At 44.3% G+C, this 144,179-nt stretch overlaps 1 protein-coding gene, 2 long non-coding RNA genes and 1 pseudogene across 4 annotated transcripts; 1 reads left to right on the top strand and 3 right to left on the bottom strand.

The window, feature by feature from the left end:
- Window positions 1-55,621: 55,621 nt before the first annotated feature.
- LOC310923393 lies at window positions 55,622-59,079 on the bottom strand. The gene is made up of 2 exons (XR_014592587.1): window positions 58,265-59,079; window positions 55,622-58,170 (listed from the first exon to the last, which is right to left on the bottom strand). It is a non-coding gene; the product is annotated as an uncharacterized lncRNA (long non-coding RNA).
- Window positions 59,080-61,379: 2,300 nt separating this feature from the next.
- LOC310923392 lies at window positions 61,380-63,080 on the bottom strand. The gene is made up of 3 exons (XR_014592586.1): window positions 62,937-63,080; window positions 61,709-61,771; window positions 61,380-61,608 (listed from the first exon to the last, which is right to left on the bottom strand). It is a non-coding gene; the product is annotated as an uncharacterized lncRNA (long non-coding RNA).
- A 1,945-nt stretch (window positions 63,081-65,025) lies between these two features.
- LOC310923382 (F-box only protein 15-like) lies at window positions 65,026-97,971 on the top strand (the record flags this gene model as incomplete). The annotated part of the gene is made up of 10 exons (XM_083885412.1): window positions 65,026-65,045; window positions 68,376-68,489; window positions 70,391-70,495; window positions 74,027-74,260; window positions 74,511-74,720; window positions 76,513-76,642; window positions 78,924-79,006; window positions 80,149-80,294; window positions 85,680-85,804; window positions 97,674-97,971. 10 exons carry the CDS (start codon window positions 65,026-65,028, stop codon window positions 97,941-97,943), a joined length of 1,437 nt encoding a protein of 478 aa, XP_083741538.1. The 3' UTR covers window positions 97,944-97,971.
- An 8,148-nt stretch (window positions 97,972-106,119) lies between these two features.
- On the bottom strand, window positions 106,120-110,525 carry LOC310923399 (beta-sarcoglycan-like; annotated as a pseudogene). The gene is made up of 6 exons: window positions 110,493-110,525; window positions 109,058-109,266; window positions 108,085-108,270; window positions 107,821-107,983; window positions 107,177-107,308; window positions 106,120-106,338 (listed from the first exon to the last, which is right to left on the bottom strand). The product of its transcript is annotated as a beta-sarcoglycan-like (transcript).
- Between the last annotated feature and the right edge of the window lie 33,654 nt (window positions 110,526-144,179).

Raw genomic sequence — 144,179 nt, 5'->3', positions numbered from 1 at the left:
AGAATATCTTGAAAATATCCCTACAATTACCCCAAAATCCCAAAAATTTCCCCAAAGTATTCAAGAAAATTACACCAATATTATCTCCAAATTACCCCAAAATCCCCAAAATTACCCCAAAATCTCAGCAAAATTACCTCAGAAACAGACAAAAAATTAGCTCAAAATAGTCTCAAAATATAGCCAAAATTACCCCAAAATATTTCTTAAATTTACTCAAAATATCTGCAAAATACCCCCAAATATCCTCTAAGTTAGCCAGGCGGGGTCTGGGAGAAGGGAGAAAGGGAGAGGAAGGGGAAAAAGTGGGTTGAGGAGTGGCCCAGGGGGATTTTGGGGGGTTCAGAGAGTTCCCAAATGGGTCTGGAATGGCCCAAGGGGGTCCTGGAGAATCGCCAAATGGGTCTGGGGTCTCTGGGGGCCCTCAAATAGGTCTGGGATGGGTCCCAAGGGGTTCCAAGAAGTTCTTCGGAGTCCCCAAATGGGTCTAGGGTCTCTGAGGGCCCCCAAATGAGTCTGGGGGCGTCCCAAGGTGGTCTCTAAGGAGTTGGGTGGGGTCCCAAAGGGCTCCCCAAATGGGTGTGGGGCAGTCCCAGGTGCCCCCAATGGGTCTGAGATGACCCAGGTGTCCTAAATGTGTCTGGGGGAATCCCAGTGGAGTCCTGGGAGTGCCCAAGTGTCCCCAAAAGGGTCTGGGATCCCAAGGAGGTTCCATAAGGGGTCTGGGGGTGTCCTAAAAGGGGCCTAGAGGAGTTTGGGGTGGTCCCAAGAGTGTTTTGGGGGGATCCCAGGGGAGTCTTGGGTATCCTCAAATGGGTCCTGAGGTTCCCAAGTGTCCCCAAAAGAGTCTGGGGTCTCCCAAAGGGATTTCAGGGGGTCACAGGTGTGTCCCAGGTGTCCCCAAAAGGCTCTGGGGTCTCCCCCCCCTTCACCTTGGGTCACCTGGGCAGGGCTTGGGCAGGATCTTTCAATCACTTGCTACACTTGGGACTTGGCCCCTGCTTGACAAAAAGGCTGATGGAGCTCACAGGCTCCTTCCGGAGAGCAGCTGGCCCTGCAGGATTCCTCTGTGCAGGAGAGTTCCTGCAGTCACAGACTTGCTTTTGATAAATATCATGGCCTGAGCATGGAGTTGGCTTTTTCCCTGCAGTGAATTTAATATTCTGTGTTTGTTTTCCAAAACTCTCAGTCAGAGATGGCTCACTGAAATGATTTCTCTGCTCCCAAGACATGCAAATTACTTTCTTTTGGCATTTTTTACCCTTTTCCCTCTTTGCTCTTTATTCAAGACTTTGGTTTTCACTGTTGAGCTGCAGGCTATCCCAAAATATGCCAGGACTTTGGAGGAGTGGTTTTATGGAGATGATGGCTCTGGGCTGGGAGCCACACTTCCCAGCTCTGGCCCCAACTTTAGTACCTGCTCTACAGAAATCAACATTTTCCCAAACAGACACCTTGGGTTTGGAGTTCCCCAACTTGAGGCCATCAAATGCTGCTCTTCAGAGCCTGCACATCTTCCCCCTAAAATCAGCTGGAGATAAATGGGTCAAATCTTTCCATGAATCTCTTTCAACACATCACCTCAAAACAGAAAATCTTACTTTCCCTAAGAGAATCTGTTTCCAACTAATACCTCTTTCCCACAATGAAAATAATCTGATGATCTATAAAAAGGGGTTTTTCTGCCCAAAGCATCAGCCTTTAAATTTTGTTAGCACTACCACTGATAATAAAAAGATAAGATAAGAGATAAGAAAAAGTTCAAAAGGAATGACTGCAAATTTTCTGAGTCATCATGGAGTCAAATGAACTGGTACCAGATTTGGGGTGAATGAATGGCCCACTAAACTTCCAAATAAATTTTTGCTGAAAGACAGATTTTCATTTTAAAATAAAATTATTAAAAAAAAAAAAACAAAGGAAGAGAAAAGTGACAAAATTGTGATCCGTAAAACATTCAATGACTCTGTTGTCTGAGCATTCCATTGGATTTATCCTTTAAGGTTTTTTTTCCAAAGGATCAGCACAGAGCCTCCCAGCAGCAGTAACCTCCTGTGACACACAAAATTATGTTGCAATCAGGAATTCTTTCAAGGGCTGCAGCCCAAGCACGTACCTGGTTTCAAAGGAAACAGTGCAATTCAACTACCTACAGGTACTAAACAGAGCTGTGGGGTTTTAATTGTGGGACACCGTGATGGCAGGAATTAAGACCTTTCTTACATGAAAGGAGATGGAAAAGAGGATACTGTTTAAAAAAATGGTGATGAGTACTTTGAGAGATCAAGATCTAAGTGACTGTGGTATTTGACACTTTTATAAGAGCTATATCCCCTTTAGATAATCTGGAAAATCTTTGAGGCTGATTATGAGCTGTGATATATTCATCTGAAATACACTGTTCAGATGTTTAATACTGATAAAATCCTGATAAAAGTCGTGTAATGAAAACAGTATTGAAGAAGAAAACTGCAAAATCATCAGAGACAAGCATATGCCCCTGCAGAAGACTGACAAAGTTCTCAAGGTAAAGGTAAAAAACTTTACTGACATGGGAAGAAATAAAAGCCAACTTAATTCAATTTTACACTCTTGAATGGTTCAAATTCAAAATTCAGAGTATAGGTTGGAAAATCAACTCATAAAGTCTGCTCTGGTCAAACTCCTGGAGTTCAACAAGCACCTAGAGACTTTCAGCAATCCATCCACAGGTTTTGAAAACCAATCCACAGGGACTGAGAAATCCAGAGACAAGTCTGTTCCAGTGGCTTTGCAGCCTTTGCTGGGAAATCCATGGCCAGCCTCAAGGCCCTGCAAGACCCAGTTATCAACCATCGAAAATTCACACCCTCAACTTGCAGCTGCTCATTTCCCCAGAAACTGTGTTCATTTCTCTTCAGTGCATGCACAGATAGTCATGGCAATGAAGCATTAAAGAGAAGAATATCTCCCAAGGACAGTCAGGCAAGTCAAAGCCACTGGAGAACTCCAAAGTGAGGAAGTGCAGGCTGGTGCCCTGAGCCAGGCTGGCTGCTGCAGGGCTCTGGGACACAATCACAGAACAACTTGGGGCAGGAGGGGCCTCAAGAGATGCCACAGCCCAACCTCCAGAGCACGGCAGGGGCAGCTGAGGGATCAGACCAGGCTGCTCAGGTCTTTATCCAGCAGGGCCCTGAGCAACCCCAGCCATGGAGAGGGCACCACCTCTGTGGGGAGCTGCTGCAGTGCTGAGCTTTCCTTGGGCTCAGCTTCAGGAGCAGCCTGGACTGCTCTGATTTCTATTTATGCCACTTCAGTTACGGCCCCCAAGCCTCCATCTTAAATCTATGGCTCTAAAGAATTCATCTCTTGTATGTAAACCACAAAGTTTACATTTGCATTTTAAAATACAATACTCAACACAGAGTACAAACCTGTACACTGAAGCAAATGCCCTCAGTACAGAATAATTTCCTCTTCATACTGCTCCTGGGTCTTGTGGCTGAGCTGACAGACTGCACTGCTGCCAGACTTCCAGTCTAGTTGCTGCTCAGGCCACCTCTTTTCTCAAGAAACAGCTGGATGCAAATGCCAAGAGATGAGTCACATTCAAAGTGCTGCAAAGACAAGTGAAGTCATTTAGTAACTTTCAGGTTAAAGAAACAAGAGTCCAATCCTGTGAAATCTGCCAACCCCTGCTCATGTGCCTAGGAATTCTGAGCTCGTCTCCCCCTGCCCTGCTGGCCCAGCCCCATCCCGCTGCCGCCGTTTCTTCGGCGCTGCCTTCAGGCTTTTTGCTGCTCTGTGACCCCACACTGCCCTGCCCTGCTGGGACATCCCTGCCATTCCAGCTGCCACTGCACAGCTTCTGATCCCATCCACCAGCCCGGGATTTTTTCCACTCTTCCAGCTTGGTGCTCTCAGGGTCCCAAGAGATTGGACTGCCCCGGACTTTGTGAAACAATGCCTCCCAAGGTTCCTGGTTGTGTTTGCTATTAATGCTGCAGTTGTTGTTGTTTGTTTGCCTTGTTATATATACTAGTAAAGAACTGTTCTTCCTAACCTCATCCCTCTACCTGAAAGCCCCTTTCCTTTTCTAAAGTATAATAATTTGGAGGGAGGGGGTTTGAATTCTCCATTTCTAGGGAGGCCTTGCCCCTCCCCAGCAGATCCCTGTCTTTCAAACGAAGACAGCCTTTCATGTGTCCTCAGTACTCCTAGCATGCATCCTTGTAATTCCTTCAATCTGCTCATTTAGCACAGTCCTGGTGTTCTGTTAGGCCAGGAGACCTGTTCGAAATAACTGTGTAGTTCTTGGCCTTCACACTTATATCTTGGCTTTTGCAAATTATTTTGACACAGTGCAGTTTGTAATCTCTTTTAAACTGCTTTTGATATAGTCTAATTTGTCACCCTTTAGCAGTTAATACCCTAATCCCTGTAGAGATTGCATATTTCAGTGTGATAAATGTATTATAGTTTATGGTATTGCAAAATATTGAAATAGAGGTATAAAACTATAAATATATTATATAAAGACCATAATCATAAACATAAATATAAACAACAATATAAATATACCATTTAATAGACTATATTAATATTAAAAAATGAAGATGTGCTAATTACCTTTGCAGAAGTGCCTATGGTTCAGAAATAATGTCTGATGCCTGTATTTCTGTAACTGGCTGACAATAGTGAAATGGCTAAAGTTGACTGAAAGAAAAACGTTGGCTAAAATGCCCGGATGATAAGATAACATTGAAAAAAAAAAAACCCAGGCAAACAACACAGAAAGAGCCAGGAGGAATCCACCGCCGACCATTTGGCCATCAATAACTGACAAACTACAGATCAGGGGGCCTTAAAAGGAAATAAAACACAAAAGTCTCAAAATCAAATCTGCATTATGGCACATACTTTAGGAAGATGAGGTCAGGGGTCAAACTAAGCTAAAGAATTCCCAGAAAATATGCACACAAAGGAATGTTTAAATGTGTATAGTATTCATGAATATGCATTTGACCAATAGTCTTGGGTTGCAATGCAAGATGGAACCAAAAGTTTGTATTCCATTCCCATCTGTAAAACCAGGTGGGGCAGTGTTCTTCATCTCTTCCATGGCCCATCCCTCATAACTCCAGGGATTATCTTCTGTTAATGGCCCAGCTGTTAAAACCAGGTGGGGCAGTGTTCTTTATCTCTTCCACAACCCATCCTCCCTCCAGGGGCTTATCTTCTGTTAATGGGCCATTGATGCTCACTGCATGACTGATAAAAGTAAATCATCCCATTGGGAGATGCTCCTCCCACAGGGAGGAGCCAAGCATTCCTACCTGGATATAATCTGAGCTTCACCACACCAAAAGCAGTCTGTTTCCACTGGATTCCCAGAGGAGCGCCAGACCCATCTGCATGACCACTGGACCATCAGAGGAAAACTACACCCTTCTGAAAGATCATTATTTTAAGAAAACGACATCTGTCACTGCAGGGGGACTGCAGCCACAAACACCCTGACTAACTGGGTGTCAGGTTGTATTCTGACTCTGTCAATAGCTTTTTTTTTTACTACTGCATTTTTAGTTTAATTTTAAGTTTTTTAGTTTAGGCTGCAATGAAGAGGAGGATGCCCCAGGACATCCAGGCAGGTGAGGAGGAAGTCAGTGCCCCTTTCCCCCTCTCTCCTGCTCCATCTCCCAGCCCAGCACAGCCCCCGGCTGCAGGACAACCCTGCTGCCAATGCTGTCCTGCTGGGGATGGACTGGGGGCATGTCCTTCCCCTTCCCTCTGGCACGGAGGCAAATCCCATCCTCTCCTTGTCCTTCCTCCCCCAGACAAGGAGCTGAGGATGGAGACCAGGGAGGACAAATCCTCACAGCAGATGCTCATGGAAGAAGAAGTTTTAAGTGGCTGCCCAGTGCAAAAATCTAATGGGGAGGAAAAGCCCCGGAGATCCCACAGGAGGAGGGGCTCCAAACGCATTCCAGGGTGCTCAGAAAAGGAAAGTCCCACCCTGAGTCAGGAAGGTGGACAGAGCTTCAGCCGAGGCTCTGAGCTGGTGGTCCCTGTGCAGCTTCATGATGGGGAGAAGCCCCACAAGTGCTTGGAGTGTGGGAAGAGCTTCAGCCGGAGACAACCACCTGATCAGACACCAGAGGATCCACACTGGGGAGAGGCCCTACGAGTGTCCCCAGTGTGGGAAGAGGTTTCTCACCAGCTCAGATGTCATCAAGCATCAGCGGATTCACACAGAGGAGAGGCCTTTCCACTGCCCCGACTGCAGGAAGGGCTTCAAGACCAACTCCCACCTCATCAGGCACCGGCACCGGCGCATCCACACTGGGGAGAGGCCCCACAAGTGTGGGGAATGTGGGATGAGCTTCAGCCAGAGCTCCTACCTGATCTCCCACCAGAGGATCCAAACCAGGGATTGGCTCTACGAGTGTCCCGCTTGTGGGAAGAGCTTGTCCAGGAGCTCTCACTTTTACAGAGACCAATGGAGGCATTGGTAAGGGAAGTCATTTGAGTGCCCTGATTGTGGGAAGGGCTTCCTGCACTTCTCCAACTCCACCTCCCATTGGTGGACCCACATTGGGCAGAGACCTGATGGCCCATCTTTCCAGTAACCTGCACTGGGGACACACTGGATGAGTGTTCTTTTTGTTTGGTTTTCCCTAATACTATTTTGATTATTTTAATTCCTTTAAAATATATATTATTTGGGTAAAAAACAATAAACTCATAAAAGGCATCTAAAGCTTCATATTTTACTATTGTTTCCAGGGAATCTGGGATTCAGGGAGATACTTGGGAGCATTTCAGGGTTTGGGGCATATGTGGTGTAGTTTTCTCCATGTCTTTGCGCTCAAAACTACTCAGTGCCACTGAAAACCACTCAATCCCACCCCAAAATTACTTCTAAAATTGATTCCACCACCCCTCAAGGTGGAATGCGATTGGAAGGGGATTGGGTGAAGTGGGATGCAAATCAGGAGGGAAGAGGTGAGCTTTGGGGCACTGGGTGGGGCAGGATGTGTGGGACAGGGTTTGGGAGGTGTAAAATGGGGGAAATAGGGCTTGAGAAGGGGGTCATGATGTCTAGCAGGGGTGGGGTGAGTTGGTGTTGGGACTGGGGATGTGGGGTGGGGTCTGTACTGAGACAGGCCAAGTTTGGGGTTGATGAAAGGAGGGGGAGCAACTTACTGAGTGAGTTTTTGGATATTTCATGTTCCTGAAGAGATTTTGGGATATCCCATGTTGCTGAGGCACTTGTGGGTCAGTCCTCAACCCTTTGGAGGGGTTTCCTGAGAGCAGCTCCCTGCAGCCCCATTGCCAGGGGTGGTTGCCTTGGGCACCAGCTCAGAGCTGCAGCCACAGTCCGTTGCCTCGGTGCTGGAGAGCAGAGAAATGATGAATGGCCCCAGACATCTCCAGGGTGTGTTTGGGGGGGCCAGGGCAAGTTCTGTGTAGGTGGGGCAGTCACTGCCCCAGCCCCAGCCACTGCAGCCTCTGCTCCAGCCCCAAAGTGGCTGCCAAGCCCCTGGCACCCCAAAAACCCCACCTGTGAGAGGGACCAGAGCAGGTGAGGCTGTGACACGGGTGTGACACTGACACGTCCCACAGCCCCAGAGCTCCCAGCAGCTGAGATGTGCTGGATCCAAGGGGGACTGTGGATCTCTCTCTCTCTCTCTTCTCCTGACTTCCTCTTCTCAAAATCTGGAGAACTGGAAGTTAGACAGGTTAGAATTTGCTCAGTCAGTGCTTTGTGAAATGATTTACTGTAATTCCATGTTGGTTTAAGATTTCCTAACTATCTCATCCCCTGATGTTTGCAAGTTAAGTTTGTTCTCCACCCTGGTGAGAAGTTTGTTGTTTTCTCCCATGTGCCCCTGACGTTATCAAGGTACCTCAAGTCCCTTTCCAACAGCGGCCGAGCCAGCTTGGGGCACAGCAGCAGGAACTGCAGTGCTGAGCAAGGCCTGTCTTGGCTGGAGGGAGCAGAAAGGCCAAGCCCTGAGCCCAGGCCTGGCACAGCAGGGCCTGTCCCTCCCGGGTGCCTCGGGGCTCTTTGTGGGGCAGTGGGATGGCAGGGGCAGCAAGGACAAATGGCATCAAACTGCAAGCCCTGCCAGCCTCCTCAGGGAGGGGCCAGGGAGGAGCAAAGTGCAGGCCCTGAAAGGAAAGTTCCTCCTGTGGGGCCTCCAGAGGCGCTGCCAGAGCCCAGGGGACAGAGGCCTGGGTGCCTGTGGCCCTGCCAGCCCTGCCCAGCCCTTGGCCATGTGTCCTGCAGGCTGTGCCCCCTGTGCGTGCTGCTGCTGTGCCCTGGCCGGCTGCACACGCCCATCTCGCTGTCCCCGCCAGCATTTCCCAGCCCAGCATTTCTGTGCCCTCCCTGGGCTCCCTGCACCCAGCGCTGCCGGCTCCTGGCACACAGAGCCAGGCCAGGAGCCCACCCTGCCAAGGGCCTTTGGAGCAGCCTGGTGCCTGCCATGGCTCCTGACCTCAGCAGCTGCTCCTGGGATGCTTCCATGGAACCCGAGCACAGCAACGCTGCTGGGCATTGGCCCTGCTCAGGCTCACACACTGTCAGGGCACATTCCCTGCCTGGAGGATTCGTGCCTGACCCAAGCCCTGCAGTTGTGGCTCCAGCATTGCTTTCCAACTAGAACAGGGGAAGGCAAACTGTGTGTAGCTCATGGTATTTTACAGTGTCTAAAACTCGCTAAGCCATTGGTCATAGAGGTGAGATCCATTTGGAATGAATGGGATGGAGAAGTAGGACAACATGGAAAAGGGGAGCATAGAAATCAATAGCAGAAAACATCTTGGATTGTTTCTTTCCATTTCCATTTCACTTCTGGAAAGCTGTTACAGTTTTCCCACAATCTTCTTCACAGTCTTGTCTGCTCTTTTCAAGAACCTTCCCTGGAGAATGACGTGCAGCTTTTGTCACAAGATGTGCCACAACTGCAGCTTCTCTTGGCTTTCCACACTGTGTGTGCAGCACAACTCTTGCAGCAAAGCAGGTCTAATGTTTGGAAAACTTGACAACCTGTCCTTTCTTTTCCTTGTGGACTGGGGAGTTGCTCCATTAGTTAGGTTTTCATTGTTACTGTTCTACCCTAAAAAAACATGACAGGGTATCTGGAGTTGTTAGGGAATGCAAGCCTGGCTGAATGCAGAGAATGAATCTCCAGAGGCTGCAGCCAGGAGTGGAGAGTTGTGTGATAATCATTCCAACATCCCCATGGATACCTGGAAAGTGATCTAGAACATGAAAATGGACGGACAGAGGGAGTTTGTTTCTGTGTTCAGTGAACATGATTCTACATCTCAGGCATTGATCTAAATCAAGAGCATAATCAGTTCATGAAAAGCACCAGAACAAGCTGAACAACATCCGAGGAGATGACTGAAAGTATCTGAAAAGGAGAAATGCAGGGAATGACTCGGTGAACTTTATCTGTAAGAAGGGTAATTTTTTTCTAATAATTTCTAATCCATTCCCTCTGCTGTTGTGTTTCTGAAAAAGGCCATTTTCATCCCAGATGCCTCATGAAATGATAAACCTGAGCTTGTGGAAGTGCCTGAAAGATGCCCTGTTCCTCTGCAGGGACACTCAGGCTGAAACAGGAAGCTGAGGCCTGTCTTGGGAAGGCTCCTGGGAGCTGGAATTGGTGGCGTGCTGGGAGAGGAGGAGCAGGGGGAGAAGGATGGGCGCTGCTGTGTGGCAGGAGCAGGAGGTTTGGGCCGCAGGACATTCCGCCTGCGCCGCTGCCCCGCAATGGGCAGCCGTGCCCGGGGCTCTGGGCCTGGCCCCGCCTGCGCTGAGCTCCCGACACTGCGGGAACTGCCCGGGCTGGGCTCAGGTTCCCGCTGGCCCTGGGCAGCAGGCTGGGCTCCAGCTGGGATCAGCAGCAGCTGCAAATATCTCTGCCCATCTCCACTTGCTGCTGCTGCTGCTGCTCGGAGGAAGCAATGAAGGGAGTCGAGGAGTTCTGGTTTCTCTTTCTCCTGGTGGATTTTTTCATTTTATTTGACATTGCAGAGGCAATTTCTGTGATGGCCTCTGCCAGTTGATTCTATTTCAGCAGCAGCAGCAGCAACAGGGCTGTGTTTGAGTGCTGCAAATGTGGCCTGTGTGGCTTTAATTCTCCTCAACTTTGTGCTCAGGGACTTGTGAACATTTGGAGATCTGCTACTCATGATGCCAGAGTTTCCTATCATAAAAGCACCTCTGGGTGGCACTGATCAAAAAGGGCAATTGCAGTTTTACTGATAAAATTCAAGTGGCCACCAGAAGAGGGGCACGAGCAGCCATGATCTACAATTGCCAAGGCAAAGGCAGCAGCACCTCCTGCTGTCACCTCAGGGGGAGTAAAACAGTGCTGAAAAGAGCGCTGGAAGCCGATCCTTTCTTTCTCTGCAGGCTGGGTCAGGGCAGCACAGGCGGGCCCTGAGCAATCAGGGCTGTTGGTGGGTGATTGTTGCTCTAGTGCCGACTTGAGGTGGACAAAGGCCTTGGAAGGCGAGGCAGGAGCAGGTGGGAAGGGGCCGGCGCTGCTGCTGCTCCTGCCCGGGAGCCCCGGCTGGGCCGGGCCGGCGCCCGCTGCGCTGCGGCTCCTGCTGCTGCCAGAGCCGGGCGGGACTCGGGGACAGGGAATGGACACGGGGGGACACCAAAGGCCTGCGGGGCTGCGGGGATGTTGGCGCTGGGGCCAGCGCCAGCACAGAGCTTCAGCCGCAATGAACCCAGAGGGAAAGGCTGGGGAAAGGCTCCATTGCAGCCTTTCTTTCCTCAGGGCTGGGAAGGGACCGAAATGAAAGGAGAACAAGCAGGGCCCGACCCCTCCTGCTTTGGGAGGAGCCCCATGCCTGGGGCTGTGAGGGGTCATGAGGGGCCAGGAGAGGTTCTATGGGGCCGTGAAGGGCTGTGAGGGGCCATGAGGGGCCAGGAGAGGTTCTGTGGGGCCATGAAGGGCTGTGAGGGGCCATGAGGAGCCTCAGCCCTGGCAGGAGGGGGGTCCCACCATGTCCCCAGGGCAGGGCAGCCCTGAGGGGCCGCCAGTGCAGACGTGGCAGCAGAGCGGGCTTGGGGCACCTCCGGGAGGGGATGAGACCCTTCCCCAGCTCCAAACCACACCAAACACACCATTAACAGGATTTTCCATCTTTAGAATCCACTGGCTACTCGGAGTTGACTGTACAGTTTAATCTTGTGGGAAAAGCAAGGGAATTTTCCCAGTGAGTGACATCCAGCCATTGTTAATAATGTCTAAGATTTAAAGGTCTTATCAATGAAAGTAATACTTATGAATAATAATAACAAGAACAAGAAATAAACCCCCAAATCCCAAAACCCAGCATCACACCAAAATGACAAACCTCACTTTTCTTTACCATCACAAGGTTCATGAAAACAAATCCTACTAACTTTATCCACCTCACAATTTCCCCACCAGATAAATGAGGCCATTTGCAGGGTTTAATACATGTTACAGTTGAGACCTGGAGGGAAGAACGGGGAGACACTACCAATTTCCATGTCAAACCCAGCAGGCCAACTCCAAAGTGGAGAGAATAAAATGGAATGGGGACAGGGGCTGGTCAGATGTTCCTCTAAAGGATCCCAAAATCACCTCCAAATGAACAGGAGGGGAAAATAAATCCCTATAAACCACCGTGCGTGTTCAGGGACTCAGCTGTGAGGAGCTGGACACGGACAGAGGCATCTGGAACAGTTCTGTCCTCAGGCTGAGCTCTCCAGCCCTGCCCTGAAGTCAATCAAGTGCTTTCCCAGAGGATTCCATGGTTGCCAACCACCCCTCCAGATGTGCCTCACAGGAGCACAGAACCACTGTCAAGGTCACCAGAGGAGAAAAAATTACAAGGGCTGCACAATTGACAAGAGCTCTGTTTAAAAACCTGGAAAATAAAAATCAGTTGAGCTCTGAAGCCCAGCTGTGGAGCCTGGAATCCAAAGGAAAACTGGAAAGGCTTTTCACAAGGACTGACACTGAAGAGCTAACAGATGAATGTGTGGCATTTTGAGAGGCTTCCAGTTTTCTACGTTTTTCCTTGAACTGTTGAACTTGACTTTATCTTTGCCTCCTCTTGCTCCAAAGGAGCCTCATTGCACCAGCCAGGAAGGCAAAGCTCATTCCTGGCCCTGGCTGGTGCTGTCCCTGCAGCATTTCCATCCCTCCCGGGGCCTCTTCCCTCAGGGTCCCCAGCAGCAGCTGCTGGAGCAGCACATGGAAGCTGCAGATGGAAGTGCTGCCCAGCCCAGGCTGAAGCTACAAAAGGATCCTGCTGACAGGAACCCCAAGATTCCCTCCCAGGGACCCTGCAGACACTTCCCCATCTGTTCTGTCTGCTCCATACAGACATTGCAGGGGACATCCTGTCTCTCCTTTGGGGCAAGGCCAGGAGCCCAAATTCACAATCCAAATGCTGGATTCTGGCCCATTTCTGCATCTGCTGAGATGGGCTCCAGCATTATCCAGAGAAACTTGCTGTACTTCATCCTCCAGCTGGAAAACCCAGCTCCTGGAAAGGGTTTTTATAAGTACTTCAAGTAATAATCCAAATAAGAATTATTTTAACCTGTTACCCTTAATTCTCTGTGGTAGATTCTTCTATTCTATGCCATGAAACTCATCTTCAATTTGACTGCAAGGAATGGGTCTGAAACCTGCAGTACCAGAACAAAACAAAGCCAGACAGATTTCCTTATGAAAACTGGAAGACATAAAAATAGTAAATGTGTTTTTCTCTTCAAAACATTTTTCAAGTTAACATAACATGTACACGATTAAACAAATTCACACCATGTGAGTGTTTTAAAAATGGGCAAGCAAGGGTTATTTTTTGAGGAAGGGTTAATTCTACTACCAAATTAACTAGTTCAAGTTGAAGAGAAATTGAACTTGGCATTTAAAACCTGTCCATGGCGCCTACACAGGGTGTTTGCTGGCTTGTTGTGGCCTGCAAGGAGCAACTGGAGAACAAGAGCTGGCCCAGAGGAGACAGGACACGTGGGTGCAGAGGAGATGCAGCACTTGAGAACAGCTTTCTGTTGGCTACTTTGGATTTTTTTGAATAAAAACTGTTGAATCTCATCTTGCTTGCAAGTTTCCCTTCTTTCCCGTTGTGATTCAGGTGCCTGGAGCAATGTGATGGGCAGCAGGCCCAGCGTGGCCGAGAGCTGAGCCCCAGCAGAGCCCTGGCAGAGCCCAGAGCAGCCTCAGCAGCCCCAGAGCCCGGCTGGAAGGAGGCACTTGGAGCAGAGAGTGGCAGCAGCTCCAGCCCTTCCCTGCAGTCCTGTCCCTGGGCCCCAGAGGGAAGAGGTTCCCACAGCCCCCAGCCAGGGACCCGCTCCCAAGGCTGTTGCCAGGGCAGCCAGGGCTGGCAGCAGCTGTGATGCTCGGTTTCCCCGGGCCGGGCTTTAGGAATGGGATTCCCCAATTTCCTGCTCCTGCTGAAACCGTGCCGCCCCTGGCTGCCCTCCAGCCTCCCACTGAAAGTACAAAAGGCAAAGACCCCAGGCTGGGATGGAATAATTTATTGGCAACAGCAACAGGATAAGCAACAAACAGGAACAGAAACAGCGGTGATAACAGAAGGGGATAAGACAAACTATATCCAGGGAAATTGCAACCAATTACCAACTGGCTCACTCAGCAACACATTTTATCCTGCATGGGAAGAACACCCTTCTCCTTGGGAGAGAAAGAGAGAGAGTCCCTTTCCTGACCCCAGCAATGACCTGATATGGGATCAAGGACAATGACAGGGCCATGGCCAGATCCTGACGTTCTTCAATCCCACCTCACATCATTGCCAGGGGCAGAGAAAGGGCCAGGTTTCCTCCCAGCATGGGTCATGGTAAATGTGGGTAACCAGGGTTCTGCAAAATAAGAGTCTTCTTTTGGGGGATGAGGTTGGAGACTCACATGAAGCTCTTTCCACAGTCGGTGCACTCTCAGGGCTTCCTTTACAGGTGCCTCCGTTGGTGTTTGTTCAAGACAGAGCTCTGGGTGAAGCTCTTCCCACACTGGGGACACTCGTAGGGCCTCTCCCCAGTGTGGATGCGCCAGTGCCTGATGAGGGCGGAGTTGTGCTTGAAGCCCTTCCTGCAGTCGGGGCAGCGGAAGGGCCTCTCCTCTGTGTGAATACGCTGGTGCACAAGAAGATCAGAGCCGGTCTGAAACCCCTTCCCACACTCAGGACAATCATAGGGCCTCTCCCCAGTGTGGCTCATTTGGTGGATGATCAGTTTGGACCTCCGGTTGAAGCCCTTCTCACATTCCCCACACTTGTATGGCCTTTCCTCAGCGTGGGTGTTCTGGTGGCTGATCAAGGTGGAGCATTGGCTGAAGCTCTTCCCACATTGCTCACACCTGTAGGGCCGTTCCCTGGTGTGGATCCTCTGGTGGCAGATCAGGTTGGATCTGTCACTGAAGCTCATCCCACATTCCCCACACTCGTGGGGCCTCTCCCCAGTGTGGATGCGCCGGTGGGTGACGAGGTGGGAGTTTTCCTTGAAGCCCTTCCTGCAGTCGGGGCAGCGGAAGGGCCTCTCATCAGTGTGAATCCGCTGGTGCCTGAGGAGAGTGGAGCTGGTCTGAAACCTCTTCCCACACTGGGGACACTCGTAGGGCCTCTCCCCAGTGTGGATCCTCTGGTGTCTGATCAGGTGGTCTCTCCGGCTGAAGCTCTTCCCACACTCCAAGCACTTGTGGGGCTTCTCCCCATCATGAAGCTGCTCATGGACCAGCTCAGAGCCCTGGCTGAAGCTCTGCCCACGTTCCTGGCTCAGGGTGGGTCTTTCCTCCTCAGAACAGACTGGGATGGGTTTGGAGCCCCTCCTCCTGCAGGATCTCTGGGGCTTTTTCTCCCCATTAGATTCTTGCACTGGGCAGCCACTTAAAACTTCTTCTTCCATGAGCTTCTGCTGTGGGGATTTGACCTCCCTGGTCTCCATTCTCAGCTCCTTGTCTGGGGGAGGAAGGACAAGGAGAGGATGGGATTTGCCTCCGTGCCAGAGGGAAGGGGAAGGAGATCCCCTCAGTCCATCCCCAGCAAGACAGTGTTGGCAGAGGGGTTGTCCTGCAGCCGGGGGTCGTGCTGGGCTGGGAGATGGAGCAGGAGAGAGGGGGAAAGGGGCACTGACTTCTTCCTCAGCTGCCTGGCTGTCCTGGGACATCTTCCTCTTCCTTGCAGCCTCCTCCTCCATCGAGCTAAGGTTTGGGAATGACAAATCCTATTTTGTGGAAAAACAAGGGATGAGCATGTTGAGTTTTAAGGCCTCCCTGCCCAAGTCAATCTCTAGAAGTCACTGGGCATCTGGGGTCCATAAACGCCTCCCAGACACCAAGATTCAGTCCTGAAAATGCCTCCAAGCATTTCCCCTGTGTCTGCTCTCTCCCCTTTGGTGTTCGGGGGTTCCCCCTGTCCCACCTGCTGGGGGTCACGCTTGTAATGGGGGTCCTCTGTCTACTCAGTCCCTGCCCTCCTCAGGCTCATAGGAGTCCCAGGAGTTAGGAAAGTTCTCCTCTTTTTCCATATTCCCCCCATAGGGATGGCGGGGGTTTGGGGTCCCTTCTCCCCTTATTCTCTGCTTTGGGGTGCAGGGGGTCCAAGGAATCCCCCCTGCCCCTCTCCAGGCTCTTGAGGGTCCCGCCAATCGCGGTGCTCCTCCCTCTCTGGGCTCCCCACTTTGGGCTCCTGGGGGACACAGGGCTCTGCTCCTCCAGGCTGCCTCTGCCAGCAGCTGCCACTGGGACCCCCCAATGTCCCCCCAAGGGGCATTTTCCACTCACCTTTGGAGTTCTTCATTCTCCAAACTTTCTCCCCCAAAAAAAAACCCAACCCAGGGACCCCCCAGGATATCTGGGCCCAGCTCCCCCTCCCTGGTCACCTGTGGGATCGGGGGTGATGATTCCACAGGTGGGGGGCTGTGAATTCAGGGAGTGCTCAAGCTCATGGTTCCTTCTCTGTTAAGGGTAGAAGGTTCTTAGCTCAGGAACTGGCTGACCTCATTCAGAGGGCTTTAAACTAGGTTTGAAGGGGGAAGGGGATGCAGCTGGGCTGCCTGGAAGCAGACCCAAGGGTGCTAAGCCTGAGTTAGGGCTGAAATCAGTAGCCCAGCTGAAGGGCATGTACACCAATGCACGTAGCATGGGTAACAAACAGGAGGAGCTGGAGGTCATGGGGCAACAGCAAAACTGTGATGTAGTCACCATCACAGAAACGTGGTGGCATGACTCACACAGCTGGAGCACTGCACTCCATGGCTACAGGCTCTTCAGAAGAGACAGGAAAGGGAGAAGAGGTGGAGGGGTGGCCCTTTATGATAAGAACGCTTTTGACACCATAGGTATTGAAACTAATGAAGATTCAGTTGAATGGCTGTAGGTAAGAATTAAGGGGAAAGCCAACAAGGCTGACATCCTACTGGGAGTCTGTTATCATCCACCCAACCAGGAGGAAGAGATGGACGACTTATTCTATCAGCAGCTGGAGAATGTTTCAGGGTCGTCAGCCCTTGTTCGTGTAGGTGACTTCAACCCGCCAGACATCTGCTGGGAACTTAATACAGCAGAAATGAGGCAGTCCAGGAAATTTTTAGACTGCACGGGTGATAACTTTTTGTCACAGTTGGTAGGTGATCCCACCAGGGGAGAGACTGTGTTGGATCTATTGTTCACAAATAGAGATGGGCTGGTGGGAGATGTGGTGGTTTGAGGACGACTGGGGCAGTGATCATGAAATTACAGAGTTCTTGATATTTGGTGAAATCAGGAGCTACATCAATAAGACTCTTTCATTGGACTTCCAGAGGGAAGACTTTGGCCTATTTAGGAGACTTATTCAGAGAGTTCCTTGGGAAGCAGCCCTTAAGAACAAAGGAGTTCAGGAAAGCTGGGTGTTCTTCAAAACAGAGATTTTGAGGGCACAGGAACAGACTGTCCCTGTGTGCCAAAAGATGAGTCGACGAGGCAAATGCCCAGCCTGGATAGGCAAGGAGGCTTTGGATGAAGTCAGCTATAAAAAAACTGCAGTGTTGGAGCAGCGGTTATAAATCCAGCCAATGGCCAAACTATGCAGTGATTAACTAGTTCCTGAAACTGCATAGATCTCTACAGATAGCTGTAGCCTGCAAGGTGAAGTGATTGCTCATATTGACGGGTGTCAGTATCTACCAAATGATTTGTTTTGCACAGGCCTTTATTTCTGGAGTCTGCCACGTGAAGGGAAGACTCTTAAAGCCATTGCCAACTATTTTACTGACATGGATGCCTTGCTTTTAAAATTTGCTACCACTGTTGCATCTGAGGGAAGTCTAAGAGGATTCTGTGTAGAAGAAGGAAGATCTATCAGAATTGGGAGGGGGTTGAAAAACAGCTTGGAAAACCACTGAATAAACTTTCTAAAGTTATATCCTGCTGACAATTGCCTACTGCTGAAACCTCAGAGGACTCTTCTGTGACCCTCTGGGTGGGGAGTTTGAGTGCTTAGAAGTGTCATTGTGATGCTGCTACTTAAATGGGTTTTGAATGAATGACATTCTGGTCAGCACACCGTGACTTTAAATGTGCCTAGGGTTTTACTCTTCTCTAGTAAGCAAACTTCTTGTAAGCTCCAGTACAAAGCCTTACTGTACAAGCTTCTTCCCTTGTCTGGAGTATTACTGGCTAATCCAGGTGTTCTGTTGCCCTGAATTTGAAGTATTTGTTGAAGTGGGGAGGAAGGACCTCTTTAAGCAATGACTTTTCTGTTTGTTTGTTTTTATAACTTGTTGGTTCTCACTTCCTAATCTGCTTTTTCAAAAACTTCCCTTTAGTTCATGGTCCAACTGGGTGATCCCAGCAATAGCAGCGATTATCGTGGCCCTGATGTATCGTTCCTACATGTCAGAGTAAGCGCCTTACTGAGAATTCATGCAAGAAGAGAATACATTCTCTGGGAGAAAATATAAACAATCCTAACCCAATGTGTTCATGGACAGAAGCCTGACATCTGAAGAAAAATTCAAGTGTTTCGGAAAACAAAACAATTCTTTTTCTGCTGTGCACTTTTCTTAACGTTGCCTTCTTATATGCTGCTGTGAAGTGATAAAAAGGCACCATTTCTCTTTTTGTATAACACTTTTATTCTCTAATTAATTATTTGATAACTGTATTGGTTTCTGTGGTAGAATATTATTTTGTATGTAACACTGATTCTGGTTATTTCTCTTTAATCTGTAATAGGGTCATTAGACTCTCTTTATGTATACATTTTACAGCTTTAAAAGAATACCAAAACTGTGTACATGTACACAACTTAACTTAAAAAAAAAAAAAATCATGTTGTCTTTTTAAATGTAGTATGAATGAAATGCAAGTTAAACGTAATGAATAAAACTGAATGGAGTTATAGGTGCCTGGAAGTGGGTTGGCCCTACCAATCAGCTGTAATGAGCTGGAGGTTTTTTTCCATTTTTTTGGCAACTGCTCTTATAGTTGTTGTAGGTACTCCTACTAGCAAACTGTTCTGTTTGTCTCCCATTGAAAAATGCAGGTGAAATATACATCTCAATGTTTGGCCCAATTGTGTCTGTCTCATTTTCGTGAAAAATAGCTCTTTTTTACAAAAAAGGCAGAAAAAAGTAACTGCTACTGAATAGTACTGTTCCTGCCAAACACTCAGGTGACTATAGAATTTGTTCTGGAACTTTTAGCCTTCGATAAAATCTTCAACTTTGTCAAGTACATTGTGTGGAGAAAAATTGACAAATGAAATCTATTTCTGACTCTTCTGTGATGTGCTATGGTGCTTTACTATGAAGAGGTGACTGTTTTCACTGCTGAATACAAGTACAAGTTTGCATTTTGTGGTGAACATTTTTAGTCATATGTAAAGGATCATGAATAAAAGTTTAATTGCTTACACCTGCTGGCTCAAGCACCTTCATTTCTGAACTTTTTGAAGGCCTTGAAAGGGATGTCCTATTGGGGCACTTCTCAGAAGTGCACTTACAGTAGCTCCCGTCAGCTTCGTATCAAGCACTAACTTTTGTCCTGTTTTTGCCATGGCTTTCCCTCTGAATGTGGTGAAACAGAGTTTAAAACTTCAAGTTTTATTGATATTTTTATAGATAACCTTTAAAAAGGATATAATAACTCAGAGTTGGTATTTAGAATCACGAATCAAGCTTCATTTTAAAAACAATACTGGAGTCCATAAATCTAGTCAAGGCAAAAAAAAAAAAAAAAAAAAAGGGGCCACTTTAGAAAGCTTAGCTTCCCCCCTCCAATAATTTCAGGCAGATAAGTATGTCCACAGCAGCAGATGGAGCAGTGCAATTAAGGTGGATCTGTAATGTGAAACACTTACTGTGAAATGTATTTTTTCCCATGCTGTGTAAGTTGGAGTTTTAATATGATGTAGCATTCTTTTGGTCCTGTATACTGAATATTCATGAAATTCCCTGGAGTAACTATGGAAGCTCAGTCCCATCTAACAATATTCAAGCTGCCATGTGCAGGGAACTTCCACAATGTGAACCAGAAGCATGTTGAGTACAGACAAGTAGGCAGTGCTTCAAAAACTGATACAAGTAAAAGTACTAATGTTGATGTGCACCCCTCTCCACTGGTGTGGATACAAGTTGTTCCTCAGAGATACACACTCCTTTTGAGTTTTTAAATGTAAACTGATTTTTGTAAATGGAGATAGATCTTAACTAGAAAAATGATCACGCTTATTTTCCTTTTTAATACTCTTAAGGTTAGTGCTGCTTTCCTTAGAGGTGTCATATAGAACTTTTTATGTGACTTTAGCTTTTGAGTATGAATAGAAGATAAAGTATATATGAGTGTGGTGAGGAATGAATGACTATGCTATTGTAAAAGCAAGTGAATTAAGGGTAGTCAATGTTTTTACAGTCTGACAGCAAAAAGAAAAGAATATACAGTGCTTTCTTCTCAAAACAAAATCCTTTGTCCACAGATCCAATCTGAAAGTATTTGCTCTAATTGTCTGATAATAAATCTAATTTTTGTTTAAAGAGGCTGGCTTTAGTGGTTGATGCTTTAAATCAGTTGTCATCTTTTATTGTCTACTTGTACAACCTTGTAATGTTTACACTGCCTTAAATTATTTGGGCATTGCATTTTTGGCCTTTATTTGCCTGTCCTCTGTTGTTCACAAGAGTGCACAGTGATGGGGAGCTCCCCCTTAAACGGAGGTGGCCTTGGCTGCTTCTTGGTGTCTGTGGAGTAAAGCCAGCACAACTTGTTCACTTGTTCCCTCGGAGATGACAAGGAAAAATAGTGTGCTGTTCTTTTCTCTGGCTTCCTTGCTCTGTCATGTCGGTCCGACGCCTTTCCCTAGTCATCATGCTGCAGTCAGGATTTTGCAGAATGCTAAAGAGAAGCTGGCAAGGGGGTGAAAGCTAGGCAAATGGAAGCTGATCACAAATTTTCTTCAGAGACAAAAAAAATGCAAAGGTTTTTTTTAAATTTTCTGTATGTTTGACTACTGAGGGTAAAACAGTTTGTAAATCCATGGACATTTGAAGCAAAACTGTTCCTGTATTCTCTGCAAGGCTGGCAATGTCTTAACTGAAACTCAGCGGGAATGAATGAGCTATATCAGTGTGCATAAAACACAGAACAATAATAGTATTGCAGCATTTTCTCCTGAATGTAGAAAAGGATTTCAGAATTGCCATAGAAGGAATGAGAAGCAGGAGGAATCTCATGCTGCTCTATGCTTAGTTCTTAACACCTGTCCACATCTATGGTGAAGGTAGTAACTGATGGATGACGTATTTGAATTCCACTTTACTTTCATACTTCATTACATTTCTTCCTGTGATTTATTCATTATGTGTTGAAATATTTCGGGGTTTTAAGTAGGTGGGCAGACAAGCGCATGAATTAATGAGAAAATGTTGAAATGTTGGATCTTGGTAGATGATTAATGCTGGATTTTCTGTTCTTTCTGAAAACTAGTTAGGCTTGTTCTTAGTCTTCTTACAGATAGGAGTCGCAAAAAGCAATCTTTGATATTTTCTTTGCAAGGTTTTTTAAAGTAGGGACATAAAATGTGACTTTCTAGAAGTGGGAATATGCAGTAGTCCACATTGATGCTGCTAAAACAAAATTCTGAATAGATGTAATTGCACTGCAGTCTCGTGTGTAAGGAAACAGATTTTTACTTTTATTCTGTGTATAATTCCTGTGCCTGTACTTTTGTTCGGTGCACTTAGGCAGACACAGCATAAGTACTGCCCATGGTTGTCAGTTCTGCTTGCTGAAAGTGGCACTGTCAGGCAAGAAGAGTTATGCACAGGAAAGCCTCAGGGAAAGTTTTTTTGTGTTTCTGGACAGAACACCAGAGAGCTCCCACAGACCACCAGAGCCCAGGAACTGTACCCAGTAGCACAACTACCACAGAAATTTTCACTTGTTTCACAGACCCTGGTCTGTGGATAAACCTGATTGATCCTGTTACAGGGTGGGAGTGCCGCACTGTGTCTCTGGAGTCCCACCTATTTAGGTCTTGGGTAAATACAGCCGTGTATTGTTCGAAATTAATAGGGGGTTTACCTTTCAGCAGTGGGAAATGTGTTCTGGAAACTGCTTCAAGGTTTAGGAGGACATGAATAGAGAGAAAAAGGTCAGCCAAGCAACGGGTGTGCTTTCCGAAATGACTTTTTTTTTAAAAAAAAAAAGAAACATCATTCTCCTGATTTCTGAAGGCAATTGATGCTTTTAGTGTCACTCATCTTAATGTGGGTTGCAGAGATATCCATAAAAGGTGGGTTTTCTGCATAGGTGCTTGAGGGTAGATGTCAAAGAAGAGTCTAACCTGCTGCTTTAGAAGCCTTAGAAGCAGGGTGGTGGACTGGTCTCTGGAAACGAAAAAAAAAATCCTTTCATTTGTAAACTGAGTGGATTCACAACTTGTATTTATTTGGATCCATTTTCAGAGTAGTGTTACAGTTGGTAACATTCTGTGTATCAGTCTGAGGAGAGCAAGCAATTTAAAACCACTCAAGGGAAGTTTGTTCTTGAGCAGTCATGGCTTCTGGGGTCAGAATGAGAAAACCTTTGTTTTATTTTTAGGTGATTCTTTATTACTACTTTTTGACCCGATGGAAGTCACAAAGAAATTTGAAAATGCAGGTTATTATATATTTTGTTGTCATGGTGAGATCTTTAGGCATGAGAATATGGATGAACAAGTGACTAGAATACAAGCTGGGGTGTGCAGACTTCGAGCTAACTCGCTGCTCTCAGGCAGCTCTTAGTCTTGGTTGCATGCAAGATAATTTGTTGCCCCTTTGCTGAAGGCAAGACCATCACAGGCTTGGGAAGCTCAGCATCTATTGGATGTGCCAGCTGAACAGACAAGATTATCCTGCCTCAAGGTCCCAGGAGAGTCTTGATCTGAGATTGTCTCAGATCACATATAACACACATCTACAGGATCAGACTCTTCAAAATTGAAAATTATGGTTTTTCATATAGTAAAATGGTGTCTCCAAATAAATGTCAGCAGGTGAGGAAGAACAGGAATCATGGCTGAAGAAAAAAAACCCAGCCTGTGAAACAAGGACTGTTGTCCGTGATTTTCTTTCCAAGCTCTCTGCCCTAACTGCTAAGTGCAGAGATTTTTACTCTCTTCTCCCTGCTATGAGTTGTTGTTTCTACTGGAACGGATGAACTGATTGAATATTTATCCTGATTCTTGGACAAAGTTTTACAGCCTGTGCAGACTCTGGCCTAGTTTAGAATGAGTTTGGATATGTCTGCATCATTCCTGTAGGCGTAACCTCACTGGTTTGTGCTGGGCCTCGCTTCTGGTTTGCCTGAAGCATGAGAATGCAGCTCCAGACTTGTCACACACTTTCATGTGGGAACCTTTCAGTTTGTTCTTGAAGTCATCACAAGCTTATTATGAATGCCTTAAAAATAGGCCTTCCTAATTTCAACTGCTGTTATGCAGTTAAAAAAAAAAAAAAAAAACCAACAAAGCAGCATAGGGTTAAAAAATAAGTCATCAAACTATGTTCCTTTTGTACTTTAAAAATCCACATATTTTAAATGCATTGCTGCAGGGACTTCACTCCCGTGTGTAGAAGAAAACCCTGGGCAAACAGATTCTGATTTTGTTTGGAATGCTGAGGAGTTCTAGTAACACTGTTGAAAAGGGTGTCAGTAATGCAGCTTGCAAGCAAACAGATGAGTGTAAATTCCCTCATAAATATTAATTTTTACCTCTGTTAGATTTTTGTTTTGTTTACTAAGTAAACTAGCAGCACAATTAAAAATCAAAAGTATGGAATGAATTAAGACAGCAAACTTTGTCTTGAAACTAAGCACGGATTGAGTCCCGGAGTGTGAGCACTGTGAGGCACTGCAGCTGTGTGCTCGCTGTGCTGTGCCGTGCTGTGCACTATTATTGAAAAGCAAGCCAGGGGACTATGTGTCAACATCCTATTTCTTCTGGCACACAGCACTCTGGTAATTCTGTCTTCTGGGAAAGCTTCCCTTAATACTCTCATTTTGAATCCACTAGTACAATGCTATTAGAAGAAGGCTAAATTTACTTTAATATTTGCTTTATTAACATAATGAAAAATGACTTACAGATTTTGAAAATGTCATACAAATATCATGATTTCTATTATTCATTGATCGTGTCCTGGCTCAGATATTAACTCTGGCGATCAGTGACCAGAAAGATCATGAAGGAAAGAGGATTTCCACAAAAATTATATTCTATATCATAAACATACTTTCTCTATTTTTAATTTAAAACTTCAAAGAATCTTTAAACTCAAACAGTGTTCACTTTAGAGGGACCAACCGTGTCTATGCAACAAAGTGCCATCAAAATGCCCTGAAAAAGAGCAGTCTTCTTCCAGAAACACATTTGCTTAGGTATATGTATTTTTAGCATCTTGTTGCATAAATCAGACATGTGTAGGTTACAAATTCTTGTAGGATGTGTAGGCCACAAGCAGCTGTTCAGCATATGACAAATTTTGTCTCCTATGTGTACAACGAAGTTAGCATATCTTTGTCAATGTGTTACACTATAAACAGCATAAAGAGAAAGTAGTATCCAACCAAGTTTTAGTGGCTTTTCTTTAGGTGGCTCAAACCTTAGTGGAAGGTACACCTGGTTATCATCCTCCTCCCAGTTCCTCTATTTCATGAAATAGTGTGAGCCTTCTTCTTACAATTAATGTGCCCAAGTCAGAGCACAGGCATTTTATATCTCTGCCCTAGTAATAAAAATTTCATAAGGTACATTCTATGACTTTGCAAGATGAGAACTTGATTTGATTTCCATTCTGAAAGGCAAAAGGAATGTTTGCCAATGCTTCAAGTACTGAGGTTTGCATCCAAAAGGTCCTCTAGCTTTTAATTATACTATGAGTTAACATATTACCAGGCTGTTCAGCAATTAGAAGTATCATAGCAAAATAGAAAAATGCATGGGACTCACCAGGGCTCTTTAAATTGCTGGCAATAGAAGGAAATGCGAAAGGTAAGTGCAATTTTAACAGTTTTTAATTGGTGAAGTGAAAGTAAGTTTTGCTCCAGGCAATGGTAAAAGACAAAGCACATGGATTTGAAAACTCTTCTCAATAAACAGGAGTTGCTTTTCTTGTGCCACTTTCTGAGTGTCCTGCAACATTTCACTGGTGCTGATTTTCAAATGCAGAGGAACTCTGAAGTTATATTTGGGTAATGATAGTCCTCCTGTCTGACTCCTCCCCTGTTGCTCCTGTACTAAGCCCCCATGCTCTGGCTGCTGCAGCCTCCTCAGATATCAGTGTATATCCTCATGCTGAGCATTTTGGCAGTGCTTTGTTCCATTGACCAGGTTGGTCCCTCTGAAATGGGCACCATTGGCTCAGTTTAAAGATATTTTGTACCAGTGAGGCTGCATTCATGAGATGTCTTGTGCTGGTAAAACAAGGTCACCTTCACCCCCTTCTTTCATTTATACTCCAACCTTCTTGAAACCTAGTGTCAAGGTAGTTGCACTTCTTGGAGGCACAGACATGAAAGGCAGTATTTATTAGAAACACTTGAGCAAAGTAAGCAGATTCACTGAGCTAAAGTCAGATCTATAGTTGCTTAATGCCAAAGCCTAGCTGGATTATTGTTCCATGCTTCTGAAATCTTGCCAATTGTTTATCTAGCTGCATATATGGAGATATATATTAACATCTGAAAAAGGAAAAGCTCTCATTATACATCAAATTCTCAGACTTAGCTGCTCATCTGTGAGTACAGAGCACTGAACAATTCTTTTTTTTTTTTTTTTTTTTTTTTTTTTTTTTTTTTTTTGAAAACTTCTGTTCACACTTTTACTTAAGAATTATTAGCTCTCTTCCACATTCTTTTGAGTCCTTAATGCCTTCTCCTGTGTCTGGGGTTTGTAGCTATGCCAAAATACAGCCAAGACAAAGAACTCAGCTCAAACATAGAGCTGTTCTGTTGTCAGACAATGTGAGCAGTAAGGAACAAAAGGTTTTCTAAGAGGTTGAGCTATTAATTAATTTTTTTCCTTCACATCTATGCCATATGAAATTACATGGCTTTTGTGAGTTCCACTACAGGGTTTTCTTCTTTCAAAGCTTTTCCATCCCCAGCAGGGTGATGCAGAGCATGTCATGGGCAGGGGCAGCTGGGGGATCTGTACAAACACCCCACTCAGTCCCACTCCCTCAGTTTTGCTGTGCCTTTAATTGAAAGTTAGACAGAGGCAGAAGCAAACTCTGCCATTAACAGATGTTGGGCCAAATGCTTTGTGACCATAAGTTCAGGCTAACTCCCTCTGACCTTGCTGAAATAACAGGGCTCTAAGCCATGGAGGGCTTGGTCTGTGTCCAGGGGAGTTTTTGGAAGATTCCTACATTCCTAGGGGATTTTATTGTTTTTAAGTATTCATGGTTCAGAGGAGGAAAAAGTGCTGCATGCCCACCACAGAAGATTCATATCATGTATTGTGTGTTTTCACAGTGCTTGCCAGTGCTGTTGTGTTGGCTGAAGGCATTCACAGATTCCTCTGTGGCCAAGGGTTTAAAAGCTACAGCTGAAAGTTTTTAAACACGCCTGGCTGTAGAGGGTTGGGTCCTAAGGGTGATGGTTCAGGGCTGCCTCTTGTGTTTCCATAATTCTTCCTTTTCTGCTGCTAGTGTGGGTTTATTTGCAAGGCTCCTTTCACAGGCACCTCTGAAGGCTGCTAAGCTCTGAGAGCAAACACTTCCCTGAGGGCTTTGAGGGGTTCTTTTGAAGCTGTGCCAGGATCAGCTGTGTCACGCAAGTGGATGTTAATGAGGAGAAATTCAGTGACCTTAGAAGTAAGGCATCACAGAGTTGTGCTAAGGGACCATATGCTGGGATCCTTGCAGGAGTCTTGTTAAGTTGATTAACTGTCAAAAAGGTTTTCTGCGGGGATGAGGCATATAGTTATGTCAGGCTGTGGGCTTAACTGCAGAGACATAATGAAGCTAACATTTTGAATTAGAGTAGTGTTGTCTTCTGTAAAAAGTTACTAAAACATTTAATGATAAAAAAATTGGAAAAAAACCCTTAAGATCTTTTTTTCCCCAGTGTAATGATAGGTCAAAAATAGTTTTTATTCTTAGAAAATTATTTTTAAACCTGAATGGTATAAACAGAAAAGAATATGAGATGATTGATCTTAAGTAAGATCATGGTCTTTACATTTGGTTTTGATTTCTTTTTTAAAAGAGAAGAAATCATAAGAAACTTTTCCCTTCTACATGTTCAGTAAGTTTTTTAACTTAGTGTCTATGTGTTGAATAATTTTCATATAAATACAAGTGGAAAAGGCTTTGTTCTTTTTTTTTCTATTTTTTGTCGCCACAAAACTTGGATAACCTCTTATAAATCTCTTATACTTTCTCTATCCCTGCCCTGCACTAGAGGCAACAATCAATCTTTTTATGGTTATCCAGGCAGTTTAATTTATCTTTCCTGTCCTTCCCAGTTGCCCAAGCAGACCAATAATCTTTTGTTTACTTGAACTTTGTGTCCGTCTGGACTATGTGAAGGCAACAGGCTCGGGACAGAGTCCAAGGCAAAAGAGTTAAATTGACCCTGTTGCATGACAACTCCATTCAGAGGTTCCCTGCTTAATTAACTATTTCTGTTGCCTAAGAGCCATTGTCATGGTCCAGTGTCCAAATTGGAAGGAAGAATGTCCAGAATTATGTATTCCCTCAGACCTAAGCCAAGTTCAGAGACACCAGAGAGCAGGAAGCCCAAAGGAAAACTGAGACTGCTTTGGGGACAGTGAACAGTTTTGGAGTCTCCATGAGAAGCCTCTCTCCATTTCCCTGCCTGTTGGCCCAGCATCAGTCTTTATAAGCTCCAAGCCTCCAGATTTAGGCAGAAGCAGCAGAGCAGCTGGGAAGCTGTGGGGGTGCTGGTGGTACCAGCTAGACTCAGCTCCAGCCTACTGCTGCTCACAGGTGCTTGCAATCCTGAGCCATCATCCTTACCCACAGCCTGGCCATAGCTGGAATTTGGGATATACCGAGGGAACTGGTAAGTTAAAAAAGGTGGTAGTGGGTTAAGTTGTCAGCTGATGCCTGCAAGGATCACTGAGGTTTGCCTCTGCACAGGGTCACTGAACAGGGGTCAGTGCTTTTGTTAGAGTTGGGGATACATGCAAAAACGTAGCTACGGATGTGAAGGGATGGATTACAGTGAATGATATGGGTTTAACTCATCAACACCTGACAGCCCTTTTGCAGCCCAAGGTCTTCTGGAAAAACCTTCCAAACTTGAGCTATGAATCCAACCTTAAGCCAAACTCTGACTCTTAGCATTAGTGTAACTGAAGTCTTATCAGACCAATTAAAAAGCTGTTATTCTGCAGCTTCATTTGTTTGTTTTTCAAAATTATTAATGGAAAGCCTCAGTAGTAATAATACAGTCAAAACTGTTATGTGCACATGTTGTAGGCTCTTCACCTTTCCTCTGGTGTCCCACTCGCTGTTCCACTGTTCCTCTGGGCCAATGGTTTCAGCAGGGGGGAATGGGAATGGGTATGGCCAGGCAACAGCTTTTTTTTTTTTTTTTTTTTTTTTTTTTTTTTTTTTTTTTTTAATTATTATTATTCCCAAAATGGGTTTTTCTCAGCTTCCAGGCCAGCACTTCTTTTTCTCACCACTGGCATGCTGATTATAGCCCTGCGGCACTCAGCACCAACCCATGCCCTGTCTCCAACATGCTGTGCCTGTACTCCTCTACGGCACCTTTTAGGAGCCCACCTTTGCAGCCTTTTCTCTCATACCAGGCCTGCATTGCATCATTCTGATAAGATTGCAAAAGTTTCACACCCCACACAAGAGCTGCATGTTGCTACTCTCTGTATAAAAGCCATGGTTGTACCTTTGGAAGGTAAGCAATGCAGGTTCAGTGTAGCTACTTGGTCATTAGAACCAACAGATCAAACCAAGTAAAAGGAAAGCTTTGTTCAGGTCTAGGCAAATTCGGGCAAAGCAAAACTTCCATATCAAAGCTCTACAGAGCCAAAGCAAAGCCTTGTGTCCTGTTACCTGCAGGAGCTGTGCTGGCTTAAAGGGGCTGCAGCCTGCAAGGATAACCCGTTTTTTTAAACCTGGGTACCCATGCTGTCCTGAAAAACTATCCCAAACCTAATCCTGGTCTAGGCATCCTGTGTAGCCTTAAGTGCTGAAATGTTGTGATGCAAACTACAGGGAGTAGCCCACAGTTCAGCCCAGCAAACCCTGGCCAGCTCAGTCACCTTCCTGTACTGGGCTTTGCAGGGTCTGATACCCAGCTTAAGTCCATGGCCCCACATGCAAGTGTTCTCAGGTTCTTCCTGGACCTCCAGCACACTCTTGGGATGAGCCTCTGACCCAGCAAACCATCTCCCATGGGATGGTTGGTGTGGGAGCCCTCACAAGAAAGCGAGTCCAGGCTTATCCAGAGACCCCTGTGGGTGCCAGCCTGGTGCCTTCTCAACACCCTCAAGTTATGGCTCTGTCCTTGGCACTGGGGCACAGTGGTGGAAGTCCCGCCGGAAGCCAGATCTTCTGCATAGCCTCAGGTCCATGCTTAAGGCCTCAACATTTCTGGCTCTCCTATGTCAGGAGCTGCCAAATCATGTGTCCTCAAAGAGAGGCAGGGAGGGCTGGAACTGTTTTGAAAAATGCTGACCTCTGTCAGAGGTAGCAAGATGAATTTTTCTCTGGCAATACCAGATAAGGCTCTTTTCTCTCTGTTTTGGCCTAAGTTTGACATGGATCACGTGCCAGGATCCCCTTGCCATGTCAACTTTGTAAAGAAGCATGGGATCCTTTCTGGGTTTGATGACCAATTTTTTTTCAGACAGTGTATTTTAATATGGTTGGGCAAGGGGGAAAAATTCATTCATTTCATAACAATCTTGGCTATTGTTTCAGCAACTGGTATTCTTAACTTTATCCCATTTCATTTCTTGATCAACCCAATTTCTAAGTGGGGGATATTTTTGGTAAGATTATGACTGGTTCTGCATTTGTGGTTTTAGCTGTAGGAAGCTGGAGACTAAGCACAGGACAAATGCTAAAGGTCCTAAAAACCACGCCTAGGTATTGCCTCTAAGTACCCACAAAACACCTTTCCCATCTGACTTTTCTGAATGACTGCAGTAGCATCTATACGTGTAACCAGAGAATTCCCAGGAGTTAATCAGGTTGAGCAGGTTGACACCTTGATTAGAGGAACCATAAAATGTTCTTCTGTGTAAAGTCTCTGAGGGCATGACCTGAGAGGAATGAATGACTCTTCCTATCTTCCGAGAGCACAGGCAGGCTGAGGCTCAGTGTGCTGTGGGGGTGCTGAAATTGTCTCATAGGTTTTTTAGTTGTAGGTTTGATGTGATTTGGACTTTAACCCTAGCCAGGCAAAGTTCTTGTCTTGGAGGGTTCTTATCAGAAGTTGATAAGAGTTACTAAGGCAACCTAATCCTCTGCCCAGGGTTTCGGTCATCCTATTGTATTTTCCCCCATCACATTGTATTCTCCCCCACGTGTCCATCATCCCCCAGAACCCAAAACCTTCAGGAGAGGTGTCTGACAGTGATTGGTGGTCTCCCAGGACTCCATCCCAAATTCACCTGATTTGTTAATGTTGTGTATTGCATTTTGACCTTACCCACCTGGCTTTGTTTCATTGGTCTTGTAACTTGTGTCCACCCCTGAGATTCTGGGAGAACAAAAACCCCCTGTAACCAAGGCCGGGGGTCACTCCCCAGAGGCACAGGCCTGGAACCAGGGGCTGCCCCTGAGTTACCCGAATAAAACCTTTCTCCCTGAGCCTGGAGTGTCCCCTCTTTCGAACCACGGCCGAGACAGCCAAGGTAAAAGGACTGCGGAGCCAAAGACCCACGCAAAGGTACTGTTGGGCGTATCAGAGCTAGCAGGGTGGCCCAGCCGACGCTGAGCTGACCTGAGAGACAGATACGCAAAGCAACAGTGTGCTATAGTGGGGGGGCTAAACTTTTCTTCTAAGAGATGAGATGGGTTTTTTCCTCGTTTGGGGAAAAATTCTCTAAAGCACACTGCTGATCCTAATAGCTCTGAAAGACAGGGACTGGTGAATTTAGTCCCATTCTGCTGGAGGTGTCAGCTTTGTGCCAGGGTGGTATAGAACCCAGTTTACAAATCAGCACGTTAGTACAAGCCCATCTTCATAGGTGAGAGTTTTGCCACGGCCATGACTGTGATGGATGAAGAATGGAGACAGGGCAATGTCTCCATGGGCTCGGCAATCTCCACTGGTGAACAGAGAGACCTTTAGCAGGATGAAGGACATCTGAAATTATTTTGACATAAGTTACAGCAGCCTTTGTTTTCCAGTGTCATCCTGTATTTCACTTGGGTCCTACCTATCTGAAAACTTAACATAGCTATTCAATATTTTGTATGTTTAAAACATTGTCTGTGCTAGTTTTTTCTCAAAATATATATATTTTAAGTGATTACATTTTATAATGTAAAATATCAATATTTTTCATAGCTTTCCAAAATAAATATAGAACTGATCAAATGCCACATTTTCAAAATTACCTCGAAATAAACCTATATTTTCACCAAATGATTTTATTATTTTGCCTACTGACAACTCTAAGGTGGTGAAAAAGATTTTTTTTTTCCCCAGGTAATTTATTAAAAAGCCTAACTAATTACTTTTATAGCTCATTGAAAAGGTTCATCATTGATAAAGTGCAAAAGAGTTCAGTCCTGCCAATAAAACTTTGTACTGTTTGATTGCCAGAATCTATTAATGAGTAAAAGAAGTGTTTTAGTGTCCATGGGCGAGAGAGAACCTAAAAGGAAAGATCTGGATACAATTTAAACTCTTAAATTGCATGCCTGCATATAATGTAATTAACTTTTTCTTCTAAGGGGAAAAAGGCCTAGGATTTTTGTGATATTAGGGTGAGAGTCAAACAGTGGAATTGCAAAAGCAAAATTAATCATCAGAGCAGTAAATTATAATTGAAGCCCAGGTCTGGGTCTAGTGAATGGGATGAAGTGTCTATGCTTTTACATGATCCCTTCCACTAGTGTCCTTAATTTATTTTGCAGATAAACTCCAAAAGGTTAAGTCCTTGAGCTGTCTGTGCTCTAGATCTAAGCCACTTGTTTATTGTGGAAAGAGCATGTATCTCCATCCTTGGAGATAATCAGAACTTGACGAGACATGACCCTGAGCGATCCGATCTAATTTTAACATTGACTCTAAATTCAAGGTTGGCCCTGCTTTGAGCAGGGATCAGACTAGATGAGATCAGGAGGATCCTTCTGACTGGGGTTCTTCTAGGAGTTTGTGTATGTGTATACATGTGTATGCAAACAATTACTGAAAGAAGTTACTCCTTGGCTCCAGGCTAAGGATATAAGTTTCACACCAAAAGCATCACCATGAAATTTGTCATAAGGCACTTTGGCTAAATCAGTGTGTAGAGAAAATTATTTATCTTGCTATTCTAAAGCAAGAATTTAAATTCTAAATTCTGAATTAAATTCTAAAGCATTAAAAGCAATTAAATCAGCTACTGAGCAGTCGACCCATGTGAGTAAGGGGCCACTATTTGAAGATTTCTGCAAGTTATTTTTTTTTCTGCCAAGATACTTTTTTCTTGCAGGAAAAAAACTATACAGTCTTGAGTTATTGGGTTTTTTGTATTTCTCACTCCAAAACAGGTAAATTTAGAAGTCCTGCCTGCCTGCACAGAAAAAAGTTACCTGCAGCAAAAAGGCAGAGGTGGTGGCCTAAGACAGTGTGGAGGCAGGGTGTTGGTCTCTCCATCAGTGTGACTTGATCAGCCATTGCTGGTAACCTGATTGCAATCTCCCTAGGTTGTTTTTTTTAAAAAATTTTCCTCCCTCTATTCCTGCTCTCCTTCAGCTTGTTCTTCTCTCTTCTAGTTGGTCTTATCTAGGAAGAGAACCTAAACCCCATCTAAGTCCTTTTAAAATGGCTGTAATATGTCTGCTGAAGTATTTGTTCGTAGGAGATGGAACACCATTAGGAGAAAAAGCCTCATAGAACACAAGATGTATTACTGTGCGTTGGTTTTTCAACATGCAAACAGAGAGCTACTCCAGTTTTTGGAACAGAATAAGAAACTTTGAAAGTTGGATGGATTTTGACAACTGTTCAAAGCTAGGATTATACCAAGTGTTTCTTCAGTCTGATCTCTGAGGGTTTAATGGGGCTCAGGTTCAGGCAGTTATCTGTGAAGCCTGAAAATTTTGTAATCTAAGGCTCAACTGCATTCAAAAAAAGTTGTGTAAGAAGATGAAAATCACTTTGCAGTGGATTACAGGAACAATATAATTGAGAAATTATATAGAAGCCTGATCATAGCTTAGGGTGATCCCAGTATAAGTCAATGTAACCCTGTGTCAATCCAAAGATTTATTCCATCTTTCAGCATCTGTGAGAAGGTTGCCAGAGCAGCAAAGTAGTTACTGGTGTGTCGTGCTGCAAGGGAGAGGAAAGCAAAGCAAAACAAAAACCCTGAAAGCATGGATGGAAAAGTAAGGATTTTTCTATCAAGAAATCACTCAGAAATCTCTTTATTATTTCTTTCATTCATAGCATCAAGTTCAGGGTTTGAAATACTTTCATATTTAGAGTAAATATTTGTAGGGTAAGGAACACAGAACTATTTTAAAAAGAAAAAAAAAAGAGTAAGAATTAAATTGTGGCAACTTTTCCATTAAAAATGAATATTTCACTAAATACCTAATTAATGCCAGGAACATGCAATACCTATTTCTGTAGTGCTTCACTTCAGAATGTCACTGTAAAAACAGTGTAAATGGTGTTTCTGGAGAGAGAAATCAAAATTATCTTGAAATTAAGTATTTACACTAGAAATTCTCTCACTGACTCACTTTGACTTCTACCAAATGAAGTCAAAGGAAAAATGTACTATAAAATCCCAAAGAGACAATACTGAATAATAAGGTTGGTCCCTTGATAGCATTTCTCTTTTATTTCTGTCTTTCTCATAGGAATGTTGATCACCCTCAGGGATGTGAGGGCTGGAGCAGGGTCTGGGGCAGGTGCTGACTTTTGCATCCCAACTGAAACCTGTTGCACATTTTGCAGCTCTAGAGAACAGTGTGCCTACCAGAATTACTTAGAAGAGCACTGTAATGATTTCCCTCTAGTGATGAAATATGTCAACTACAGATTATTCTACATATTTTGAGTGCTGGCATAGTACAAGTAGTTGTTTCTTCCTTCTTTTGAACAGACACTTTTGGAGAGGAAGAAAAGGCAATCAGAAGTTTATTGCTGTCTGGAACACTATGAAGTCAAAGTGAAAATAACAGCACTCTCTACTATGAAAGAAAAAATCCCAGCAACCAACCAAACCAACAAATGAAGCAAAAAAAACCCCCCAAAAAACCCCAAAACCACCCAAACAAAAAACCAGCCAAAACAATTAGAAACAAAATTTTGCACTAAAAGTGCCTCTACATTTAGTTTGGTATTCTGCATAGAAAATGGCTACCTCTTAAATTGAATATCAGTGTATTTTTTGGTTGGAACAAGTAACTCTTTCATCAGTTGTTTTCTCTTAGTACTTGGAAAATACCTTATCTTCTCTGAGCCTGAGACACTACTTTAACAGTTATCATTTCAATGACAGGGCTTGAAAATTATAGCAGAAATAGGAATGAATTCCTCTATTTTTGCTAAGCCAATGAAGAAATTATTTAACTAACATGGGCACAAAATGCTTTAACCAACCTTTTATTATTTTCTAAAGAGCTGTCACTTTCGGCATCAGAAGTCTGTATTATTCCTCCTGAAAAATTATAAAATTATTGCCCATAGCCAAATGAATTTGACAGTGGGAAAAGGGTTTTGGAGATACTAAGTTTGACATTATTTGTAAAAATAACTAGATATTTACAAAGGAAAACTAATTAAAAATGCCCCGAAGGGCATCAGAACACCAGTAAAGTCTGCATGGACACAGAATGCCTGTGGGAGGCTGACATGGAGAGAACCCAGCCACACCTTCACTGGTGTCTCACACCAGATTAGAGAGCAGGTAATTTACACCTAGCTCGAGGTGTCTCTTACATGGATTTTCTTGGCCACAAGAAGATGTGAGCAGAGGGGAACAAGGTTAGAATTAAAAAAAGTTGAGAATTTTGAGATAGGGATGACTTTCATCACAGTGATAAAAGAAAGATGGTACAGTTGGGCAAGAGTCACTGAGTACTGTCACTGGACAGGGAAAGGATCAGAGGACTTTTGGGGACTGCAGGTCCAACAGTGCTGCAGTAACCTCCCAAGGATATGAAGCTATGGAAGAGCCTGCATGGGTGGTTGTGGAGCTAAAACAGCCAAAGGTTGGGAAGTTTATTTTTACCTGTAGTTCTCCCTGGCCTTGATGCAGGACCTAGACTCACTGACTTCTTTAGGTCTTGTACTGCCTTATGGCTGCACAAATTATCTTTCTTGTGGTTAAATCACAGTTTGCTGCCTGAGGATGAGGTGGTGGCATTGGCATCACAGAGTTTTTCATGTAAATAGTCAATCAAAAATGAAACTTAAGGAAATGGGGCCTCTCTAATCCTGGTTAACTTGACAAATGCAGAGAACTGACTGATTATGTGATTAGATACCAAATTTTTTAATGAGTTAAGTCATGAATTGGTCACAATTTATTAAAATTGAAACACTGGATAGGCAACCTGGCTTGCACAAATGGCTTGTATCTTGATTAAAACCACTTCCTTATATGTTATCCTTAATTTTGCAGGAAACGCTTGATGCAAAATGCTAAAGTGAGGTGAACAGTGGCAAATTTCTGGTTGATCCTGACTTGTACAGTCACTCACCTCTGACAAACCCTGCCCTGTGTCTTTGTCCATCAGATGACCTAAGATATGAGGACAAGGTGGGGCAGAAAGAATAATATACTTTCAAACTGTCATTGGGGACATGCCAAACACAGTTTTGGAGGGTTACATTGCCATAATGTGCAGCTTTGGTAAGGGAGGTCCATGCCCAATGTCTCCAGCTTCTTGGAGGGGGGATGCCCCCCACTGCCTCTAGCCATCTGGGCTGTGGATGCACAGATGAAATTTGGTGTGTGTGGGACCACCAATCATAGTTTAGGCATCCTGGTATTGATGATCCCCAGTTTTTCAAGATTCAATTGGGCAAAGCCAGCAGCAGCTAAGTCTGACCTCGGGGCTGTGAGCAGGAGGTTGGGCTGAGACCTCCTGAATGGTGCTGTGAGCCTGTGGCCAGGTGCTGGGCTGCTCTGCAACTACCTCCAGATAACATTGTTTCTATACCTTATCTTCCACTCTCTTATCCATTCCTTCTTGCTTTCTTGATCGCCTTTTTCATTTCCCTCTCACATCCCTTTTCCCACCTCCCCCTATCTCCACTTAGATAAACAGTCTGCCCCAAATCAGTTTTTCCTCACTGCTCCCAGTTTTGCTGCATCCCACTTCAACTTTGCAATTGGTGACATCCTCAGCCTTGGAGGGCATTACCAAAGTAGATCCCCAGGTCTTGGGAGGTACAATGTGCCCAAAAGTCCCTAGCACAACCGTCAGCTGTCATGTCTGCCCCTTGCTCACACACCTTCTCCTCAGCTCCCTGTGAAACCTAGTTTCTCCCCCTGTCATCTGTCACCACCAGCAATTTCTCCATGTCCTGCTGAGAGAGGTGGCATCAGCTCAGGCCGGGGACCAGCTGTCCACCTGCAGTCATTAGAAATCCTCTCATTTCTTCCCTCCAGCTTACTCCTTAAGATTTCTGCCTCTCTCTCTGCCCCCATCTTCCTCTCCACACATTATACTCTAATTATTTAATGTGGTTTTATTTACGGAATATTCAGCATGTGCAGGAAGACAGTGTTAACAAATATTTAAAGAGGTGGAGGATAGAAGGACATTATAGTTGCTTGATACTCTGCATATCCTGTGTACTGTGGTCATCACAATTGCGAAAAAACCCCACCATCCTGTTAATTTTAAATTTCAGTCTCAGTGGTCATGAGATATCTATGTGAACATGCAAAAATCCAAAGCTGGAAGGCTGCAGAATCTGAAAAATAATCGGCATCACTTTAGCAAGACCTGAAAATCGCTAAATATGTGAACAAGTTTCTCTGAGGATTTTAATTATATTTAAAGAGCAATTCTTCTTTTGCACATGAAAACAAGAATGGTGTCTTCTGTGTCAGTAAATTTGCATCTAGGCTATATTTGCACTCAGTGCCATGGTTTAGTTGAGGTGTGAGAGCATGGGTTGGACTTATTGATATTGAAGTTCTCTTCCAACCTAGTAATTCTTTGATTATATTTGAAATCAATTATGCATATTTTAAAAATTAAAATAAATTATTTTTGTTTTTTAGAGTTGCTATCATCCCAATACTGATGTAAAAAAACCCATCTATAATTAGATCTTTTACCTTCCCTCTAATGAGTTCACGTCTCCAAAAGTTAATTTTGTATATATTGCAAATACAAAATTTAAGGGCATCTATCTTTTTTTCAGCAGCACATTAACTATGTATCTTTTCAGTTTTATTTGCAGTGACTAGGCATCTTCGTCTTAAAAAATCCCTACTATGGGCAAGACCCATAAACTAACGTGCTCACAGCAAATTATTTTTCCACTGCAAGTGCACTTGGGATGAGAATCAGTGTTATTTTTAATCAGGAAGCCAGTCAAAAACCTTCAAGCCACTTCACAGTTTTCAGTATAGTTTAAATGGCTTAAAAAGAATAGGATACAATTGTTGGTGCTGAAAAATGGAAACCTTTGCTCCTGCGGGAACTTAATTAATGAAGATTAAAAAAAAAATAAAACAAAACAACAAAACCCTCCTAATTTGACAGCTCTCTGGCAGGCTTTGCAGGGCTGACTATGTAAAAACTCTTTGACCTCGTAAACTCATCAGATTCAAAACACATCTGAGAGACAGGGTAGGTACCAAGCTTCATTCTCACACTTGCTTAAAACCTATCTGTTCAAACTTACATCTCCAAGTACATAGAAACCTTTATTAAAAAAAAAAATTGAAGTAGATTTTGGCCAAATTAACTTTTTTACTGAATGGTATCCAAAATACCCATTTTGTGTCAGTATCTTTCTGTAACTACATCTATGTAGTTTAGTTTTCATTTAGATGAAATCATCTATGCATGATTTCAGTTCCTTTAAGGCAAGAATTGTTCTCCTATAGACATTTTGACTTAAGGCATGCAGTAGCCTTCCTTAAACCAGGAAAGTAGGATCAACTCCTAAGTACTTTGTAGCTTTACATTTCAGCAGTGAGATGTCAAAGCAGCTTTGCTTGGCACATCGATTAACTCCTGTGTCAGGGAACAACAAGAACAGACCACAAAAGCTTTAGATAAATACAAGAAGAAAGCTGTTTAATGTGTTCAGTGGATATTTATTTACCTGTGTCAGGGTACTACAAGGCAAGACATACACAACTGTTAAGATCAGCAGCTCTGATAGATAAGTAGCGTGTCACTGCATGTCACAGAATCAGAGATGTTTTGGAGAAGGGTGAACACATCTCATTTATTTTGGAGGAGAGTCTAAAACTGAAATGCTGAAATGTCCCAAAAGCATTAATCATCAGCAAAGGTTTAGGATCCAAAGTGCTTCTCATCTAAACTCATTCTTGCTAATTAAGCTAAGAAAGGGGGCAGAATCCATGAGGCAAGCACCTAATGCTCTTGTGGCAAAAGAAAGGAGTTATTAATTTTCTGCTAGTAATACACAAAGGAATATGTTTCTGTGCTCCAAACTATCAAATCAATCATGTACAAAAAGAGGCCAACAATTCTTTTTCTTTGGGATTTATTCTCTTCTGAGGCTGTCATCCAGGCCTTGGCAGGAACTCAGAGTGAACTAGGACAACCCATCACCTCCCAGGGACATAGATGAGAAAAATACCATCCAACTTTCTTTCCAGTATGGCAGCAGATACTGCAGCAGTTCAGTCACACAAATGGCCCATTTGTAAGCTGCTGATCAATATGAGTTAATGGCAATTATGGGAGAGTGTTTCCTCTAAAACCCAGGGGGAGAACAGTCTGTACCTGCAGATGAAAAATATTTATAGTAAGAGCAATAAAAATACATGGGTTTTGTAGGAAGAATGAGTTGCCCTTATACTGATACCTAATTTTCATACACATAAAGAATTTTTGTATACATTTTTTACCATATCAGAAGTTGATACTGTACATGAAACCAAGCAGTGAGGTTGCTGACATTTGCAGAAGACAGTTTTTTTATGTTTGTTCCACATTATATATGTCCTAGAGAAGGTACAGCGTCACCCCTGCATTTCTTGCTTTCAAGTGTTTGAGTCTTTGCAGCAGCTTCTAATGCTGCTTCATGTAAACAATATGTATTCTTAGAATTTATCTGTATGTTTTGCATTCTTGTTCTCTGAGAGAGAACTTGACTGATGGTCATATTGACCAATGGAGTCAGGAGATTGTAACTTCTTTGGGCCAATCTTGGCTCTCTGTACAAAATGTATATAAGCCTTTGGAGTCAGATAATAAAGAGCCTTCCATGTTTCACCCTGCTACTGCCTGCTGTCCTCTGTGAGGGTCCACACCACGTCGCAACGTGTTGCCCCTCTAAGGGCAGGGGTAACAGTACAGAACAGCACCATTGTGCAGTTTCCTTCAGGTTTCTGCAGAAAATCTCTCTTGCAGCTTCGGAAAGTACTTATTTTACAACATTGCTGTGGCCTTTGCTATTGCAGCTGACAATCTACTGATTAATTTTAAATTAGTAGAATTTTAAAGCAAGAAGTTCTTCTCCTGTTAAACATGGCAGTTAATAATATGGTATGTGATGACAAATATGCAAGGGTAATTTTGGGTGAAAGATAACAACTTTCCCTCTGATGATAAAAATTATTTTTTCTTTGCATTCTAATTGAATAATTTCCAGTGGCATCTTGTGCATAAGAATCCTCCAGTGTTTCTCTGCCCTTGTTTACTAGTTTCTTCAGGAAAAAGACGATCCTGTTTTGCATCTCTGGGAAGTCCCTAACTGTTCCTTATAAACAGTCTGCAAATATTTCACTTACAACACACTTCCCTTTCATTTATTTCCATTTACCATTTGTTGGATATTGGCAGTGCTGGATGTGGGTGTGGGATGTGTTAGCTTCAGACTACTTTCATAAGAGTAGTCTGTCTCTCCCATGACTTCTCAGGTCCAAAAGCAGTTTGCAATATCAAGATACAGTGGAAGCTGAAAGGGTGGGTGTGCATGCATTGGCTTCCTCTAACAAACACTCTGTTGTGCAAGTATAGCAAAAGGTCTCTGGGTTTAAAATTCTTGGCAACCTGTGCAGCTAAATACACACTGAGAACAGCTGTTCAGGAGAGACTGACTAATTGTTGTGGCTGGTGCCTGCAAAGCAGAGGAGAAATGGGATATGGAGATGGGTATGATAACCTGAGCTCTGTGTGGGCAAGTCCCACTCATTTCCAGATTTTGTTGTGGGGCTGTGTATCCCGGTGAGTGCAAAGATGTGCTGGGTAGTTTTCCATATGTTTCTCTGACACAGTTCTCTTGCACTGACCTTGTGCTCTCCTGTGGGTGCTTTACCTGTAAATATGAGTTAAGAAAATGGGAGTCTAGACACTGAGGTCAAAGGTAGCATGAACAAGAGAGAAAAGTCAGCAGTGAAACTATGACAGGTTGTAGCAGTGGCGATTTGAGTCACAGACATTCAGGTTGTCCAGCCCACAGATTTAGGAAAGACTGTAGATTGTCCTCCCTGCACTGTGCAAAAGTGACAGGTCTCACACAGGGTCAGCACGGGCTTTTGGGCAAAGCTGGAGCAAAGCTTGCAAAGAAGCAAGAGTATGGAGCTGTACCCAGAGTGGTAGCCTCCAAGGATCCTGGAGCCAGGGGCAGCATGAACAGAAGCAAGAGACCAAACACTTCACTTTCCTGCACACTCCCTTTTCCCTCTGCCTCCTTTATCACAGATAAAGGCAAGTGGCTGCTGGCTGCATAGCTTCATTGTGGAAACCAATAGCAGTAAAAGTTGGGGGTGAAAAAAATGTGTTTGTGAAAATACTCCAATTAGTAAATACTTTAGGAAAGTATTTACTAATTTAAAAGATGGATGATCGTATTTCAGGAAATTAGCAGGGGAGTCTACAAGACCTAAAAGCTACTACGATTTCCTTTAATAGTCTTAACATTTTCTCCTTGCTGGCTAAGAATTGCATTAAGAACTATTGCAGAGCTTGTATATTCAGTATACGGTAATTTAAACTAGTATACACTTTCTTTTGAATTTTGTGATTATACACTACAATATTTTGCAGCTACACTAGAAAAAAGGTGCATTTTTTGAACTAATAGGCTACTTCTGCAGTACCAGCAAAATGGAGAAAGATTAAAAGTTGTTAACTCTCAATAGTTACTATGGTTTCATGCGTATGTTCTTTATGGTTATTGTGCAATGTAACACAATTTTATTATTATGCTTGCAGTACACAACATGTAGTCGATATAGCTATCACAAATTCCTCCGTGTTATTCAGGATCAGTGCCTGCAGGCTGACCTGTCAGGATGAACTCTGGGCAAGTCAGCAGTTAAATATCTGGGAACATCTATCCAGTCAGCAGTAGTTCAATCAAATCAGTAGGACTTTTGCCATGTCCTGCTGATTCTTTGGTAATACCCATAGGCTCTGAAAGACATTTCATCAGTTCTGAGAAACCATGAGGCATATCCAACCCAACAGCTCATTCCTCTGCCTGCTGTAGCCCCTTCATTGCTATGTTAATCTAACAAAAAATTGTGTTGAATCTGTTTCCTGGTCACACACAAAGACTTTGAGTTATTTGGCTTCAGCCAGAGTTAATATTATCCTCTTAGGGGCTGTGTGAATTTGGTATGAGTCATAGTTTGCTGACATATGGCATTGGAAAGAAAATCACTAAGCATCTAGCCAGATTTGCTGGTTATCAGGGAAAGTTTGTAAACCTGTGAGCATTGTTTGGAAGTTATCTTCCCATTTTATACTATGTCACTGTAGCTATGTAAAAAGAGATGCATGATGTACACAAAGTACTATGAAATCCTATACCTGCTCTTTGTAAAGATCAGCTGAACAAGTTAAGTTATGAATAGAGAAAAGAATTTTGATATTGTTCAGGAAAAAAACTCAAGAAACTGCATTTCCAGCTACCTTTCATCTATTTTTCATTCAGGGTAAAATGCCTGTCACTGCAACACTGCAATGTAGTGGGAAGCACAAAACATTTTTGAAGCAAAGACATAATTCACAGGACTGTTTTTTATGTGGTGATCAATCCCCCTCAAAATGGAGGATCAGCAGATCTGAGGCAGCAGACATCACTGTGTAGGGTTGATGTGATCCCTTCTGCTGTCATTAAACTCAAGCCTTCTTCTGAATGTCATAAATCCTAAAAAAACAACCAAAGGGAAGAGGTTTTCCCATTTCCAGAGAAGTGAGCTTAGGCTTTCTGTACTTCTATATGAAGTAAGAAGCCTTGCTTTACTTTTTTAGGAATTGTCATTTGTTTTGCCAAATTTTCATTGTCCTATGTGCCCTCCAAGACACTCATGTTCCATGGCCAACACATGTGACTAGGAACTCTCAGTGGAACCACAACAGTGAAGATTAAACAATTAAATTATACTTTCAGTTATAAATAATCCTCATCTTGTCTACCAAGAGTTCTTATGGAAAAAAGAAATACTTAAATTACCTAATCTAGTTTTCCTACTTCGTCTTCTTGTCCTTCAATTTGATTAGAAATAGGTTATAAACTTCTCTTTCCCTTTAGTTTATAGGCTTTTACTTGCAACACTGCATTTTAAAAACAGATCCACATAAATCTTCAATTTCTAGAGTCAAGTGATTTATCCAAGATTCTCAGTTTATGAGTTTGTAGGCTTTGTGACTGTGATGAAAATCAGAGCACATTGACATGTAATTCAAAGCCTAAAGAGATATATAAGTAAAACAAAAGGATTAGAAATGTTTTTCAAGAGCCCTGATCCATGATTAGTGAATAGGCAGTGTTTGGTTGCGATACAACAAAACAATCACATCATAAAAACTGTGGTTGATAAAGCTCCATTTTCCTAAAAGTGTAATGTTTTTTCAAAGTCTTAAATTCTGGGGTTGTTAAATCTAGAAATGTCCTTTGAAATGTAACATTTATTCCTTATGAAGAATCTTCTTTTTTGGAGTTTTCATTGAAACATCTGAAGACAAGAAGAGTTCTTTTATGCATCACGTCTCTAAGAGTCATCAGGGACCCAAGGATGACAGAAAGACATATAGGGACACAAAGATTGTTGGAATAGGTAAGGTTGGACCTAAGAATTCTACTGACACTTTCAAAGTCTCAGGAGAGCAGATAATGAGAGATCCATTTACATTTATTAAAAATATTACTGAATTACTGGTCTTCTAGAGTAGATAGAAAATAGAAACACTTAGTTTTTATATTTCACAGTTCTTCAGTAAGTTCTGAAGTGCTAATCAGAGGTAATAACTTTAGAAGTAATAATGTAAATATTAATAATTTTAATACCTACCAAGAATATTATTTACAGAAGCCTGAAACTAAGTTGTCACAGGCCACAGAAGTTCAGGTAGTAGCAGAAAGACAAATAGTTGTATCACTGAAATAATTAAAAAGCATTTATTTTTATATATGAGTGAGCATGTCAGGTCCTGAGTATTGCCACTGGTCACCCAGGCAAGGAATGCTGGCACTTAGCAGTTCTGCATGGAAGTAATAACAGGGCAAGTCAGAGCAGATGACAGAAAAAAGTGGGGAAAACAGTTACTCAGGGTGTGTGTTAGTCTGTTTCAAATTTTACACTGAAAATGTTCACAGCCTTCAGCATCCATCTTCATCTAATGGATGAAGACTTCATTAACACATACATCATACGTACTGCTGCTGCTCATGAAGGATAATAAATGCTGAATATGGCAGGACCTGTTTCCAGTAAAGCAATAAATTGTATTTTTTGTTGATCACTCTATTGCAGACTGGCACCAGGAGGACCAAAAAGACAGAAGCTGGCAGAATAGGATAAAAATTTTATGAGATAAAACCTCTAATTCTTTACTTTCAAGTCCCTCTAACACCTGTATTTGTACATCTTGACCTAGCTTGAGTGGGGACCTTGGACATGGTGACCTCCAGAGGTCCCTTCCAACCTCAACTGTCATCTCAGAGCTTTTTACTTCAGGGACAAGGGTCAGGCACTTCTACCTCCAGTGAAGCCCTTGGAAGAGCTAAGTTGGGGTGCTCCTTCCATTGGCTCACCAGGGCTCCCCCACTGTAGTGTGGGGTGCCTATTTTCTGGGTCTCCATCTTTAGTACACTGGACCCACATGACACATAGACCCCGAGGTTCAAACCCACTTCCAGCACTTCTTGCTCCTCTATTCAGCTGTGTAGGCCTGTGTAGAATCCTTGTTGCCTGCCCTGGGACCAGACATACCACGAGAGCACCAGGGATTTCAGCCATGCCAAACATTGCCCAGATTTTCTGACCACCTCCTGAAGGCACACGCCCTGTGCTAATCCAGCTGGTGTCTGGTGAAGAGCACGGTGCTCTGGGGGCTTGGAGGCTCCAGCTCTCCCCTCATGTCCCCCCAACAGCTCTCCACAGTTTGCCCCAGGCATCTTGCCTGAGGGGGCTTGAAAGCTGAGGAATTGCTGAGGAGATCCATCTGGGTGTCCTCCACAGCTCTCTGGGCTTTTATCTGCTCCTCTTTTCTCAGCACCAGAAAAGCTCCAGCACTTTGCATGTCTCTCTTGGCAGGACATGACATTGGGCACCATTGAGCCAGACCTGCAGGAGCAAAGAACAGCAGCATGAGGCAGGTGCCACAGGCAGGCCTGGAGGAGCCCATCAATGCCCCCTCTCCCTGGAAGATGTCAAGGACTCGGCCTGTGTGCCCTTCTGCCTCCACGGGCTCTGCTCTGCCTGCATCCAGCACTGGGCCAGACAGAGTGCGATGTGCTCGCTCTGCAGGCAGCTGTTCCAGCTGCTCGTGTGCTCGGTGCCAGCAGATGGCCACTCTAAAGAGTACACGGTCCCCTCACATGACCCCTGCCACAGCACCAGGCCCAGAGGGGAGCCCCAGTGCCCAGCTGGAAGCTGCACTGGCAGAGCACATTGGCAGAGTGCTGCAGCCAGCTTGGCGTTTTGCTGGCTCCCGCCCTCAATAAACACTCAAATGCCTTCCAAGAGTTGTTTTTTGTTTTATTTTCAACACCAGAGACCTACCTATTCTAGGCAATGCTTTCCAACACAGTGAGCTGCCCCAGGGTGTGTATTTTGCAAATGGAGAGCGAGCATTAGGAGCAGAAAGGTTGCACTCCTCCCTGCCACCAGTAGACACATATTAGGGCAGAGCACAGTACATAGGTCTGACTAAACTTATCTGGCTCCTTGAATTCCTGGAAGATGTCATCCCCATAACTGTGGGTGCTCTGGGGCCCTCTGCATCCAAAAAGATATAGCATTCCATTGGGTTCTTCACTTCTTAGCTTAGCTCCACTTTGGGGAATGGACTATTCTTGCAATATTTTTATATTGTGTCTAAATAGCTGTGGACACAGAAAGCCATGGAGCTAAAACTGCCACTAAGACAAGAATCAGATTTATTCAGATATTGTAGAAATACTATGGCATTTTAATTCTATCCTTAGAATCACTCTGAAATGAATGTGTAGTCCAAAGCAGCCACAGTACAACCTCTCTTTCTGCCACCACTCACCATAAGTCAGAAGATGACTATAATGCTTTTTACAGCTTGAAGGAATGACCCAAAGCCACATTTAGATTTTGTTGTGACAGACCAGGAGAGACAAAGAGCATGTCTCCAGCATCTTACTGCAACTGGCTCTTTTCTGATGTAGTTTTCTGACACTTGTTTTATAGCTGTTCAGCACTTTTGTTGCCCTCCAGTTCACAGAAAGGCTATTCCCTGTTGCTTGCTCTAAATGCTGTAGGAAAGGGTGAGATGCTGGAGAAAGGCTATTTACAAAGCTCCAGGGGATCTTCTGCTGCCCAGCAGGACATCTACATGGATATGACCCAGCAGCATGGGGCATGGTCACCCAGAGGTGCTTGGGTGCCCCAAGGCATTTGGTCTGTGCAAAGCAGACAAGTGCAATCATCACTTTTTTATTTATTGGAAAAGTTTACCTGGATTTTCATGAGAATAAAAGGGCAGATTTCTGCTGCACAAACTGTCTGCAGGCAAGTCCAAATCCCTACTTCAAATCTGAGGTTGCTGGAGCTGATAGAAGGTCTTGGTACTTTACATCAGGCAGAGGAAAAGCAGTGACATATTTTTTCCTCAGCCTTGGCCCCAAAAATGGGCAAACTATCTTGACTGAAGCTTTTGGAGTACGGGGGAAAATCAACTGATAACAGATGCTCATTGTGTAAAATTTAATTCCAAGTTGTTAAGCAACTGTAAGCACAACTTTTTCAGCTTTTATAGCTGGCGCTATTACTTTGTATTCATCAAACAATAATTGCTAATTCTGTTTGCCTTCTGTTCTCTCTGTATGCTTTTTGTTCTATTCCAATTTCTAACAACACACAATGCCATCAAATTTGAAGTGCAGCAGCTGGAGACAAAGAGAGTGTCGTTAATGGAACGATTTTCATACAAATACCATGCTCAGGAGCTAATTGGGAAGTTCACTTACCTGAAAGATGGAAAACTGCTTGGCAAACAAATGTCTTCACCAGACATATCTCCCTGCTCACAATAGTTTGACTTCCTCATCTGTCACTTACGAGAAGAGATAGACTATACTGAAGAAAAGCATTAAATCAAAGTGACTGAGGTCCATAACTCCTGCTCATGGGCAACCCACAGATCCTTCTCCAGGCTCCTTTTTCACAATACCTCAGAGTCCCCAGGTGCTGCTGGCCTCTGGCACTGCCAGCAATGCTACATGTGAAGGAAGATGGGGAGGAAGAAGAAGCGCTATCGGCCCAGGGCGACTGCCTACTTGGCTGGCTGTGCTTGTGACTTTTGTTGGACCACAGCTGTAAAGGGCTTTTTTGTCCAGTGCTAATACTTCTGAGACACCTGCTGACTCACTTACAGAGCTAATGTTTTACAAAGAGAAGCCAGAGCCTACCAAAATCAGCTTCATGAACAGGAGATATAAATATTGTGACTGGAAAATGCCATGATGCCCTGAGTCCACCCCACGGCTTTTCTGACTAAACTACCTGTCCTACACTGTGGCTGGGCTGCATCTGATACTGGAGAATCTCAGAGAGGTTTTAGAGATAATGATTGGTGTCTGAGAAGGTCTGGACAGCCAGGGAATTACAGACAACTAAAACCAGTTTCCCTGCTGAATAGGAGCTAATCTGTTTACACTTGGCAAGTTTGCATAAAAATGAGTAGCTCCTGTGAAGGTAAATATCATATATGATATTTATATCATATATGATATATGTGTTATATAAGAATACTCTTATATAACACATTTTTCTATGCAAACTCCAGGCACAATTATAGTAAAATTCAAATTTTAACAGAAGCATAAAAAATATGTGCCATATGAACATACAGTTGCATGTGCTCATGCAGTTGCCTCTGTTGAGTAGCAGTGTATGTGGAAATATTTGTAGAATCCATTAAATAGGACAAAAATTAATATATATTTGTTTAGCATTGCACACTATCGTGACACTCTTCCCAGTAATGTATTTGTTATTTGGCTTCTCAGGGCTGCACTGGAAATGCAGCCCCAGGAAATTAAAGATGTGAATTGAAAAGTCAAGAATTAAACCTCATTTAAAAACATAACACAGACGCTCCTACCCAGAATTTCAGTTTCCTTAATACAATCTGCTTTAGTTCTCCTTGGAAATTAAATAAATTAAATTAGGGCCACTTTAGGATTTTTTTTTTAAATTCTGAATGAGCATATCCAGATAAAAGTGTAAAGAAATTAAACTAATACACCTTAAAAGACTCATTCACATGCATTTTCTTGAGGTTGCTTGAAGCAACCTTACCTGATTCACATGTGGAACTCAGGGAAGATTTTAAAGACTGACACCTACAGCTCCTTTCTTATCATTTATTTTTCTCTGTGTGTTTTTGCCCACAGTCAGCAGATGTTAAATGAGTGCCCATTTCTCAACTCACTGACTTAATTAAAACTGCAATAATTTGCCACTGAGGTACTGATTTTGGGAAAGTGTGATATAAGGCTGGATACCTAGCAGGGAAAATGTTGCTTAATATGTAATATCATGGGGTTTTTTCTTCCCTCAAAGACACAAAAATGAGGTGTTGTTTTATATTCACAGTGTATATATACTCGTGTATATATACACTTGAGTAATTTCACAGGCAAAGAAATGAAGGAACAAAATGCCAAAAAGGTCTCCCCAACAACAGAAGTGTTTTCTAGTTGGTGAATAAAGTAGAGGGAAGCAAAGGCTTAAGAGGGGATGGAGCTTCAGTGTCCAACATGGCAGTGAGCGGCTTAGCCACTGGACTGTCCAGAGAATCATAGGGAGGATTGCTGGAGTCCAGGGCATCCCCTTGGATGACCTGGGATCCGAGGAAAGGAGCTTGAACCCTGGACAGGAGGGTGTGGAGCCAGTCCACAGGGGTTGGAGACCTTGGCACAGAGCCCAGGAAGACACTGGCTTTGATTTTAGTCCATGGGAGAGGCTTCCAACACTGAGAGAGGAATTACAAACCACAAAAGTGTGAAAACAATAATTTAGCACATCACAAGATGAAAAATTTAGTAGTTTTGGGGTTCTTAGAATAGAGGTAAGTGGAGGGACAAAATGGAGGAATTAGGGTGGTTCCTTGAGTTCCTCTCCTTCTTCCTCTTCCTCCATCTTCTGAGGTGATGATGACAAAAAGTAGTCTGAGACGATTGGGTCAAAGTAGAAATGACCCTTCTAGTATAGGCACTAGGCATTGGTATGAAATTGTAAATAACCAACATGTAGTTATCTGTATAAAAGCAAAGCGACACTCCATCAGCAGTCAGTCGCCTGGTGTCCCAGTCACTGTTCAGATCTTGGCTGGTGTGGAGAAAAATTTTGAGATATCAAATAATAAACAACACGAGAAACCTGAAAACGAGACCTTGAAGACTCCGCTTTTTTCCTTGTGACGCGACTCGGGGCTTTTAGAGGGCCAAGGACTTTTAATCATTTAATCACCTGAATCACCCAAACTGAGAGAGGATGGTGATGTGCCACCCAGAATTTTGTGACAACGTACTAGGGAGCACCTTCTGGGACTTCCTCATACAGTGCTGATGGGAAGCACCAAGCCAATTACCAAGCACACAGACCTCTAGCTTGTTTTCAGGGATCAATATGTGAGAATTTTGCAAAACAGGTCATGTCATGGTGGGTATTTGCAGCTTCTGGGTCACAAGATAAGGAGCTCAGTGTAGAAGGAGGTTTTGCAGGGGGTGACTGTAAGGTAATTTTGTGATTAAGCTTATTCTTGGGTAGCTGATCCTGGTCATACCCCATGCAAGTGAGGACATGCTGGGGAAACACACAGAAAGGGAAAATTGAATAATGAATTTTTAAAAAAATCTACATGCTTTGCATGAATGTTCTTTGAGGTATGGGTTTGTCTTTGACACCACAGCAGGTCAGTTACCCATGTGTCTGTCACCTTTACCATTTTTCTTACCAACTCCTCGGATTATGGAAGAAAATATTTATATTTTGTACTATGAGGCTACAGACTACCATTGTCAATCCTGTTTTTCAAAGAGACATCAAAACTCTCTCCTTAACAGCTATTTATCATGAACTGCAGAAAAGAAGTTGAAATTTGTTGTCTGTGAATGTTGAGTGAAAATACCATGTTCACATCAAGCATTCACAAGCTCATTTTTAAACGTTAAAACACACTATATTCAGCATAAAATACAGTTTACATTAGAAACTTCAGTTTTCATTACTTGGAAACAAAAGCGATGGGCCCTGAAATTATGACAGCATAGAGCCGCAGCTATAGGGCCATAAATGAAGTGCTACAGGGAGCACTGGTCTGTGGGATGGTTTCTGAAAACTGATGAACTGCAAAAGTTGATGAGGACAGAGGATGCTATCTTGTTAAAAAGGTCTAATAATTAAAACAGATATGGAAATAACCACTGTGGGTTTGCCTCACACTCTGAGGGTCCAGCCTGGCAGAAAAGTGCCTGTAATTAATTTCAGTGAGACTGCTTCTCGAAGGTGTTTTGTAAACCAAAAGGTTTAATAAAGAAAAAATAACAAAATAACAAACTTTGCAGAAAACAAATAATAAGTTGTGCATAGGCACCTGAGAAACCTCAGACACCCTGCTAACACACCTTGAAAAGCCTAGAGTTCCCTTTTGTGCTCTTTCTTAAATTCTTAATATTTTAGGAGGGATAACCTGGCTTAGAGCCAATAGAGAGGGATAGAGGGTTTGAAGAACAGTGACAAGATCCAATAGATGCTTCTTTCTTGGCCCTCAGCCAACCCTTGTCAGAAGGGTAGGGAACAATCTGGGCTCTTTACCTTAAGGGGTGAGCCTTAAACTTTCCCTGTATGGAAAACACTTGCTGGGTGTGAGAAATGCTTTACTACAAACTACCTTTCTTTGCACTTTCCTTTTTGTTCTAAGGCTTTCAAGCCAAATGTTCTGGCAGTGCAAAGCTGCAATTCTTTGGTGTCTAGGAAGGTGGTGCTAAACTACAAATTATGGAAAAAGCTGAGGGAGCTGCATACCCTGCAGCTAAAGGACTTAGTGATGGTTGTTGCCGTTTCTTAAAATCCAGAAATCCAGAAAGATTGCAGAAGGAATGCTGTAGGAAGAAAAAAAAAAAAAAAAAAAAAAAAAAAAAAAGGAGAAGGTGAATAAGCTTAGGATACTATTATTTATTATCTCCTGATAAGTTCCCAGTCCAGTGTCAGGAAAGCTCAATCCTTCCTGCAGCATCTCTTACTTTTATTATGTGAGAATCAAGATCTGCTTTCAACTTTGTGGCTTTTAGGCTGTTTATAATGTAGAGTGATGTATGTGCACATAGGACTGTGCCTGCTGTTTGCATCATAAGCAAGCTGCATCCAGCTCAGGATAAAATATATTTTATTCTTCATATGCATAAAGAATTTCATTCTGTCCTCAAGTGATGAGTTTTGTTCTGCTATGCATAAAATTCTTCTGTTTGCTGTTTTTAACCTGAGTTTAAAACTGAGCTTCTGCTTCTGGTCACGTTCTTTTTCAAGTCTGAAGATGTTTTCACTAAAACCAGAGATTAATTGCAGTGCAGGCATGTGGGATGTCCAGGAATACCAGGCTTGGGCTACTGGACACTTCCACCCTTCATCATCAGTGCTAATATTCTCAGTTTACTATGAAACTTCCTACATAACAATGGATTTTTTGGAGGAATGGCTTGAGATAAAGGTCAATAGTGTTTGTTTCCCTAATGTTGTGACACGTTATCAAACAATTTCTTTACTCATCATTTTGATAGACAGAAGTGATGAAATCTTCTTCCTGGAAAAATGGTTTCAGGTACTGACTTGAAATGTGTTTAGAAATCAAGGGTTTCTGAAAATTGATCCTTCTGGGGTCCTCAGACTCGTTGTTTTCTCCTGCTTACCTGACCAGGCTGTCTGCAGCTTCAGTTCCTTACCTGATTCTCACAACATTTGCAAGAAGTGATTATTATAGCAGAGAAAAAGACAACAATACTCACTCCTGGTCCACAGAAGAGAAGGGTGATAGAATTTATCATACAATCAGTATTTTCTGAGTGCCATCTGTGCTCACTACCTATCTGTGTGACGAAAAAAAAATAAATCTGTATCATTACTAATATGTCCTTATTTCTACTAAGTAAATTATTTCAGTGTGAAAGTGTGATTTGCACATAACCCTGTATGAAGCAGTGGTAATGTACAGGCTGTTCCAAAAATACCCATGTTATTTCTGGTCTTTAAAATCCAGTGACATCTGCATGGAATTGCTTCAGAAAGCATGGCCTGAGGGACATGTGTGGTATGCAGAGGTCTGAAAGACCTGCCTGCAGTTGGTCGCTTAATAAGAGGCCAACCAGCAAACGGCTTCTTATTCCTTAAGAAGAGATGAATTAGAGAAGAATTAGACAAGAACCATTCCTGGGGCTCCAAGGGTGAGGAGAATGTATTTTTAGAAAGCATCAGATGTCTGCCATTTGAAAGCTGGAGACTCCCATGAGCAGGACACCAGCTGGCACAGCAGCAAAACCCTTTATAAAAACCATCACAATCACCTCAACATGGATATGTATGTGCTGGTTGCTCCTGAACTCTGTGACAAGGGACAGCAATGTAACCACATCCAAATGGGCACATAGCAGAGTATTTAATCCTCTCACAGAGCAAGATTGCTCACTGATTACAGCATTACCTGGTAATGTTCACAGAAGTGTGCTAAATGTAAAAACATTGATTTCAGTCCATGGAATCCATCTTGTTTTCTTCATGTTTCATTTTTTAAAGCATTAGTTTTCCCTTGATTTTGTGTATGCATTGGTATTTATGTTGAGGTGTACAGTTATTTTAGAGGCATTATGCAGGAACACTGTTTAGGACGCACAGAGCTTGTCCTCTGGGAAAAGGAAGTCCCTATGTCACATCCCTTGTGGGAGCAGTACAGCATGACAGCTATAGCCTGTGGATAAATGGGGCTGACTGTGACATTGATGGTTGCTTTAGGATACTTCCCACACGAAAAATGCATGTTTTTACAAAAGCACAAAAGCCATGTTCACATACTTCCACTTCTAATCCCATCCCAAAGGCTGACAAGCTGACAACTACCAGCAAGGCAGGACAACTTTACTGGCCTTTACCATTATAATGCAGGATGGCTTATCAAGAAGGAATTGCCATCATGATCCACTCAGTACAGAAGAGATTAGAATTGACTGGCTCTAATCTTAGCACAACTCACATCCTTTTGCTTATCTAATTTCTTCATAACTCACCTTGAAGTATTTGCCACTGAGAGATACCTGGAGCTTTTGTAGCTGTCAGTCATCCAACGCTTGGATGGGGTGCGGGATATCAGCTAAAAATGAAGGTGTCAATCGGACCCACCACCCAGAATTCAAGAGTTGTTTGTTCCATTCCTATGAGGATCACAGTGCTCTCAGGACCATCTCTGGAGACCAGCTCTGCAACATGACTTGGTCAGTAATGGGAAGCGTCTGTTTTGGAATGGCCCTAGAAGCTGGTTTATTTTGATGTTACCTGAAAAGCTTTCAAGATGAAGTCAGGAACATAAATATATACATATATGGAGATATGTATTTTTTTAAATCTGTGTAATATATATTATGCAACATATATGCTCTACATTATATATTTATAATGTTTTTATGCATGGGTCTATATATGTATAAGGGCAATGAAGCTGACAAAGGGTCTAGAAAATATCTTACAATGAGAAGTTGAGGGAGATTAGCTTTTATTCTGCTAAATTAAATATAGGTAAAGGAGAGACATGCAGACACACAAGTTAAACACAGTAATTTGAAGGAAAAGAGAAATACATGCAGATGCTGGAAGGAGTCCCCACAAAAAAAGGTGTTAAAAGAGAAATTCAAGGAAAATAAGTGTGAAAAATACAAAAAAGTTAGCACAGCAGGACACTTTGCATAGATGTTTTCAGGGAAAAATAGTTGTAGATTATGAGGCTTTTATGCTCAAGGCAGTTGATAGAAAGCTGCTGTTTTAAATCTTGAGATGTCTCAGTTATTTCTCCCCAACACTATTATCCTAACTCCAGTGTCAGACCCCTGAATGTGGTTCTTTGCAGCCACACAGAGGAGACAAGGGCATCTGTACCTCACCAGGTATCACACCAAAGAGCAACTGGTGGCATTTTGCAAATCTGCACTCCGACACTGGGATTTGTCTCTGTTTTATTAAAACACAGGAAAATGCATGGTCCCAGACAGCATACAAGATAGCAATTCACTTCCAGCTCCTCTACAGAGGTTGTAGCACTAATGAAGCAAATCACATCTCAGGGAATATAGCCATGATTTAGTACGTGTATAACTGTAATAAAATGTTGTTATGGCTGAGATTGTTATGTTTTTAATGGAAAAAAAGAAGAATTAGGATTGAAATTGAAAAACAACCCAGTTCCCATAAAGGGTAAAAATGTGCTTGGATAAAAGGTTAATAGAGTTAATTGTGGGGAGTAATACAAGACAGCAACTCGTGCTAGAGAAGATAATTGTGATTCTGATAAAGGGGAATTGTAATTAAATAGAGGTTGGATAAACACGATTATCCTGAAAAGGTTTCCCAGCACAGTACGGGAAGGTTTTAAGATGTGGAGGCAGACGCCTGTACGTGATCTGGAAGTCGAGACACCACTGCTGCCAGCCCTGCTAAGTGCTCACCACTGCGGCACACTGCCCACGCTGCTGCTCTGGCCAGCAAAAGGCAATAAATTGAGCTCATTTTGAAGTTTAGTTCACCTGCAACACTTAACTGGCAAGTGATGTCCCTGTCTTGCTCACAACCCCCAAGATTTCTCATTTCTGCTGGTCCCCATTTCCACCCCCATCCTGCTGTGGGGGGAGCAGCTCTGGGTGCTGGCCAAGGTTGATCTGCTGCAGGGTGGCTGCGGGCTGGAGCAGGTGAGGGCATCCCTCCCATACTACGCTTTTTCCAGAACTGACAGAATTTTTTTACATGGATATTAAAACGAAATGCAGTAGTTTGATACTGAACCCTGAGAGGCAAACAGAGGCTTTCCACACTGATCTCTTTTACTGAAATGGGTATTTGTGATAAATATTTTTGATTAGCTGAGTTACAAATGTTCTACAATAACCTATATAGAGGAAGGGAATCAAATACAGCATATTTCTCCCAAGAAGAACAAAATTCCAAAAAGCTTTTTTGTTTCCTTTGTTTCCTTTAAATTGCAAAACATTTTCGCTACATTTTCAACTTTTAAGTATATATCATTAAAAAATATAAATAGACTGAATTTGAATACAGGATGGTATTAATTCACATTTTTCTAGAATTCCTATACATTATTTTACAGAACACATACACAATAAAAAACCCTGAGAATTTACTAAGAAAAACTATCAAATACTTCTGCTGTTCAATTATTTATTGTACTGTTTGGAATCACTGTATACCATAACAACATACATTCCCAGATGCCTAAGGAAAATTTCTACTGGAGTTCTATTATTTCCTATTTGGAGCAAGTGAACATCTCTCTAGGGACTCTCTAGGGCCTTTTTTCCCCCCTCTCAAAAAAAGAGGGTGAAGATCTTTTTGCTTTCAAATTTTTTGGCTTTGCTTTCAAACTTCTGTTTTTCCAGTGCCAACTGTACCCCAGATCTTCAGACAGACTTCACAACCCCATATGCAGAGACCAGTTGTGAGCCCTGTCACCTTTAAGCTTGACTTCTGTCAGTTTACAAGCTGGAGTGAATCATAAAAGTGGGCTTGGGTTCAAAATGTGTCCTTGATGATTTTTGGGCATAATCTGCAATGTTTGGTTGCTGACAATATACACAGTGGAATAATCCTGTAAGTATTAGGGTGGATAGCATCTGTTGTGATAGTGAATGAGACTGAGAGCAAAGTGAAAGCTGAAAGCAAACTCCCAGCACATTTTCTTTGGCTTTTTATCTCTGCATCTGGCACGTGATACAGTAATTGTCTTACTCACATTCCTGTCTTGTTTGTTTCTTCGCTTGTTAAATGAGTTTGTTGAAGTTTCTTGTATCAGATATGCATTTATTCACAACCATTTCTAAGATCATGACTCCATTGCCTAAATCAGTTGCTGAAACTTGAATTCTGTGCAAGAAATATTTAGGTAACAAGGTTATTTTTAAACTCAGTCATGCACAACAACACCTTTGCTTCCCAATCTACATTCATCTTTTTTTACAAGAGCTTCTGTTTATCAAAGCTTATTGAGTGGTTTTTTTTGTTATTGGTTTTTTAAATTCATTTATTTATTTAATTTTCTTATTTATTTATTTATTTATTGTTTGCTGCTGTTGTTGCTGTTTGGATTTTTTTTAATATATATATTTTAAAGTTTCCACTCAGTTCATTTCCTAGAGGGATTTTCTTTTTGTTGCTATACAGCAAGTATACACAGGATCTAGAATCAAACACAGGTCATAGAGATGACACAGTAACATTATTCCCATAAACCACCTCTAAGGATATTGGCTGCCTATGAAGCATACATAGGGTTTGGCATCCACAAAAATGAATGTAGAGATGGGAAACTTAAGACCAAGTTGTACACCTACTTAAAACACATTTTGAATAGTCTGCCACACAGTGTTTCTGGAAAAACAACCTTTCACTGGTGAGTAACATATTTCCGATTCCTAAAGGAGGGGTTTTAAGAATACTACTTTTATTTATTCTGCAACAATCAAAACTGAACTCTGAAAAATGTGTTTAATTTCTATGAAAACTTAATTTCTTTGGCTCTGACTTGCTAGCAGTGATTTTTTCCCCCAATACTTGAGTAACAATAACATGACACATTTACTTCAGAAAGTAACTGGCAGATGCTGTAATTTTGTTTTCCCAAGGGAAAAAGAAGTGAGAGCTTTAAAAAGGAAATAGTGAAATGGTTACTGCTTGTGTTTACCGACAACTGAAGGTGAATCTTTCAGTTATTTTGCTGTCTCCCCAGCCTAACAGCCTCCAGTGAGAGGATGGAACACTGAGCTCTGCCATGGAGAAGGATCTCTGCACGACTTTCTGGTAGTACAATGATCCAGTGAGGCAGGGGCAGCTCCATATGGAAAACTGAGGCTAACACTCTTTGGAATTACCAAAGCGGTGTTCTAAAACATTGTTTAAACTCAGTGAACACAGCTATTCCCCTCCAGTGCAAACTACCACCAGGAAAGATGATACTGCACAAGAGATCAATGTTCAGTATTCCAAATGTCTTGTTCAACTAATCTTCACCTAATTTTGATTACAGTGTCTCCATAGATGCATTTGTATGAAACAGAATTTAAGAAAGCTTTGTAAGCATGGGTGCCAGCCAAGTCCACAAAGAGAACTTCAGCCTCAGGAGAAATATGGAAAGAAGTAATCAGTTCACATAAGACTTCTGTTAGCAAAAAATGTTTGACTTTTATTTCTGCAGACAATCTATATTTCTAAAAAGCTTTAACACTCCTGAAGTTTCAAGAGGCTTAAATAATCTTGCTGGTGATAGGTATCCAGCTAGTAGAAAGTTGACAAACAAAGCTATGAAGTGTTTTTTTTTTTTCTTCACTGATGAGATGTTCCTAGAAAAAAGATTACAAAAAGCTTCCTGCAATGAGATTGGAAAGCATTTGAGCCTTGTATTTGTAATTCATTCAAATTAAGAACATTAAGGTCAGATAAAGGTGGATTTCTTCTGCTACTTTTTCTGTCTTAATTTTATCAAGAATATTCTCAGCTTTTTCACAACACAGGAGAAATTATGTCCTTCACAGCTGTGTCCCTCATTCATGAAATATAAAGAAGCATCCTGGTAAATCTCAGCTAGCAAGGTGATGCAGGCAGTAAAAGAAAATAATGTGGAACATTTTACGGATCAAAGATGCCATGATAAACACCACAGGTGTTTATCAGATGTAGATACAGACAAGGTGGCAAAGAGAAGTTTAAATTAAATATTGTGGTTTTCAAAACATTTTGAAGGTGATGTCCAACCCAAATCTCCCCTGACAGAGGTTGAGGCCATGTCCTCTTGTCCTGTCACTAGTTGCCTGGGAGAAAAGGCCAACCCCCACCTTGCTACAACCATGCAGAGCAGCATGGCAAACACCGGAAAGAGCAGATGGTAGTGATGTTCTGCTTGCTGGTAATTTATTTAGAAGACACCAATATTAAAGTGTTTATCTTCAGTTGTTTGCCATGGGTGTGTGTGCCTCCACCATTCCTACCCTTACATGCCTAGATCTCTTTTGCATCACTAACATTCTTACTTTACCTTTTTACTACAAAGGTATCCAAAATGAAAACAGTAGAGTTCTGTCTACAGTTAAACTACCTCTTTCTTTATTGCAGTGGTAGTGGGAAATCCAAGCCAAGGAAGACAAAAAACTCCCCATCCAAACCTAAATCCTTGAAAAACTCAGGTTTTGGGTGTGCAGAAGTATTATCGATCATTAGACTGTTCATTAGGAGGCATTATTTTCCTATGTCAAGAATATCTTCCATGATAGTTCTGCTATATTTCATTGGTTTCACTTTAAATCCCTTATCTGTTAGTGGAGGTCCTGAGAGGCTACTTCCCATAACACAGCCCTGAAGCTGTGAGACACAATTGGCAACACCACACAATTCATGTGTAGCCTGGCTACAACATCATTATCCAATGTGAGATAAGGCAGCAGCTTTGATCGTTGGCTATCTGTTGTCTTCTATAACAATGGTTCTTCTTGGATAGGTCTCAACGTCCACAATAATATAGTGAACCTTGAATTTTCCTGTTTCAAGATTCTGCAAAGAAAAAAATTCAGAGTGTTTTTTTCTCTTTGGTAGTTTAAATTCATGACTTGTCAGGTTGTCAGGTGTATCAAGCAATTGTACATACCTCTTTGACTTCCACACGGACCGTTCCCTGTTTCCCTGATTCAATGCCCTCAATATAGAACTTCAAACGCATATGTTTCAGTCCGTCCTTTACGTATTCAATGTGACTAAAAACAGCAACAGAAAACAAAAACCCAACCACCCAGCAAGAATACAGATTATATGCTAGTTAAGACTTCAAATTTAAACTTACTTAGAGGAGTTGCTTACTTATTTTGTAAGAAAGTGTATTCCAGTGGTGTCCTTACTCTACCTTGGGTTCCTTCTCTACTGCTCCTCTCAAGCTTTACTGTCAGTGCCTAAGGACTAGTGGAGTTAGAAGAGCTAATTAGCTGCTGAGGATTAAGAGATGAAATGCTTAAATGTCCTCACCCCAGTCCTCCCCTCAAAACTGAAAAGCAATCCAGTGCTGAAGACTATGGAAATGCCTTGTATTAATTCTAAAAAACCCCAGATTTGAAGCCTGACATCTAGAAAGGGACCCCACATCACCAAGAATTCCAGAGTTATTTTAGGCACCTAAACTAAGTTATCAAACCGAAACACACACAGCATATTTTTTCAAATTAATTATTAGGTTGGTTAAACCACATCAAAACAAACAGTTTACTATGTGCAAAGTTACTTTGGCAATAATTTTGTTCTGCTGAAATTGTGTAACTTTGGCACTGATATGAGATCTCCAACCTAAATGCTGGTATTCAGACTGGAGTTGGGTTGCGCTCAAGTATTAAATAAATAGCACATCACTTTCAAAGTGACCACTTTGGGAAACTAATGACCCCATTAGAGTTCTGGTTTATGTTTCCTACTGAAAATATTAACTGCTGCTTAGCACCAATCTCTTATGTCCATCAGTCATGCCCAGGTACACACTGTGAAATAAACTTCCAATATAGTTTAAAGTGACATGATGGTAGAGAGAACAAATATGAAAGAAGAGCCTTACTGCAGTAAATTTACATTCAGGGTATTCATACACAAAAAAAACCTGTAGATTTTTGAGACATTTAAGGTCATTCTTATACTGCAGATGCAAACTCTACAATCTTACACAGTTCTCATCTCAAAAATTTATTTAAGATACTAGTCATTCAAAATAATGGAAATTAAATACTAGGAAAGCTGATTCATAGTACATTTACTTATTTACAGACAGGTGCTCAAGATGTTTGTGCACGTTGATTTCATTTAGCAGCTTTACTTTAAACATTTTTTCACTGAGTCTGGTGAAGAGATAGAGCTTCAATGATTAAAAGCCACTTTCCTCAGACCTAACAAGGAATCTCAATTTCATGGTTCAACCTCTGTCTGGGCTTATGTGTCTCATCCTATATGAAACCTCACTGAATATATTCCTGCCAAATAACCCAATAAAGGCAAAGCAGGGAGGACTTACGTTTTGTAAGAAATAGTTTTCTTGTTTCTTTTAAAAGGAAAGTAATAAAAAGACACACTCATGAGAGGTTAAGGTGATAGACGTTCTGTTAAATATGCAGTAGAGATGCTGCTTCAAGTACCAAAAAGCATCCTGTGTATCAGCTCAGTATAGTTTCAGACTGTAAACTTCTGTCAGATTACTGCTCTCCTCATGCAAGCCTAGGCCTCTGCACTACTGTTTTCAGGCTCATCCCATTTTCTGGAGAGCTCTATGTTTACCATGATGACCATTGCTTGTTCTGAGGCATTCAGAATTGGCATTTTATATTATATGTACACTGTACTTAGTGATATATGGCACACAAGAGGCACTGCAAAAAAACTTCTATGTTTGATCAAAAGTGACAGGATATGTTACGTACAGTTCATCACTCTAGAACTAACTTGTGATCCAAAAATATCTTTGCTGTGCAGAAACTGATGTCTTTATGGGGCAAACACCAAGGGGTATCTGACATGCTGTCGTCTTCCTCTTCTTGTTGCCTCTCCGTAACCTTTGATAGGTTCACCAAAAACACCAATTACCTACAAGAGAAAAGAGGTTTGAGCTGTCAGAAGGGATAACATACAAACAGGTATTCCAGTATCAGCTCACGCCTCTGCTGTGAATACACCCTCTTTTAACAAAATGCCCCTGGAGAATCTAACATGTCAAGAATAGGAGTGTTTATGAAAAAAAAAGAATTTAAGAAAAATGCCTCTGTATTCCAGTCTTTTTTTTACAGTTCTGTATTAAATGCCTAAAATAAATCCTATTGATATCTTCTATTTGTACTGTTCTCTGAGATGAAGATGTGGAAATTGACATTTTGTGTAAAAAGAAAAAAAAAAAAAAGCACAAAATATTTGCCTATGTCTCCTCCAAGAGAATGTTTCAAAGTTTAAAATGCAAATGCATTCCCCTTCCTATTATCTAAAAACCACGACTGAATAAGAAATTCAGTAATTTTTTTTTTTCAGATCTATAAAATCAGAGTAGATCAACATAGTCTTAAACTTACTTTAAATTTGGTTAGAAGAAGAGAAGTTTTACTGTGCAAGTACTGCAAAGAAATATTAATTCTACAAACTTGTTCCAAAGCAGTCTTTTTATTGTTACTAGAGCAACGACTTGTCACTTCATTTCTAGGTTACCTTCAAAGGCATCTGCTACAATCTTTTCTGAAGGATGTTTTGTCTGAAGTAGTGTTTTTTAAAATCTAGTTTCACACTGATTTTTTTGTTTACACCTAGCTATGATGACTGTGTGATCCCATGACTGTTCTCTGCCTGTTTTCCTGTTAGCCAAAGGAATGCTAACTGTGCTTCAAATGAAGAATTTCAATTCCTGGGTATCAGTGCAGTGCTTCACAGAATGACAGAACCATAGGGAAGTGTCACAATAGAGTAAGAGTGTTGAGAAAAGGCAGCAGGTTAGATCTACACAACTTAGTGGGACTAGTTGCCTCTCTGACATGGAGAATTCAAGTTCTATATTTAGCAGGCACTTAGGTAAGTCCCTAAGAGTTTCTGTATGGTGACACAAGCCCAGGCTCTGAAAGACAGACTGTATTTCCATCAGTTTTTATGCTGTGGCACACTCACTTGGCTTCTAGCAGGCTAGTTCAATGCTTGCACTGACCTGTCCTGATGAAGGCTCTGCTCTGGAGCTGACCCAGCCAATCCCAGCTAAAAGCACTGGCAGAACTGCTAAAGCACCACACGGGTCTTCAAGTAGCTTGTGAGATTCCTAGTGTGAAGTTTTGACTTGAAGAAAGGCAGTAACTACTGAGAAACACAAACTGATGACTGAAGTTCAAAAACCAACCTCGGGGTGAGATCTGCATTTCTCCAAGGCATCTCCATAGATCTTATTTGGACTAGAAGAAGAGAATAGCTCTTTAAAAATCACATAGAACAAGCCACCTGTAACAGAGACAACAGCAGATGAAATGAAAACTTATGAAACCAGATGGAATTAACGAGAAGTGTCTTCTGATAAAGAATGTAATTTAAAAAAAATAACCTGTAACACCAATTCCAACAAGCACCACAATAAAATAGGTAAAGTCTCTTCCAGCTTCTTTCACTGAAATAAAAAAGATAATAACACATAAGTTGCAGCCTTGGATAACACTTGTATGCCTTTCTTACATAAATGCTCTTCTGTTAGTCTGTAGTTCAAACAACGTTTTACCAGAAGAAAAAATTCCAGTAACAGTTTCCATAATGCCACATTGCTGTAAAACAGGCCAAGGAACATCTCTTACATTGTACAGGTCATGTTTACATGTCAGTGTTAAGCCTTATTACTTTCGGTTTGCCAGATGTTTGCAAGATCCAAAGTAGCAATGACTGCTACTTCTTGGGTACATGAGAGCTAGATTTTTTAGGAACTAATGAGGCATTTAGCACTGCAGTATTCACACTACCACCTAAACGCACAATCACTGCAATCCTTATGCAAAGAAAAGAAGTAAAAATAAAAAAGTGAAAGCTTAAAAGTCACACACACTGAAAATAACCGGTTTTATGAATTAGCAATCAATAGAACAGTAAAAGGGGCAATATTAGCCCCAAAACAATATTTTATTTATTAACAAAACTAACTGCTGTTTGATTAGTTTTTATCTTTCAATTTTGATCTAAAGTACAAGTGTCAGTATATACTTCAAAGTAAGTCATATGAGAGTCTCTCTTTCAAAATATTTGAGTATTTGGAAAGAGACTACTATCTTTTAGTGGCAGTGTGCATTTTAGTGGAGTACAAGTTAAGGAGGAAACGTTAGTAACTATTTCTCCTGCAGTCTTCTAATTAGTTGAAGGCGTTTTTTGTAAATCATTTCAAAGTACTTAAACTTTCTGAGGCTAATTATGCAGTAATCACTTTTCACTGAAGTGAATGAGTGAAGGCAATCCATCACGTGTAGTGACGATTTGGTTGGAGGTGAATTTATCCCAACAGCCCTACAGTCAGGCTGCATGTGATAGGTTTTCCTTCTGAAAAGGAAAATGAGAGTCTGCTACACCTTGTGCCTGATAATTACTTAAATCCACAGATTATTTAGAAGAAATCACATAATTTGTTCTGATTGTGCAACGCATATATAGAAATGTAATAGCTGCTCCAAACAATATGATGCGAAAAGAAACCGGCTCGGTGTGCTGAGATTTATTTTTTTTTTTTTCCTAGATACTTGATGTTTGGAACTACAAAACTTTAGCTGAGCAGCGTACAGCATCCTGCGCCTTACCTTTCTGAGCCGCCGACACCAGCGTCTCCTCGTTCAGTGCCCTTTGCACGGACACATCTTTGCTATCGCCGCCAGGCTTTGCAGCTTTCAGCCCTCCTGCCTGGGTCCCGATTCCCCGACGGGCGGCCCTGAGCAGCAGCTGTCCAGGAGGTCCAAGGTGGGCGGCGCCTTCCCGTCTCGGTCCTCTTCTGGGCGTGGCCAATCCCGGACGAGCCCCCAGTTGTTATGAATAAAAATGGGCGGAGAAAATACTAATCTCCATAAACGCCTTTATTAATCAGCTCTTATTGATATTTGCCCGAGGGGTTTGGTCGCCGTGGAGGAGGAGGGCTTTATCAGCTCTGCTGCATGCAATTCAACAGAGCTGGAGGACTGGCCCTCGCCTGGGGAGCAACCCCAGAGTCCTGACAGTTCTTTGTTTTCTCCTGTGGTCTCATCTCCGGTTTGGTCTTTTTAACTTACGGCTAGTAAGCAAAACCGGAGAAATTAGCTCTTTTGATTCCTCAGGGTCCACACGGCTGAGTATTAGTTCTTATCTGTTTTAATTTTACTTGGTTTTTATTTGATAAGGGTTTTTTTATGTCAGATTTCATCCCGAGACGCTTTTGGAGTCTTTAATTTGCATGCGGGATCACCGGGGCGGGCACTTGAAGCTCTTTGCGGCCACGTGGTAGTCTTTGCTGCAGCAATGGCGTTTCGGTCTCACGCTGCTTCACAGCGGCGGCAACGTTGTGGGGGTTTGGACCGGGGCTTGTGCGGTGGGAGGTGGAACGTGGCGGGTGTGGGGTTTTTCTCTTGAAGCGGGGCAGCGGTCCGGCCAGCTCGGGGACGCTTCATCTGGCCGAGGCGGCTGACCGCGTGGCGGCTGCGGGCGGCTCGTACGGGGAGCATGGCAACTGCGGGCAGACGGGGCGGCCGGGGCTCTTTTCTCCGCTCCGGCACGGGGAGCGGCTGCAGTCAGGCTGCTCTTCGGCTGGAACTCTTTGTGCTGAGCCTGGGGGGGGGAAAGCGGCCGGCTCCTTTCCGCTCCGGCGGCGGCGGCGGGGGTCGGAACCTCCCCGTGCCAGACGGCCGACTGCTCCGCGGCTGGAGCTCCACTGAGGCGGGCGGCTCCGCTGCGGCTCCCTCGCCCCATCTCTGACCCGGGGTGGGGGCGCGGCGCCTGAGAGTTCCTTGATGGGAACGGGTTCTCCGTTTTTAAGGTGGTCTGGGAGGAAAGGTGCCACGTGCCACTGAGGTGGCTTTCCACTGTTACATTGTAGGATAAACATTTTATTTTTATCAGGCACTGTTGAGGCCACACCACTGAGAGTACTGTGTTCGGTTTTGACACCCTCGATTTAAGAAGGACATTGAGTTGCTGGAGTGTGTCCAGGGAAAGGCAGTGGAGCTGGTGAAGAGTCTGGAGCACAAGTCTGAGGAGTGGCCGAGGGAGCTGGGGATGTTTAGCCTGGAGAACAGGAGGCTCAGGGGGACTTGATCACTCTGCACAAATGCCTGAAGGTGGGACTCGGCCTGTTCTCCAAGAGGAAATGGCCTCAAGCTGTACTAGGGAGGTCTGGGTTGGATATTAGGAAGAATTTCTTCACAGAAAAGGCAATTAGACATTGGAATGGGCTGCTCAGGGAGGTGGTGGAGCCACCGGGTCTGGAGGTGTTTAAGGAAAGACTGGAATCTGCACTTAGTGCTGTGGTCTAACTGCCGTGGTGGTGTTTGGTCATAAATTGTAAAGTAATCTCAGAGGTATTTTCCAGCCTAATTAATTATGTGATTCTGAGACCCGAGCCCACAGTGCCCGAGAGCTCGGAGCTCGCCGTGGAGCCGGGGCGAGGCTCAGGCACCTCCGCCGTCCCCGTTACCGCCTCCCCCATGCCCGCCCGGCCCCGCTCCAGCCCCGCCCGCCCTCAGCCAGCGCTCCCGGCCCCGCTCGGCCCCGCCTCGGCCCCGCCCGCCCTCAGCCAGCGCTCCGGGCGCCGCCGTTCCGGCCCACCCCGCCCCAGGGCGTGCCCCGGGGGGTGGCTGCCCTTGTTCCTTCCCTGCCCTCCCCGCGGGCGGTGCGAGGCCGGCGCTGTCCCGTGCTGGAGCGGCCATGGCGACGGGCCGGGGCAGGTAACCGTGGGCTCTGCCGGCCCGGGGCCGCCCGCTCGGCCTTCTTCACCTTTAACGGGGAGGGGGGTTTAATTGTTTTCCCTCAGCTCCCATTGCTCCTCTGAAAAACTTATTTCACGTGTTGCACGGCTCTGGTTTCCAGCTCTCGAGTCTTCGCGGCGAGGGCTGTGGGCATGGTACTCTCCTCTCCTGGCCCAGTGGACGCCTTGCAGTGGAGAACGCTGGTGTTGCCAGGTGCACAGAGGCCTGGGGTTAACACTTTTTTTCCTGCCTGGGGAGCCTAAACTTCTGTGTCCTTCAGCTTGGAGGAGATGCTGTAATGGGTACCCACAAAGTTAGTTTAGTGGCTGCTTTATACGTCCAGGGTGGTTTGGGTTTTGTGATAAATAGGAGGGTTTCGCTGTGGAAGGTGTGATTACCGTAATTCTTACAGTACAGGGTAGGCTTTCAAAATTTTAAAGCATCAGTCTTAGAGGCAAAGTTGAGAAAACAGATTTTTCTGCTAACCCATTTCTACAGCCTTAGGTTTCATAGCAGTTTCATTCCCCCTGCTGTTTTTTGGGTGGGTTTTTTTGCCTTTTTTCAACCTGCTAATGGATTGGGGTAATATCCACCCTTTAAAAATTAAATTGAAATAGACAGCTGAAGGAAAAAAAAAAAAACCCACAACCAACCCATGCCAAAACATCATTGTAATTTTTCTTTTTCCCTGCATACGCTTACAGAGGTGGAGGAGACACGTTTTTTCACTACTTAAAACTTTGTGTACATCATTTGAAATGTTTCTCAGAAGACAATTGTTTGCTGACCATCAAAAAACCAAGGCACATTGCAAGTATTATAGGGTATGAAAATGAAAATACTGGAAAAGTGAGCCCCACAGGTTGAAAGCTAATGAAAAAGCAATTGAAGTTGTGCCTCTTGAGTAAGATCATCTCAGTTCTAGAAGTCTCTAAAGAGGGGGTGTAACAGCTGTCATTGACTTTCATCTTAGGCTAATCTGCCCAAACTGTGTCAATGCAACCTAAAAGCATTTTGTTAATGCTAATTTAAAATCTTAGCACACGCAGTACTTGAAAAGTAATTTATGGATTCGGTTGCTGTTTGTTTCTTCACACCTTGAGAATATTTTTGTTTTGGCGAATACAAAAGTTCAGCAGATTTTTTTTAAAATTGAAGCTTACAAAAACAATAGCTATTACATTAAAGTTTTCAAGGCACCCACGGGCAAAATGTTTCTTCCCTCAGATATTTCTCCCTGGAGTGAAGAAGGGAGAGGTTAGTGGTTAAAATGAGCAAGAAGGACAGTCTGTGCAGTTTATGCTTGTCCAAGGTAGCTTATTTTAAAATCCAGAATCCAGCTTCGTATCTGAATTATTTCTGTGCCTGGAGTTTGTGAAATTGCGTCCCTAGAGAGTATGCCCAAACTCTCTGCTTTCAGCATGGATTCAGGGCAGAATAGCCTGGGATGTGCTGCCCTGGAACATACAGAAGTGATGGCTCTGCTGCTGTTGAACACAACTTGTGTCTCTAAATCCCTTTAACAGCAGTTTGTTACTGCTTCATCATCTAAGTGTTTAGGGCCTCATCATCTAAGTGTTTTTGATAATGATACATTAGTAAAACCCTTTGTTTGATCTCCAGATTGTATTTATTACAAGACTACTTTTTTGTAGTTGTTAATGTAGTTGGTTAGCACCCAAGCTCAAATGTGCATGTCTTTTTGTTAAGCTTGTAACAATTCTTAGTAAAGTGTCTTGGATATTTTTGTTTTGTTTTACATAGCACAGTTGACAATGTAGGCCAGCGCTGTTAATTTATTTTGATTTTTTTTTCTTTAAGCATAAATCAATCTTAAATCAAGAACTTATTAAATGTATATGATAACCATATACTTCAAAATTAGCTATTTCCCCTCCATATGGTTTGGTTGCCTAGAAACCCCGAGCTGGTTTGACCAGGTGTTGGAAATCTGCTGGCAATTTAAAGCGTCAGTAATGCAGTGAATGGGGAGCTCTGCTTGTTCAGTGGCATCCGAGGGTATGAAGTGTAAGGATTTGGTTTAAGATTGAAACTCTGTCCCCATCTTTCTCTGTGGATTAATGATAGGATTTGTTTGCAATTACAGCTGACAAAGACCTTTCTATCAGAAAACTTGGGAAAATCTGTGAGCAGTTGGATTGTAAGAATTTGTGTTAGAAATATGCAACGTTTCTTCCTTTTCTATCCCAACTGTGATGTGGAAATGTTGCCAGAGCAGGTTCTTTCACCATGGTGTGCAAGAGACCAATCCAGACATGGAGTTATTTGATGTATTTACAGTTCTGCACAGTGCTGGGTGGCATTTAGCAAAGGAAGGAATTAGTTCCTTGGCTACAAGCTACATAATTCTCTTATTAATTAATTTTCTATCTTCTGTTGGTTAACAATTCTCTTGCTTCTCATGCTGATTAGTTTGCATGCTCAGTCTTTCTCTTTTTTGAGTCAGTGGTGGCAGTCTCACATTTCTGGAAGCTGTAGCTGATTTCAGCACAATTGCTGAGTTGGCTTTAATAGTTTCTTCCTTATCTTGGGAGTTGTTCCAGGTATCCCTCTGGCCTGTAAATTCTGCATTCTTTGTGTCCACTCTCAGTGGTCATCCTTCTTCCCAAGCTTTGTTAACCTCTCACTACATCTGAAATCTTTGAAGCGTGTCAAACCATAAACCTTACTAAAGCAATTCTACCGACAAGTAATTTGTCTGTCTAACACCTAGACATCCCTTAGACCTTGTTAGCTGCTCTCTGTTTCATGGGTTAAATCTCCTTTCTTTTTGTTTATGCTTGAAAGGATACAAATTCTTTTTGAACCTCAGCAGTTTCTGAGGAAGTTTCAACGTATTGTTTTTATCTGGTATCTTTTAATCGCTTAGCAAAGTTGAGTGGCTCAAAAATGTCTCTGGAGTAATGTTGTGAAACAGAAGAATAATCAGTGAGTTTGACTTGCTGCAGGGGCCTCAGTGGAGCTTGGCTGTAGTGGCCACAGGGGTGCAGCTGTCTAAGGGTAATAAACCTCTACCAGATTCAAACTGATTTGGGGGAGCAGCAACACTATTATTGCCTTTGCCTGCTGTGAGAGATCAATCACAGGGTTGACAGCTGTGAGTTTAAATCTGAATCTTCCTGATGCCAGGTATTTTAACTTGGGTGTAATTGTTCAAATCATAATGATTGCCACGTGGTGTATTCCCTGCATCCTGCCTTGGTTGAAGTGTTGTGTCTAGGTGTGCGCAATATGCGTATTTCTTCATTTTGTGAATATGTGTTAACAGCTTTTCCTTCTTACAAGTAGGTTAAGGACCTTTGCTGCCAGGCCTGGGGAATGTTCTGAAAGTGTAAATGCTGGCATTGAAAGTCTGTATTTGACACCTCCCAGAAAACTGAAACGAAACATGAGCTTTGAGAGGTGAGTATGTCTGTGAGTAAGTCACCCTGTAAACTGCCTTTTGACTGCTTGCAGTAATTGTATTCATATCTTGGAGATTTCTATGTCAAATATTCTGAGTTGAAAAGATTTTCTTTCCTGGCCTACTTTGGGATCCTGTGTTCACCTTCTAATGTTTTCTGGCATGGTTCTCCTTTGTGTTATTTGCTAGGTTCATAAGGATTATGTAGGTTTTCCAAGCCATGTGAAGCCTTCAGCAACTTCTTTGGAAGTCATGGGCAGTGTTGTTCCTTGAGAATAAAAATTGTTATTTTATTACTTCAATAAAAGCCAGATTGGAATTAAACTTCATGTGTTTCTCTTGGTTATTGGTTGTCATCAAGTGTATCTTAGTGTATGGAGAGGCTGAGAATGGTGGATTGGGATAAAAGGAGGGAGGAATTACTGGCTGCTGCATATTTACTGCAAGGTAAATGTTTCTCTTGCTGTTTGGCAGTGAAAGAGTAGTTTCAATATAATTATGAGTTGTTTTCTTTTTGAAAATCAGTTACATTTTTACAAAAAATATTCTAAGACTATGTTACCTGAAAAAGCAATTAGTTTTATACATTTGATCACTACTGTGTAGTGATTTCTCTGTTTTGCATTGGATGGCCAGTTCAGCACCTCTATGCTGTCTGACTGGTGTGATAGTGAGAGAAAAAAGAAAAAAAAATCAGCTTCCTTCAAAGGAGAAAGAATACAGCTGTAAAAACTGCTGTTGAAAATTCTGGATCAAGTATATTATTTTAGCTAATTTGCAGCTTTTTAAGGTATCACTTCTAAATTGTCTCTGGAATGAGTGCACTAATTGCTTTGGACTTAGAGTTTATGAGTTATTTCACATAATAACAGTGCAAGTTTTTGCATGTTATTTCTATGTCAATGTAACTAAGATTGTGAGTTTAATACAAACATTGAGGTATTGGCATTGTTGTGCTACCCTTTAAAGCTCTCTGCTTCTGAAACAGTGTCATAAATCAACAAGTGTTGCAAATAACCCCGTAGTAAAAGGACAAGAGGCACAGATGGGGTGTTGACTTTCACAGCACCTTTTATTTTCAGCAGTGATTTTGATGTGGCCATACTCAATGCTCAAAAAAATTAAGAGTATAAAATGCGTGTATTTTAAACTCTGCAGCTATGAGCTACTGCTCAAATTGTATGAGGTTCATGTCTGCTAATGCAAAAATCACTTTGGCTCAATCCCAGGGTATGTTCTGCTTGTCATGCCTAGACTGGCTCCTGCATTTCAGGCAGCCTTCCAGATGCAGAGACATTGGCATTTTCAGGATATCACTTGGCTCTTACTTTGAAGTTCACATCTTTCTGCTGACATAAATGAAAACTGCACAAGACTCCTGAGCACGTACAGTTTGGAGATGATGATGAGGTAGAGCATGATCTTGCTGTTAGACTAGGACATTTCTGTCCTGGTGCGTTCTCAGGCCAGACGCGGCAGTCAAAAGGGAGAGTGAATGTATCTGCAGTTTTGCAAATGCTGGTGATTGTGGAATTGTGGTTAAAATCATGGTACAAGCAGTAAGGAACTGAAGCTAAATGAGATAGTTTCATATCAAACATAGTTAAAGTTAACAAAGTCTAATAAAACCTCAAACTTACAACTTTTTGTGTAATCGTGCTGTGCCACTGGAATAAGTTGTGATGAATTATTTTAGGCAAATGCCACATACCAAAGAGTGAAGTTACAGCCCAAACTCCACAATTTAACTCTTTAGGTGATTTTTTGTTTCATCTGTTTACAACCTGCTGCTTTCCACCTCTTCTGTTTTTGTCTGGTTTGAAATTAAAATTCTCTGCCATTGTAATTTCTGGAGTTTGCAGGCAAGTCTAACAGAATTCCTCTTTCTCTTCTTTTCTAGCATGCCATCAGAAATGCTGCTGAAGATATTTTCCTATTTAGATGCTGTGTCCCTACTGTCTCTTGGTTGTGTGAATAGACGCTTCTATGAGTTGGCCAATGACAAGTAAGGAAGAGAGAAGGTCTCAGTTTGTGCCCTAGTTGTGTTTACCTGAATTATGAGTCTTTCCAGTTCAGTTTCTCTGATGCCAGAGCACCTCTGGGCAGTTACTCTGCTGAAATTGCCCTGCACAGCGTACAGTACATGTTGCATGCAATTCTAGCTGTGCAGGGCCTGTTGTTTATTGGGGGTTATGAGGCAAAAACTAAATCCAGTGCTTTGAAATGTTGGTGTTAGCACTTTTTTAATTTTAAAATTTCTATATATTTATTTGTATTCACATGGACCTGCAGAAACTTTTCGGTTCAGGTGATCCTTAATGGTGTGTTGCCAGTAGCTTTATGGAATTGTAGCTTTGACAATTTTGAAGTCCTGCATACTTTATTCTTTCATTAGATTTTTGAAGAGGAATTGATTCAATCAAATGATCCACTAGTGGTTTTTATCTGTTGCTCTGTTTGTGAATCTTTGGTGACGTCTAAATGAGAACAAAAGAGACAAAGATAAATACCGACACGTTTTTTAATAAGGATTGCTTATACAGAGTTCATAAATTGCTCCAACCAATATCATGATAATTTTGTGAAAGGGTAAAGAGGAGAGACTTGGGTTGGTGTGTGATAACTAGGATCTGGGCATCCTTTTCTTTGTAGGATTCTACTGCATTAGTGTTGTTTGAATGAGAAAATGTCTTCCTCTATAGGAAGTTGCTGTACCAGGTATGAATCTATTTCTCCCTTATTTACTAAAAATTGTGTGGTGAATTAGTTGGTTTACCTTGGCATTAATACCTTTAGAACTGATGAGTTTAAAGGGAAGATCTGTAATCCAGATTTAGGTTTTGAGGGTAGATAAAAATTGCATAGTTGACACAAATTACCAATCTTGGTATGTGTTTTCCACTTCAGGATGGTGAAGCAGGATAAAATCACTGTGGCTGTCCAGGGGAAGATGATTCATCTGTCTCCATCTCGACAATGTCTGTTTCCATTTTCTAATCTCAATAGAGATTAGTGTGCGTGCACAAATGAGACTTTGGAAAGAGTTAGTTTCCCTTATCTAGGAGCCTGACTGGTTCAGGGGGGACCAGGTAATTTCTTCCTGATGGATTTTCCTGGACCTTCTCAAGACCCTGAATCTTGCAGTGAATGAACAGAAGTTTTAATGGGAGTCACTGCATATTTCTGTGACAAATCTGACTGTGGTTTTTAGGATATTTCTGGTGTCCTGGATGTACAGGGAGCTGTCCTTGTTGCAACAGGACCATCAGTCTTTCATTGTGCTATGTCTGTGCTGCCTAATGCAGTGATTTGTCTTTGGGCTGTTCACTTGAACAGTTCTTGGCACTGATGTCTCTCCAGTGTAACTATTGAGGACAAGGAAATGTTTATGACCCTCCCTTTCTGTACCCTCCTTGTCACAGCATGGGATATTCCAGCCTTCCTACCATGCAGTGTGGGAAGTTCATGGGTACGGTCTGCCTGTGAAGGCCTGAGGATTCTGATCACCAGCAGAACGTGCTTGTGTGAGAGGAAGTGAGAGCACAGGGCAAAGTCTTTGCCACTGTGGTCAAGTGATGACTGATGATGATGTGTCTGATTCTGGCATCTGAGTTAGCAGTAGAAGATTTGTTTGGTTTGTTGTAGTCATGTTCAGTAAGAGACCTTGAGATGAGTATTAACAATTTGAGGCAAGAAGGGCAGGGCATGTATTCTGCTGTGAAAGAGGCAAACTTGTGCTTCCCTGTTGGATGCCTTTTTGATTTATCTGCCCTGACTTCTTCAGAAGTTGAGGATGAAGGGGAAGTGATACCTTCCTAAACACTTGTGATTCCAAGTCCTCCTTCATCTTCTTCTCTGTCTCCCTGCCCTAGCTGAATTTTTGAGTTTCTTGAACTAATTTCTTTGCTTGCCCAACACTGTTTTGGGAAAGGAAGATGCAATATGTTTCTGAGAGTGAGGATGAACATGGTAGGTATTTGTCCTTAGTCTATCTTCAGTCAACTAAATTGCCTGAGCCTGCAACTTCAAAATGCAGGAAATGCCTAGTACTAAGCCCTGTCTTTTCAGCATCATACAGTAAGATGCAGAGTATCTCTCTCCATCAAAGGATATCTTTTTTTGGGAAGGAGTTTCTAGTTATCAGGAAAGTTTTATAGGAGGTTATTTTACTGGGTGTTTTAGGCTGGTGAAGACCAATTGGATGATACACAGCTCAAATTCCCCATGTGATGTTATGTTAAGGACATCTCTCCTTTTTTCATGACTGGACAGTTCTAAACTGCTTTGGAGTTAAAAAAAGAACTTTCCCCCTCCATCAGAAATGTTTTTATACTGTCTGGTAACTTGGCTACCCTTTATGGTCTTAAAGTAGAAGGATTTTAAAACTTTGTTTCAGTTATGGGGATTGTTCTTTATGTTACCCTTCCCACTCTGCTTTTGGTGAATGGAAGGTTGAAAACTCATGTTGACTGTGAACCCACCTTTACCAGTTATGGTAACTTATTGGTCTGTGTGTTTTAGACACTTTTGTCTTAAAAAATGGCAGTGGGGAATTCTGTCTATATCTGCAGAGCAGCAGGCTGGAAGGTTTTTGCGAAATTCCTGGGTCTGCTTGCATCAATAACCAGAGCTGGCTCTCAATATGTGGGGAGTTATTCTCAGTAGCTAATGAATTGAGAATGCTTTTGATGGGTAGGAGGCAGTGTGGGATGGATCTAGTCCTTGAATACTTTAAGGAGAAGGGAAGATGCCATACCATACATGCTAGTGTAAGTTTGCCTGAGGATAAGTGAGAACTGGTAGCCTTGCTGATAAATGGTAGAAAATGTCTCAACTATTTGTTGCCCTCACTAGTAATTTTCTTCAGTGCAGTTATGTACACTGTGTGTCTAGCATTTCAAAATTAGAAAACTTATTGGCAACCTATATTCACAGATTATTGATTGAATTTTTGTAGGTTCCTGGACTCAATGTTCTGTGAATTGTCCTAGAGATACTGGGGTGTGCTAGAGATACTGGGGTGTGAGGGGCTGAAATGTGAACTAATAGTTTTCCTGGCATGAAAGAGATGAACCCATCATTACAGTCACATATTTCTTTGACTTCAGAAAGTCATGTCTTCTCTGGGCTTTTCCAAAGAGAGTGCAGAAAGGATTGAAATTACATTAGTACCACCAAACAAAGGTGATTCTAATTGTCCTCCTCAGCTGAACTGAGAAACTTGAAGTCTACAGATGGTCTTTCTTGAATAGGAGATATTAAACCACTTTTTCCACTAGCTGATTTTCTATGAGGAGGACACATCTTTGTTTTAGGGTGGAATTTTCAAAAATTTCTGCTTAACCTTTATCAGTTTTCACTTACTTGCTGACTGACTGTGCTGTCACAGAGCTTCATCCTGGATCCCATATTTTTGAGAAGACAGACAAGACTGGTTTTTTGCTAACACTGTGCTCAGTGGTAGCTGAGATGTGCATGTAAAAATGAAGTGACTATTCTTGAAATTTACTCCTCTTTATTCTATTTTTATTTTCAGTGGAATTTGGCTGAAACTTTATTCCAATTATTTGCAACCAAAATGGAAAATGAAGTCTAAACAAACAGAAGCTGTTTCTTTGGGCCGTGCTGCTCTACATGATAAAAAGCCTGGGTACTGGAAGAAAGAATACATCTTCAAACAAACGTGTGCCTTCAAGACTAGAGTAATGCGACTCGTTAAATTTCTAGATCCTTACACAGGTCTTCCATGTAAAAACAAAGAAGCTATGAAGTAAGCAATGCCTTGTCACAAAGATTTACTTCAGAACAATGTACAAAACATTAATGGCTTGGAGTAGTATAGAATTAGAGCTATAAAATGTATATCATAATGGAATGATGCAATGATAATCTATAAATGACTGAAACTGAGTCGCAGTTAGTAGAAATGTAAAAATTCTGTTGAAAGCATAGTTTAAATTTTATCACTTTGAGAATTTGTTTTTAAACACTCCTCTCCCCTCTCAATTCCTAAATAACAGAGTCTCTGGCTTGAGTTGGATAATTGTTCTAAAGGACAAAAATGGAAAAGAACATGTAGTAGAGAATCCAAAACTATCATTTAAGGACACATCTGTTACCATACTTTGGTATGGTACAGACTGGCCATGCTTGGACATCCTGTCAACCCTAAAACTGTTTGGAGTTACACCATTGCTTCCTGACCAAAACAGACCTCCCAGCAAGAATGGGTGAGTTTTAATATAGGATTTTTGAGGATTTTTTGGGTGTAACTGATTGATAATATGTCTGTAGGACCTATCTGACATTTGTTTGATTCAATAAGTTAACCCTTCATTTGAAAGCCTCCCCGCAGTAGTTCTTTCTATGTTCTTCTCTTTGGTAGAGCTTTTTAGAGAGGAATAGTAGAAATAGTATAATCCAGCAAGCTATGGCATTAATTCATAGGTTAATTGGCATGTGATATGCAGGCTGATAGGTCCTGACTTGGAAAGCTGAATCTAAGCCCTAGAGCATGAAAGAAAAATGTAAATCTAGAAGACTTTATTGTGAGAAATTTAGCTTGGAAGAGTTAATCAGTATTTATGTGGCTACAGTCAGGTATTCTATGTTGTTAAAATTTATTTTCTGTCTGGTAGGTGTGTATATGAATTTAGGGAACTTGATGTTTAACTATGTGTGCAGTCTTCAGTACATGCATATGAAGTCACACAGTCCACAGCATGTCCCTTGTTTTTTAATTTACATGTGTACAGTGGTTTTTGTCATTATATTCTAAAAAATAAATGAAAAGTGTTTATTTGAGGTATTTGGTTGCTGTCAAGGAGTTTTGCCCACATCTGGGCCTGTGTGTATAGTAGGTACAGAGTCAGCTGCCTGCTTCTTACACAAAGCCCCTGGCCATAGAGCTCTGAAAAGAGGGAATTGGTCACCTACAAAACATCTGGTTCTTCAACCATAAGCAGAGTATATACTTATAAAACAAATAAATCAAGAGAAGCCTTTTGTATAAAGTTAACTGAACAAGTCTTGCAGTCAAATTATGTGGGAAATGTAGTTGTTTTACCGAGATGATGATTCATATGTAGAAAATAAAAAAGCTTGCAGGCAGTTGATGTGTTTATTTCACAGAGTTACAAGTTTTAGAAATTGTGACTAGAGATGAAGTCAGTGGTTTCACCAATTTCAGTATGTCATTGTTTAGACTATAAGGCAGTAGTGCAGGGACAGGCCTGATTGACTTAAAGATGGAAAAGGTTGATGTTGATCAAGAAGAAATGTTTTACTGTAAGGGTGGTGTGACACTGGAATGGGTTGTCCAGGGAGGTTGTGGATGCCCCATCCCAGACAGTGTTCAGTGTTTGATTGTAGGTGGTATTACAGTGATACTATGTGGAAGTCTAGGAACTGTTTTGAATATAGTAAGAGCCTGAGTCTGAAAAGGATTTGAGGAAGACTTCTTCATTCTGAGTAGGTAATGCAAACTCTTACTTACTGCCCTTTTTTAAAATGCATCATTAGTTAATAAGAGTGTTCATGAACTTATATTTAAGACTTTTTTGGAGCTAATGGCTTTAATTATAGGTAAAATATAGAAAAAAAATCTAAAAAAGGAAAGCTTCCTGTAGCACATACTTTTAATTTATTATATGTACAGTTTGATACTTTCCTTTGAATTTTGCTTCTCAGTGATTTCATCTAGTATCAATAGAGTATGAAAAACAAGTTATAAAGTAATTCTGTATCTTGAAAAATTGGGCAAGTACGTAAGTTCTTTTTTTAAGCATGTTTTAGAAGATCATAGTGGTTTTTATTTCTTTTCTTGTTAGGGGTTGAGATCCTGCTAGTACACTGTGGTTGTTCAAATGTATGGTTTATGATTCTGCATGGCAAATGCTTTCAAAACCATTTTCATCATGTGCTGCTGGTCAGACTTTACAGTTAAAAATGAAATTAAACTGAACTTTTACATGAATAAGGAGACACAGCCTTTTTACTTCATTCTGTATGTTCTTTTCAAAGACCTCGTCGATTTTCCTTGATTGCTGAATACCCTCTTGGCAACCTGACTGAAAGTAGTGTCGCAGTTGGTGCTGATGAGCTTGTCCAGCTCTTCAGTCTGAGTCCAGGACTGTTAGTAGGAATTTGGAAGGTAAGATAACATTTTGTTTCTGTATTTTATTATGATTTGAATGAAAAAAAAAAAAAAAATTGGCTTGTAGTTTGGGTTTGAGGAGGGCTTTTTTTTTTTAATCTTCCTTTTTTTTCCCCTTTGGATTTTGAAAGATCTTGTCTAAACTAGTAACCACAAAACACATGTAGGGACAGTAAGTGGAAGATTTATTGTATCCTGAAGAGCTGTCACAGGAGTATATATACTTTTTTTAAAAATCCACTTCTAATTAAGAGATCAGTTATCTATCATTCCATATTAGATGCTGTGTTCAATTTTATTTATTTTACAGTCTTCACATGCCCAAGTTTGATATGCTAGAATAATTTTAAATGGAATGGTTTGAGAAAAGAAGTGCTTCTTCCTCTGATTCGTGCCATTACCTGCCCATGCCACTCAAAGTGATGAGTTCCCACATAGCAACTTAATTTTAATCTACATCACCAGGTAGCTGTATCCTGCTCCAGCAGCAGGAATGCTGTAAATGGTGCCCTTTTGGAGGTATTAAATTCTTGGTATTAAGAGTCTAGGTTAAGCAGTTAGCCTCTGTAGGGTAAGTGTAGACGTGAATGTCTTTAGAGGGCAGTGCCGAACATCTGAAGTCGACTTCAGAAGGAATCTGCATCTTTGCATGGGATGCACTGGCACCTCTGTGTCTGCCTGTGGCTATGTAGGTCTGGGTGCTATGGAGGCCTGTTTCAGGTGTTCTGCTCTTGGTCTGAATTGAGAGGTGGTAGCCCTTTTTTCCTCCCCTCAGCCATGCTCTTGATGTAGACTTAGGTTATTTGGAACTTTCCTAAGGGAGGCTGTGAGCAGTTCCTCAAAGTTGTGTCTAATCTCCAGCTGCAAACATGCTGCCTCAAATGTACACAATCGCCAGAGGCAATGTTTAAAAGTGCAGAAGGACTATTTCTTTCACTCCTACTTAAAGGTAAGAGTGAAAATCCATTTCCTGGAAAACTTGAAAACCTGACTGGCATAAACCCATTATTGGTTGTTTCAGTCTGTGAAAATCTCTGCTAAGTGAACAGCCATTTCTCTCTTATCTTCAGACGTTTTGTAGATGGGTGCCCCTGTATTGTTGGCTCTCTGGTCTTGCTCATGCATTGGCCCCATCCATGCTCAGAAAGAGAGATCTTTCAGCACCTGGAAATGGTTCAGTCATAACCAAGTTTCACATCATTGTTAAGAATCGAGTGCCTCACTCCAGTATATTTTCCCTGCTTGCTTTTCTGAACAGCAGTTCTTATTCTCTGTGTAGGCAGAGTAATATGAGGTAGTTAAGTGTCAGTGGGTGTAATAATTGTAAATGCCACACGTCTTGTTTTTTGCACATATCTGCATAACAGAAACCAAGGGCAGGTTACGTGGGCCTTCTGGTATTTGGACAGAGAAAGACTGAGAAATTATGAGATTGATAGATCTCCCTAGTTAAATCTTTTATAGCTGTAATTTTGCACTTTGAAAATACAGGAGCAGTTAAAAAGCCAAAAGTTTGAATAGAGGATGTCATTTTCTGGTAACCCAGAGAGATGAAAACAGTAGTTGCCCACATTTCAGGAGAGTAATAGACTTCTGGCAGGGAATTATTTTCCTATTGACTTCTGTGTTTGGAAATGCAGGATTTTAAAAAATGCATTTAAAGAAAAAAAAAACTTGATATCCTAGTATTGTGTTCTTGAAGTAAATATATACCTCTGTCTCTAGTTTTCGCATTGATGTTTTCTCTGTATAGACATCTGTAGAAGGTTATGTTTTTAATGTTTTCCTAGGACTAAATAGTCTGGTGAAGACATGTTTTTTACTTTGAAATTCACAGTTTCTATTGAATAATTCTGTATTCCTCACTGATGTTAGCCCTCTTTGGAAATAGTTCTTTACATGGGAAAATAATCTTGATGTTTCAGCAGTTGGGAGTAAGTGCAGTTTGATTTTGTTTAGGTATCTTTTTAAAAGTGGTTATTAGAAGCTAGGGGCAATTCTTGGAGCTCTCATAATTTTTGCCTAGACATAGGTAGTTTCCCTCTCTTTCCCTGTAATACAGAAATTCTGTAATCTTTTATATATATTCTGTACTCTTGTGAAAAAACAGTAAAGGTTTTAGGAGTCCAAGTATTAAAGCAAGCCATTACTAACATTATTACAGTAACTGGCAGAGTAATAAGCGGCAGCATTTCTCTATGAATTTTAATGCTCAGAAAGACCTTGTGAAAAAAAGAATTTCCAGATAAAAATACATATACTTTAATTAACTTTTCAGGAGAAAAATGAAATTGCTTTTGTTATGGCGAATCTTCATTATAATCAACTTCTTGAGAGAAGCATTTTGGGTTCTGCTACTGTGTAAGTTTGGTTTTCCTTTGTGGGAAGTAAAGATAACCTTTTGAATAAAGCTTTGAGTTTTACAATTAAAATTGCCTGCTGGTAAGATGCTTATGTTTAGGCAGTAATTAACTATTCTTGTGTAATATAAACAACAGTTACAGTAAATACAAAAATGTAGAAGCATTTTCATACTAAAATATTGCCATCATTATGCTATTGTGGAGATAATTTAGTTAAAAAAGTGTACTAGTACTGGCTGTATTGAGAAAGTTAGAAATACACTGCCCATACTTTCTCCCTTTTCATAAGCAGTCTTTTTATTTCCTCTTCCTATCTGAAACAGTGATAGAAAAGAGGGAGACATTTCAGGAAGTAGAGAAGTAATCTTTGGCTGTGTAAGAGGGGAGAAAAATTCTGGTAAACTGGTGAGGTGCTTGCAATTATCTTTTAGTCCTATTCAGAGAGTAGCAGGGTTTCCTATTAAGTGTTTGTATATGTGTATATTGCAGTGTATAATGTAATACCTGTTTATACATTATAAACTGTTTAAAAATACAATTTTTTTTTTTTTTTAGCTTTAGAACAGTATTTGGGGAATTTATTTGCCACTCCGCTTTCTAGTCAGATACTTTTGTATCTACCAGTAGTCTTAAATGCCCACTATAACTCAGTGTGGCTCTTCTCTCACAGAATGTAAGATTTAACACCTTCTCTCTTAGTACCAGATTGGATCCTGTGTAGAAGTTGCTCAGTTGCCTCTGGCATGTGGTCACTTCAGGTCATTTATGTGCAGTAGTTATTTAGTTAGGCACAGGCAAAATAATTTCAATATTTGCTATTTCAGAGAAGTCTCTAGAGCTAGTGGGCTTTTAGATTTGTAGTTAAGCTGATGCTTTTTTCTTTGTTGAAGACAAATCCGTGTTTTGAAGTTTAACAGATGTACCTTTTAAAGTTGACTGCCATATTTTCTCCCTTTGGCTGGGCTGAACAGCTGATCAGCAGTTTTAGACACTGTATTAGTTTAAAAGAAGTGTGATGAACTAGAGATGTTTGATTTCAAAACTGTCTTAAGATGACAGTCTCAGTGTAGGGCTGTATGTTACATCTCTATTAAGTCATGTTCCCCCTTGCTAAATTCTATTATTTTTCTTTTTTTCAAGTCAATATACTCCTCCACCTAATCAACCTTTACTGGATGATATTGACTCAGAGTATGGACTGCATGAGTACAACCTGCATCTTGACCTTCAGGGCAGAACCTGCATGTACCTGTGTGGATCATTCAAGCGCCTCTTCTGCAGAAAACGTAAAGTTGACAGAACAATAATGTTTGTTTTAGAAATGATCCCTGTCTTTCCTTCTTGTATCCAGTTTCTCTCTTTTAAGGGGTGAAACTGAAATGGAATTTTAAGAGTAAGATGTCTGTTAGTTGTGTGGTTTCTTTATATCTGCATGGTGCTTTGTGTGGCATCCTAAGGCTGCTCTGTAAGAAGTCTGCCCATTGTTACATTTTTATAGTGTCAGGCCTGGGACTGAATTCTTCAGATTGTCAGGGTCTTTTCTTTTAGTTCTCTGCTGCATTAATAATGCGGTGGCATAGCTCTTGGTGCAGGCTGATGTTTCTTTCAGTTGTATTTTATAAAGGAGAGACAGTTTGTCCTCGTACAATTTGGAAGCTTATTTCTGTAGAATTCTCCTTGAGTATACTTTGGATGCACAGACAGATTGAAAATATAGATAAATTTGTAGAAGTTACTGTGAACTTTAAGATCTATAGTTTTTTTTTTGGTGAGCTTGAGGTTGCCTGTTCTGGCATCTCGTCATTGTGTGGTAAACAATTTCAGTCATTTTTTTTAACTGCTGCTTCATTCTGTTTTCAGCACTTCTTTCCATGAGACGTGATTGACCATCCCTGTTATTCTCATACAGCCCAAATTCATAATTGTACTGAGGTTTTGAAAAATACATGTGTGATCTCTCTTTTGACATAACTTCAGCATAAATTCCTACAGCTACATAGCTGTCTTTCTGTAAGCAGAGACAGATTAAAATATTAAAATTAGACATTGTCATGAATTTAATTTAGAATTAAGTACTGTAAATTAATTATTGCTCCCAAATAATTTTTTTTTGTATCGGCAGTAATTTTTTTTATCCACACTCCTGAGCAGTGCGGATTGCAGAACATGTTGTTTTTCGGTCAGTAGAGGGCACTGTTGTCAGACGTGAGCGCTTTTACCGGGCTACAGAATTTCCCCGTGATTTGGTTTGGTTTTTCTCGTTGGTGTTTGGTGATTCCAAGAGCTGTCATTTAGATGGCAGCCTTGTGCAGTGTGGAGTGTAGTAGTCCTTGAACCTGAAATATACCTGAAATACATTTTTCAGATTCCAGAAAAGTTGCAAGCTTAAACTAAATGAATAATTCTACGGCTAAAACTTCAGTGAAAGTCTACGCATGTAGCAAGAAATCTTACCTGAAGTGTTGTGTAGTACAAGAATCCTCTTTATATTATCAGAAAAAACCCCAAAACGTCTCAAAATTGGCAAGAGGATTGAGTTTTTGGAATTGTGTTGGTTGTTCTGGTTTAGCTGAATGTCATATTTTGTTTTCTAAAATGAAAATGTTATGCTCCTAGCAATACAGTTGCACAAGAAAAAGTATTATGTGGCATACTTCCTTTCTTGATACCACTTTCTTGCTGCTTAGAAGCTACTTCCACAAAAGATTAAGCTGATAAGCTGATCTTTATGCAAATTTTAGGAAATGTCCCTGAGCTACAGTTGTGATGCCATCTCACTTTGCAAGTTACAGAATCTGTTTTATGCTCACGAGTGTTTTCTGAATTACTGGTTTTGTGACCTTCAGCAGTGTGACAGCCACCAGATTCTGGTCTCACAGGACATCAGGCAGCTGAAGCCATGGTTCTGCAGACAATAAGCTCATTTGTCAACTTGTCCCTTCCATGTGCTCACACAATAATTCCTTGTGGAAAATGCTTGACTTCCTCCTGAAATGGTGTAGTGATGCAGCATATGGTTGTCTGCTCTCACATTTTTCATTCTAAGTTGTTGTTCATTTTTCTCATTTTGGTGAACATGGTGTTGCTGAATGTGGTGGCCAGGTTTGTCCAGACTGGTTGTGTTTGCTGGTTTGTGTTTTGGTTTTAGGCTCCCTTCTAATAATATTCTTTGTCCCTTCCTCTGGGAGGACTCTGAAGCATGGAAGTCTGCAATGTTCTTGTCTTGCTATTTTTGAAAATTCTCTACTGAGTCCAGTTTTATTTTAAATTATAGACATGCCCATGGCAATTTCTACAACTTGAGGCACAGATCAGTTGTCAGCTATTATACTGTTCTTTTACTTATTTATTGGTTTTCGTTAGGGAGCTCTAGGCCTTCCTAGGTTACCAGAGAATGCCCATTTGTATTTTGCAGAATAACTGGTTTATTTGTTCAATATTAATATTTATCTGCTTTTTGTTAGTGTCTATTAGTATTGAGCTTCATTTTGCTACTCTGTTTGCAATTCTTTTTGCAGAATTCTTAATATTAAATTAAAAAAGTTATGTCACACTTCATTGAACCAAGTAGATGGAGTGTATATGGCTTCAGATTTTTTTTTCTGTTATTAATACTTACATTACAGTAATTAGCTGGTTTGCCACTGTTTGGGCTGGGGTTTAGCATTTTGTTTTATTCTCCTTTTCATGTAAACAGAATTGGCAATATGGTCTCACTGGCAGATAGTGTAGGGTGAATATGCTAAATACTTTGTAACTGAATTGAAAATATTTAGAAAACTTTCCTTGTTTTCAGGAAGGTATGACAGGCTTTTCTCCCAGAAGACTCCCAGAAGCTATGAATCCAGCTTCTTAATAAATACTTTTGAAGTGTATTTACCTAGGTTTTCAACTTTTTAAGCACAGCTTTGTACCCACATGGTAGTTTAAGCTTTGACTTTTCAATGTCATTTCTTGTTGATGTAAACTGATGTGATGTGCTTGCAAAATGTGAGAGTTGATTTTTGTGTATTTAGAGAGCTTTTAAGATTTGTTTGAAAAATTTCATATCAGGCTTTTGAAATGTTTTGCTTGACCTTGAAGATTGATTTGCAAGTTTAAATAACCATTTCAGTGTCTTAAGGCTGGTTGTTGGCACCAGAATTAGTGTTAAGCACAGCTTTTCCTCTGAAAATACCAATCAAATGACAATTTGCAACAAAGGCTTGGTTAGCAAAACAAACTTCCTTGGCTTTTAGCTAAAATAAGTACTCCGGAACTATTGGTCTATTTGTTTCTTTCCCCTGCAGTTTGTCTACATGATATATGTTCTTTATTACCTTTACTTGGAAATATTTGTTCCCTATAACTTACTCTGCTGCTTTGCTGCTATGCGTGTCTTGCATAAACCAAGGACTAGAGATGTTATAAGGGGACAATGAAACAAAGTCTGGATCAGGCTGAAGAAAGCCCTGTCCAATTTGCTTTCTCTGTGTTTCTCTTCATATGTTTAACATAGCTTGTTCTGTCCTTTAATTTCATTTTCTTATGTGACTGGGGTGAGGAAGGGAAGACTTCAGTACTTAGCCTGCAGTTCCTTGCTTGTTTCTAGGCAGACTTTTCCCTCCTCTGGAATATAAAGACTGCAATGGAGCTTTTATATTAAAAAAACCCATATATAAAGACTGGATTAACCAGCCCATGAATAATTAGCCTTCAGATTCTTGATCTGTTGCCTATTTCCATTCTGGCTAAAGTTAAGAAGTAACTATAATACACCTTAGCCAGCTGATCTATCTAGCAGTGGTGTATTAATGTCATGCAGTGGCAGTGATGTCCTGGGCTTCATTAATTTATTAGCAGAATGCTTTTTTCAATCCATTTTTAATCCATTCAAACTTCATTTGATTTGAATGAGTAAGAGAAATGGCCACTTCCATTCAGACTGGAATTGTGGATAACCAAATAGTCATCTTAGAAAAAAATGCTTGTTGACTGATGTTTTCAAATCTTGTTCAAAAACTCAACTTTAAGTGTGGTCTTTCAGTGGTTAGTTAGTAAACTAAGTAAAATATTTTTACCTTGAATGACATTTTGTCATTGAATTTGATTTACTGAGGTTTTGGAACTGAACCATTTGGACAGGTATCAAGTTAATGCCCTTTTTCTACTTTGAGCTGGGTCCTGGAAACGAATTCTGCTTACATTTTTCTCACTGATTTCTTTTGCACTTCACTGCAAAGACAGTGGGTATCATGGTCCGGACGATTGCATTTTCCTTCAACCATACAAAGTATTTCCTACAAAATATTTCCTGGGCATGGTCACGTTGGTTACTGTATTCACACTCCTATTCCAGACAGTGTCTGTATTGAAAAACCTGCAGCTGTTGTTCTCTGTCATGTGCTGGGCTGCTTCCTCCCCAGAGTAAGTATTCTCTGGACTCCCCACTGGTGAGTGATGCCTTTCCAGCATTGGTTTGTGCCTTGGCTCTACAGCACCAGTTCAGAGAAGTTTTTGGCCTCTGTGTTGAAGTGTGGGCTTTCTTTCTCCTTCACTGCCTCTAACGATCTGCTTCAAGCAGCCACCAAGCAGAGGTTTTGCTGGCACTGCCTGCTGGATGCAGCCATTTAACTCACAGCCAGCCTTTCTGATGTTGCTTCTTCTGTCTGTGGCCTCATGCTGCTACTTCAGCTTGATCGAAGGAGAATCACAGGCAAAACACTTCCTTTTTCACTCTGTCACTTCCATCTTAAACCTCTGCAAGCCCCTTAGCTTGTTACCTTACCATCCAGGACCTGCTACTGGATCCTGACAGGCATTATATTCCTGGGAATTCCTTCTCGCCCTTCTCATTTGTCTCCTGCAAGTCCTAGATATTTTCTTTTTTGTACTGAGGTCTCTAGTGCTTTTGTTTTGCTCTTTTGAGAGAGAATCTCTTGTTCAAGGAAACTTGTCTAAGGGATGTCCTACCAAGAAATCTGCTTGTGTCATGTGATGCTTTTATTTTCACTTTTCTTTGTAGTCAGATTGTGTTCATTATAATGTTCCCAAACTTATAATTAGAATGTTGGAGTCCCTGGTTCCTCCTCTGATAGCAAAGGAAAAAAAAAAAAAAAAAAGTCAATCTCTTCTGAGAGAAGAGATACCAAAGAAATATGGATATACGTAGTAATAAAAAAATCACAAATCATAGTAGTTCTGCCAAAAAAACCCCAAGAACCAGGAGTTTTGGAAAGCTACTTTAAAAAAAATTAAATTCATAATTTAAAAACTTGATTCAAATCAAATCATAATGCATGTCAATTTAAATGATGCAATATCCTTTCTAAGGAGAAATTGTTACCTGTATACCCTTTTTATTGGGTTGAGTTTCCAGTTAGAGATGGAAGTGTTGAATATGAAATTTACTCCTTGCATCCTTGTGTAAGTTCTTTAGGTGCCATTCCTATTTTTATGCTAAAAAATACAAAAGAATTTTTAGCTGCTATTTCTGCTGTGGATCACAGAATCAAACTTCGAACTGCAACTTAATTCCTCTATGAAGTGCTTGATATTTAGCTGTTGGTGTATGGCAGGGTTTCTTATTGGTGAGTGAGATGAAAAAGACATGAAAAGGAGAACATTTACAGCGTACTTGGACTGAATTTGATTTATACTGCTGTAATGTTGTATATTGTTTATATTTTCAGATGACATTGAAAATGGATACCTGAGGCTCAGAGTTGTAAACTTGAAGGATAATAGGAAGCACTTTCCTATTACTGGGACACTTGGCATATGCTGGGAAACAGATGTGTTTAAAGGCAATGTAAAGGTCAGAAATATTTTTTTGTTTGTGGAAATGCTTATCTCAAAACAGAATTATGTTTGTGCATCTTAAATATGCTAATTTTAAAACAATTTTTTGATATATAGAAGGTGTCTGTTACTAGACAAAGACCTGTGTTCCAATATTTTAAAAAATAAGTGAATTTTGAGGAAAAACATTTTCTGCTTTCTCTCATAGTGTGTGGATTGCATGCTAGACTCATTCATGTAATGTGTGTTATCACTCCAGTGCTTTCCACTCAGCAAAGATGCTGTGGCTGACCAGCCTTGCTTGTAAATGCTGGACAAAAAAAAAAAAAAGAAAAAATACTGCAGATGTACTTTTTGTGAGGGCTTTTTTTGGGTTTGATGTGAGGGTGGGTTGGTTTTTTTTGTTTTGTTTTGTGGTTTTTTGTTTGTTTTGGGTTGGTTGGTTGGTTGGGGTTTGTTTGTGAGCAATAAGCCTTGAACCTCTGGGGAAATACTCTGCAGTTCTGTGGTGTGTATGCAGTGAAAGTTAGGAACTGCTGGGGAATGTTAAAATGCCAGTGGCCACAGGGAGAAACTACAGACCACATCCACACAGTCAGCACCTAGCTCCAGTCAGGTACATCAGTCAGCTGGATTAACTTTTTATTTTTTTAGAGGAATGCTCACACATTCTGTTGGATAAAATTCCTGAAAGAGTTACTTCAAACAAAGCTTCAGATTATTTCTGTACCTTTTGCAATAGTGGTGAAGGCACATATTTTTAAATGTACTTTATCGGCGTGAATGTTTCAGAAGTTGTAAAAATTCTGATGAATGTAGTTTAAGCACTACTGGAAAATCACTTAGTTCAACACTTGATTTCAAATTTGGCACTTCTTTTGAAAAGACCCTCAAAATTAATAAAACTGCTGTTTCTGCCAATCATGTATAGATGTGGAATGAAATATTGTTTGATAAGGTGAGACTTTTTTACTGAGGCATGTGTTGACAAAACAAGGGACAATATTTTTAAACTGAAAGAGGGTAGATTTAAATTGGACATTGACAAAAAAAGGCAAAAAAATTCTTTCGCCCATGATGAGCATGGTGAGGCAGGGGAGTTGGAATTAGATGACTTATGTAAGTCCCTTCTAACCCAAATCATTCTGTGATTTTAACCCGAGTCTAATCTGTGATTCAGCTGCTTGGCAGGATTTTTTTTTTCCATGAAAATACTCCTGAGTAGTATATAAGAATTTAGGAAGTTATCTGACAGAGGAAACAGCTGTGGCTGTAGTCTTTAGTTTTTCAGTTTTAGTCTCCCTCCTATGTGCATACGGCATAAATTATATTGAGTGTTTGTTTCTACGACAAAATAAAGAATACAATTTTTTTAAATGCCTCATTTTGGGGTGACAGATAGAATTTGTCAGCATATAGCCATGGGTTGAATTCACTGTGGTCTTTACCATAAGTGTCTAAAATTCTTAAAATGTGTGGAGGCCGAATAACATCAGCCACAGAAGTAGGACATTCCACTACTTGGAATTTATTTGAATTTTGTTTAATACTCTTAAGGAAAACCAAAAAACCCAAAAGCTTTCTTGGCACTTCTGGGTTTTTTAGTAAAAAATTTAATTGCTGAAGTACAGATAGTTGGAAATTGTCATGGCTTAGGAATGGTATTCTCCAATTTAATGTTCTCACTGTAACCACTCCAAATCACACTCTCTACTGGCTCTCTCCCCTTCCTCTGCCCTGTGCTGAGCTGGAGGGGAGAACTGGAGGCACAAAGGTAAAGGTCAAGGTTGAGATAAGAGCAGTTTACTGGAAACAGCAATGGGAGAAGAAAATGGAGAGTAGCAGCAACAAAATTAATAATAAGAAGGTACAAGAGAGGCGAGTGATTAACATGCAAACATGCATGTGAAGGGAGGAACTCAACCTGACCATGCCACAATAGCCTGACTGAGAAGAAAACCTTTTCCTTGCTCCTGGAAATGAGATGAGGTGGTATAGAACAATGTCACTGTGTTAGCCATGCTACCTCCTGGCTGCTGCAAAAATTAACCTGATCCTGACTAGAACCAGGAAGGAAATGCATGGAAACCTCACCATCCCACCACCCAACACCATCCCTGTGGTGGTGCTTAAATTCAATTCCAATTGGGTTTTCACTGCTCCGGTTTGGTTTTATAATTTGTGTTTTATAATTTTGTATTTATTACTATTGTTTAAGATGGCCTCTCCTTCCCTCTCCTTCTCTCCTTCCCTCAGACTTTCCTTCCCCCCCCCCTCAAACCTTCCCGCCAAAATCTTGGTTGTCCTGGTAACCCCATCCCATAATGGTTGTTTGCCACTTTTCGGTTACCTGTCAATCTTTAAGTTATATAACTTCCCCACCCCCTCATCATGTATTCCTCCTCCCCAAGTTACTTCTTATTGGTTCAAAAGTTCTGCATCCCTCATTATATGTTGGCAAAGAGTTTTAATTGGTCCCACGCAATCCCACCCCTGAACCCACCTAATAAAAAGCCGTGCCATCTTGAGGCCAGCGTCTCTCTCCGGAGCGCTGCCTTGGGGCTACGCATCCCTTGGTTGCACCCCCTGAGAGTCCCGCCTTTCTATTCTGCGCACCATCCGCACCTTGGTCGAGTTTGCCCACGCCTCTGGCAAAGTGAGCCCCTGGATGTAGTGGCGGCAGGGCTGGCCGGAACTGCACCCATTGGAAAAAGCCGAACCACTGCAAGCTGGCGCCCAACGTGGGGCTGTCACGCGTGGGCGAAGAACTGGCAGCTCGACGGCGACGGCTCTGACGCTGTGCCCTCAATTTGAGAGCCACGTGCTCGAATCCGGTCCGTCAGGACCTTTTACGGATTTTTCATTGTCGTCGCGCCTCCTAGTGGAAGCAGCCTTCAGGTGCGCTCCCGGGAGGGAGAGGAGGGTAGCTTCGCAGCACCCAGCGAAGTCCTCTTCAGTGCGGATTTACCCCAGACCAAACCGCTGTACCCACGCAGGAACCAGGGACGGGTAAGCGTGTGAGCCCCTTGCCCTCACCCTACCCAAAAGGGAAGATCCAGCCCAGGAGAGACTGTCCTCGGGGGGATCCAGCCGCGCGGCGCCCGTGGGGGGGTTGTTTTCCTCTCTCGGGTTTTTGTTTCGCGGTTCCTGTTTTTATTTCTTTTTGTTGTTTTATGTTTTGAGTTTCCGCGGTTCCGAGCTGGTCCCAGCTCGCTCCGGGATCGGGGGAAGCGACACGGGCGCGCCGCGGGAAGAAACCGGGGCCGCGAGATTGGGAGCAACACGGCAGAGCCCGTGGTGTAGTGGTTAGGGTTCAGCGCTCTGACCACCGCGACCTGGGTTCGATTCCCGGTGAAGCCGGTTGCCCCGGGAGCGGGATCGCGGGACCGGAGCGGCGCCGTGCTCGTCCTTTTGCCGGCCCGGGCGCGGGAGACGTAGGTTCGATTCCCGGTCTGGACCGGGACCGCGGAAGGCGCGGCGAGCCCGGCGGGTCCCGGCGCGGAGCCCCCCCGCTTTTTGTCTGCGCACGGGCACAGACGGGGTTTAAAGCGGGCTTTTTTGGTTTTACGAGGCACCTTCGGGGCGGAGGCAGTGGGGGGGGCTGCCTGACCGGAGTTTTTTAGTGCTGGGATTCGGTTTTTTAGTTTATTTTGTGTTGCGGAACGGTTTGGAAGGGGAGAATGGGTGCCAGGCTCTCGGCAGAGGAGAAAGGCGTTTTTCGTTGTTTTGTTGGTGTTCTCAGTTTTAATAAGGTTAAGTTTTCTAAAGGAGAACTGAAGCATTTCGTGCGCATGCTCTGTCTGCATTTCCCCGGAACGAACCCGGAAGTTGTGACAGACCCCCGATATTGGGACCCCGTCATCTTAAAACTTACCAAATTAGCTGCCGCTGGAGACAAAAATGCAGCGAAATACCTGTTCTGGTCGCGGCAAATTCAAACTGCCGTGAAAAACATGAAGGGAGTGCAGAAAGAGCGGTCTCCCGGAGAAAGCTCTGTTACCCCCTGTTCTTCCCGTTCTGTGTCCCCCTCCCCTTCTCCCCGCCGTGGCATCCTCAGAGGTGCAGCGGGCATACCCCAGCCCGCCAGCCCTGGCGCTCTCAGGACGCCATCCCCCCGCCCGGGACAGACAGGGCAGTCTGCCCGGGATGTCCGACGGAGCACTGGCCATGCTCCCGAGGAATTTTCCCTTCCCCGAACCTCCCTAAACAAACCCCGAGTTTGGTTCAGTGTTAATGGAGAAGAATGCACGCAAAATGCCTGCGCGGAGCCAAACGGCGCCCGCGCAGGGGGCGCGGGAGGCACCGGCGCGGAGCCGCTCGGCGCCCGCGCGGGAGGCGCGGGGGAAAAGCCGCTTGGTGCCCGCGTGGCAGGCGTCCATGCGGAAGAACCGCATGGCGACCGCGTGGCACGGGCATGCGGCGTCCATGCGGCAAACGCACGCGGTGTCCATGAGGCAGAGGCACGCGCCGCCCATGCGGCAGACGCACGCGCCGCCCATGCGACAGGCGCACGCGCCTTCCATGCGGAAGGAGACCCCGGCGCCGATGCGACAGGCGCATGCGGCTTCCATGCCGCAGGCGCATGCGGCGTCCACGCGGAAGGCGCGCGCTGCGCGCGCGTGGAATGCGCACGCGGTGCCCACGCGGGAGAACCGCGTGGCAGCCATGCGGCAGAGGCGCAGGCACGCAGTGCTCGCGCGGCAGAGGCGCGGAATGGCGGCGGCCGCATGGCGCGGTCGTTCTCTTTGTCCGCCCTGCCCGCCAGCCCGCTGCCGGGGGTGCCGCTCGCCGCCGCCGCCGCCATTGCCCCGCTCCCGTTCCCTTCCCCTTCCCAGTCCCCCAAGTTTTCCCCCCCCCAACCCTTTTCCGTCCCCTTCCACCCTTCCCCGAGGCTGTCACTGTTCTGAAACCCCTTCCTATGACCCCCCCACCTGCCGCTCCTCCCGAGTCTCCACCCAAAACCACTCCTCCGAAGGCGTGCCTTTCCCAGACCCTGGCACGCCCCCCTCCCGTCGCAGGCCACTCCCCTCGGTGACGCCCAAGTCCCGCCCACTGCCTCCCGGTTCCCACGCCCCTTCTTTCGGTTCCCACGCTTGGGGCAAGGAGGGGGAGGGGTGGGATCCAGGAAGTGATGGTCCCCATGTCCCTTCTATCGCTCCAGTTACCTACAGGAGGGGTAGAGGAGGGCATGAGGAGGCAAAGTGGCAGCAGTTGTCCCAGAATGTTGTCAGGGAACTCATGAAGGCCCTCAAGGAGTACGGCCGCATGAGTCCGTACTTCCTTGGTTTGTTAGATGGCCAAGTTACCGGGAGTGAGGTTGTCCCCCATGACATCAAGTACCTATTCAAGTGCTTGCATTCCAGAACTGAGTATCAGCTCTGGTTTGCAACCTGGAAAAGGCACTTGCAGGACGCTCTCCCAGGATGGTCAAATGACCCTGACACAGCTGTGGACAATGAAAGGAACATGATCACGCTGTCACATGTGATGGGTGAGGGAGAATGGGAGATGCCCCAAAAGCAAGCTGAAAGCCTCCCAAAGCCGTTGTTGAAACAGATTGCTCGGGTTGCTGTGAAAGCGTTTTCCACCATGCGGCCTTCCGGCCCCATGGAATCGTATTCAGATGTTTTTCAGGGACCTCAGGAAAACTTCCTGCTGTTTGTGGAAAGGCTAACGGTAGCCATAGAGCAGCAGGAAGAGGACGAAGTGGCAAGGGAGAGGCTGGTCACGTTGCTGGCGTTCAGGCACGCCAACGAAGTCTGCAAACAGGCCATGCTGACCCTTCCACGGATTCCCAAGCCGACATTACAGGACTATGTCGAGGTGGTAACTGAGGTGGTCCCCCTGATGACATCAGCAAAGCCAGAGAGGCCGGAACAGCGACGGAAAACCGTGAATGCAGCAACCGCAGAGAGCCCAACCTGCCATCAGGACAACGCGGCCGTGGTACCAAAAGGGAGGCGTCCATCTGGAAATTCAGCTGACAGGCCTTGCGCCTTATGTGGCAAGCAAGGACACTGGTGGCAGGCTTGTCCCCTGAGACGGGAGTTTCAGGAATTTAAACAAGCCAAAGAGGGAGAAGGAGGAAATGGGAGGGGAGGACGCTCCCAACAAAAAAACGAATAAGGGAGCGCGGAGCCACCCAGTGCGATGACCCCAATCGGGTGGCCCAAGCCGGGGGAGGAGGAATGGGGAATGATGATTTGAGTTGTACCGGACATGACATTTTAACGGACTTGACTTTTTCTTCCCAGAGGCAGCAGAGGAGCCCTCTGAGAGGGAATTCACCGGACAAGACAAGAGACTCCCCTTTGAGGAGTCCTTCACCTGATGATCCTGACCCGAATGTGCCTGTTCCTTTCACAGGAAAGTCCTTGACAACAACAAGCGAAGGAGTGCCCTTTCATCTTCAAGTGTCTGATGCCCTGTGGATCCGTGATGATGAATGGCACCGTGTGGCGGTATCTAAAAATCGAGGTACCTGGCACAAAATTGGCACAACATATGTAGTCGTGGGGGATTGTAAACATACCCCGCCGGAGATCGAGATTGTTCCCCAAACCACTCCTGCGGATCCCGAGTGGTTTGAACTCTGGCTTCGCTGCACGACTCCACCCATTTATCTGTCAAAGGGACAGATAGTCGCCCAGGCAATACCATCACTCCCTGAAAGGGTGTGTCCCGAGGGCGACTGCAAGACCTGCCACCCCCAGATAAGCACGGTCGTGTACATCACACATGACAGACCTGAGGAGGTGTGCAAATTAAGGGTGGGCGGGGAGACCACCATCATTAAAGGTCTCCTTGACTCGGGGGCGGACGTAACGGTGATCCCGGAACACCTATGGCCGTCACGTTGGCCGTTGCAGACAGTGGTGGAGCAAGTTGAGGGTGTTGGAGGCCTTCAATTGGCGAAAAAATCAAAGCACATGGTGCAAATTAAGGGGTCCAATGGGCAATTGGCGAACATCCAGCCCTTTGTTTTGAATTACAAAGCACCCCTGTGGGGGAGAGATGTCCTGGCCCAGTGGGGGGCAACAATTGAATTCCCTGACCCTCCACAAAATTTTCAGGCTGCGGTCACTGAACTGCGCCCCACCCAAAAACTGAATTGGAAAACGGATTCTCCAGTTTGGGTGGAGCAGTGGCCGCTTTCTAAGGAAAAGTTAAAGGCGCTGAATGAGCTCGTGGAAGAGCAACTCCGAAAGGGTCACATAGAGGAGACCACCTCTCCTTGGAACACCCCAGTGTTCGTAATACAAAAATCGGATAAGACCCGATGGAGGCTTCTCCAGGACCTCAGACAAATTAACGAGGTCATCGAGGACATAGGCTCTCTCCAACCAGGGATGCCTTCCCCAGCCATGTTGCCCCAAAATTATAATCTGGCAGTAATTGACATTAAAGACTGCTTTTTTCAAATTCCTCTCCACCCCGACGATGCTCCGCGGTTTGCGTTCTCGGTTCCTAACATCAACCGAGAGGCCCCAAGGAAAAGGTATCACTGGAAGGTTCTTCCCCAAGGAGTCAAAAATTCTCCTGCCATTTGCCAGTGGTACGTGTCTTCCTTGCTGACCCCCGTGCGTGCAGCTGCACACCAGGCCGTCATCTTTCATTATATGGACGACGTGCTCGTGTGCGCCCCCAACGACGACCTGTTGACGCATGCGCTTGACCTGACAGTGGCTGCACTGGTTGCTGCAGGGTTTGAGTTGCAGGAAGCGAAAATTCAAAAGATGCCACCATGGAAATATCTTGGCCTCGAAATTAATAAGCAGACCATTGTTCCGCAAAAATTGGCGATCAGAACCAACATCAAGACCTTAGCGGATGTGCACCAGCTGTGTGGGGCTTTGAACTGGGTGAGGCCTTGGCTGGGTCTCACTACCGAGGACCTAGCACCTCTTTTCAGTTTATTGAAAGGGGGAGAGGGGCTGAGTTCCCCTAGGTCACTCACCCCGGAGGCACAGAAAGCACTGAAAAGGGTTCAAGAGTTGATGTCCACCAGACAGGCAAATCGATGCCATGCTGATTTGCCTTTCCGATTTGTCATTCTAGGGAATCTGCCGCACCTCCATGGAATGATATTCCAATGGGACAACGAGGTGACCAGCATACCCCGGAAGGACCGAGGCAGGAGAGATCCTCTTCTTATTATAGAATGGGTCTTTCTCAGCCATCACAGGTCCAAGAGGATGACACGCCCACAGGAGTTGATGGCTGAATCAATTCGGAAAGCCAGAGTTCGCATTAGAGAACTGGCTGGCTGCGACTTTGAGGTGATCCACGTACCAATTCGGTTGAATTCGGGCCAAATTTCAAAGGCAATGTTAGAGCACTTGCTTCAAGAGAATGAAGCACTTCAGTTTGCCCTGGACAGTTACACTGGTCAAATTTCAATCCATCGGCCTGCCCACAAAATTTTTAATTCGGATGCTCAATTTAAATTAAATTTAAGGAGTGTTCAGAGCAAAAGACTGCTCGAAGCCTTGACAGTTTTCACAGACGCGTCCGGAGGGTCCCACAAGTCAGTGGTGACTTGGAAAGATCCTCAGACTCAGCAGTGGGAGTCTGACGTTGCTGAGGTGGAAGGATCCCCTCAGATTGCTGAGTTGGCCGCAGTCGTCAGGGCCTTCGAAAGGTTCTCTGAACCATTTAATTTGGTAACCGATTCGAGCTATGTAGCAGGTGTAGTGTCCAGAGCGGAGAACTCAGTTCTCCAAGAAGTGACTAACATTGCTCTGTTTAAGTTGCTCTCGAAGCTAATAAGGCTGATCTCCCACCGAGAGCAACCGTTTTACGTGATGCACACCAGGTCGCACACGGATTTGCCGGGGTTCATAGCGGAGGGAAACAGGAGGGCTGATGCTCTTGCTGCCCCTGTCGCGAAGGCCCCGCTGCCTGACGTTTTCCAGCAGGCAAAGCTCAGCCACCAACTGTTCCATCAGAATGTGCCAGGTTTGGTCCGAGGGTTCAAACTAACCCGAGATCAGGCCAAGGCCATTGTGGCGACGTGTCCCAGCTGCCAGCGACATGCAGTCCCAACCTTGCATGCCGGGGTAAACCCCCGAGGGCTGAGCAGCAACGAGGTATGGCAGATGGACGTTACTCATGTCCCTCAGTTTGGGAGGCTGAAGTACGTCCATGTGTCTGTGGACACCTTTTCTGGAGCAGTCTATGCATCCGCCCATACAGGGGAGAAAGCAGGGGATGTTGTTAAACACCTCCTCCAAGCCTTCTCTTTCCTAGGCATCCCTAAGGTCATCAAATCGGACAACGGGCCAAGCTATATTTCCAAGGAGTTCCGCAGCTTCCTCCAGCAATGGGGAGTAGAACACAAAACCGGCATCCCCTATTCCCCGACAGGCCAAGCAATTGTGGAGAGGACACACCAAAACATCAAAAGAGTCCTCAATCAACAGGGACAAATTCTAAAATTGGAGTCACCCCAAATTCGATTAGCCAGGGCCTTGCACACAATTAATTTTCTAAATTGTTCATTTGAATTGATGAATCCCCCAATAATTAGGCACTTTGGAGGGAACCCAAATTTGAAATTAGAATCCAAGCCGCCAGTTCTTGTCAAGGACCCGGAGACCATGAGAATGGAAGGTCCACACGATTTAATCACTTGGGGACGCGGATACGCCTGCGTATCGACACCCACCGAACTTAAATGGGTGCCGGCCAAGTGGGTGAGACCTTATGTTCCCAGGGCCTCCAAAGAGTCAGATAATCAGGTGAAAAATGTCACTTGGCGAAGAAAAAGGAAGCCCGTTGGTCCGGAGGAAGAGAGGTCCGCTCCTTCCTTCCCCATTCCTCACTGGCTTTTTGTTGATTAATTTATTTTGTTATATTTTAAGTTACTCCTAAGTTTTTGTTACTTATAATTGGAATTGCATTTGGCATCATCCGACGAGTCACCCAAAAGACCATCACTGCAGCCACCTCGTCACTCAGCGTGAACAACGTCTGGGCCAGTGTTCCTCCCGTCGAGAAGATCGAGATGCAGCAGCTCCCGTCATGGGAAGATGAGGAATACCCTGACCCAGAGGACTTTTGTACCGGAGACTGATGACGAGAGGTGGCTCACGGAACAGAACATCTATCCCCCAAGCAGACACTACCAAAAGCCATCACAAAAAAATAAAAAAGGGGAAGATGTGGTGGTGCTTAAATTCAATTCCAATTGGGTTTTCACTGCTCCGGTTTGGTTTTATAATTTGTGTTTTATAATTTTGTATTTATTACTATTGTTTAAGATGGCCTCTCCTTCCCTCTCCTTCTCTCCTTCCCTCAGACTTTCCTTCCCCCCCCCCTCAAACCTTCCCGCCAAAATCTTGTTTGTCCTGGTAACCCCATCCCATAATGGTTGTTTGCCACTTTTCGGTTACCTGTCAATCTTTAAGTTATATAACTTCCCCACCCCCTCATCATGTATTCCTCCTCCCCAAGTTACTTCTTATTGGTTCAAAAGTTCTGCATCCCTCATTATATGTTGGCAAAGAGTTTTAATTGGTCCCACGCAATCCCACCCCTGAACCCACCTAATAAAAAGCCGTGCCATCTTGAGGCCAGCGTCTCTCTCCGGAGCGCTGCCTTGGGGCTACGCATCCCTTGGTTGCACCCCCTGAGAGTCCCGCCTTTCTATTCTGCGCACCATCCGCACCTTGGTCGAGTTTGCCCACGCCTCTGGCAAAGTGAGCCCCTGGATGTAGTGGCGGCAGGGCTGGCCGGAACTGCACCCATTGGAAAAAGCCGAACCACTGCACATCCCACTTTACATTTTGTAATTGGCCTTATATATGCAAGTTGTCAGACCAGAAAATTGTAATTCTTTCTGGTTTCCAGTGATTCTGTAGCTCATATAAGTTTATGATACCATCATTATCAGTTTTGGTTTGAATTTTGTATTTTCAGCATAGTCTGCATTAAAAGGCTTAGGGAAACTGTGTGTATCATACTGCCTCATGTTTGTGCCATCTGCCCTTATGTTGTTTGATTGAAGTAAAGTAATAGTGAAAGCAATGTTAGAGCAACAGAAACACAACTATGTAGTACAGAGAAATAAAGCATTCCAAATGAATTTTTTTGGCATGGAATATGTTGGTTTTGGTTTATTTCTGCTTTTGGACCACAGATACAACATAATTAAGATAATTTGATTCATTTAGTGATTCAGAACTCAAGAGAATAAGGAACAGCTGATACTAACCATGACAGACAACTCCTGTGCTTCTAAGGGATATGGGAAACTATCAGTTTGCAAAGACAAAAGAATTGGCATTAACATTTTTAAATTATCTAGTTGTGTAATCTTGTAAAGAAATATTTTCAAGAATTTGTAAGAGGAGGAATTACATCAGGATTATTACTATTACCTTTTTGGGAACTGAAGCTGTGAGCCTTTCAAAAAGTACTGTATACAGCTGGCTTGGAAGGGTAATTTTGTGTGCTCTGCCTTGAGTGGTCCCTGAGTATCTTTGCAAACATTGCTACATTCACACAAGTTTAGCAACTGACATTAAGCTTAGGTTGCTTACTCATATTGAAGGGACTATAATCATTTGAATGGTAAAGTAACTAATAATTGAGAAAAACAGATGTTAAGGGCTGAAAAATGTTCAAGAAATAATGTCTGATTTGGTTTGGCAGTGGTACCTTCTGTACTGCAGTGTTTCATGTCTGTGGGTTGCAATTTTGATTTCTGTAGAAAACCTCTAAGTAAGTATTTCTTGCAATAGGTCAGTGAACCATTATCAATTTTATTTTGAGGTTTTAACCTTTGTACAAAACCCTCTGAACCCTTTATATTTCTTCTAACATCAGGGACAGATCTACTTACTGGGCCATGGGGAAATAATCTCTTCTGCTTGTGTTTGTAGGACTGCTTTGTGATGGATCTGACTCTCTTGGATGAAACTGGAAAGCCCTTCTGGTGTTTTAGTGCTCCAGTCCACATGGGATTGTCTACCAAGTCATCTGGCCTTTATGACTACATGGGTCATATTTATACTGCAGACTATGCAGATTCAGAGGGTAAAGTCTGTGTTGAGTTTGTGTGGTTGGAAGAAACCAAGGAATATATTGTGGTCAGTTTGGTGCTTTATGTAAGCACCAAAAAGGTAAATAGCTGGTATGGAACAAATTACTGACTTAATTAGGTCACTAATTTCCTTGCTTTAAAAACCAAACAAACAACCCTCCCACAATAAAAAAACCACAAACTGATATTTAAGATTGACACCAACGAGCAAGACTGCAAATTTTCCAGTAATAAGCGCAATTGCCTAAATTTTTTTAATAGGCAACTGAGGGATCAAAGAGACATATTGATTTATGTGAGAGGCTTTCTTCTCTGTTGAACATTAGTCTGTTTCTCGCTGGCTATATTTAAATTATTTTTAGGAAGATTTTTCTTTATAGACACATGTTACTGTCATTAAGGAATTGCTTCTTTTGAGAGCCATACGGTGGAGATGCCTTACCTTACATAAGCTGCACTGGTTTTGAGAACGTTGGCTTTTAATGCTTAGCAATAAAACAGCATGTGTGCTGTTTGCTCCAGGTTTGTTGGAGTATTACTGGTAAATTACAGGCTTTGTTAAATGCTTTTTCCAGAAAAACGTCACTTAAATATATTTTAGTAAAAGATTGAAAGGGTAGATGGGAAGTCAGGTTTGAAAAATATGTCAGTCAAGGCATTTGTTAAGGAAGTAATGTGTAAAACCTATTTATGACGTTTCTTTAAATTCCTGTTTGTTCTGTTTTCCCATGTTCTAACCTTGTCTGATTTGAGCCTAGATACTTGCCTCACATATTGGCCTCTGAGTAAGTGTCCCAATTATAAGCTAACCTCAGCTGGTGTCTGTTCATACTGAATTTATGTAACATCCAGTTGTTTTGGAAACAATGTATATCTGATAGTTTATCTAACAATATGAATACAATTGAAAATTGAATATATGTGCCTGGTCTTTCCAGTTCCTTGGAGTAAGTTTAGGATCAAATTTTCCACTTCCTGTATTTAAAAAACAAAAACAAAAAAAACCCAAAAAAAACACAAAAACAAAAAAAAAAAAAAACAAAAAACAAAAAAAAAAAAAAAACCAAAAAAAAAAAAAAAAAAAAACCAACAACAACAAAAAAAAAATTACACGATACTGAGAGTCCAATGTCATTACCTGTCAGGGACAATTACATAGCTGACTGCTCTGACTTTATTATGGTAATGATTTCCTTAAAAATAAATACTCTTTATTTGTTTCCATACGTTAATTGGTTTGTACAATGTTTATATGTAAGCATGTCTTCCATGCTACAGAGGTAGATAGATGTTACAGCCACAGAGTTGTATGTTAATTTGACTTTCAAAGGCAATAAGCTGAGGCTGTTACCGTTCTAGTTCACCTTGTTAACTTTACCCAAAGAGACAGTGGAAATGTTTCTACCTTTGGTCGTTAGCCAGAACAAGAATGATCAGCTGCATTTTGTCGTCTTTCTTACTGGATGCTGATGGGAACAGGGATCCCTTGAAGTGATATAAAGGTTTTAACATGTGGGCTGGGTGTGATGAATGCCAGAACGACGGACACTGAAAGTGATCTGCACAGACAAGCAGCCAGTCTGGATATTTGGTTTTGCCCAAATTTAACGTTTGAGATACCAGTTTTAGCAAGGAAATGGTAGCTCAGTCCTAAAGTTTTCTTAGGCATTGGCCTTCCTGCTAAGCTTGTAAACAAAAATGTAGAATTATTCTGGCTATATTGTTCCTTTGAAATGTGCAAGTATGTTCTCTTCCCTGCTGTGAAGCTATCAAAGTCAATGGGCACCCAGCAGCCATCAAATGGTGAGAGGTCTGTCACTGTTCATTCCAGCTGAATTTTTATTGTATTGCCAATGTTTCTGGGTTTAGAGGTTTTTTAATAAAAGTAAAATACTTCCTTTAATAAGCAATTTCAATTTATAAAGTATTTGAGTATTTTATACAATTGAATGTTTTATAGAAAATTCTGGCATCACCATTGGAAGTGAAAAAAGAGAATGTGCTGTCCCTACCCCTGACAGGCTAATCTAGTAGCCTGAAAGCTTACTAACTGAATTGATTGGGATGAGAATAAGTCTTTAGCAGCTCTGTCAACCTAAAAGGTGATACAAGGCAGAGCAGTTTCCTCAGGTTATTGCTGGGCTGGCTTATTTCTGCTGTTCAACAACGTGTATTCAGCAAAACCCAGGCAAACTGTTCCAAGATCTTAAAAAATGGACCCAACTGTTGCAGAGCTATTCTCCTGTATCTTCACTGACTATAATTATATGAAGGATGAAGGATGTGTCCTGAAACAGGCCTCAGATGGACCTAAACTTGATACCATATTTATGCCACTTCTTTGATTTCAGTTGGTTTTAACTTGCACAAATTCAGTAGGTACCACCTGTATGATCAAACCTAGTAAGTTACATATGCCTTAACTGAAGCTTCCATTTCTTCAATTTGCATCTTCTTTTCATTATATATGTAAGGATATACACTCCACAACCTCCACAAAGGATAAGAACCTCCACAGAGGAAAGGGTTTACATTAGGTCAACTGCAGTGGTCCGTTTCATGAAAGAAAGCATCTCTTCCAAAAACTGTTGGAGTCCAGGGCATCCCTCTGGGCGCCCTGGGAAGTCACAGACCTCGGTAGAGAGGCCTGGGACCCAAAAAAGAGGGTCTGGGGTCTGTGCAGGGGGATTTGCCTGGCACAGAGCCCAGGAAGACACAGGCTTTGATTTTGGTCCATGAGAAAAACATCCAACAGAGAGAAGAATTGCAAGTCACAAAGGTGTTACTGAGAGTAGTGTAGTTATCACTGTGCAGAAGATTTTGTAGTTTTGGGTTTTTAGAATGTAGATGCAAAGGGACAAGATGGTGGTTTTAGGGCGGTGCCCTGGGTTCTTCTTCTTCTCCCTTGGCATCCATCTTCTGCAGTGACATGGGCACAAAATAGTTTCAGTGGATTGGATCAGAGTAGACATGACCCTGTTAGTATAGGTGATAGACATTGGCATAGAATTGTAAACAATGGGTACGTAGTTATCTGTATAAGAGGTAGCGACCTCCCATCACACGGGGGAGTCGCCTTGTGTCCGAGCTGCTGAGAACACCATGGCCGGACACAGGGGAGTCGTCTTGTGTCCGAGCTGCTGAGAACACCATGGCCGGACACAGGGGAAGGGGAGTCACCTCGTGTCCGAGCTGCTGTGAACACCATGGCCGGACACAGAGAATTGTAAGATAAGAACTAATAAACAACGCGAGAAACCAGAAAAGCAAGACCTTGAGACTCCCTTCATTCTCGCGCCGAACACCGAGCTCAGCACAGAACACAGAGACACAGAGTCAGACAGCAGACCTAAATCCTTCAGAGATCAAGAGGGAAAATCACTCCCTTCGTGCCCACATGAGCCACCAGCCAGCCTTGGAATCTCGGGTGAGGAAACAACCGAATAAAAACCCCGAGAATTGGCGTCCCTGGGTGGGCACATGGATGGGCACGAACGGGCACGAATGGACACCGGTGTGGGCAGAATCGGTGCTTTCCAGTGGACACAGCAAGACCTCTGAAGGAAAGAAGACAAGCTGAGAAGACAGGGGAAGAAATCTCTAACCAGAGACGGCAGCTGATTGCAAATTCACCTCGGACCAACGAGTTCCAAGGGCCCAGGACTCGTCATCCTGAAATCTGCAGGTCGGTGATCAGGAAACCTCCGAACTGAATTTGAGAACACCTGCACTGCATTCTTCAATTTTGGTAAGAACAGTTAAATTTAGAACACGGGAGGCGACCCTCTCCCGGGAAAAATAAGGGAAAAACCTTCTCCGTGCAGCAGCAGTGTAGCGGGGAGGGAGGAAGAAACACTTTACCAGCTGGCCTGCAGCCAGCACCGGGTTTGTCTGTGGCCAGCAGCGAGCAGCGGGTTCTTTTGCTGGCCGGCAGCCAGGCAGGTCCTGTCGTCTGTTATCAGCAGACGGGTCTCATACACCTCTTACAGGAGGTGGGGAAGGGGAGAGCCATCAGCCTCCTCTGAGTTTTAATAGGAAAGGAGAGATACCAGCACCCTCAGGATTACCGCAGGGAGGTAAAAAAACCCTCGAGACAGGAGAGTCAGCAGGTCTCCTTGAGTTTAGCACAGAAAAGTCACCAACTTTCCCTGGGTTCGCCACAGTCCTCAGGAATTCAGTCCCAGAAATTCGTCTCGGGAAAGTCAAAACTTCTAATCCATCCCGAGATAAGGACATGCTTGTTTTCGAGGCGTGTTCCGTGAGCACGGGACACTTGCCGCAGCAGTGGGGGAGGGAGAGGTGAGACAAAGTGCATCCAGGAGTCTTTGCAGCCCCCCTCAGACACAGCGCGTTCAGACACGGCCTGAAAGTTTTCCACTGCCCTTTCCCCTTCAGCGCAGGGACAGACAGAGAGAGGGGGGAAGGGGGAGTGGAGGAGACACCAGGAAAACAGGGAAAACAAGCCCAGATCGCGTCAGTGGTGAGACATAACACTGCGGCGTGTGCGCGCGAAAGCGATCGCGACTGAGGGCGGCCGGGGAGTGCCCCGTGTCGGGACAGCGCGGGCGCGGCGCGGGCGGAGCAGGGCCTGTGTCGCGGAGCGCGAGTGAGGAGCCGGAACAGGCAGAGAAAGTACAGAGTTGGAAACTACAAACCCCAGAAAGCCTTGCGGTTGGTGCATGCGCAGTGACAGAGCCAAGATGGACGGCGCAAGTGCAAAGCTAGAAACTACAAATCCCAGAAGGCCTTGCGGCAGGCAGAGAGCGAGTGGGATGCAGCTGGAGCAGTGGGATCGCTCCAGGCGGGACAAACCCCGACAGAGAGCGAGACGCGGGCAGCGCCGGGGCGGCACAGGCAGTGCCGAGGCAGGTGGTGCCAGCGCAGGCAGGACCGGGGCAGGCAAAGGCAGAGCAAGCAGGGAGGAGGCGTGGCCAGGGCGGAGAGTTTCTCCAAGGCGCCACCCCCTCAGAGCGAGTGCTGCAGAGCCTGACCCCGCCCACAAGCGGCACTTTGACATTGTCAGTCCAGTTCCCTCAAGTTTTCCTTTCAGCAAAAGGTAGCCAAGTTTCCCTTGAATCCACTGCACACACCCTTTCTTCATTTATCCTTCGGCTACATGCTGGGTTTACCCTTTTCTTAGAGTTTTAAAGTCTCCACTCCTCATCCAGGAGAGGGAGGGATGCCGGGGAAGGCAGTAACCCTCGGGGTTAGGAGGGGCTGCATTCAGGCAAAATAAGAATTCAATTAAAGTTACAGGTTTTGTGAATTCAGAAGCAGAGATCTGGAAATCATTGGATGTTTGCAAAGCAGCTGCATGATCAGGAGCAAAAGACTTATTGTCATGACATGGAAAAGGATTTTTGATTATAGTGTTGATGTATTTGGATCCAAGTTGATTTGTGTTTTAGTATTGTATTGACATTAGAAGGGATTTCTATGTGGTTTTAAGATTTGTTAAGTAAGTAAAGTTGAATTTAAGATAAGGATTGATAAAGTTTAAGTGATAGATTTATATTTTATAAATTTAAAGTTTTATTGTATGTAAATTTTAAATGTATTTTATATTAAGCTAAATAAGTTTTAAGATAAATAAGTTAAGAGAATAAGTTTTAAGATAAGTTAAGTTTTAAGTTAAGTAAGTGAAAGTTAAGATAAGAAATAAGTTAAAATAATAAGGTAATAAGTAAGATAAGTTGGTAAAATAAGATAAGTTTAAGATAATAAGTTTTTGCCCACACGAACCACCAGCCAGCCTTGGAATCTCGGGTGAGGAAACAACCGGATTGAAACCCCGAGAGATGGTGAGAACTCTTCACATGCAAGTTGTTTCAGCGTACCCAGTATAGCATTTTACACAGGCATGTAGAATGCACTTTATACACAAAAAATCTTAAGTGCATCTGTGGGACTGAAATAAACAGTGTTCTACTCTATGCTTTTAATACATACAGAAAAATGTACCTTAGGCAGTTAGAAGATAAATAAATGCTCAACAGAAGGCATGTGTGGTGCCAACGTTTATCAAACTGCGTAATATAAATGTAAAATATATTAACAATACATAGTGGCTAGCAAATTTGATAATTTATTTAATTTGGTATTTTTATGACTGGTTTTGCTACATTTTGACAAAAAAAATCCACACTTGAAAAAAAATTCTGCAGATCATGATTTAAGAGTACCTTTGTGACAAAATCTTTCAGCTGTACATTGCACACAGTATTTTAAAAAGAACTCTTGATAATTATGGGAATCCAATACTAGCATATAGACATGTCAGTATTAATCAGAGAAGAGCTTTAATACGTGTGTAATCTAGTTGACCAAGGCATTTTCAAGATGTATGTCAGCTTTGAGGATACTGCTCTTTATATTTTGTGTTTCCATTTGTATACAGAAAGTGACAAGCTGCCATTAGCATGAGTGACAATTTGAAAAATGTTAGTTTATTTCCTCCTTTTAACTGTAACAGAAATTGAGTTACCGCTTAGCAGCAAAGATGGGTGTAAAGCAGCAAAATGTGTGTTAAAGTGTTTAGTAACTATTATCTCTGATAAAAGTCTGAGGTCCATAAAGACAGTATGCAAAATGTTAGTACTTCCCCGTAATCTTTAGTGTGAGAACTCAGTGGTTTTTGCTACATTATATTCTGCTTATTCTGATTTTGTCAGAACGGCTCCACTGCTGACCAGCCCCAAACCCCCAACAACTACTGAGCATCAAAATCTGCCTTTGAGCAGTGAGAGAAATACAACTCCTCTGACCTCCCCCATGTGCTGTAATGCCTGACTTATGAATATCCCTCCAGCAACCACTTCCACCCATACACGTTCTGCATGAGCGTTTACTGCCTTCCATGAAGTTCAGAAATTGGGGCCTTAGAGTTGAATTTCTTGTTACAGCAGGAGCTGATTTGTATTTTATGGAATCCTATGTACTTTAAGCACTGTAAAACAAGGGTAGATGGTTTACCTTCATGTAACAAATAATCAGTTCTGAAGTTAATGTGCAAAACTCATGCAACTTGAAGGTAATGAAGGGTGTGCTTATCAAAAATCTTGTCAAAAAGCTGTTACAAACAGTTTTTTGAGACCTCCAATATTAAGATTACTTGACGCTACTGCTAAACCAAGCTATTTTAAACTGAAGAAATACATGGGGTGGGGAAAGAAAGAATCTTATAAATAGCTGGTTTATTTTTAGCTCAAAACACATCACTGCTGCAAATGCCACTGGAAGGCTGCAGCAGGCCCCAGTTCACCATAGTTTCACTGTTGACAAATTCTGATACACATAGTCTGATGTCCTCCCACCACGTTTAGAATTACAAAACTGCAGTTTAACTTCAGAATTTAATTCCGATGTTTCAGTAATGCATCAGTACTGAAAATTATGGGGAAGGAGAGAACTGACCTCAGACACTGCTGCAACAGTTAAGCTTAGATTATTACCTATCGAGTAATGGACTCAGACACTGTTCACATTAGAGCACCTCGGAAAACACTATTTTTGGGTAGTAAGCAAGTTGTAAGTACATCTTTAAAAACGTACTTCTAATATAAACACATTTTGTAAGTATTTCACATAAATTAAACAACTGCAGAATGCATTAACTGCACAGACAGAATGGAAGTTCAAGCAACACTTCAATAACTGCAAGACTACTTCAAAATTCAAGTTACATTTCCATACTCAGTATTACTTTGCAAATATTATTTATGATAGCACAGTTTTTTTAATAACATGAGAATACATGGCAGAAATCATGTGATATTTTTAAGTGAATCTGGCATTACCCCTCAGTACACATCTGGTAAACCACCTAAGTTTGGGGTAAATCAATGTATCAACAAGAAAGCAGAGAAAAGTCTGCCACTTCAGCCATCCTAGGAGAATCTATTTTCAACAAAAAGTTGACATTCGTGTTGAAGTACTTCAGACTGTGGTTATATTCTCAGCAGTCTTCAAGGTCTTGAGACAGGACAAAAACCTCCTCAAGAGACTACTGTAGGCAGTAGAGGTGTTGCCAAGATCATGTTCTTTTACATATATTCTACTGATCCCAATTCGAGAAGGTACTTCAGTATGCACGTACACTGAAAGCTTATAGATTCAGTGCCAGTACTGCAGCTAACAGGATGATGACCTAATACTGCTGACTGTAACAGCCTTTCCTTAAAAATACAGTGTAAGAAATGTTAGCATAAACTGCTGCAAAAGAAGAAACCCTTGAAGGCATGCAATTACTTCATACAAATATGTGTAAACACGGAGGAGACCTGTCCCTGCAGCAGTTTCTTTCAGTGCGTGGCTCCACAGGGGTTGACAGAGGTCTGGCAGCCCACGTTGTGCCCTGTCACCTGAACCTTGAACAGCGTCCCGTCCGCACACATGCACAGCTTGAAGCGCAGCCAGTTGCCGTTATTGAACTGTTCCCCGTGAGAAGAACTTGGCAGTCGTGACGGGCTGACCATCACAGTTCCGTTCAGGATGATGCTGTTTTCCTAGTAAGGAGACAGGAAAAAAAAAAAAGAAGTTGTAGAATTACAACTTCTAATGTAAATAAGGCATATTGTTTTTGAGAAGGACAAGCTGGTTTAATGGATAAATAACACGTCTAGGATGGCTGTAGAATCAACAGTAAAAAAAAGGTATGTATGCAAATGTTTAATTTTTTAATAACAATTACAGCAATGCCTGTGGATTTCTTGACTATATACAGCAATGTACTTTGCTATTTCAGTGGTGTATTGATATTGAGAAAGACAGCAGTAGGGTGACTTTCCACTTTACATTCTTATTAGCAAATGCAGTAAATATAAAATATGGACATGAAACAGGAAAGAGTGTTTGAATTCATGCATGAAATTCATTCACATTTGAAAGTGCATATACCTTTATTTTTATCCTTTTTTTCCATCGTTCTATATATACTACCATCTTAATCTCCAAAAATCTTAAAGAAATGCCAGTGAATCTTAGAGCAGCAGCACAGAATGCTCCAAACTATATGCTCTGCTCTTCTGGCAAACATTGCCATCCCTGGTTAAGCTTTCAGAGGAGATTAACTTCCTTTGGTATTCATGCCAGTACAGAGGCCAATATATTAGCTTTAACTGCGTTGTAGGTTTTTGGTGTCTTAATAGTGGTAAATCAATATTACCTGGAACTATTCAACCACTACTTAACTGCAAAGTAATAAACCATCTATTTAAATCCAAATGACTTCTGTGCATGAGTAATTTTATAAAATTTGAAATGACATAAAGCTACATCAGTTTACTATCAGCCTAGATTTGAAACTAAGCTGTTAGAAGAATTGCTTTAATTTGAAATACTTACTGCTTTAAGTTCCATGTTTCCACCCATTCGAAACTCAATTGTCTTGCCTGTGATGAAAACACCTTCATTTCCCCGGACAATGGCACGACCATCAACCTTTATGTTTAGATCGCTGGTTGCATTGCTGGTAATCTAAGAACATAACCAAAAAAGCTGTATTACACCTTAATGAAAATGTGCTACTTGCATTTGTCTGAGTAACTTTAATTACCTTAAGAGTAGTGCTGTGCAATGTAATAAAAACCTTGAATGTACTTTTTGCCCTTCTGCCATTAGCTTCTGCATATTTGTTATTTCCCACGTTCAGTTTCAAAACAAGATCAGTGAATTTTGGAAGGTATGTGAAATTAATTTTTCTTGTATTAAAAAAAACAAATTTATATGACAATTTTATGAGATACACAGCTAACACTTGTACCAAATACAGGCTTCCTGTTAAGACAGATGATGTAAATTTACCCCTCATTTTCACTTAACCTGTTCCTCCTGTGTATTCATAGTTGTGAGTGGTTTTTCTGCAACACGATTGCTCAGTGTTTCCAAAGGCACACTCAACCCTCTATAAAACCACTAACCCAACTCTACTTTTACACAAACAAACAATGGGCTATATTCTTATTACTTACAAAAGATAAGAGACATACCCTCTCTGTAGAGGCCTTTTGTACATTCAATATTTTAACTCCATTTGGCAGATGAAATTCATGGGTTTGTTCGTGGGTCAACAAATTCCATGCCAATATCGCTGGTAATAGAAGTTTTGTCTTTTTCCACGCTAAGCTTGGTTGTTCCTTGCTGAAATACAATCTTCAGAAACAAAGTCATGAACTTAATGATGTTTCAAATTAGCAATGTGAGTGTAATTCTCTAGTGTTGCTCACAAACTTTCAATTCATGTTATAACTTACAGGCTGATTATTCCCAGTGATCACCAAGTCTTCATTCCGTCTCCCTCCTACAGTGCTTTTATATAAGGGATGTATAACACCCATGTCAGACACTTGCTTAAACCGCAGTAAGCCACTCTCATGGAATTCCATACTGTCACAACCATTGGGACCAATTCTTACCACTGCCCAGATAACCAGGGTAATCTGAAAGAGAAACACATTTTCAATCATCATGTTGATTGTTCGGATCTTCCTACCACAATTATTGTATTAATTAGATGTTTTATTTGAACAATTATTAATATCAATGTTTAAGTGAGGTTTAAGTATGAGTTTACTGTAGTCTGTTCCTATTGAAAACATCATAACACATTTAATTATGAAAAGCATTTAGAATTATTTTTAGACTTATTAGAAACAGTAGCTAAAATTATTTCTATATATATAAAATGTTAAATTGCATCCACAGTTACATCTTTCTTTTGTTTAAGGGTAACCACTGACTAAACAGATTTCCTGAACAGTTCAGCTTGGTATATACTTAACGTTGAACTGCAAGAATGCATCCTCAGAGATGGATGTGCAATTACAAAAAATAATTTATTATTTCTCATTGACCAAGCAATAAAAATGTGGTTATTAGAACAATGAAGTTTTAAAGTGCAGTACCTAGTTAATTCTAAATGTTCACATACAGCTCTGTAATGTAAAATATAACCATATTTTATATGCCATATATCCTGAATTCATATGTACTAGTAACACTTCTCATGGGGTGACCATGAGAACCGAAATAACCATGCCTGAATTGACACCATTCTTCCATCTAATCTTGCTCAGACTACAAAAGAACTAAAAAGAAAGGAGAAAAGTGGGAATCTCCTTCAGTACATTATAAGTCCTTGGCCATCCTGGAAGTTTTATTTTTTTTAGTGAACTGTCAGAATGAAACACGACCTAATGTTACTTACGCTATAGCTATTATACTCACAATCAGATTGATGACGGCCAAAATAAAAAGAACAACAATCACACATATGGCCAAGTTGCCTTTCCTGCACGTAACCCTGTCTTATGGAGACGGTCTTCATCAATTGGAATGTATCCTGCTTTGAAGTTGCTGTTGTGCTCCTTATTAACGTTCCTGCGTTCCACAGCCTTCTCTCGCATAGACTTCTTCACCGGGCCGTTAGAGCTTTGCTGTAACACAGGGCATGGGTTAGCTTCAAAAGGCACGTAAATTAGCTACAATGACACACACATATGTATGCAAACAATGTAAACTGACTAGTGGAATATACTGGATATTATGTTGAGAATAATTTTTCCGTCTGCCACCCTGCTGTCAGAATACACACTTAGAACCACAGCAACCTCTGCTAACATAATGACTAAATTTAAAATCCAGATACTTTCAGACAATATATGACTTTAATATTTATCATGGCAGATGGGAATTATTAATTATATTGTTACAGTTAAAAACCTAAAACCAGCTACCAAGAAATTCATCAAGTTTTTACCTCTCAGAGATGATACAGGACATAATCCTGCACGTCATCTGCCAGTACACAGGATTTTAGTTCCCTCCGTGCTCATATGTGATAGACTCTCAGTGACTATTCAAGAAGAGCATGGTGGATACAGTTTTTAAATTAGTTTGACAGTACAGGGTTTGCATTCAACTCCTGTTGCTTGCATGCAGCATCGAGAAAGATACTGTGAGGCTTCACACCTGGCATGGGGAACTTGGCCGGAGTGGCTTTCGTGTAATAATCTGAAGTTATGACATTGTAAGGGATTTCCTCTCAATGTAACAAATTAATAGAGGAAACTCTTGTACATATTCGTAGTGAAAATAAATCTTTAATGTATTTTTGTAGCTGTCCAAAACGGAACGGTTTGTTATTTAGGGATTCACATGTTCAAAGAAGAAGCTTGATCTTTTGGACGGAATTAAGTTTGTTCACTTGAATCCTAAAACTACACTTAAGTGACTGCACTTGCACGTCTACGCTGAAGTAGCAACACCGTGTTTTCTTCTGCTGCTGAAGAGCTAAGAGATAGTACTGAGAAAGGTGCTTGACCTGACAAGTTTATGGAGATGTTCGGGCCCCGTGTGGCCCTGCAGAGCACACACGACCTGCGGGCCCCGGGGCACCCGCCGCCTCCCGCCCCGGCCAGAACCCTGCGCCTCAGTGCAGTGCCGGGCACGCACCATTGCCGTCTGTGGCACACCCACGCCTCGGGCAGCACGGCGCCGCTGCGGGCCGCCCCGCCCCGCCCCGCCCGGACAGCAGCCTCGGGCCGCCTCTCCCCTCCCCAGCCGAGCGGGTCCCGCCCACTCACCGCGGGCCCGGTCCCCCCTGACCCCGGCGGGGACGGCGCCGCCGCCCTCCCGTGCCCGTGTCCCGCCGCGTACGGACCTGCTCGGGGCCGGCCGCCGCCATCTTGCCCCGCCGCCGCCGCGCGGGGCCCGCGGGCGCCCCCTGGTGCCGCTCCGCGCGGCGGGTCCCCGCACCCGCTGCCGTTACCCGGCAGCGTCACCTGGCGGCCGCGGGCCGTACCCGCTCCTCGCTGCCCCTCTCCGTTACCGTGGCACCGCCGCCGCCGCCGGCCGTACATCACCATCGCGGCCGTACGGGCCCGGGGCAGGGGCACCGGGCCGGCTGTACCATCGCTGGTAGACCCGCGCCGCCCGAGGAGCGCTCCCGGAGCGACATCGAGTCAACGCAACACCCCCAAGAGCGAGCTAACATCCTGCCATGGCCAGAGACTTAAAGAGTTTGGTGGGCGCGGGGAGCGCCCGGGAGCTGCAGGAGAAGCTGGAGAACTGGCATCAGGACTACGAGGTGGGTGCCGGCGCTCCCGGGCTGGGGCGGCCGCCGCCGGGCGTTGCAGTGGCCGGTTTGGGCCCCGTCCCGCGCCCCTGCGGTTGGCGCCCCTCACTTACCTCTGAGTGCCAGCCCCGGCTTTTTGCCTCTTTGCCCATGGCGAGGCTCCCTGAAAACAAGGGCCGGAGGTTGAAAGTGAGGTTTGAGGCACACTGGCTCTAAACAGGAGAGAGCGTTGGAGTAAAAGAGCAGCAGGTGAAAAGGACCCGGGGCAGGCTTGTGCTCAGGAGAAACCGGCCGTGGGCCAGAAACGGGCAGGAGAACGGGGGGGAAAGAGGTGCTGAGGCGGAGAACGGGCTATCCAGCACCCCAGCCCTTCTGGGAGGGGAAAGAGGCTGCTGCAAGGCCACACGGCCCCGAGGGGTCAGAACGGGACTGACGGAAGAGTTTCGGCTGCAGAGGGAATGTAGTGGAATCCAGGAAGTGACAGGAAACTGAGGAGGTGAAACAGTGGAAGAAATAGAGAAGGTGTGAAATTAGGGAAAGATGAGGCAGAGGAACATGAAACTTGTCAGGTGTGACTTTGCTCAGTGGAAAATCGTGACAGAGTTTTCACTCCTGCATCCCCAGGTTTCTGTACCTTCAGGATGTAGATGGGGCTTGTGCTCAGGTCAGGAGCCTGTAACCACCTGCTGTGTGCTGTGCTTGGTGAGGAAAGAGATGCAGCGTTTCCAGGGAAAATCAGCTATTTTCTTTTACTTTATGGTTGGATAGGAGTTACAGTTACATAGCCAGTGTAACTCTCTGCAGGATTCATGACAAAGGACAATTTTAGGGAGTTTGAGAGTAGCTGGTAAAGCTACCACAGAGGAGGAACAGTGCCGTGCATTTCAAAATCTTGCAAATGGATGGTGAGGTAGACCTTAGGAGGGCTGAGCAGCAGTGGGGGCTGACCCCTCCATCATGAGTTGGTTGGGAATAGTCTTTCAGGTCTTGGAAAATGAAGATGAACAGTTTCAGGCTGCTGTTGCAGGAAAAGAGGAGCTGGCAGATGGAAACACTGTGTTATGTTGCTGTAATGAGCTGGAAAAATGCACTTTTGTAGCTGTGTTCTTGTGAAGGTGAGCAGGTTGACAGTGCTCCCCCAAGGCCCGAGGAAAGCATATTGCAGCGATCAAAACACAAGCTGATGGGCACATGGGTGGGATTTTCAGCTCTTTTGGAAGCTTGTAAAAACCATACGGAGTCATTAAAACCTGAAGACCTAGAGAGTGATCTATGTGGAAGGTGATACACAGGTTACAGATAAAGATTAAGGAAGGAAGTAAAAAAGTGTGTATTCTTCTGGCAGGTGTAGTTTAAATTGCAAAATTTTCAAAACTGCATTTGCTGAACGTGATGTAGTTTTGTTGTTTCCTAGGCATAGTTCTGGGTTTTGCTCCTTCAGTAGTATATGTTTCAGTTTGTAACTCTTAAAAATCAGGTGAAATTGCGTGGAGACTTCATGTGACTGCTGACAAAGCAAGATAAGAGCCTTTTCCTTGTATGTGTTATTTCAGCTAATATGGAAAACCAGATTTTGTTTTTTTTCTTTTAATCCGACAATCTGCTAGATTATTATTTTAATAACTGTTGAAAGATTTTAACCCAGATTCATAATTTCTATGATTCTTCTTTTAGAGATACTTGTGGTTGCAGCATCTTTATAATTGAAAAGGAGTATGTTTTCTCAAGTAGTGAATTATCTGAGTGATAGAAGTCCTGATGCATTGTTCATTTGCCTATTAAAAATGTGAACCTTAAAAAATGAGTATTCTAATGCATTCAGTAAGGAAAGGTTGGAAAGATGTAATTACAGGGGGGAAAACGTCGTGATTGTAGCTTTAAGTAAGAAAGCCCACACAGATGTAGTAATGCATGTTGGGGTTTGTAAAGTTTTATGTACATTTGTCTGTGTTTTATGTACATTTCAGTTTAGTGTACCCCAGTTTTATGTACCCAAAATGGCTTCCCTGGGCCCTGTTCCCCTGACTCCATCTTGTTGTTTACCACTTAAGTTATATAACCCTCTGCCTACCCTCCCTGGAGACAGTCCCTGATTGGCCCGTCCTTCCCGCCACAGGCCCTGTCCATCACCCTCACCCCCCATGCCAATCTCCCTGAGGCCTGGGCCTAGGGATTGGCTGGGTCCCTTCCCGCCTTTTCCCTGGTCACTCCTGGTTGGATCACCCCTCACCCTTGCCACTCCCTGGTTCCTGCTCATTGGTTGTTCTGTGCTTTCCCCACACCCACTCTGTGTTGTATTTAAGCCGGTGCATTTGTTTGCTCGGGGCTCTCCCTGGAGTGCCCGGGCAGGAATAAACTTCTCTGACCCCAAGCTCCCGGAGAGTCCTTCTCTCATTTATCACCGGCTTCGTGGCTGCAGCTCAGGTCGTTGGCCTAGGTGGAGGACCACAAATATCAGGTGTACTGCTACGTGCGCTCCGGGCTAGCCACACAGGGCAAGCGCACGGCGGCAGGGGTGGCGCCCAACGTGGGGCCCCTCAGTGTCAGCGCCTGATTCCTGCAGCGGCGCAGGAAGCGACAAGCGAACCATCGGGTTCGTTGCGGATTACAGTTCCAGGCTGTTTCGCAGTCTGCGCACCTTTCGTAGAGCAGCAGCTTAGGCTGAGCGCTCCGAAAGGGTGAAGAAGGCAGCTCCCTGCACCCGGGAGTCTTCTTCGAGGTCGGTCTACCCTCAAGCCTTTTTCCGAAGACCCTTGGACGGGTAAGTATCCCCAAAAGCCCTTCGCTCCCAGGGGGGAGGAGGTTTCGGGAGGAAGCTTACCCGTGGGAAGGAAAGGGGATACCGCCACCCGGGGGGAGGTGGTCCTTTCCGCAATAGGGGGAGGGAGTCTCGGGGTGACACCCGAGATTCCTAGGCTGCGCAGCCCCCGGGGGAGTGGGGAGGGAGCCTGCCGCGTTTTGGGTCCTTTCTCTCGCTTTTCTCGGGTTTTGGTTTCCAAGGGCTCTTCGCTTTTCAGTTAAGTTTTGTGATTTTCGTTGTTTGTGTTGTGGCCTTGGTGGCTTTGGTCTTTCGTTGATCCCGCCCCGGTTCAGAGGTTCGTGGCCTTGCCGGTTTTTAGTGCGGACGGTGTTGGTTTTTGAGTTGTCTTGTGTTTTGAGGCTTGTTGGTTGTGGTGTGGGCGCAATTGATATCGGATAGCCATGGGTGCACGGCTGAGCGCGCCACAGAGAGAAGTGCGTTGTAAAGTTAAGAGTTTGTTGGTTGCTACAAATTTCAGGTTTTCTAAGGGAGATTTAAATAAGTTTGTAAGATTTCTCTTCCTGCATTTCCCTAAGACAGTTGCCCGATCCGTGGACACTGCCGTGTTTTGGGCTGCAGTGTTCGTCAAATTTGCTAATCTGGCCAAGTCGGGCGACAAAAATGCACTTAAATTCCTTTATTGGGTTCGACAGCTACGAGCTGCATGTAATAGTTTAGAGGGAATGCAGAAAGGGAGCTCCCGGGGTTCGTTGACAAGTTTATGTTCTTCCCGTCCTAATCCCCCTGCCCGTCCTCCCTCTCCCCGGCCAGGAATCCTCAAGGGGTCCTCTAGCCCCGGCCCCTTGAGGGACGGCAAATCCCCCCGCCTGGGCTGTCCCGGCCAGACGGCTCAGGACTCTCGGAGCCGGTGTACCCCGCCGGTAACGACATCTTTCCTACCCCAGATGTCCCCTAAGCCTCGTGTTAGATTTTCCTTTGCAGAGCCGGATTCCCCTGGTGTCCAAAATGGCGCCCTGAACCCCTCTCCACAAAATGGCGGCGGGCGCCTTGCCCGCTCGTCGTCCCTCTCTTCGTTTTTCCCCTCCCACCCTCGTCCCCCTACCCTCAGGACGTCATCTAGGAACACCAACCCCTTTTTAGATACTCCTCCCCTTTCCCACAAAGAGTTTCCTCCCCTTTCTCCTCCCATTTCCCCACCTTCCTACTCCGCCCACTCTCCGCCCACAGAAAACACGCCCCTTCCCTCAGCACCGCCCACCGACTGGTCCCGCCCCTCTTCCGGTTCCCACGCCTACCCTTCCGGTTCCCACGGTTGGAGCCCGGAGGGGGAGGGCCTGGAAACCGGAAGCCCCGAACCAAGTGGTCTTCCCATGGTCGCCCCTGTCACCTATCGCGGCCGGGGTGGGGCAGCCACTTGGAGACCGTTTCCGCAGGCGGCTATCAAGGATCTCATGAAAACCCTGAAGGAGTACGGACGAGAGAGTCCGTACTTCCAGGGCATGTTGGAGTCAACACTTGCGGGGCATGTGGTCGTCCCTTGGGATCTTAAGCAGCTCTTCCGGTGCCTCAATAATAAAACAGAGTACAAGCTCTGGCAGGGCACTTGGAAAGACCTGCTAGGACGAGCACTCCCTAGCTTGTTAAGAGATCCGATAACTGCCACGGATAACGGTGGGGACCCCATCACCTTAGAACACCTGATGGGGGAGGGTGATTGGAAATCTGCTTCCGATCAGGCAGAAAACATACCAGAGGGGGTGCTGACGGTAATCAAGGAAAAAGCGGTGCAAGCCTTCTGTGAGATGCGGCCCACGGGACCTCTAACATCCTATAGTGAGATTTTCCAGGGTCCGGCGGAACCGTTTGTGGCTTTTGTCGAGCGGCTGACGGCGGCTATTGAGCAAAAGGTCAATAGGGTGGGTGCGAGGGAAGACCTCCTCGAGGAGATGGCATTCAAAAATGCTAACGAGGAGTGTCGCGAGGCCATCCTCAGGATCCCGAAGTTACCTGGGGAGCAGCCCACCCTAGATGAGATGCTCAAGGCCGTCAGTGCTAGAGTCGCCGCTGGAAAACCACGGACCCTACAGAAGAGGCCGTCTGGTCCCCGAGTCGCCACAGTCTCGCAGAAGGAAGAACAAAAAACGCCCAAGACGCCAAGAACATCTAAGAAACCACCGGACAATCGCCCGTGCTTTCTGTGCGGCCAGAAAGGGCATTGGTCTAGCCAATGCCCCCAAAGGGCACAGTTCCAAACATTTTTGAAAAAGGGGGGAGGTGGGAAGGGGGGACATCCCTCCTCAAAAAACTAGATGAGGAGCGCGGCGCCCCCCGGCGTGCGGATACCAACAGGGAGGGCAACACTGCCGGGAAGGGTGACGTTCATGAAAATAATGATCTTTCTGTTTCTGCCCTCCACAGAAGGATGGTTGTGCCCTGCATGACCGAGACACCTACAATGACTGAAATACCGGACATGACACTTCAACTTGCTGAGACCGAAAGAGCTCCTCTCCAGGACGCCGAGCCGGAAACTAAGACCTTCGTCCGGGAACCCGAGGGAACCCTGACGACCGACTCAAGGTATGAGCCCTTTAGGCTCAAGTTGGCGCAGCCTCTTCACTTGCGGGATCGCGATTGGCACACAGTCGTGGTCTCGAAGGACAGGGGCTCCTGGGACGAAATAGGATGCAAATTTGCCGTGGTGGGAGACTGTAAACATACACCACCTGACATACACATAGCCCCCGGGGTCATCACCACCGACCCCAGGAGGTTCGAATTGTGGCTGCACACAGACCACCCACCCACATTCCTACCGAAAGGCCAAGTTATCGCGCAGCTCATCCCAGAACCCCTTCTCGCCATCTGCCAGGAAATAGGGGACGAAAATGAGACAACGGGGATGAGCTGCACCGAAGATGAAGAAATGAGCATCCTTTCGGTAAGGAAGATCACGCGCAGCAAACCAACAGACACATGCAGGATCAGTGTGGATGGGGACAGTAAAAACATCAAAGGGGTCTGGGACACGGGGGCGGATGTGACGGTCATACCGGAGAGTTTGTGGCCGTCACATTGGGAACTGCAATCCGTGGGAAAGCACGTCTCGGGTGTAGGCGGGCTTCAATTGGCGAAACAATCGAAGGACGTGGTCCAAATTGAGGGGCCAAACGGGCAATTGGCTTCACTGCGCCCGTTTGTTTTGAACTACGAGACACCCCTGTGGGGTAGAGACCTCATGCAGCAGTGGGGGGTCACAATTGGCTTTCCAGACCCCCCCAAGGTTAACACAGTGGCCATCGACGAGCGCCCTACCTTGAAGCTGAATTGGCTGTCTAACGAACCAGTCTGGGTAGAGCAATGGCCACTGTCTCAACAGAAATTAAAGGCGCTCAACGAGCTCGTGGGAGAGCAGCTGGCCAAAGGCCACATAGTGGAGTCCACCTCTCCGTGGAACTCCCCGGTCTTTGTCATTCAAAAATCAGACAAGACCAGATGGCGGCTCCTCCACGACCTCAGAAAAATTAATGAAGTGATTGAAGATATGGGGTCACTACAACCAGGGATGCCTTCCCCGACCATGCTCCCCCAAAATTGGAAATTGGCCGTCATAGATATAAAAGATTGTTTCTTTCAAATTCCGCTGCATCCGGATGATGCCCCACGATTTGCCTTCTCGGTTCCTACCACTAACCGAGAAGCCCCGAGGAAGAGGTATCACTGGCGGGTTTTACCCCAAGGAATGAAGAACTCTCCAGTTATTTGCCAGTGGTACGTCTCTTCCTTGCTCGCTCCTGTGCGTGCAGCCACGCACCAAGCCGTCATTCATCATTACATGGATGACGTCTTGGTGTGCGCTCCCACCGACGACCTGCTGGCCCACGTGCTTGACCTTACAGTGGCTTCACTGGCTGCTGCAGGGTTCGAGTTACAGGAAAATAAGATTCAGAAGATGCCCCCCTGGAGGTACCTGGGACTCGTCATCAGTCAGCGGACCATTGTGCCGCAGCAATTGGAAATAAGAACCAAAATTGAGACATTGGCGGATGTCCAACAGCTGTGTGGGACGTTAAATTGGGTGAGGCCTTGGCTGGGTCTCTCTACGGAGGACCTGGCCCCCCTTTTCAGTTTACTGAAAGGGGGAGAAGAGGGGCTCAGTTCCCCTAGGTCCCTTACCCCAGAGGCGGAACAGGCTCTGGAAAAGGTTCAGGAGGCAATGTCCACCAGGCAGGCCCACAGGTGCAGACCTGACCTGCCCTTCCGATTCGCAATCTTCGGAAGGCTGCCCCACCTCCAGGGACTGATATTTCAGTGGGACAATGTCATCCAGAAACTCCCTAAGAGGGACCGTGATGGCAACGACCCGCTCCTCGTCATCGAGTGGGTCTTCCTAGGCCATCACCGGTCCAAACGGATGACAAGGCCACAGGAGTTGATGGCTGACCTTATCCGGAAGGCTAGGCTCCGAATTCGGGACCTAGCCGGCTGTGATTTTGAGTGCATTCACATGCCAATTAGGCTATCATCGGGCCAAATTACAAAGGCAATGTTGGAACACCTTCTTATGGAGAATGAGTCACTCCAATTCGCGCTGGACAGTTACTCTGGGCAAATTTCAATAACTCGGCCTGCCCACAAAATTTTTAATTCGGATTCTACATTCCAATTGGAATTAAAATCAATTCAGAGTAAAAAACCCCTCGATGCCTTGACAGTTTTCACTGACGCGTCCGGGAGGACTCACAAGTCGGTCATGACTTGGAGGAATCCAGAAACTCAGCAGTGGGAGTCAGATGTTGCGGAGGTGAAGGGATCGCCTCAAGTTGCTGAGTTGGCCGCAGTCGTCAGGGCGTTTGAGAGGTTCTCTGAACCTATTAACATTGTAACAGATTCGGCATACGTAGCTGGGGTAGTATCCAGAGCGGAGAACTCCATACTGCAAGAGATGGACAACCTTGCCCTGTTCGAGCTGCTTTCGAAACTTGTAAAACTGATCTCCCACCGAAAGCAGCCATTTTATGTGATGCACATCAGATCACACACGGACCTGCCAGGAGTCATCGCCGAGGGAAACAGAAGGGCAGATGCCCTTGCTGCCCCTGTGGAGGTGATTCCATTGCCTAACACCTTTGAGCAGGCAAAGCTCAGCCACCAACTCCATCACCAGAACGCCCCAGGTTTGGTCCGGGAATTCCACCTTACCCGTGACCAGGCCAAGGCGATTGTGGCCTCTTGTCCCACTTGCCACCGAAATTCAGTCCCTTCGATGGCCACGGGGGTTAACCCCCGAGGGTTGTCGAGTTGTGAGGTGTGGCAAAGTGACGTCACACACTATGCCCCCTTCGGGAGGCAGAAGTTCGTGCACGTCACGGTGGACACCTTTTCGGGAGCAGTGTACGCCTCTGCCCACACAGGGGAGAAATCGGCGGATGCCATTCGGCATCTGATACACGCTTTCTCCTTCATGGGCATCCCCAAGTCTCTAAAGACTGATAACGGCCCAGCGTACACGTCCAGGGAGTTCTGTAGCTTCCTACAGCAGTGGGGAATAAGTCACAAGACTGGCATCCCTTATTCCCCAACGGGCCAAGCAATTGTGGAAAGGACCCATCAAAACATCAAGAGGGTCCTTAGCCAGCAGTCTAGCATCCTAAGAAACGAACCTCCATCTATCAGGTTGTCCCGGGCCCTCTTTACAATCAATTTTCTAAACTGTTCCTTCGAGACCATGAACCCGCCAGTGACGAGGCACTTTCGTGGGAGTGCACAGTTAGCGCCCCACGAAAGGCCAAAAGTCCTCGTCAGGGATCCAGAAACCTTGAGAACATTAGGACCTCACGATTTAATTACCTGGGGACGCGGGTACGCCTGCGTCTCCACTGACACCGGACTTCGGTGGGTTCCATCCCGCAATGTGAGACCTTATGTCCCCAAGGTTTCCAAGGAGGGTTCCAGGCCGGCTCAAGTGACAGTTGCCTCCTGGAGAAGGAGGAAGAGGTCCGGTACCGAGGGCAGTAAACAGAAAGACGATCCGGCAAGAGGGGCAGAAATTACAGCTGCAGTTACCTTGCCCCACTGGATGTTTCCCCCCGAGGGAGAGGAGGAAGACTCCTTCCCTTTTTCAGTTTCTGTCAATGATCCCGAACCAGGAACCCTGGAGTGGCTCTTTAATTGACTTAAAGTATGTGTTCTTAGTTCTCCCCCCAGGGAAGCCGCGGACCAGACCACCCGATCCTTCGCTAGAGGATGGCCCCCAAGCATCATCATTGCCATCTGGATGATGCTCCTAGCCAGCCTCGCGGGACCAGCGACCACCTGGATGGTCCCCCAGCCCAAGGCAAACGTATGGAGGACCTTGGCCAAGTCTCTAAAGCAGGACCATATCTGTCTGTCCTCCGCCTCAGCAGGAGATCCCCTGTCATCGTGCCTCGTGGGGATCCCGTCCGTAGAGAGTGAGTTCCCCCCTCAACTCTTGCGGTTCAGAGCAAGTTATAATCGTAAGCCCATCCAGGTTAATCATTGGAAGGAAATAGGCCACGATTCCCATCTAATCAAAAATCCCTTGGCGCTCTGGAAGGAGTGGACCTCCCACCTCCCTGTCGTTACCCAAGAACCCCAGGAGCTGGATCTCCTGGGGTCTTCCCCTGCAACCTTTTGCATCCACTTTTCCTTCCAGCCCGCGGCCAACGTCCGAAAGCACTATCGCGAAATCAAGCAGGTATCAGATAACTACTGGGCCAGTCGGTGGTGCTCTGCCCTGGCCCACGTAGCAACAATCTCCAGCACCCAACCTCTTGCACTTCCCCCGAAAACGTTTTTGATTTGTGGAGATAGGGCTTACAGCGGCATCCCCTCTCTTGTGTACGGAGGCCCATGTACACTCGGGCGGTTAGGGCTGTTTACCCCCAACAAAACTCAAATTATTCATTGGATCAAGAAAAATTCTACTCAGCATGCATCAATCAAAAAGAGAGGCCTGGCAAACCTCCACCCTGATTGTGAATCGGAGATATTGCATTGGTCCAGGGCCAAGGCTACGGCCGTCACGATTTTTCTGCCCTGGGTTTCAATTGCAAAAAACATGGGGGAATTGGCCGAATTGGAGTGTTGGGTGGCAAAACAAGCGAATTTGACGTCTAACGCGCTATCGGACCTCCTTGCAGAGGAGAAAATAACGAGGCAGGCCACCCTGCAAAACAGGGCGGCCATTGATTATCTCCTGCTGCTTCATCAACACACTTGCGAAGAGTTCGAGGGGTTGTGAAAATCTGAGCCAATGCTGTAAATTATTAGAACTGAACACTGCGATTCGAAAACAGCTCGTCTCAATTCTCAATGAAACATCTCAAGAAGGTAAATCAGTGCCTTGTCTAATTACGAACATGTTTCACATATGGCATTTTTTCCAACTCTGGCTCTTTCTGTAAGTGTTCTCACCATTTCTTAATGTGTGTGTTTTTTTAGAAGACTGTCCAGCAGTAAAAAGCTGTCTCCTGCCAAAAGTATGCTGTTCTGCTTCAGGAGGTCAGGTGTGTAAGAAACTTATTTTAAGGGAATAGAACTACATGAATTGATACCAGCAGAAGATCTTTAATGACTTTCTGTTAATATTAGCCTCTCTCTCAGATTTTACTTAATGAAATATATCCTTAGATTCTTCAGGAGGAATTTGCTTTGTATGAGAAGAAGTCTGTGTTATTATACTGCTTTCCTCTCCTAGGTAAAGATTTGATATTTACATTTACATTTACATTTGCAGAGACATCATAAAAATGCCATTTTTAAAATGTTTATGAGATATTTGTGCTATATCTCTTTCAGAAAAAATAACACTGTGGAAATACATGTGTAAACTGAAGGTGTGCATAAACTCTATGCATTAATTTGTGAGCTCCTTTTATTTTCTTTTTTAAAGAAAAAAACCTCTAAGATTATCTTAACACTATATTATTTCCTGAAGTGTTAAAAAAAGAGAAGTGTTCATGTGTGTTGTAATACCATCGTGCTCCTGCCATGATATTTGGAGTTCGTATGTATTTGGTGTTTACTGAAGGGGTTGTAATACTAACAGTTTGGCAGAAAAGACAGATCTGTTGTGGCTTTCTGCTTTGAAAAAAATAAGAGAGTTGGCTAATTCAGGCTAGGGGAGGATCTTCAAGATCCTGAGATTTGAGAGTGATGTCTCCAGGTTCTTTGGTTTCTCATTTTTACACCTGCTCTGTCAAAACCTTTCACAATTAAAATAAGATGAATAAAAAGTGATATCCTTTAAGAGTCAGAGTCTAGTATAATGCAGTAGAAGGGTTCTGCCAAAACATCCCCAAAACACAAAATAACAATGTAATTAAATGACAGTACACCAGGCATACCAATTACAGATTTGTCATTGCACGTGACATTCAAAATTTAAAGAAAACCCTGTTGCTCAGTTACTTATTTAATTCCAGTTCTAGTTTTCAGAAAGAACAGAAAATCCAGCATTAATCATCTACCAAGATCCAACATTTCAACATTTTCTCATTAATTCATGCGCTTGTCTGCCCACCTACTTAAAAACCCGAAATATTTCAACACATAATGAATAAATCACAGGAAGAAATGTAATGAAGTATGAAAGTAAAGTGGAATTCAAATACGTCATCCATCAGTTACTACCTTCACCATAGATGTGGACAGGTGTTAAGAACTAAGCATAGAGCAGCATGAGATTCCTCCTGCTTCTCATTCCTTCTATGGCAATTCTGAAATCCTTTTCTACATTCAGGAGAAAATGCTGCAATACTATTATTGTTCTGTGTTTTATGCACACTGATATAGCTCATTCATTCCCGCTGAGTTTCAGTTAAGGCATTGCCAGCCTTGCAGAGAATACAGGAACAGTTTTGCTTCAAATGTCCATGGATTTACAAACTGTTTTACCCTCAGTAGTCAAACATACAGAAAATTTAAAAAAAAACTTTGCATTTTTTTTGTCTCTGAAGAAAATTTGTGATCAGCTTCCATTTGCCTAGCTTTCACCCCCTTGCCAGCTTCTCTTTAGCATTCTGCAAAATCCTGACTGCAGCATGATGACTAGGGAAAGGCATCGGACCGACATGACAGAGCAAGGAAGCCAGAGAAAAGAACAGCACACTATTTTTCCTTGTCATCTCCGAGGGAACAAGTGAACAAGTTGTGCTGGCTTTACTCCACAGACACCAAGAAGCAGCCAAGGCCACCTCCGTTTAAGGGGGAGCTCCCCATCACTGTGCACTCTTGTGAACAACAGAGGACAGGCAAATAAAGGCCAAAAATGCAATGCCCAAATAATTTAAGGCAGTGTAAACATTACAAGGTTGTACAAGTAGACAATAAAAGATGACAACTGATTTAAAGCATCAACCACTAAAGCCAGCCTCTTTAAACAAAAATTAGATTTATTATCAGACAATTAGAGCAAATACTTTCAGATTGGATCTGTGGACAAAGGATTTTGTTTTGAGAAGAAAGCACTGTATATTCTTTTCTTTTTGCTGTCAGACTGTAAAAACTTTGACTACCCTTAATTCACTTGCTTTTACAATAGCATAGTCATTCATTCCTCACCACACCCATATATACTTTATCTTCTATTCATACTCAAAAGCTAAAGTCACATAAAAAGTTCTATATGACACCTCTAAGGAAAGCAGCACTAACCTTAAGAGTATTAAAAAGGAAAATAAGCGTGATCATTTTTCTAGTTAAGATCTATCTCCATTTACAAAAATCAGTTTACATTTAAAAACTCAAAAGGAGTGTGTATCTCTGAGGAACAACTTGTATCCACACCAGTGGAGAGGGGTGCACATCAACATTAGTACTTTTACTTGTATCAGTTTTTGAAGCACTGCCTACTTGTCTGTACTCAACATGCTTCTGGTTCACATTGTGGAAGTTCCCTGCACATGGCAGCTTGAATATTTTTAGATGGGACTGAGCTTCCATAGTTACTCCAGGGAATTTCATGAATATTCAGTATACAGGACCAAAAGAATGCTACATCATATTAAAACTCCAACTTACACAGCATGGGAAAAAATACATTTCACAGTAAGTGTTTCACATTACAGATCCACCTTAATTGCACTGCTCCATCTGCTGCTGTGGACATACTTATCTGCCTGAAATTATTGGAGGGGGGAAGCTAAGCTTTCTAAAGTGGCCCCTTTTTTTTTTTTTTTTTTTTGCCTTGACTAGATTTATGGACTCAAGTATTGTTTTTAAAATGAAGCTTGATTCGTGATTCTAAATACCAACTCTGAGTTATTATATCCTTTTTAAAGGTTATCTATAAAAATATCAATAAAACTTGAAGTTTTAAACTCTGTTTCACTACATTCAGAGGGAAAGCCATGGCAAAAACAGGACAAAAGTTAGTGCTTGATACGAAGCTGACGGGAGCTACTGTAAGTGCACTTCTGAGAAGTGCCCCAATAGGACATCCCTTTCAAGGCCTTCAAAAAGTTCAGAAATGAAGGTGCTTGAGCCAGCAGGTGTAAGCAATTAAACTTTTATTCATGATCCTTTACATATGACTAAAAATGTTCACCACAAAATGCAAACTTGTACTTGTATTCAGCAGTGAAAACAGTCACCTCTTCATAGTAAAGCACCATAGCACATCACAGAAGAGTCAGAAATAGATTTCATTTGTCAATTTTTCTCCACACAATGTACTTGACAAAGTTGAAGATTTTATCGAAGGCTAAAAGTTCCAGAACAAATTCTATAGTCACCTGAGTGTTTGGCAGGAACAGTACTATTCAGTAGCAGTTACTTTTTTCTGCCTTTTTTGTAAAAAAGAGCTATTTTTCACGAAAATGAGACAGACATAATTGGGCCAAACATTGAGATGTATATTTCACCTGCATTTTTCAATGGGAGACAAACAGAACAGTTTGCTAGTAGGAGTACCTACAACAACTATAAGAGCAGTTGCCAAAAAAATGGAAAAAAACCTCCAGCTCATTACAGCTGATTGGTAGGGCCAACCCACTTCCAGGCACCTATAACTCCATTCAGTTTTATTCATTACGTTTAACTTGCATTTCATTCATACTACATTTAAAAAGACAACATGATTTTTTTTTTTTTTAAGTTAAGTTGTGTACATGTACACAGTTTTGGTAGTCTTTTAAAGCTGTAAAATGTATACATAAAGAGAGTCTAATGACCCTATTACAGATTAAAGAGAAATAACCAGAATCAGTGTTACATACAAAATAATATTCTACCACAGAAACCAATACAGTTATCAAATAATTAATTAGAGAATAAAAGTGTTATACAAAAAGAGAAATGGTGCCTTTTTATCACTTCACAGCAGCATATAAGAAGGCAACGTTAAGAAAAGTGCACAGCAGAAAAAGAATTGTTTTGTTTTCCGAAACACTTGAATTTTTCTTCAGATGTCAGGCTTCTGTCCATGAACACATTGGGTTAGGATTGTTTATATTTTCTCCCAGAGAATGTATTCTCTTCTTGCATGAATTCTCAGTAAGGCGCTTACTCTGACATGTAGGAACGATACATCAGGGCCACGATAATCGCTGCTATTGCTGGGATCACCCAGTTGGACCATGAACTAAAGGGAAGTTTTTGAAAAAGCAGATTAGGAAGTGAGAACCAACAAGTTATAAAAACAAACAAACAGAAAAGTCATTGCTTAAAGAGGTCCTTCCTCCCCACTTCAACAAATACTTCAAATTCAGGGCAACAGAACACCTGGATTAGCCAGTAATACTCCAGACAAGGGAAGAAGCTTGTACAGTAAGGCTTTGTACTGGAGCTTACAAGAAGTTTGCTTACTAGAGAAGAGTAAAACCCTAGGCACATTTAAAGTCACGGTGTGCTGACCAGAATGTCATTCATTCAAAACCCATTTAAGTAGCAGCATCACAATGACACTTCTAAGCACTCAAACTCCCCACCCAGAGGGTCACAGAAGAGTCCTCTGAGGTTTCAGCAGTAGGCAATTGTCAGCAGGATATAACTTTAGAAAGTTTATTCAGTGGTTTTCCAAGCTGTTTTTCAACCCCCTCCCAATTCTGATAGATCTTCCTTCTTCTACACAGAATCCTCTTAGACTTCCCTCAGATGCAACAGTGGTAGCAAATTTTAAAAGCAAGGCATCCATGTCAGTAAAATAGTTGGCAATGGCTTTAAGAGTCTTCCCTTCACGTGGCAGACTCCAGAAATAAAGGCCTGTGCAAAACAAATCATTTGGTAGATACTGACACCCGTCAATATGAGCAATCACTTCACCTTGCAGGCTACAGCTATCTGTAGAGATCTATGCAGTTTCAGGAACTAGTTAATCACTGCATAGTTTGGCCATTGGCTGGATTTATAACCGCTGCTCCAACACTGCAGTTTTTTTATAGCTGACTTCATCCAAAGCCTCCTTGCCTATCCAGGCTGGGCATTTGCCTCGTCGACTCATCTTTTGGCACACAGGGACAGTCTGTTCCTGTGCCCTCAAAATCTCTGTTTTGAAGAACACCCAGCTTTCCTGAACTCCTTTGTTCTTAAGGGCTGCTTCCCAAGGAACTCTCTGAATAAGTCTCCTTTATAGGCCAAAGTCTTCCCTCTGGAAGTCCAATGAAAGAGTCTTATTGATGTAGCTCCTGATTTCACCAAATATCAAGAACTCTGTAATTTCATGATCACTGCCCCAGTCGTCCTCAAACCACCACATCACCCAGATATGGTCCCAAACTTAAGGAGATTCCAGGAATTTTGGGGGGAAAATCTAGGAAAAATTGTTGGGAATGACAACTAAGAAAAATCTGGGGAAAATGGCCAAAATCTGCCCAAAAATCACATGGAAAGTGGCTGCAAGAGGCCCAAAATCTGCACTAAAACATCTAAAATGTGCACTTAAACACCCAAAATCTGCACTTTAACACCCAAAAATGTCCCCAAACTCTGGGAGATTCCTGGGATTTCTGGGAGAAAAGCTGGAAAAAATCTTGGGATACACAGAGGAAGAAATCTGAGGAAAATCTTAGATACAATGGCCAAAATCCGCTCAAATCCATGTCACAGAGCCACAGAGTAGCTGTGATGTCACAAAGGGGCTGTGTGACAGCATAGAGTGGGTTGTGTGAGGTCACAGATTGGGCTATGACATCACAGAATTTGTTGTGTGAGGTCATCAGGCAGCTACAGCATCACACAGGGGAGTGTGTGACATTGCAGAGCAAGATGTGACATTTTGCTGTGGCTTTATGACATCATAGAGAGGGCTGTGAGGTCATAGAGTGTGCTGTGACATTACAGGGTGGCTGCATGACATCACTGAGTGAGCTGTGTGACATCACTGAATGGGTTGTGACATCACAGAGCTAGCTGTGACTTCATAGAAGGTGAGTCTGTGACATCAGAAAGTGGGTTGTGATAACATAAAGATGTAACTCTAGAAAAAGAAACAGGAAATGTCCCAGTGAAAAAATGGACAAATAGGGAAAAAAAAGTCTGAGATTGTAAAAAGTTACATTCTGAAGCTTCTGGAGCAGAAAAGAGGGAGTTTATTGCTTCTGCAAAGATCCAGGCATCATTTTCCTCAGGGGATCCTTGATCCCCTGGTTCCTCAGGCTGTAGATGAGGGGGTTCAGGGCTGGAGGCACCACTGAGTAGAAAACTGAAAGGGCCAGATCCCTGAACTGAAAGGGCCAGGAGACAGATGGGAGCTTCAGGTAGGAAAACATGGAAGTGCTGAGGAAAAGGGAGACCATGGCCAGGTGAGGGAGGCAGGTGGAAAAGGCTTTGTGCTGTCCCTGCTCAGAGGAGATCCTCAGCACAGCCCTGAAGATCTGCACATAGGAGAAAACAATGAACACAAAACAGCCAAGTACTAAATAGGCACTAATTGCAAGAAGGCCCAGTTTGCTAAAGCAGGAGTGTGAGCAGGGGCGCTTGAGGATGTGTGGAATTTCACAGAAGAACCCATGGCACAGGGGCAGGGAAAATGTATTGGCTGTGTGCAGCAGTGAATAGAGAAAGGCACTGGCCCAGGCAGCTGCTGCCATGTGGGCACAAGCTCTGCTGCCCAGGAGGGTCCCGTAGTGCAGGGGTTTGCAGATGGACACGTAGCCGTCAGAGCACATGATGGTCAGCAGGAAATACTCTGTTATAGTGAATAAAACAAACAAACAAAAAAAAATACTTGAGCAGCACATCCTGTGTAGGAGATGGTCCTTGATGTCCCAGAGGCAATTGTGCCGCGTGTCTGCCAATGCCAGCAGGAGGAAGAGGCTGATGGAGCTGCTGTTGGACATTTGCTATGGCTGGACATGGGAACCTGTCAATGGCTAAGGGACAGTGACAAGTCAGGACAGGGTGCTTTGAGCCCAGCCTAGGCCATTTCCTGTAGACTGTCCTGCTGGTGTTGGTGTTTTTGGTGCTGACCCTGACTGCTGACAAAACAGCAACACATTCACTTCAGAGCTGGACTGGGTTGAGGCACAAGATGGCGGATGGGGCGGAGGGAGCCACACACAAGATGGCGGATGGGGGCTGAGGCAGTCACACACAAGATGGCGGAAGTCACCGAGGCAGACACACACAAGATGGCAAATGAGCCTGAGGCAGACACACACAAAATGGTGGATGGGGCTGAGGCAGACACACACAAGATGGCGGATGGGGCTGAGGCAGACACACACAAGATGGCGGATGGGGCTGAGGCAGACACACACACGATGGCGGATGGGGCTGAGGCGGGGCCTCCCAGCACGGTCTGCGGCCCCTGCCAGCCCAGCTCCAGCCCGGGAGCCACGCGGGGCAGCGAGAGTCCTTCCCTTCAGCCCTTTGTTGAACAGGACATTAACAGACACCCGGGAAATGGGCACGATGTGGCACATTTGCTCTGTGCACACAAACATAGACCAGCCAGTTTGGAATGTCAGCTGGCAGTATTTTGATGTCAAGGCAATTCAAATAGGTGAAAATAGGAAAAAACTGCAGGCACTGAACATTTTAAAATAAAGGCTTTTATTGTTTCTTCAAAAGAGGGCCAAAAGCATTTCCTGTGCAGATGGACTCTGTTTAGCATCAAGAAGCATCACAAGTGGTTTGGTCCAGGCAGGAGTCACAGTGACTGTGAGGGGATGAAAACGGAGATGGATCTGCTGGAGGCGGATGGTGCAGTGGCTGCTCACCTGCAATGTGTATCCCTCAGGGGACCTATTTCTTTAGAACACCATGAAGACTACAGAGAACTGAAATACAAACCAAAACTGCAGCAGGAAGCCCAGGGCACTTTAGGTTGTTCTCCAGGAGACTCTTCAAGCTGAGCACGGCCATTCTGTTCAGCAGACGCACAGGCAGGGGCTCCTTGGAGCGCTGCTCTGGCACCCGTTCTTTGGAGTAGGGGATTGCAGGGGAAAAACAAGAGAAGCCCATCCACTACTGAAGAGGAGCAGTCACTGACAGGAACCAGTGGGTTAAGAAATGTGAGGGGAAAAAAGGCAAAATTGTGAGGTGACAAGTGTGAGAAATGGGAGTGGGAAAAGTAGAGAAGTGTGAGGGAAGAAAAGGGTAGGAAACTTGAGTGGGAAAGGGTGAGAGAACTGAGAGGAAAATGGTGAGAAATGTGAGTGAAAATAGGAGGGGAAGGTGAGAGGAGGAAAAGGCAGGAAATACGGTGGGAAAATTCTAAGAAACGTGACTGGAAAAGGGTGAGAAGCAACAGGGAAAAAATGGAGGGAAATGTGAGGGGAAGAGAGTGAGAAACTTTACTGGCAAAGAGAGAGAAACAGGCAGGAAATGTGAGGGGAACATTGTGAGAATCCTGAGGGGAAAAGAGTGAGAAACCAGAGGGCAGAGAAAGGCAGAAAAGAAGAGGGGGGGAAATGGGTGGGAAATCTGATGGGAAAAGTTTCAGCAAACAGGAGTGAAAAAAGGCCACAAATGCAAGAGGAAAAGTATAAAGAACATGAGGGGGAAAGAATGATAAAAGTGAGGGGGAAAGTGTGAGAGATGTCAGAGGAAAAATTTAGAATCATGAGGACAAAAGTGAGAAACGCGAGGAGAAAACTTGGAGCAAAATGACTGAGAAAAGGAGAGAAACGTGAGGGGAGAAAAGGGAAGGATAAGTGAGGGAAAAATTGTGAGAAACATGAGGAAAGAAACAAAAGCAGGAAACAGTGGGAAGGTGGGGAAATGTGAGAGGTAAAGTGTGAGGAAGGGGAGCTGAAAAGGGTGGGGAAAAGGAGTAAAATTTGGCAGGCAAACATGAGAGGAAAACTGTGAGACTCGAGAGGGGGAAGGGGTGGAAATGTGAGAGGGAAAAGAGCAGGAAATGTGAAGAAAGAAAAGGAGAGAAGGCAGTATTGGCATAAGAGCTGAAATAATTCCTAACACATTCCCCCATGCATTTGCCCATTGATTGCACAAGCCCAGGGCTTCTCTGTATGTCCGTCTCCACCTGTGCCTTGATTCCTGTTTGGAAGCAGTAGAAGTGGCAGGATGTGCCCAGCAGCAGGAGCTGCTCCAAGCTGGGAAGGTGCCAGGTGGTGCTGATTTCCAGACGCTTCTGTGTCCCAGGTGAGGACAAGGCCAGGGGGAGAAAGGAGGCATGACTTTATTTCAGTGCTGGGTGCATGGGGAATCACTTTTCTAACACAGGTGCTCACTCAGAAATCTCACCTACTAATTTGTGACCATGGAAAGAAGACCTGCTCATTACTTTGCTGAAACTCACAGGCTAAACATTCCCTCAAATTAGTTGACATATTTAAATCACTACTCCGAAGTTACTGACAGGAGAGTAGGGCTCTCTTCAGGGTCTCTGGTGGTCATTTGGGGAACATCCCATTCCTCCAATTCTCCTCTGATGCTCAAGAGCCTCCTACAACCACTTTACTTCCCTTGAATGCATTCCAGCTTCCTTCTTAGGAGGACTACTCTATTCTCAAGGCTAAGGTAGCCACTTGCACACATCAGTCACTGTGCTGGGGGAATAGAGGGCTCAACACTGTCTGTTAATGCAAAGGGAATTCATGATTTGTTACAGTTCAACATTTTCTCAACACCTTCCTTCTCTGGGAATTGCTCACAAGAATTTCCTCAATTTACCATGAAAGTGTTTTTGCTTTCTGAAGCCACCTTGTGTCTTTTCTTCAGCAATTCAAAAAGAAAAGACCAATTGCCTCCTGAAACTCTTCTGCTCCCTTCCAAATCAGTTCACTGCTCAAGCACAAGGCACAGGCTCATCCCTGATTCCCTCAGTGAGATAAGAGGTAATATTTTGCTGCAGCCAAAAAATTACTAGAAAAAAGAAAGAAGGATTTTGTGGTACGTGTTGTTATTTAGGGTTTGTATTTGTTCTAGTTAATTTGCTGGGTGTTGCTGTGACCTGGGAGAGGGGCCAGGTTGAAGACCAGACCAAAAGGGAAGTAGGATAAGAGGGGAGGGGACAAAAAAGGAGGCAGAGGGGAGAGAATATAAGTTCCCTAGTACCCAGCCAAAGGGAAAGGGGACACGGTTCACCCTGGGCTGGGCAAGACAATAAAAAGCAGCATTCTGTGTGAGTGTGTGTTGTGTGTGTGTTTGGCTCTTGGGAGAGCGAGATACACACCCAGCTCAGGTGAATCCTGACTAAGAAACAGTTCTCTTTTGCTTGGATGACTTTGTCCCCATTTAATTTCATCCAAGAGTTGGCTCCTTTCTAACACCTCTCTCCCAGCAGCTCAGGGCTGTGTTGCACAGCGCTTGCTGTGTGCCAGAGAGCACAAAGCAGGCTGGGCTGGTGCCCCTGAATATTTCTGCAGAGCACTCTGCATTTCAGCCCTTTGCTCTGGCCCTGGAGTGCAGAGCTCCAGGAGTGCAGGCGCTTCCTGGCAGAGCTGTGTGAGGCCCTTTTGTGCTGCAGATGTGACCTGCCAAGCTGTCCCTGCCTCCCGCTGGCCTCGGTTCCCCCGGGAGGCAGAAGCGCCGTGCCTGAAGGACGCTGCCCTGTGCTGGAGCCTGCGGAGCAGCCCGGCTCCCTCCCTGTGCCCAGAGTGCTGCACACACTGCTCACCTTTGCCAGGAGTGCCAGGGCAGCCGGCACAAGAGTAGGAATCCTCAGGCAGGCCTGCAGCCCTGGGCTGTGCTGTGCCTTTCTCTCCTCCTGTGCAGACTGCGGGCGGCCAATGCCACCAGTCTGTGCTGTGCCCGGCACGGCTGCGCTTCCCCTCGGGAGCAGCCGGCTGCCAGCTGGGCTCTGAGAGCGCAGCATTCGCCCACGGCCACCAAGAGGCCCCCAGGGCCGGGCTGCTGCCTCTTGCAGCTCCAAGGGCCTCCTTCCAGCCTGCCCCTGCCCAGGCTCAGGCTGCTCCGGGCTCTGCCAGGGCTCTGCTGGGGCTCCAGCCTGGCCAAGGCGGGGCCTGCTCTCACCTGGCGCCCGCTGACAGCTCTGCACCAGCTCTGCGCCTTTCCCAGCAGCCTCCCTGACCTTGCTGCTTTCTCACTGGGGCAAAACTCTCCTCCGGACACAGAGACTGCACTTAGGGATACAAATCCAAGTGGCAGGAACTCAAATGCTCTCCATTCAGACCTCAAGGCCTGCAGATGCACAGGGTGTTTGGGCTGCCCCACTCGTCCTTTGGTTCTGCCTGCAAATGCCACTGCCCTTTCTGCCTCAAACACAAGTGCCACAGCTGGGTAAAACCCAGCCAGTGGGCCACATTCCAAAGGCCCTGTGGTCTGGAGAGGATGACTGAAGAAGAGCCTTCCCTACTTTCCAACCATACCTAAGAAGCCCTCAATATCATTTTCCACCTCTTAAGTTCGGAAGGAAATGTTGAGCTTTCTGAAAGGCTCAGAAGGAGGGCAATCTTTGAAAGGAGTTGAGATTTCACAAACTTTATTTGTTTACAATCAATGCTAATATCATAGGCTTCTATCTTACGCTACAATACTACGGAACAATCTTAACTAGAATCCTAACTAGAACCCTAGTCTAAATTTTTTCTCTGGACTGGTGATGGGCCAATCTGTTCTAATGTTGCTGTCTCATCCTTCTTCTCCTGTCCTTCCACTCCTTCACCGTCATGATCAGTGGCACCAGGCTGGAGGTCGGCTTGGTGAGAGTTACAAATGGATGCTGCACAAAGGAAACAAAACCCAACAATAAGCCAATACTTTCCAAGGTTAGAGCCACAAAAGCAGGGGAATGTTTTTTAAATGGAAAAGGGATTGAGTCAGAGTAGGACTAAGAACCAACAGTGAGGCAGCAGTGGCAGAGTTTGCTGCAAGAGCTGCTAAGTGCCCCAGCCCTGGAAAGATTTCAGGTCTGAGCATCCTGATCTCTTTCAAGATGCCCCTGCTCACTGCAGGACACTTGGACCAGATGAGCTTTCCAGGTCCCTGCCAGCCCAGCCCAGTCTGGGACTCCTGGCTGTTTGCATTTGAACAGCACCAAGAGTGGAGGTGAGGAGGAGGGGGCTCATCTGATGCCTTGCACTTGAGTGGAGGAGGAGCCCATCCCTGGGACACTGTTTCCCTGCAGCCCCTTGGCATTTTACCTGCAGCAGCTCCTGGGCAGACCAGCGCCGCGCCTCGTCTGTCTGCAGGCAGCAGCTCAGGAAGTCCCGCAGCAAAGGGGAGAGGAGCTTGGGCTGCTGCAGCTCTGGGGTCCCTTTGGTGGCTATCAGGAGCTGAGCCTGGAGAAAAAGGAAACACCAGTCTCTCAGCTGCTTCTTTCACCTCTGGAACTGCTCTCCCAGATCCCATTGTTCAAGCTGCACTCTGCAGTGGCAGTTTCTGCCGTGGCACAGAGGCAGAGAGGACTTTCCTGGACCAGCAAAAACCCAAAGCCCGATGCAGCCACAGCTTTTCCAACATGCAGCAGATCTTGCCTTGGCAGCTGATTTCATTGACTGACCTTGTTAGTGGAAACTACATCAGCAAAAGCCCCTTTGCTTCTCTGAGGATTCACCTGACCAGCTTGACAGGCTATTTGGAAGAGAGACTTTGCTCTACTAACTCACTCTACTATTTCCAAGGATTATTACATGCAAAGCATCTCTGCAGTGCTTGTTGGTCCCTAAAGCACAGCTGCCATCAAACAAAATTCATCAAGCTTTTTGCTTGGTTCTTTGTCTCCAAACCACTCTTTCAGAAACTTGGTTGGTTTTAGGTTTCTTCCCTTCATTTCAGGAAAGAGAACAGCAGCTCTAAGATGGTTGTTTCCTGTTAGTGGGGCCATCTATGTGGCCAAAAGAGCTGGAACAACTTCTAAGCCAAAGCCAAATGTTGCCTGAGAAGGGAGATTGTTTGCCTGGGGTAAGGCTTGAGCTCCCCCAGTGATGCAACCAAAACTCCAGCAGATGCTGATGTGCTGCAGGGACATTTTCAGAAAGGGACCGTGGTGGAAGTAGTTCCAGCAGATGGCAATGGGATTTTGTCCAATGGCACACAGAAGGTGGGCTGGGGGAGAAAGACAGCGGGATCAGAGAGTATTTACACCTTACCGAGCGAGGAGTTTCATTAGAGTAGGGAGGTTCTCCTTCCACCATTTCAATGGCCACGATCCCAAATGCCCAGATGTCAATTTTGGGGCCATATGGGTGACCTTTCACCAGCTCAGGTGCTCTCCACCAGTAACTGCCGACCTCTGAGCTCCGTCTACTCTGCTCAGGGGTGAGTAAAGCAGACACGCCAAAATCAGCTGGGGAGAAAGCAAAAGACTGTTTTGATTTGAATCCTGTGCAATTAGGAAAGCAAGCAAAAGAATTGCCCAGTAGAAGTTGGAGAATGTGCTGTTGAATCTCCTGCAACAGTCCCTGCTCTGTTTCCTCAGGACTTTAGCCAAGGAAATATGGCATTGGCTACTTCCAAAATCCCCACATTTTTTACACTGCCTCCAGCAGTGGCTTTTGTTGCCCTGAAGCTTTAGACTTGTAGCTCCCTCTCTCTGGAAGGGACACACACAGAGCAGTGCCACTCTGGACTGCTTGTTCCCTGCCATAGCTCTGTGAACGTTGCAACCGTGTGGTCAGCTCACAGCAGGGCTCCCTGCACTGCCAGCAGCACCATTTCTGGGGAGCTGGCAGTCACTCCAAAGCAGCCCCACACCCCCCCTATCCCTGGAATGCTGCACCTGACCAAGAATATACTGACCCAGCTTGACAGAGCCATCGGTTCTGAGGAGGATGTTGGGGCTCTTCAAGTCTCGGTGCATCACGTGGTGGGAGTGGAGGTAATTCAGTCCTTGGAGGCACTGAGAGAGAAACCAGCAACAGGAGGGCAAAAATCAGGCATGGGATTTCATCACACAAGAAAGGAAACAGCTCTCCAAGGTCCCCTCTCCAGGGGAATGGGGAGGAATGGCAGAACACAGTGCCATTGAGAGGAAGAGCTTGCTGCTCCAACACCAGCAGAGCAGCACCCTTCTAAAGAAAGGCATGTCAGCTTGTCAAAGAGCAACAGCAACTGCTGGTGTAGACTCTGCCCTGCAAACCAGCCAGGATGATGCTGCTGCAGTGGAGGTGCTCACAAGTCAAGAGCATTTTGGCTGCACTGCCAACCTTTTCAGCTGAGCACTGAGAGAAATGAGTCTCTCTTTTTTCTTTGCTGTTCCTTTCAAATGCTGCCACCACCACCACCTTTGCTTTGACAGGCAAGGAATGCAGTGCAGGCCAAAGTTTAGAGAGGTAAGATGGAGAAGAGGAAATACAAGAGCCAGAGTGAGAATGCAAGAGCAGGAGAGAAGAGGACAAGAACAGAGTGCAGTAAGTGCAGGGGCACTGGCAGGCAGTTCACATGGGGGATGCTCTTGCTTGCCCAGAGCATTCCAGTGACACAGAAACAAAGCCTGGCCCATGGAATGGCTCCTGTTCTGAGCCCCTTTCCCAGACAGTCCTGCCCCAGCCCTGGGAAGCACAGCTGGGATCCCTGACTGACCTCCCGACTGACAATCGCTATCTCATCTTCTGTCATCTCAAACACCTTGACAGCGTCGAACAGAGTGCCTCCATCCATGAACTCCATCACCAGCCAGAGTTCTTCATGCACAAGGTAGCTGAAAGAAGGGAACAAAGCCATGCAGATGACTATGCAAACGTTGGTTTCTTGGCTTGATTCTTGTTTCTGGATCCCTTTGTGACAAGGACAGAATGAAAGGAATAGACATTCCCTCCAGGCTGGGCATTGTTTGCAGTCTGTGCAGTCTCAAGGAGAACAGCACATCCGTGAAAAAGGAGATGTTTTAGATGGCCAGCAGGCAAAAAGTGCAGTTTATTAACAGCCAAGATGAAAAACCTGTCACACGGGGTATTTCTGGAAATAAGCACCTAGTGTTCCTGGAATGGGCAGCCATGGAAAAGAGGGGCAACAATCCAAGGGAAATCCTCTCTAGGATGCTTCATCAACATTAAAGAAACCTTAAAAATCAATCCTGAGACAACATGGAGCCAGTGAGCTTACAGGGTATTGACTGAGTATGGTAGGGTTGATGCAGGTTTTTGAACAGTTTTTCAACTATGTATTTGAAAGCCAGGGAAGAGTCATGCAGACAAAATACACTCTCTTCCCATCCATTGGAGATGAGTAGAGAAATAATAATTACCCAGTAATTACCAGCTTTCTTTTCTGCCCGTGTCCAAAGTGGGTTTTTAACCTTGCATGCTTTTAGTATGGAAACAAACCCTCATGGGATGAAACCATGATCACTCACCTGTCTAAATAATTTACAATATAAGGATTCGTATTCATCTTCAGGACTCTGATTTCTGTTAGAATGTCTTCAATCATGAGTCCTTGAAGGTTGATTTTCTTGATGGCCACCTAGAATGACATTGAAAATCAGCAACTTTAGAAGTTGGTGGCACGAGACCACAACACACATGGGATGAGTGATTTAGCAATGACACGGGTGAGCCTTGCCAAAGTGCCTTGGGATTAGACAAAGGAGTCATTAGGAACTGACATTCCAACAGCTCATTTCTCTGCTCCTTTGGGGGCCACTTACAGGACACTTGGCCACTGACATTTTGCCTTGTCCACTTGTTAGCAATCATGTCTCAACTATCACCCCCAAAGCTCTGAGCACACTTTCTGTTTCTCTGTCTGCACTTCAGAAGAAGTAAAGCGTGCCTTGGTACTCTGTGGATACATCTTGGGCTACAGGCAGGGCTTGGGGCTTTTAGGGAGGCCTTGCAGATCTCTCCCTACGTGCACTTCCCACGTGCAGCACTGCAGGTGGCTGAGGAACTGCCAGGAACATTCAGATGGATTTGCTGGCAGCCAGAAACGAGAATTCAGCACTCTGAAGCTGTTGGCCCAGAGAGCAGTGAGATGCTCTAAGGCAGCACCACTTTGTTGGAGCAATTGAGAGCCAGGGAGAGCGTCCGTCTCTGAAAGGAACCGCTGCCCTCCTTGCCTTCCTCCTGGCAGCTGAGCAGGACAAAGACTGTCCCAAATGCACTTGGCAGGCTGGCACCAGTCTGTGCTTCTTGTGCCTTTGCAGCACAGCTCTAGCCACAACTCCAGCCCCAGCTGACACAAGAGAGGAAAGCCCTGGAGAGCAGCAGGATCTGCAGGGGCTGTTGACATTTACCTCTCCTCCTGTGGCAGTGTCGACTGCTCTGCAAACATCTCCAAAACCCCTAGAAACAAAAGAGCAGCAAAGAAAGGAGAAGCCATTTAGATCTTGGAGTGAAAGCCAGCCCAGACAGGAGATGTCTGCTGGAAATGCCTCAAACCTGCAGCAGGCAGGAAGTGTCTGCCAGAAGGCAGATGATTCATTTTCCTCTCCAGTGCATGGGCACTGGACCTGTTCCTGAAGCACTGGGCTTTATTGCCTCAGCTCAAAAGGCCAGGTGATTCTTTGATCTCGAGTTTCAGTTTCTAAACTGGGCATTTTTTCTCCTGAGCACAGACTATTTCCTTCAGCAAACACTTGGCAAGAAATGTTCCTGAGAACTGTTATCTCACTGCTGTGGTTGGGGGTAGGTTGCTGTTTCTGGCAATGAAATACAAGTGTCTTTGACAATGCCTCCTGAGCACACTTACAAATTCTGGCTGGTACTGAGACATGGGGAAGACTAACCCAGTGTCTGAATATGTTTGCAGCGTGCCTGACTTCACACTTGGTAGATATTCCAGCAGCAAATCACCTGCCCCATGACTGTGGAGAAGAAACTGTGGTTGGACTCACCCTCTGCCAACATTTTCCAGTTCAATGTATTTCCTGCGGGGATTTTCCACATTCACCATTTTCCCTGAAGGAAACAAAATGCAAGATGCTCACTTGAAAGCAGAGATCCCACCATACAAGAGATACAAAAGGCAGCCCCACTGGGGCTGTACAGTCTGGCCTTCTGAGTCCTTTGTGCTCAGCTGGGGAACACCAACAAGCACAACAAGACAGGCAGCTCTGCTGTACAAGCAGGCCAGCACAGAGCCTGATTTTCCACAGGCCTTTGAAGAGATCTCTTGACAGAAAACAAAGCAGAGGGAGATGCATTCCCAAGAGAGGAGGGCACCTTCTCCACTTGCAGCAGTTGGCCAAGAGAATGCCTTTCCCTTTGTAAAGCAAAGCAGCTGATGCTGTAAGCAATGCCAAGGGGGCCTCCAGCAGCAGCAGGAGCCTGAGGGGTGATGAGCAGGCTGAGCTGGAAGACGCCCTTGGCCGTGGGCCAGGTGGAGAAGCACAGTGCTCCTCCTCCCCCTGAGAGCAGGGATCAGTCCCTGCCATTGCACTGGCCCTCTCAGCCCCGCACACGTGCCCATCTTCCCGCAGCGGGCAAGGGCAGCAAGGACAGCAGTGCTCCCTCCTCAGGGGCCGGCGGGACACGGACAGCTGCCCAGAGGAGATGCTGCCCCTGGCTGAGCCCAGCCCAGGCCATGCAGGAGCCGGCCCAGAGCAGGGGCTGCTGCCTCGGGGCAGCTCCGCGCTGCAGCGGCCGGGCGGCAGCGGGACTCTCCCAGCTCAGCAAGGCTCCAGCCTCTGCACTCACACCGGCCCTCAGGGCCAGGGCAGCCACCACAACAAAGCTGCCAAAGCCCCAGCACCAGCCCTGACAAGCCATGGCAACAAGGCACGGCCACACCCAGCCCCTTCCAAGCCGGGGACCCCATTCAGGACACAGCAGGATTGGCTCTGAGCTCAGACACACCCAGGTGCACATCAAGGCCATTTTTGTGCCAACAGCTGATGGGAGACACAGAGTCACCTGGGCTCTGTTCTCAGCCCCCCCAGGTCTTATCTGAGAGCACAGCACTGGCAGCTCTTCTGGGCAAGAAGCAGATTCAATGACTTGTGCTGCAGAATCACAGAGGGCTTGATGTGTGTTCCTCGAGACTGATCTGAGCAGGGCTTGGGTCAATGGGCAGCATTCTAACAGTCATGGGAATGACTGGGAATCAGGGATGGAAAAGTGCCATGGATCTGAGGAATATACAGCAGAGGGGCTGGAGGCTTGCTCCTGAGAAATGCCTACAGTGCACTTTGATCTGATCAAGCCCCAGGGATGTGTTTCTTGGCCACATCTTTCTAAGAACAAAACTAGGATATTAAATACAGATTGTGATAAAATTATCTGTCTTTTCATTGTGGGCACAAAAAGAACACCTCTGTCTCTCTCTTTGTGTGTCACCTGATGTTCTTTCAAATGAGTTCTCACTGACAAAAATATAATATTATTAAAAAACAAAGAACCCCCAAAAAACTACAACAACAAAAACCCAAACGTGTAGATACAGTAGTGGTAATAAGAACAGTCATAAAAATTACACCAGTAAGAGACATGTGGCAGAACATCTCCTTCAGGACGGAGAAAAAAACTCTACTCAAAAAAATCCAGAAAAAACTGTACCCAAACTAAAACAAAAACCACAAGCAAGAAACAAAATGCCAAAACCAAAGAAATTCGCTGAAGTTTTTTGCCCTGGTGATGGGTGAGAAGTCAGGAGTCTAAGGAGAATTTAGGAAGCTAACCATTCTATCTAGTTTGGCCACTAGCACACAGGACTTGCCCACATCATTTCCTAGGTCACAGCCTTCTGCTGATGCAAGAACAAGCCCTGCTTCTGCCCCACAGACAGGGAAGCTCAGGCAAAGCCCAGCACGTCCAAGCTGCCCTCAGAGGCAGCAGCAACACCCAGAGCACTCTCTTGCTGCCTTGGAGCACAGCATTTCCTGTGGGGAGCCCTAAATGCCCCTGGGACACCACAGTGAGGAGGATCATGTGGTCCAGCTGTGCTGACACGTGCACACAGTGCACTGTCCCTCAGAGAAGAAAGACACCAGACATACTCAGGAGCTCCAGGGAGTCATCCTCCACCTCCTGTTGCTGAGCAGCAGCTGTGTCACTGCTGGAGAGGAACCAACTGCCCGGGCTCCACTTCTGAGCTGGGGCAGCAAAGGCTCCTTTAGGTGACACTGCTGCTGCTGCTGCTGCTGCTGCTGCTGCAGGTTCAATAGAAGAGCCTGTGGAGATCTGAGACAACAAAGGAGTTTGTGTCAGAAAAGTGGCTGGCAGAGATTAGCCCCAGATCCCATTTCAAATGCAAGCCCTTAGGGAGGTGCTGTCAGCCACATGCAGGGCTCTGCCATGGATTTTTTCTGATGTTCACTTCTCTAACTGGATGGGACAATCCCAAAGGCTGGTTTTACTCAAGTTCATAGCCAGATTCATTTTCCACTTCCTCCAAAATCCATTTGCATGGATTTTCTGAAGGATGACTGCCAAAATGACCATTCCATTCCTCTGAAAGAACTCTTTTCCTTCTCCAAGGGCTGCAGACACACTTGCAGCTCTTTGTTCAGATGTTCTACCTCCTCCCATGGAGTCCTCTTTCGTTTCACCACATTCAGAACGTGCCCAACCGGCAGCGCTTCTGCCTGGGACAGTTTCTGGTCCTCGCAGGAATCTCGGGGCTCCTCGCTGCCAGTCCCTTGATGGAAATCTCTGCAGGCTGCCAGGCGAGATGTCAACACTCCCACCTGGAGTCAAAGAGAACAAAGCAGTCAGAGAGTGCAGCTTGTCCCTGTCAGCCAAGAGTCATGGACTGTGAGGAAAGGGAGAGACCAGATTCACAAGGGATACAGACAGCTTCTTTCAAGATCCAGCTGGGTCACCGTCTTCACCTGCAAGAACCCCTCAAGAAACAAGGAGAGCAGGAACAGGCCAGCAGGAATGCCTTCCCATGACTGCTGGCCAAAAGGCCAAAGCACTAGTCCCCTGTCCAGGGCAGCAGCTGAGATTCAGCCCATCAGGGAGTGTCCTTCAGAGTGGCTGTGACAGACACTGGAGCAGGAGGGCACTCAGAGGCATCACCCCAGCCCCTGCTGCTCTGCTGGGGAAAAGCAAGAAGGGCAGAAAGCACCAGGTTGGTGACTGCAGTGGCTATGGCTCTTTCACTCACTGGTTCTTCTAGAGCCTCTTGCTCCTCAGGAAGATGAATCCTCTCTTCTCTTTCTCCTGGAATCTTAAATTCTTCCTCCAGCCTCTCATCCGTTGTCCTGATCCTCGCCTGGCTTTCCGGCAGCTCTGCCTGCAGCTCCTCACCAACGTTCTGTGGAGAATAAGGAAGAGGCACTTGCATGAGTGGAGTGGCTGCCACTCCTCCACTCACCTGGTTTTGGAGATTGTGCCTGAGATGATAGATATTCCAGTGATATTGAATTCTTCTCATCTCTTTGGTGTTCCTCTTCTTCACTCTCATGATGTCTCTTGGAAATAGGGACAGCTCAGCTTGTGCCTCTGCCTCCATGTTCTGTAGACACAAATGAAGAGCAAATGACTGTGAGATGCTGCCCCTAGCAGAATCCCAGCAAGCTGGGGCCTAAACAGGACAGCTCAAAGCCCATTTTCCAGGGGTCACTGGCTGAGGGGAATGGCTGGCTCCTGGCAGGACTCCAGCACTCAGCATCCTCAGCCACCAACAGCAAGAGCTGGCTGCTCAGAAACTTGCAGCTCTGCCTTGCACTAAAGACAGCACCCTCCAGAACTGGCACTTACTGTCTGGAAAAGCTGTGGTTGTGGTGTGACCACAGCTGGAGCCTGGTGGTCATTTGCCTCCTCTCTGGCCTCTTCTCCAGGAGCACAGGGAGCCAGAGGAGAATCTCTTGGTTCTGTGCTCTGTGGACAGACAGGAGAGTGAGACACAGGCATTACCTCTCATTTATAACCTTCCTTCTGTTCAGCTCTAGAGCCAGCTCTACTAAGCACAAATTTCTTTGATAGCAATGGGATTCTAAGTTGCTCAGACTAAATTCAAATGGGCTGATTCAAGTGGACTGCAAATTGCTCTGAATTAGATAATCCCCCCTGGCTACTCTGGGCAGGCAACATTCTCTCTGCAAAACTGGGCTTTTAGTTCATTTAAAGCTCTGCAATGCACAGTTAGGAAATAGTCAGTGATGCCTTTGCACTTGCTGCTGCAGACATGGAAATGGATTTTCTTGCAGCCTACTCAGCTGGCCCTCTACTCTCTACTGCCCCTGGCCCAGCTCACAGCTTGCTGCACAATTCTTAAACACCAGCAACATCAAATGTTCCTTTCCCACTCACCTCCGGATCGGCCCCTCTGAATACCCGGCTCAGGTGACCTGCAGTGGGCAAGGGAAAAGGAACCAGATTCTTTGAGGAAACTGGAAACAACCGGAGCATTTTTAGAAGGTGTCCCAGTCCACATTTTCCAAGTTGTGCTGCTTGACCCAGCAAAGGGAGGAAATGACAGACTCTGCTGCCACAGACTGTCCCATGGAGGGAACACAACCCCTGCAGGTTCCCTTGCAAATGCTGCCCCACAGCCCTGGCCACAGACACCCCTTTTTGAGCTGAACGTGTTGGCAGGAGGAGCTTTACCCAAGTGGCATCCAAATGGTCTTTCTGTTTCACAAAAGCCAGGTTAGGTGACACCCAGGGAAAACCTCTACTTACCTGTCAGGTTACTCAGGAAATAGGTTGAATAACCTATTTTATAAGCAGCGAAAACTGCAGCAGCAAGTTGCCCAATCATTGTGGGAACTGCTGCGCAAGTTTTCAAACTGCTGAAAAACAAGAAAAAAAAAAGTCTCTTGTCAATGAGCCTTTGCTCGCTGACAAAAGCCTTGAGCGCAGGAGCGAACTCCTGCACAGAGCGAGCCCAAGAGCTGCTCTGACACCCCTGAGGCCTCCGGTGCTCCAAGGCAACCTTGTGATGTCACCACGAGCATGTGGCAACCGTGCCCTGACATCACAAAGCAAAGGCTCTGTGCTGGTCTGTGAATTGGTGCAGGTGGATGGAGTGATGTTTGTGTAGGCCCAGGCTGCATTTTTCCCTCTGTCCCCCCTGGGCTGCCTTTTTCAGCTCTTGTTTTTCCCCCTGTGCCCCCTGTGTCCCCTGTGTCTGTGCTGGGTCCCAGCTGGCGGCCGGGCCGGGCGGAGCAGCAGTTCCAGCCCCGGGTGTCCCTGGAGCGCTGGGAGCTGCCGGTGGCCCCAGGCACTGTCCCCTGAGGAGCTGCTGAAGGACAGGGAGACACAGGGGGCTGAGGGGGCTGAGGAGGCGCTGACGCTGCAGGGACGGTGCCCTTGAGCTGCTGGGGGCACTGAGGGCTCTGGGGGAGCAGAGGGCCACGGGGGCACTCAGGGCACAGGGAAGTGGCACAGGCTGAGGGCGCTGGCGGCTCCAAGGCCCCGGGATGGCTCCGAAGGGATGGAGTGGGCTGAGAGGACTGCGAGGGGCTGAAGAAACTGAAGGGGGCCGGGGCTTTGCCCAGGGCACGCTGGGGCTCAGGGGATGGAGGGGCCAGCAGGGAGCACACAGGGCTCCGGGCCTGCAGCTCTGCCAGCCCTTGGAACCAATTGCAGAGGCTCCACTTTGGCCACAGCTGCCCTGCAGACCTTGAGCACAGGCGGGCACTGACAGGAGGCAGCAGGGAGAAGCTGAAGGCCACCAGCTCCAGCAGTGCCCAGGGAGCTGCTGCTGCCAGCCCAGAGCCCGGGTGAGGCCGCAGGGCCGCTCAGGCAGCCTGGGGCTGAGGGGGGCCTGGCCTTTGGACAAACTTGTTCTTTCTCACCCTCCTGGGGAGGCGCTGCCATTTGCCCTGCCCTGACTGAAGGGCAGCTGCTGCCAAGGGAAACGGCCCCATCCTGACTCAGTGTTCCCTTTGCTCCCCACGGGTCCCATCTGCTGTCCCTGTCCAGGAGAGCTGCTCTGCACGGGAGGAAGAGACCCAGGGAGAGCCCGGGGACTTGGGCAGCTGCAATTCCTGCTGATGGACTTGGAGTTAGAGATGCTCACAGTGGGACTGAGAGTTACAAGTTGATGGTTATTTCTATAGCCTGATGTAGACTGGTATTTGTACAGGTATATATGTATGTCTATTGTTCTCTTGATGCATGTATATTGATGTGCTGACATCTGTATTTATACTGACATACTTGTTCAGATGTATGGCTGTAGAGTTTTGTTGATGGGGTTGTAAGGATTCTTATATTGGTACATTGATATTTGTACACTTATAGATAGGTTTTTTGTGTGTGTATTTCAAAATTCTTTGCTTTATGTCGTAC

Source organism: Zosterops lateralis (assembly GCF_965231275.1).
Source record: "Zosterops lateralis genome assembly, contig: HAP1_HAP1_SCAFFOLD_51, whole genome shotgun sequence".
NCBI classification, from domain to species: domain Eukaryota; kingdom Metazoa; phylum Chordata; class Aves; order Passeriformes; family Zosteropidae; genus Zosterops; species Zosterops lateralis.
The sequence above is the reverse complement of the archived record's forward strand: the minus strand, read 5'-3'. Positions and strand labels throughout refer to the sequence as shown.